The 144,179-nt window shown below is 32.6% G+C and overlaps 3 protein-coding genes and 1 long non-coding RNA gene across 4 annotated transcripts; 2 read left to right on the top strand and 2 right to left on the bottom strand.

Moving 5' to 3' along the window:
* Positions 1 to 29,076: 29,076 nt before the first annotated feature.
* On the bottom strand, positions 29,077 to 138,356 carry LOC115876318 (26S proteasome non-ATPase regulatory subunit 1). Its single transcript, XM_030892053.1, has 11 exons — positions 138,219 to 138,356; positions 137,816 to 137,933; positions 137,455 to 137,624; positions 136,749 to 137,401; positions 135,614 to 135,840; positions 135,273 to 135,525; positions 129,688 to 129,903; positions 116,444 to 116,508; positions 31,573 to 32,080; positions 30,140 to 30,650; positions 29,077 to 29,272 (listed from the first exon to the last, which is right to left on the bottom strand). Exons 1-11 carry the CDS (start codon positions 138,235 to 138,237, stop codon positions 29,196 to 29,198), a joined length of 2,817 nt encoding a protein of 938 aa, XP_030747913.1. The 5' UTR covers positions 138,238 to 138,356; the 3' UTR covers positions 29,077 to 29,195.
* A 42-nt stretch (positions 138,357 to 138,398) lies between these two features.
* On the top strand, positions 138,399 to 140,151 carry LOC115876253 (tRNA (guanine-N(7)-)-methyltransferase non-catalytic subunit wuho). The gene is made up of 2 exons (XM_030891961.1): positions 138,399 to 138,724; positions 138,785 to 140,151. Exons 1-2 carry the CDS (start codon positions 138,596 to 138,598, stop codon positions 139,751 to 139,753), a joined length of 1,098 nt encoding a protein of 365 aa, XP_030747821.1. The 5' UTR covers positions 138,399 to 138,595; the 3' UTR covers positions 139,754 to 140,151.
* Positions 140,152 to 140,219: 68 nt separating this feature from the next.
* LOC115876254 lies at positions 140,220 to 141,265 on the bottom strand. Its single transcript, XR_004049121.1, has 3 exons — positions 141,106 to 141,265; positions 140,728 to 140,806; positions 140,220 to 140,343 (listed from the first exon to the last, which is right to left on the bottom strand). It is a non-coding gene; the product is annotated as an uncharacterized LOC115876254 (long non-coding RNA).
* Positions 141,266 to 141,400: 135 nt separating this feature from the next.
* Positions 141,401 to 143,817, top strand: LOC115876251 (cell division control protein 6 homolog). Its single transcript, XM_030891960.1, is given in 5 exon segments — positions 141,401 to 142,528; positions 142,608 to 142,774; positions 142,831 to 143,171; positions 143,174 to 143,379; positions 143,381 to 143,817. Coding segments are annotated over 5 exon segments (1,683 nt in total). The 5' UTR covers positions 141,401 to 141,886; the 3' UTR covers positions 143,708 to 143,817.
* The last annotated feature ends 362 nt before the right edge of the window (positions 143,818 to 144,179 follow it).

Here is a 144,179-nt window from a genome sequence, read left to right as displayed (position 1 = left end):
GGTGAATATGTCGACACGTTTTTTTGTCCAAAAATATGTCATTTATAGTAACTTTTACCCTCAAAATTTAATCCGAAACGCTAAATGTACTTAGAAGAAAATTATAAAAAATTGAAAATGAATTTTTTGTGGTGGTATTTATTTTAAGAGTCTAGGACGCACGTTTATAAATGCTGTTGTGATCTGGTTATGGCGATCTAGTGAATTTGCGCAGACAGTGCGCTACTTGTTCTACCAGCCACAGGAGTTTCATGAAAAATTTAGAGTGATGAACTTTCGTGTGAAATAGCTAGAGACAAGAAAGCTCACTAGGGTCAAAGAACTATGAAACATAGAATTACAACCGGAGATGACGACGCTTAGAGATGGCCTATATAAGCGACGAGGAAGGCAGTATTTTAAAATGGTATCCAGAACAATTGAGAGATGGTGTGTAGAAATTTCGAGAGGAAACTTCTGAAAACATAAGCAGTGGCCAAGGCGCGAAAGCCAGTTTTGAATTAATTACATGTTAATAAATGGTAATGGCGGAAGAAATAAAACTAAAATCTAAAACGATACATTACGAGTTTTATTAATAGTGTGATGTAAATAACAAGTGTGTGTACTTAAGTGCTTTTACCGTGTGTTCAAATTAAGAACCCACGGAATCTTCAACAATCCATAACGAATATATATATATATCTGAATGATACTTAGCAGACATTCAAATACAGTTGTGGCCAACCAAACAAGTCCAACGTCAATGTCGAAGTCAATGCCAATCGGTGCCAATGACATGGTCAGAGATAACGTCAATGTCACGCTTGCAGTCAGGGTCCTGGTTAAAATAATGCTACACTCCAATCACGGGCCGGTGCCTACCTAAATCACATGCGATGTCAAAAATAGTCCTATCAAGGCCAAAGCCAGTCAAGCCAACCTCCATGCAATGTTAAAGTCAGTCAATGTCTCAGTCAAAGTCAACCTAAGATTTTCAGAGAGGGTGTCATCGTGTTAGCTGTAAACTTGCCGGGATGACAATTATCGAACAAATTAATAACGCACCTATCAATATTATGATTACAACGGTTATAGGAATATTAGAAAATGTGTTATCTTGTTAGGATCGCGTCGAAAATCGCGAATTTAGGCAATGTTTTTTCTGTAAACTTGCCAGGATGACATTTACAGAAGACATAAATAATGCGCCAATCGATATTATGATTACAATGGTTATAGGAATTTTAGAAATGTGTTATCTTTTTAGTATCGCGTTAAAAATCCCGAATTTAGGCAATGTTTTTCTGTAAACTTATTGATGAAATAATTAATGCGCCAATCGATATTGTGAATACCATTATTATAAAAAAAATCAAAATGTGTTATCTTGATAGGATCACGTCGAAAATCCGGAATTGAGGCAATATTTTTCTGTATACTTGCCACGATGACATATTATATAGAAGAGATCATTAATGCACCAATCGATATTATAAATACAATTGTTATAGGAATTTTAGAAAAGGCATCCTCTTGTTAGGATCGCGCCGAAAATTTCGAACTTAGGCAATGTTTTGCGGTAAACATGCCAGGATGACATTTATAGAAAAGATAATTAATGCGCCAATCGATATTATGAATACAGTTTTTATAGGAATTTTAGAAAAAGCATGATCTTGTTAGGATCACACCAAAAATTCCGAATTTAGGCAATGTTTTTCTGTAAACTTGCCACATTGACGTTTATAGAAAAGATAATTAATGCGCCAATCGATATTATGATTACAATTTTTATAGGAATTTTAGAAAAGGCATCCTCTTGTTAGGATCGCGCCGAAAATTTCGAATTTAGGCAATATTTTGCTGTAAACATGCCAGGATGACATTTATAGAAGAGATAATTAATGCGCCAATCGATATTATGAATACAATTTTTATGGGAATTTTAGAACAGGCATCATCTTGTTAGGATCGCGCCGAAATTTCCGAATTTAGGCAATGTTTTTCTGTAAACTTGCCACGGTGACGTTTATAGAAAAGATAATTAATGCGCCAATCGATATTATAATTGCAATGGTTATAGGAATTTTAGAAAAGGCATCCTCTTAGTAGGGTCGCGCCGAAAATTTCGAATTTAGGCAATATTTTGCTGTAAACATGCCAGGATGACATTTATAGAAAAGATAATTAATTAATGCGTCAATCGATATTATAAATACAATAATTTTTACAGGAATTTTAGAAAAAGCATCATCTTGTTAGGATCGCGCCAAAAATTTCGAATTTAGGCAATGTTTTTCAGTAAACTTGCCACATTGACGTTTATAGAAAAGATAATTAATGCGCCAATCGATATTATGATTACAATTTTTATAGGAATTTTAGAAAAGGCATCCTCTTGTTAGGATCGCGCCGAAAATTTCGAATTTAGGCAATATTTTGCTGTAAACATGCCAGGATGACATTTATAGAAGAGATAATTAATGCGCCAATCGATATTATGAATACAATTTTTATGGGAATTTTAGAACAGGCATCATCTTTTTAGGATCGCGCCGAAAATTCCGAATTTAGGCAATGTTTTGCTGTAAACATGCCAGGATGACATTTATAGAAAAGATAATTAATGCGCCAATCGATATTATGAATACAATGGTTATAGGAGTTTTAAAAATATGTTATCTTTTTAGGATCGCGTCAAAAATCCCTAATTTAGGCAATGTTTTTCTATAGACTTGCCAGGATGAATTTTATAGAAGAGATAATTAATGCGCCAATCAATATTATAAATACAGTTGTAATAGGTATTTTAGAAAACGGATCATCTTGTTAGGATCGCGCCGAAAATTCCGAATTTAGGCAATGTTTTGTTGTAAACATGCCAGTATTGCATTTATAGAAAATATTATAATTAATACGCCAATCGATATTATGATTACAATGGTTATAGGAATTTTAAAAATGTTTTAGGATCGCGTCGAAAATCCCGAATTTAGGCAATGTTTCTCTGCAAACTTGCCAGGATGACATATTATATAGAAGAGATAAGACAATCGATATTATAATTACAATGGTTTTAGTAATTTTAGAAAAGTCATATTTTGTTATGACCGCGTTGAAAAACCGAATTTAGGCAATGTTTTACTGTAAACTTGCCCGGATGACACCGAACTTATAGTCACCGCCACGTTTACGTTCGCTACTTTGACTGAGGATTGTACTGTAACTGCGACTTGTTATGCGACAGCGGCGCGACTGTGTCTGCGGCGTGAGCTGCGACAATGACTAGTATGCTGCGTATATGGAAACTGGTTTACCGCGAAACCCATTGGTTTCGGGTGTAGTGTTGTTGCGACTTAGACACATTCGTACTGCTGCGAGTGTGACTGAGACTGAGACTCATACAGCACTTCGACTGCTCATAGAGCAAAGCAGTCGCGGCCGCTGACTATATAATCGTTTTCTCTCGAATTCATCCGAAATCAACCGACAACTACAGACATTTCATTCCTTGCAGTTACAATCTATGATCACAATGAGACGAAGGAGATGTTTGAAAATATATTTTTCTATGATGAGGAGCGACTAGTTGAAGATGTTCTAAGAAAACATGTGGTGGTGTATTATACTGATTTAGTCATGTTTACTAATTTGACCGAAACACTTGGATTTACAATATTAGTTTTTAGTGGTGCTGTTTTTCTCAAAAGTGTTGTTGTAATTTGAAAACCTTGGATTTGTATCAGAATCCTATATTGCTTGTTACATATATTGTTTTCGTTCTCATATTTATATTCTTCTGTCGTTGTCGTTGTCGTATGTGCCATCTCTCGTGAGAAAATTCCTCATGTAAAAATAAGATTTTTTAATTATTTATTAATAACAATTAATAAAATTAATAAATTATATATTTTACCTAATTTATTATTAAATATTAATATTATTCGTTACTATTATGATTAGTCCAACCTACAGCAATTTGATATAAAAAATAATGGTATTTAAAATAATTATTACAAAAAAAACAAGGAGGCCGAAATCGGCAAAATATCAAGAGACAACTTTTAATCGGCATTAAACTGCTTACACTATGTCGCTAACAAGAAAAAAAAGTCAGTGGCGTACATGCTTTTTTAGAAAAATATTCGAGTAGTAGCCCATATGCACGTCCCTGGTGAATATGTCGACACGTTTTTTTGCCCAAAAATATGTCATTTAGAGTAACTTCTACCCTCAAAATTTCATTCCAAACGCTAAATGTACTGAGAAGAAAATTATAAAAAATTGAAAAAGTATTTAGACTTTAACACCCTGTAGATTCGAAACAAAGCAGAATCGGACATATGTTGATATGAAAAATAAATATTATTTTTACGTGAGAAATCTCCTCACGAGAGATGGTACGTGGTTTTTAAAACACCCTGTATATCGGGAATTTATAGTTACTCGTCGAATCTGACTCTATGTTAGTTTAATAATATATTTTTGAACTTTTATGCCTAGGCATTAAAATGACTTTTTTATATTGCCAATCACGTCGCAAAAATTAATACTTTTGTGACATTTGAAAAAAAATATATTTTTTGCTTAAATTTTCAGAACTACTGGATTTTTTCTGGCAGATTAAGACAGTATGATTTTATTTGTACTTTTGCAGGACCCTGTATATATTCTGCTTCGTCTTGCTACAGTGTTTTGTTTTCCGAAATTGCTACGTGTGTTTAATCTACACGGCTCTCCTGTTTAATGGTTGTTCTTTGTATTGCAGTAAAGCTGTTTTCGACAACTCGGCATGTAGTAATATGTTACAATGTTTTCTATAGATATAGGTATGGTTAGCGAAAAAGAACGAGAACAGTTATTTTTACAGCTTTATTTCTCACAACGTTACATTTTAACTTATCTAGAGTATCTTTATAACTATATATTAACAAAGAATCTATAAAGAAATAAATAATACGTCAAAACTATTGCATAATTAAATTTCTTACAATTAAAATGTCTAATATCTATAAATTCATACCGTGAGAGGGGAAACGATATTCTCTCGATGTTTTTCGTAAAAAATTAGACGACGCGTCCCATCAATAAAAATTCGACAAATTTGCAAGTGGTCAATAAAATGAGTGGGCGGAGCGATTTGCGGTGACGTACTCGTCAAGTCGCTGTATAAAATATATTGCTGTTTATTTAAATGTTTTTTGTCCGCATTCCTTTCATAAACACAGATCCAGCAGACGTACTGTATATGCTATATCTGGATTATTTGGAAGTGACTTTAATACTTGAATGACTGAATACAAACCAGAGAATAGCTTATAACTTTATTTGAATCATACAGTATTAGGAGGAATATAACTTACGGCTGATAAATGCATACTGAATATTAATAAGATTTGATTATAACACTCCAGAATCTTAGTTAGAATTCACTCAAAACTTTTGTAGAAATTATAATCTTCATCAAATTATTCTGGTGACTTATCTACCTTCTGCATTTTGATTAGAAGGGTTTTATTTAAACCAATAATATTAATAAATTGTACTGAAGCTGTGGTTGGTTCCTTGTGAAACATCGTTGAAATATTAGTATTTTAATAAAGCACGCTTTTAGATGTTTCAAAAAACTTTTAATAAGAGTAACTTTAACTCTACATATATGTTTCGGCTTGTTAGGCCTTTTTCAAGAGTTTTTTAAGAACTAATCGTCTAACTACACTGTAACTATATATATATTTACTATGGGGGTGGGTTCAGAGAGTTTACAATAGGGGTAATAAACGATTAGTTCTTAAAAAACTCTTGAAAAAGGCCTAACAAGCCGAAACATATATGTAGAGTTAAAGTTACTCTTATTAAAAGTTTTTTGAAACATCTAAAAGCGTGCTTTATTAAAATACTAACAATAATATTAAAATACTCAAATCTAAATCTTACCTTTCCTTTTTTTAAATTGAACACTTAGATTGATATTCAGGCAATGTTTTTCTGTAAACTTGCCACATTGACGTTTATAGAAAAGATAATTAATGCGCCAATCGATATTATGATTACAATTTTTATAGGAATTTTAGAAAAGGCATCCTCTTGTTAGGATCGCGCCGAAAATTTCGAATTTAGGCAATATTTTGCTGTAAACATGCCAGGATGACATTTATAGAAAAGATAATGAATGCGCCAATCGATATTATGTATACAGTTTTTATGGGAATTTTAGAACAGGCATCATCTTGTTAGGATCGCGCCGAAAATTCCGAATTTAGGCAATGTTTTTCTGTAAACTTGCCACGTGACCTTTATAGAAAAGATAATTAATGCGCCAATCGATATTATGATTACAATGGTTATAGGAATTTAAGAAAAGGCATCCTCTTGTTAGGATCGCGCCGAAAATTTCGAATTTAGGCAATATTTTGCTGTAAACATGCCAGGATGACATTTATAGAAATGATAATTAATGCGTCAATCGATATTATAAATACAATTGTAATAGGTATTTTAGAAAATGGATCATCTTGTTAGGATCGCGCCGAAAATTCCGAATTTAGGCAATGTTTTTCTGTAAACTTGCCACATTGACGTTTATAGAAAAGATAATTAATGCGCCAATTGATATTACGATTACAATTTTTATAGGAATTTTAGAAAAGGCATCCTCTTGTTAGGATCGCGCCGAAAATTTCGAATTTAGGCAATATTTTGCTGTAAACATGCCAGGATGACATTTATAGAAAAGATAATTAATGCGCCAATCGATATTATAAATACAATAATTTTTATAGGAATTTTAGAAAAAGCATCATCTTGTTAGGATCGCGCCGAAAATTCCGAATTTAGGCAATGTTTTTCTGTAAACTACATCTATTAAATCATATAGCCTTTTAGGAGTATTACTTATATGATAAGGACACTAACTTGAGAAAATTCGTATGTTATCAAGTAAGATTCATTATAGAACTAGAGGAGAAAGGTTATGGTTGAAGGATAAATTTAAAGCGTATGCCCTTTATCAACTCAAATCGATAATAGATAATTAGTTAGTGCTAATTTAGGAACAGAAGAGAATGTATTTAATAGGTCATTTAATTTTAAAAGTAACTTAATGATTTTCAGTACATACATATATTTTATTAAATTTTCTCATCAATATTTAGAAGTCTAAGAATAGACTGTTTGGTTTGTTTTTTTTTTGCTGTAGATTATAAAGTTATTATATCTGTAAAACTTCTATTTTCTTATTTTCCATAGCAGTTGCGCCCTCTAGCGGCCGTTCTACAAACTTGAAAATAATTTCCAGCAATTTCTCATATCTTCTATAGTTATAAATATATTTTCCGTAGGCCTATACTTTCCTACGGCTAATACTTTCCAAGATACAGTCGAGGGCTATTCTTAATAAACATATTCTATAGAGAATACGGAATCATATTTTTCTTTGTTGTTAGATCACTTGTAAATATCTAAAAAAATTTGATACTGTAATATTAAAGTTTAATAATTTAGCTATGCCTATTTTTAATGGAATAGCGCCATTTTTTGTGCGTTCCATTTACCGTTTTGTAACAATTTTGTCGGAAAGGTTTGCTAATGGAATCACATATACCACAAGTGTATTAATATTCATAAATAGCGTGGCGTACAATTTTAACACAGTGGCGGCACTAGTATTATTTAGAAGTTAAATGGGAAATTACCTTCAGTTTAATACACATATTTTTCATTTCCTGCAAGTTAGGTACGTACCATTTTAACAAAAAAAAAAACAATGAGAAATGTTGAATATATTTATCATAACAAATAGATATAAAATTTTGGAGTCAAACCTTTCTTTTATTCATTTTCGACGCTGTCGCTGTTTTAGACAGAGAGACTGTGAATTGGTATGGATATTTTTTTCCTTTTTTCCATCAATTTTTGACCGTATAGCTTCGAGGCGAATCCATAGTAATTCAAATTGGCTGTCGAGCGATACCGACACCAAAAATTGCTTATTTTTCTCCCAAATCTACACTAGGATTAACCAGGCCTTTGTTATTAGTTAGTAGGTCAGATCAAAAATTTTAAACTAATGCAAATTTTAAAACTATTATTACAATTTATCGGGGTTGAAAAAAAACCGACAATGAAATCTGAATGATGTTTTCTGTTAAACAAAATATCTATTTTTCTCTAGCAAAAAATATATTTATTTATAGATATGTCTATTTAGATATCCTTTGATAGAAAATCTTATGAAAAAGGTAATAAATAAAATTCGTTTCTATAAAACTTTATGTAAAAAAAATATTTCTATTTTTATCTTGAAAAAATTAGGCATATGTCTCTATATTTCGAACTTCTTTGATGGAAAATTCTCTAAAAAGTTGTCAAATAGCATTTTCTATGTGTAAATAATCTTGTATCTCGCAATATGCTTTTCTTAGCAAGAATTTCTCAATTAAAAAGGTTAGAAAAATTGACACTTGTGCACGTTTTTCCAATTTGAACACCACCCAAGAGCCTTATCAATTAAAGCAGCCTTTTTGCCTTTGTCCAGAGAAATAATAGGATTTAAACAAAGGAAATAATTATTTTCTTTGGTGAGTTACTTTGTTTTAAAATTCTATAAAAGATTTTCGTTTTTATTCCATTTTACTGTATCATTATTTTTAACTGAATCTTTTCACAGCCCCAGTGATCTGCTAGATAATCTATACTAGCATATAAAATCCTTAAGTGACTGACATACTGATTAATCACGATCCTGCTCAAACCATTCAACGTAAGAAGCTCAATTTTGGCATTACAGGTTGATTCTACGGTGTAGAGGTTCGATAAAAAGGGATTTTTCGAAATTCCAGTTCCCCCAAATATTACAATATTTTTTGTTTAAAAAACGGTCAAGATTTTTGGAAAACAGATTGACTTTAGGGTGTAGAGGTTCGATAAGAAGGGATTTTTCGAAACTCGAATTCTAAGGGGGTGAAACCACCTCTCAAATATAAGAATATTTTTTATTTAAAGCCGGTGAGTTTTTGGAAAAACTCTTAAACACGTATATTTTATTTTCTTGTTTTACATATTTTAAGATATTTTAAAAATTTATACAGGGTGTTTCATAAAATATGACCTTTGTGTAATGACGATTCTGCTTAAACTGCTTGACGTTTAAAGCTGATTTTTGACAAACGGATTGACTGTGGGGCGTAGAGGTTCGATAAGGAAAAGTTTCTCGAATCTCAAATTCCAAGAGGGTGAAAACGCCCCTCAAATATTACAATATTTGTTATTTAAAAAACGGTCAGTCTTTCGGGAAAACCCTTAGACACGCACAATTTATTTTGTTTTTTACATATTTTAAATTTTTTTAAAAAATCATACAGAGTGTTCCAAAAAGTTGGGTAATTATTACCTACCAAATTTGGTCGCGACATCAACCATTTTGGACAACATCAACCATTGACGTTTCTTACGTCAAAGCTAACTGTCACTGCGACACGTGTCGTACACGGTGACCGTAGTCCAATCCTATACCTAATTCATTTATTCAACAATTTTGATTTGTCTCCTACAAATTATATTTCAAAACTAAAATTTTAGGAGGAAAGGCTTTATAGAACAACGGGCCACCCTGTATCGAGGTAGTTTTACCTAAAAATATAAATCTGCATAAACATAAACCCGCATTAGCTTCTATACGGATCGTATAACTATAAAATAAATTTATAACACCGAAGCTTCGTGGAAGCCTTCGTTCGCGTCATAAAAGGCGAAAACCCGCCAAATTATGAGCTGAAAAATAATTAAATATTTAATAAGGAACTTAAATTATATGGTGGAAATGGGCTTTAGTAGCGCGGTTTACTGCTATTTTCATTGTTCTAATTGAATGAAATGGCGAGCAATCTTCCTAGGAATATTTTTTCTTTAAATTTTTAGTTTTATTACAAACAGTTGGTACAATAAGTGGAGTACTAAAATTAAAAATACAATTTCTGGTATAATTATTGGGAAAACTGGATATCGTCCGATTTCCACCAGAATTGGTATACACCCTATTTTGAGGTCATAGATTACGAATCTGAACTTTTTTCTTGGCGGTCTCTTACCGTTTTTCAGAAAAACGGAAAACAATTTCAACATTGAATTTTTCTTTATTTCGGTCCTATAAACAATATATTTCATTATATTTTCATTATATTATAGTTTATCTAAAAGCCACACTTGATTGAGGAGAGAAAAATGTCCAAAATTTTACTGAAAAACACTTTTCTTAACAAAATAACAAAGAAAATTGAGACCAGATCGAAGTTTGACGTTTCATATATCCTTCTTTCTCTGTCCTATGTAATGAGAGAGACAAATATATTCTCGACCTAATCTAGAAATTTGAAAATTGAGAACGTTGCCATATCTTCTATTTTTTCGGGTGATTAGCATTTTAAATAAATTACCTATTATGAGATCTGACAATAGTTAAATATACCTACCTATATCCACAAAGTTACGCGGAAGAGTTTTGATTGCATTGGATTCAACTTCTATGCGGAGGGTGTTAATCTTTTGTTGTTATACCAAAAAAAGATTAACCCCCTCCGCAAAGAAGTTAACGCCAAACCTTCTAAAATATAAAATCATTTTTCTTTAAATGGAACACCCAGTATATTATTTTTTCCATAAATTTAAACACAAAAAATGTCCATTTTTTAACTCTCCATCTAATAAAAAAATAATATACGGGGTGTTTCATTAAAGAAAAACAAAGAAAAAATTATTTTATATTAGAAAGTTTGGCGTAGAATTTTTAACACACTATAATATAAAATTACGATATTTATAGCAAAGTAAGTGTAAACAATTTAAAGTAAATACCTAATATACAGGTTGTTAATTTGTTTAATACTCGCGCCAAGAGCTTTATGGTTGAAATATGGCAACCTCGGCCCGCTCATCGATAGCACAGTCGATAGACGACGCGACGGGACGCGTCGGAAAAAAAACCTTTAAGTGCATGCGTTCTCAATAGGCGGTGTTGCCATTCTGTTCCCCTATAAGTAACTGTCCAGTTAACAATCTGTATAGTTTTGAATGCAGGACAGTTCTTATATGGGTAACAATTTTTTAAGGAAGGTTCAAAAAATATATTTTTTTATTTATTTATTAATATCTCTGAAATTTTAGAAATATATTTACCCATATCTTAGGATTATGTGAAGTGATCGGAAAGGAAGTTAAAAATGCGAAAATATACAGTGTGTTCCATTTAAAAAAAAATCATCCAAACAGATGCCCGACGCTCCATTGCCAGACCCTGTATACACTGATTTCTTTTGAACCGATCATATACAAATAAAATATAAACAAACTTTCTGATTATATCTATATACAGTGTAAATCCCGATTTAGCAAATGGCATGGTTCAAAGATAACATATTGATCATATACAAATAAAATATAAACAAACTTTCTGATTATATCTATATACAGTGTAAATCCCGATTTAGCAAATGGCATGGTTCAAAGATAACACCAGTAACAAATGGCTCCCAATTAATAGCACAAACGAAGAAAAAAACAGCAGATAGTTAAAACTATCGTAGGAAATGCGATAAGGGCCGGAACACGTCTAGTTTTGTCTGTTAACTTACCCTTTGGAACAATGAAATGAATAATTTTAACTACCTCAAACATAACCCCAGTTATCTAAGGGTAGCAATATATTATGATAACGCCCGGAGATAATTATTTCAGCTGGATATTAATGGTTGGACCTTAAAATCGTGTTAATTTGAGTTAAAAATATCCTTCAGATAATGTTAAATGTAGTGTGTGTTCAAAAAGGATTGGCCACATGTCAAATATCTTTTATTTTGGGTCTTTTTATATGAAATGGATGTTTTTTTTTATATAAATATCTATCTTTTATAAATACAAGGTGTCCCAGAAATAAGTGCAAGTATTTTAACTGGTATTATAGTTCAACCCCTGAAACACGCCTATGAGGTTTTTTTCACGAAAATTTTTTTTTGAAAATTCGAAATTTTTTGAAAAATTTATTGGAATTTTTTTTTGTTTTTAGTTAAAAAATATAATTTCTTGATAATATGGCAACATAGGTAGTAGATTAAATTTACAAGAAAGAAAATCCAGAAAAGATCCAGTGGTTCTCAAAATTTTAGCAAAAAATCATTTCTTTGGGAAATTTTCAAAGTAAAATAACCCCGTTATTTTGGACTTATTTGAAAAACGATAAAGAGAAAATATGTTTCTTTTATCGAGATCTACCACCCCTTAAAATACTTGCACTTATTTCTGGGACACCCTGTATATCTACGTGCAAAGTAGTTCCTTGAAATAGATCGAAATGTAATCGAAAAGTTGGGAAACTATTAAAGATTATGTTATAATTCTAATTGAATTGTATTATTAATAGTAGACCAAATACCAAGAAAAAGTTACCCATAAATATATCAATTATTATATTTAATAAACTTTTTTTTTTAAAATGCTTTCTATCTGTAGAATAATTAACTAAAAATAAAGAGAATAAGAGAATTCTAGACGTAAAAATACTAAAAACATTCAAGAAAAAACTTTCTACCCTTCCATTACAACCGAGGACACGTAGACTACGTAATATATCACTTTCAGGTTTTTTATTTAATTTGTAGGTGACATTTTAACTCCGACATGCCCTTTTTTCCTTCTCTATGCCTCTATATTTTGCGGTGAACCGTTTTCAATGTTTTCAGACATAAAAAAAGCCCAAATTGAAATCTACCATTAAGGCACCATCAGTAAAGGAAAGTATTACATACTAAAAAATGAAGATTTATACCTTCATTTCTTACTGAATTAATATAAGCTTATATTGTATTGGTTATTATAATCCTATACAGGGTGTCCCAATATTTCGTGGACACTATGTGTTTTTGGAATCAAAATAAATTCATTTGACACAATTTACCTCTACAGGTTGACAATTTGAAAACGAACAGTATTTAATATTGCCTCTACCGATGATAGTGTGAAAATTTGGCGAAACACGTCAATTTACATATCAAGGGGGACAATTTTTGAGGCATTTGTTGTCTTGTTACTTTCAACCCCTTGACGCCCAGGGCACCTACCCCTAAAATTTTAAATAGCAACCCCTATTTCTTTTACCAATTTTGTGTTTCTTATAGAATTCTACATAAACTGCATTATTTTTTTGAGAATTTTATAAGGAACACAAAAATGGTACAAGAAATAGGGGTTGTCATTTAAAATTTTAGGGGTGCCCTGGGGGTCAAAGAGTTGAAAGTAACTCAAAAAAAATTTCATACTATCAGCGGTAGAGGTAATATTAAATACTGTTTGTTTTCAAATTATCACCCTGTATACTAAGGTGCTTCGTTTGTCCGCTAGTAATAAATTCCTGTTAGAAAAACAGTTAGATAAATTGTAAATAAGTTATAAATAGTTCTTTAAGTAGTTTTATCGTTATTGTTTTATTACTTAGTGTAAAATAAACTGTGTTTAAATAAATTAGAATTTTTATACACACGGAACCGACGAAAAACGTAACAATATACTAAATTCAGTAAGAAATAAAATTATTTATGTACCACGGGCAACAAACAAAATCCAACTTTATTTAGATATCGAAGCATGGCAAATTTTTAGTTGTTGTGGTATAGTTGTTATAGTACAGAAGTTTTTAATACTTACAGCTGGCTTTTTCCATAAGTTGTAAAGTTATATAGTGTTAAATAACAAATAATATTTAGCTTCCGCCTTTTGTTTACTGTGTTTTTATAACTCCATAACTCCGAATTGTTTTCCTTGTGCCGAAAACAAAAGGAATTAGTCCGTAGTTATGCGAGAAATTCTCCAAGCAAAATATAATAAACCTTAAACAAGGGAAATGTTTATCAAATCGTTTGTATAAACAATAAACAGCCTGTTATTTTACGTTGCAAAATAGCTTTTATATAAAATTAAATTAAAATACTCATTTAACTATACAGGGATGAGTCTTAAATAAGTGCAAATATTTTCAGCGTTGGTAGATCTGGATAAAAGAAACATATAATTTTTCTTTATCGTAAAACAAAAAATTCTTTTTTACAGAGTATGTGGCCGAAATGCGGACCACCCCGTATACTTACTACCTACGGGAATAAAGCCATAAACATTATCAATCTTTCTTTACGCATACAAGCTTTCCATCTGGCCGGAAAGGATAGAGATAGAGGTAAAAAATGCCCCGGTCTTGTCCACCATTAATAACCATCGAGTTTAGAAAGGACCGAGGCCCATGTGTCCGTCCGTCCGCTGAAATGGACAGGGAATGATAATAAATCGAGCCAGCCTCTGAATTAGTTCTGTGGTATTTCGGAGTTACCGCTCTGTTATAGAGCATATACAAGCCAAGTTCGGATATAGACCTTTTTTTCTGTGTACTGATTTTTATAGGGTCTTTCTTTTGAATGTTCTAGACCGCAGGATTGGGGTTAATAAATCGTTTAAGCTGTATCGGTGTATTTGCATCACATTGTATAATTTCTAGTTAGTACACAGAAAAACGCTGTATAACCAGGATAACAAGCAGGCTTTAGAAGCGGCTTCAGCACGATTGATCACATACAGACACTAAGAGAAACAGCCGAACAAAAGAATACAAATTTCCACTAGCCATAGACTTTAAATACTTTGATAAGGCTTTCGACTAATCCTAAAAAAATTATAGAGGCCCTAGCGAAACAAGGTATTGAGCTCTCATCAATATATAAAAAGAAGCCAAAGATAGAGTAGTGATATATAAAATAACCCCAGAGTTTCCAACTAGCAAAGGAGTACCACAGGGAGACGCGATATCCCCAAAGCTGTTTATAGCAACATTAGAAGAAATCTTCCGTCAACTGGACTAGACAAACAAAGTATTAAAAATAAATGGAGAATATCCAAACAATCTAAGATTCTCTGATGATATAGTCCTAATTGCCAATAGCCATGAAGAACTGCAAGGACAAATTAACGAACATTAAATACAGCTGGCAATAAAGTGGATCTCAAAATAAACTTCCAAAAACTAAAGCAATGTACAGGGTGAGTCAACGATAGAGTAAAGTCCGTCTTATCTCATTTGTTTCAAGGTTTTCAAAAAAATGTTTAATACAAAAGTTATAGGGATGGTTAAGATACACATTTTAAAATTATTATAGAGTATACAAGGTTCTTCAAAAAAGTGTGGCGGCTATAACATTTGTTTTTTTAAATGCAACATCCTATTTTTTATTTTATTTTTAGATTCTGCGTAAAATTCCATAACTCTTTTTATATATAATGTTATATACCTAAAATTAATAGTTTTTGTAATACTTTAATTTATTTAAACAAATGATAAATTGCAGTGTGGTAAAAAATTGTCAGTGGTGCCATTGTTTTTGAAGTTGGAGTACCAAAATTTGGTAGAAGAGTTTTATAGAGATGAAAAAAAAGATACATGTAAAGATATTTTAGTTAAATGATACAGGGTGTTCAAAATATATTTATGAATTTCAACTACTTAAAATTAAAAAATCTCAAACTTTTTAAATGGGACACTTTATATATTATCATTTTTTCTGATGGATTTTACAAAACTCTTCAACTTTTATTAAGTATGTCATATACCTATTTTTAATAGTTTGCGATTTATTCCAATTTTTTCTATTTTTACCCATATTTTTAATACCCTATAAAATCACAGTTGTCATGACAAAACAAAACTGTTTATTACTTATCTTTAACAAGTAGCTTAATTAATTACAATTGCTGGTATTACTTAAAATCAATTAACTTTACTCAAATAAACTAAATCGCAGTAGTGAATTTCTTGGTGTATTTCTATATTATGAAAGATGACACTTGGGATTTTTCGTCGGGGCGAATAGCCACAGATTAGGGTAATACTAAATTATCTAATTGCTGAAGACTACTGATATAGGAATTTTCTTCGACATACAGTAAAAATTTTCTCGTAGTAATTCTGGTTCATAATTCATTGGGTAAAGCCAATATTACTACGGCCACGAAACCGTCCCATTACACACTGAAGATGTTTTCTAGATAATATACATCCATCCTTATAGTAGTTAGCAAAGTACTATATAATATATAGTACTAAACCAAAAAATGTGGTTTTCTAAGCTTGTCCGTGTATATCAATCACATTGACTTTTTTGACATTCATTTTCAAGAAAATCTATAACTATTATCTCTACCATTTATACTTATTACATCAAATTAAACTAAAATTCATATTTTGTTCTTAACTTGCTTAACAGACATAAAATTGTAATAATTATTACTTTTTGTCATGGCAACTATGATGTTATAGTGCAATTGTATTAAAAATATGGGTAAAAATAGAAAAAATTGAAATAAATCACAAACTAATAAAAATAGGTATAAGACATTCTTAATAAAAGTTGAAGAGTTTGGTACAATCTATCAGAAAAAATGATAATATATAGGGTGTACCATTTAAAAAATTGAAATTCCTTAATTTTAAATAGTTGAAATTCCTAAATATATTTTGAACACCCTGTAACATCTAACTAAAATATCTTTACATAGGTCTTTTTCTATATCTCTATAAAATTTTTCTACCAAATTTTAGTTGTTCAACTTCAGAATCAATGCCATCATTGACAATTTTTTAACCCTAACATTTGTTTGAACAAAAATTGTTTGAACAAAAAAAAAAATTAAAAAAAAATTTAAAAAAAATATAAAAAAAAATTTTAATTAATTTTAGGTATATAACATTATGTATAAAAAAGTTATGGAATTTTACGCAGAATCTAAAAATAAAATAAAAAATAGGGTGACACAAAAGCCAGTATATGAGACGATTCAGAATGAGAAAAAGGGGAACTATTAACTGATAAAGCCGGTACAAAACACTAGCAACGTAACATAAACTTTCAATTTTAACGAATTTATGACACGAGCTTTAGCCGTGTTCGTACAACGGAAATATGGCCCATATAGGAGAGAGATACGTTTTGGAAACAAGATGGGAACGTTGGAATTCTGAGCACGTCCTAACGAACTGAGTACGATTTTTAGTGAGCCAAAGAAAGGGTAATCTTTCTTCAGACGTGGCCGGCACAGAATAATATAAAATATTAGGTGATTTGTTACAGGTGAAAACTACCCTGGCTTCATTCCGCTAGATATGGAATTGGGCAATTTAGTTCAAAGCCTTTATGAAACGGTCGAATTTCTTTTTTCTTCTCTAATGGATTAGCCCAATAGATCTGTATTTTATCAAAGAAAAAATTCTCTAGGGTGGGTAACCAACAGCTATTAATATAAAGACTTGTTGAAAATACCATATTGTTTTTTTTGTCACCTGAGGGATTTGATTCTGTGGATGACCTCCATTACCTGGGACTTATTTCGTATGATTAACCGAAGTCGCGATAATTAACATCCCCTATCCCATTCAATCTACAAAATTATCTGAGTACATGATATAGATATTAGAATAGACTCAGAGCTATTACTATTACACAAAGGGAACAGTATTTTATCAACAAAGATAATTAGTCCGTGAAAATAGGTTTTTAAATACGAAGACTTAAAAAATCAGGTTTAAAAGATCTAAAAACGATTTGTGAGACTTTTTTTTTATTCACCCCCGAGAAGGAGTAAAATAAATAAATAAAATTATTGTTTCGAACTTTCGGAGAAACGATAAGAACTAGAAAAAAAAAATAGTAGTAGTAAGTTCTGGAGCGTTACATTTGACATAGAAATGATCTCTCTACTTTTTTTGCTTGGATCAAAATTAACCGAGATACGGTGGCTAGAAGCTAGGGGAAGAAATTTAAAAAAAAATTACAAGTTGCTGGAAAATTTAACATTTTTATTCAATTTACATTTAAAAGTCCAAAAATGTTTCAATAAAAGTTGTCCCCTAGCTTCTAGCCACCCTATCTCGGTTAATTTTCATTTGAGCAAAAAAAGTATAGAGATTATGTAAAGTTGAATGCTCTACAACTGTTATTTGTGACTCTTTTTTAGTCCTTGCCATTTCTCCGAAATTTCGAGAAAATAATTTATTTTCGTTTAATTATATTTTTTATTTTATCATTTTTATAAAGAATAGTCTCATTTAGTTGGAAAAACGTTGAAAAAAATATACTGAAATATTTATAGAACGATCATGAATAATTCCTTGCTAACAGAGAATTTCGTTTCACCCCCTTACGGATGACCTGTAACTACAGAACGGAATTGGCGTACCGTAAATCTTAATTTAAAACCAATCTGAATTGAAAAAAACCTTAAATAATTTTAATTCTGAAATAAAAAAGACAGGGAATTTCATCCTTCATTAAACCATTTAATGCCATCGCAAGAATAATATTCCAAGCGCGCCAGCCAGAGAACTGTCAATTTCAATCGCGAATCTCGTTGCCAACATTACGATAAATCCATTTATATTTCGCCGGCAGGTTCAGACGGAAATATCGACTTTGCTTGCTTCCCCCACCCGAAATCCTCCAAAGTGTCTGACGACCAGGCAAAAAATTCACAAATGAAATTTTATTTCCGCGTACGACGACGTACGATCGATGATAGAGCAAAAGAGAGAAAAAAGCTGGAATTCTAAATGGCCGAAAGCGGCATTTTTACGGGCATCTAAATTTTGATGCGCCCGAACTCGATGCAGCGATTTCGGTTTTTATGATGCGATTGACGTGGCTGATGCGACATCAAGTTTGGAAATGTGACGTCGTTTATTTTTGTTGAGTGGATGATAAAAGATGAAGTCTGTTGGGTGTCAGTATTAATAGATTCATTGAAAATTGAAGAAAAAAATTAATGTTCAATAAAAAAATCGGTTTTGGTCTTTTTTTAGACATTTGTACATCTCTCCAAAAAAATCCTATGGCCATTTCGCCACTGTAAGAAAATCTACAAAATAAAATACATACATTACTAACATCTACAGATGCATGAGCAATACATTTATTTTTATTAGATTGTATTAAAAAAGCCTCTTTTATTTTTCTTTTAGAGGCTATCGCTTCTTTCATTATAACTTTTGTATTTCTAAAATCTATTCTGTACCCTGTGAATAGTTTTAGTTTAGTTTCTTCAATTTTGTCATGAAAAAGTAGCGTATCATTAATTTGCTCATTAATTTATGAATAATTAATTGTTGTGCTGGACAGCATTCATTGCGAACTTACCACCAGGTTCAGCATTGGTCTGTTTATACCAAAGATGCCGAAGAATGAGGTTGGAAGAAAACAAAAACAGGCATTACTCCAGTCACAACGTTGAAAGATCCAGCTCCAAAATCCCTATTGGCATTTTTATCCTATAAATGCAAAACCAACAACTGTGGTGAAGCCTGCGGATGGAGAAAAGTAGGATTAAAATGTTCAATGATTTGTGCATACTGCAATGGAAAATCCTGTCACAGCCTCACTGAAGTGTCACTGGACGAATCCGATGAAGAGGGGTTGGACTTGCCTGTAGATATCTCTCTGGCGGCTGAAGATGAAGAGTTGGACGTATTGAGAGACCACCCTGATGAGCCCAGCACAGCAGACACGATCGACTTTGACATCAATGAGCCAGATCCGTCGGGCTTGTGCAGATAAGTTAAAGTTTTTAATTTAGCTAGTGGAGTAGGCCTCCGGGGAGACCACGTTAAAATAAACGCGTCATGTACTTTACCTCTTGGGTGGCGTGGAAACAAGTACGCATTTTCAATAATTAAAATTAATTATTCATAAATTAATGAGCGAATTAATGACACGCCACTGTTTCATGACAAAATTGCAGAAACTAAACTAAAACTAGTTTTAGTGAACCCTAATCGACATTTGATTTCGGAAAATCGACTATACATAAATATATCATATTTTACGCAAAATTGTAAAATTTCCAGGGATTTTGTGCCTAAACGGTTGACTTTAGCGAAAATTTTCATAAAACCTATTTTATAGGAAATTTTATTCTCTTTAATTCTGTTTTCCTCAATAAATTTTCGTATGTTACATTGTTTTCTTATCCTCCTTATTTTTTCCGAAACGCCTCGTATGAATGGAATTGTAAGTTGTATATATTGTGTATTGTTATCATTGTGTGTATTCTGTCTATGATTTGGGGTTTGTATTTCGTTTAATGTTTGGCGACTTTCACAAATCTAAGATTTGTCAGCATCACAAGTCTTGAAACTATTATAAATTTGAAACTATCTTTATAAAAATATTAATACTTTCAGAAAAAAAAAATCTTACAGAGTAAAAATATAAAAAACATTTTTTTTAAATTAAAGTTAAAATATTACAATATGGTCTTTTGTTAAAAAATATTTTCAACAAAAAGTTAAAAACCATCGATCGACAGATTCATAAAGCTCTGCAAATTTAATTGACCGAGCTTTTCGACCGAATAATAACCCAATAAAACAACTGTATAGTTTTTACAATGAGCCCGATGGCCACAATGTAACGGTTCACGGGAAACTTTGAATATTTAATTCCCCCGAGGGCTGGGGTCACGCGATTTGTCCCCACGCCACATTCCCAAACATACCACCCAACCCTGCAGTTTTGCAGCCGGAGGTATTCGAGCTATGCAATTTTGTGACGAATTTTTTTCGGAATTTTTTTGCAACAGTAAAATACTTCCTGGTATTTTGTTATCCGAATATATTCCAATAATCTAAATTAATCACATTTAGTTTGTTTTTAGATTTTTTTTAGTTTTTTTTTAAATTTATTAATCAAAATAAAATTAAAATTAAAAGAAAATTATAATAAATCGAAAATATATTAAGATTTTAACACCCTGTAGCTACGAAACGAAGCAGAATCGGACCTATACTGATATGAAAAATAAATCTTATTTTTACGTGAGGAATCTCTCCACGAGAGACGGCTTTTTGAACCACCCTGTATACATAGAAAATTTGAACCCTACACATACATATTTATTAACACAACCTACACCGTTCTAATTGGCTAATATATTTCCTGCCACCTCTGCTCTACATCCCTTCCTATTTAAAATAATACTTTAATGTGTGATCCTCATTTAAATATTTCCAGCTCCTACAAAAACAAATTAAGCCTTCGCTAGCTCCGTAGGCCTCCGTGCGACACGGAAAGGGTTAAATTAAAACGGATTGCAGACAGGGCGAAGGGCCACAGTAGATTGCTTCGACAGCGTGTCGTCCGGGTAAAAACAGGGATCGAGGTGTGGGGCGGACAGATAGAGAGGAATAAGCTAGGTTTAGACGTCAAAGAGGAGGGACATAAAGCAGGAATGGAGTGAAATAAAAATTAAGTTTATTCGTTTAGTTATCTGGGACGTGCCAGATAAGAAAGTTATGTAGTGAGAGGAGATTGAAGTTCTTTGAGGTGGTTGAAAGTGAGGGATTAGTTTGTTTTATTTTTCTTGGGTGTATTAATTTTTATCATAATTTATTAAGTAATCATATACGTTTTATAAGTATGATATTACCAATTTTTAATAGTTCTTAATATTTTTAATGCACTAATTAGCTCTATAACATAATAAGAAAGAATTTCTTTTGTCAGTAAGGCTTTATATGGTCATCTACTATTAAAAATAGATGTAAATCATCTAGAAAACCTTTTTAAGGATATATAATACCAATTTTCGTGAACCAGAATGCTACAAATAAAAAAAGGTATATTTTACTTCGTGTTGAAGTAAATTTCCAGATTAGTAGCCGTCCACTGGTTAATGTAACACAGCATATTAAATTAATCAGGAAATAAGTCCTACATCTTCTTTTAGATAATATATCTATGCATATTATGGAACTAAATTTCATATAAAAAATAATACAAAAAGTATATCAAGCTAAATTCCATTACGAGAGGAGAATGCATCAAAGGAACTCAGCCAAGCCCATCGTTAATCTTCTAAATGATGCCCTACATATTTTCTTGCTAGGAAGCTCATTTTTAAAACCAACTTACGTTTTATTTTCTGAAGGAACTCGTTCTTTCACTTTTTTAAATAAGTTCCTTATCGCTAACCGGCCAGATGAGTAAACGAATAAAATTAATTTTTATTTCACTCTTCTCCATATTTCGTTTATTTTGTTTTTAATTTTTTGTTTGGTAAACAATATTTTTGTTGGTCATCTTTTTTTAATTATTTTCCTTAATAAATTTTCTTCAGAAATTTTATTATTTTTGGAACTGTATCTATATTTAATTGTATCTAATTTGTGTGAACCTCGCAATTAGTGGTTTCAATTAGCGTAGAAGTTTGTTCAAAATTAGTGGTAGACATTTTCAATTAGTAGAAAAAGTTATCGAACTTTTAACTTTTCCACTAATGATATTTCAAAATTTGCGAGAAATGTCATTTTGGCTTTGATTATCTTCCGTCAAGAGAAATTATGGTTAGACATCAAAAGTTGATTAGGCTTTATCTATGACGCAAGCTGTTGCCAGGATATTCTATTAATTTTAATTATGTTTTTTAGACATTGTGAATGATCGTAAACTAAGAAGTATAAAGTGCAATTGAAACCACTAATTGCGCGTTCTGAATGAAGCTCTAGATTAACTCCTAACGTAAAATATATATTTTTCTCATTTGAGAGTATCATTTTATCTATATTTAGCTCACGAAAATTAAAATAAGATTATAAATTTAAATTATCAAGAAAATGCGTATTTTTCTTGATTAAATTATGAAAAATATACAGCAAATGAATGCAAATCAATCTAATTTCATAACTAATATTCTAAAAGTTTTTGTTGGTAAACTTAATTTCATAAATAAATTAACTTAGCTCGTCCTCAAAGAACTTCTATTTCCTTCAAGTCTTTTAAATAAGTTTTTTCCCTATCGCCTACCTACTTCCCAGATGAGTATACGAATAAAATTACCATTCAGAAGTAACATTCACACAAAAAATGTTTGTTTTTATATGTACAGGGTGGATCAAATTCGACGCTTTTAAATGGAAACACCCTTTTCTATAGGAGATAGACGAAAACTAATATCGGTGTCTGGAGCTCAATTTTTATATCAAAAACATGATGGCGAAAATCGCACATCAATATCTGTTACCGTTTCGAAGTTACGGGGTGTTTTTCAAAAATGTGCTTTTTCAAAAAATCGCTCTAACTTTTTTGCTATGGAAAATTTTGTATTTCTATGAAGACATTTCCAAAGCACCTGTTTACGTAGAATTTAATGGTTTAAGTATAATTTTTTGAAAATTAATAATTTAAGAGTTATCAACAGAAAAATTGATTTTTTATTTGGTACACCCTATATTTTTTTAATTAACTGAAGAGAATTTAAAATTACCTTTCCAAAAATATAGCACACTTGATAATTTGTTATAATCCCCTTCGAAATACAGAATTTTTAAAAGCTCGTCACTTTTAACTAGTAGGCTTTGGACCCCTTATTGATGATATGCCTTTAATGGAACTCGAAAACATATTTTTCCAGCAAGACGACGCACCGCCTCTGAACGCTGAAGTTATCAGCAAATTTTTGCAGCCAATTTCAAGAATAATTGAATAGCTAACCAAGATCCCAGCCGTTGGCCGTCGAAGCCGCCTGACTTAGTGCCCATGGATCTAATTCTATGTATATATTTGCGGAAGAATAAAGGTTCCTTATTCTTCCGTATAATCTAGACAAGAATTAGAAATACTTAGCAATTATGAGATAGTATCTTTCACCCCCACTGAGTTAATGAATACTGCGAGAAATGTTCAAAAACTGCCCCGTCTGTCCATAACAGAAGACGGTTGATATGTTGAACACCTATAGCAAAATCTCATGCCTTGGTTTGCTATTTATTTTTATTGTTATTAGATATAGTTTAAATGTGTTGATGTTGGTTAAATATATTTTAAATTGCTATAAAATTCTGCATCTCTCATAGCAAATATTATTTTTGTTTTAATTGATGCTCACAGCTAAAATTATTTTGCATTACAGCCGGTGCCGTTCAAAGCCCACTTATTCAAAGCCGGCGAATTTTTATATACTCTATATCTCAAAGAGGAATCGAACAAAATATCAAGTGTGTTATATTTTTGGAAAGGAAATTTTAAATTATTTTCAATAAAGTAAAAACATACAGGGTGTTCCATATAAAAAATCAAATTTTCTATTGATAATTCTTGAATTATTAATTTAAAAAAAAATATACGTAAACCATTAAAATCTACGTAAAAAGGTGTTTTGGAAATGTTTTCATAAAAATACAAAATTTTCCATAGCAAAAAAGTAACAGCGAATTGTTAAAAATGTATATTTTTGATAAACACCCCGTAACTCCGAAACGGTAACAGATATCGATATGCGGTTTTTACCATCTTGTTTTTAACAAAAATTAAGCTCCTACAGAAAAAGATGTTTCCATTTAATAGCGTCGAATTTGATCCACCCTGTACTTTCAACTTTTCAATACCATAAGAAAAACAAAAAAAAATTGATTATTTTGAAACACCTTAATATACAATCTTCTATAGTGAATCTGAAAATGTTTGTTTAATAACTAGAATAAGGTCACCGTTCACGTCCTCCTTTATTATCGTCGCTCAAAATATCTCGCCATATTTGCGATATTTACGGCATAATTAAAAGCGAACGGTAGTAATTTAATTTCGCTGCGATTGTCTCCGTTTATTCGATTAACCTGCCATCCAATCACTTCCCCTGAATAAACCTCCCGCTACGCCTCAAGCCCCCTGAAATATTTGTCATTTAATTTTCCGCCGGCTGCTCAAAAGCAGTTTAAACTCTTGCTGTTCGATGGCTGCGAAATACCTCAGCTGGTGTAGCGCGGCACTTTTTATTGCCCGTGTACTGGGGAAAAAGTTAGGGAGGGTAATGGAATTTCAGTTTAAAGATTCAGCAACGTACTTTGAATAGTTATACAGAGTGATCCAAACTGTATTCCGGAAACTTCGGCAGCAGATAAAAATAAGTAAAAAAGTTCGTATAACTGTATGTCCTAAAAGGCTTAGCTTCGGAGATACAGGGTGTAGACGTTTCATTTTTATTTCGATTTTTCCAAATAATTTCTGAACTAATATCGATATTTGGATGAAAATTGGTGTCTGGAAGTTTTTTGACATGAAAATGTTTATTTTGATGTCAATATAACTCCTATTGTGTTTTAACTGATTTTGAGTAATATCTTTTCGTCCGTACCTGTATAAAACTACTGAGTGAAAAAATATACATTACATGAAATGATAAATTTGGAAACTTTTTATTTTTTTTTACGTTAATCATAAATTTTTCTTCGAAAAAATGTCGATAAAACAGTTTCTGTTGAACTTTTGGCACAAAAACATTTCAAATATATGATTTCACTCTAATAACTACAGTACGTCTGTCCGTTCTGTAGCTACGGGGTATCCGTGAGAGGGGAAACGATATTCTCCCGATGTTTTTCGTAAAAAATTAGACGACGCGTCCCATCAATAAAAATTCGACAAATTTGCAAGTAGCCAATAAAATGAGTGGGCGGAGCGATTTGCGGTGACGTACTCGTCAAGTCGACGTATAAAAATATTGCTGTTTATTTAAATGTTTTTTTTTACGTAAAATGCGTCGTAAATGTATATTTTTTTGCTCAGTAGTTTTATACAGGTGCGGACGAAAAGTTATTACTCTTCAAACCAGTTAAAAATATGTAGGTGGCGCCCTCTACAAGTAGGAGTCATATTGGCATCAAAATCAAATTTGTCATGTCAAAAGGCGGCAATACAGAGAAAAATCCTACTTAGAACATACAAATTGTTGTGGCTCTATAATAGCTTTTTGAATTTTTTATATACCTAATCAATATTCATAGAAATAATATAATCAACACATTAAAAAAATACACCAATATAAATAAAACAGCAACCAAGAAAAATATTTAAAAAACATGATTATCCACACAAAATATCGCATGCTGACAACTCTTACGCATAGGAAGTTAATAGCATAGGAATCTTATTAAGTCGGAGTTAGAGAAATGCGACGGTGTGCTATTGCAGCGTTGTCACATTTCTCAGTTACGCCTTTACCTAGCAAGTAAAGTAAAATCACGATCGCAGGCCAATTATTTTTAAAAGACTTTTTTTTCGAAAAGATAACTAGATGAAATCATTAGATATGTTTCTAAGCATCTGAAATGGGATTATAAGGACATCGTTACGCTGTCCATTTTTTTATAACGAGAAAACGTCAGTAATCGTTATAATTCAAAAACTCAACTTTTTAACACATAATATGCGGTAACTCAAGAACTTTAGATATTGTTTTTTTTATTTTCAAGTTCTGATCTTTTACAAGATGTTTAAATGAAGAAAAATATGCTTGTTTTTTTTATTCAATGGAATTTCAGTTGAAAAATGTTAAAATCCATCCATTTATTTTTAGTGCATATCGATTTTCAGCAATCATGTAACTTTTTTATTTATAAAGATTTTCACATACTGTCTGCGAAGAAAATATAGCAGAAATATTAAGAAATTTTCTGAAAAAACTACAATCAATTATTTCTAATGTATTTCGAGATATCGATTTTTGAATTCAGAGTTCTAATAACGCGACCACTGTCGAACACCAACTCAATTCCACTTGTTTTTGCCAAAAGTGCAAGTGTTTCTTAACTTGCACTTAAAAATTTACAAGTTATAGGAAAAATTACGACTCTCGTTAATAAATATAGAGATAAAATATCACGAGACGTAATTAAATCGTGAAGTTTATGAATTATGTATACGTTTCTTATATTTTTCTTCTTCTTCTCTTTTTTTTTTCTTCTCTTTCTTATATTTTACTCTTTCTTTTTTCTTTATATTTTTTTAGTACTTATTGAGTCGACCGTGACGAATATGCTATATCACGTCTCTTAACAATGTATACAGTTTCTCGGTTTATTTCATACGTTTGGCAACGTTTTTACTGTTCTCTCTTTGTTCAGTACATTATAAACGCCATTGTACTCTTCTTACATACGGAAATCTCGACCCAAGACTAACATTTGCCAGCCTTTAGAATATACACCCTGTATACACCAAAATATCGTGTCATACCCTACAACCCCCAATACAAATAGCCGAAAAATGTAACCTGTGACCTACTGACCGACACAACCGAACTTCCGGGTTGAAAAAGAAAGTGGGGGAACGCCGTCTCAAGTAAGACGACGGACGGCTCGGAATTAGGGGAAGCCGGTGCAGAGCGGAACTAGCGGGGTGGATCGAGGTGATTAATCGGTTCTGGAGGCATTTTTTCCACAGGCAATTCCCGGTTTTCTACGGGCTAGTCAAGTCTGCGTCGCCCAAAGAAAGTTTGTGTCGTTTGAAGGCGATTTATCAGTGGAAATTCCGTTCGACGTTCGAGGGAAATGAGACAAAAGAAAAGTTGGCAAATTAGAAGGGAGGGGATATCGTTTTTCGATTTGTACGCGAGAAAAGGGAATTAATGGAAATTTTTATTAATTTGACTGGAGGAGATGAATTTATAGATTTGAGATGGTGGGAACAGATGTGGAAAAATGCATTTATTTACGTCAGTGAGTTAAGAAGCTCTTAACTGAATCATCTAGTTTCAAAAGCGGCCATCTCCTTTACTCACGCATTTTGAGTGAATTAATAGCTTCATAACTTACGCATTTTCATTACCGCACTCCTTGTTTAGATGACTACCAAAGTGAAAAAAATATTTTGTAAAACATTTATTTTGCACTAAATTTGAAAAATATGTGATGGAAAGAAACGGTTTCCATAGTTGTGTACTTTTTTACGGTGCACCATTTTTCATACTTAGGGTATGTATATTCATACTTCTGTTTCGATCTTGCTGGAAGCAATCCAGAAATGGCTCTGAATGCCTCTTCTTCAATGGCAGAGGGAATACTTTCCGAATCGCTCATTTTTTAAACTAGTGACATCAATATTATTTACTGTCATATTGACATTGCCGTGCATGGTGTTATTTGAACAAAGGTATTAAGGTAATTGATTTTTAGGATAGGTATATAGTTAAGTACAATAAATTCATTGTGTGTTTTTATAGTTAGACGTTAAGTTTAACCCCTTTGCTTATTTTTACTTATAAATTTACTATTTTTACAAAAAATAAATTGTGTCCTATAGGGTTGAAATTTTGTTTATAGATAGAGGGTTGAATTCCCTACTGATTGGTACAAAGGACACTTCGATATGTTAGTTCCTTCGTAACTATCGTTTTCTACACGAGTCTAATAAGAATAATTTGGACTAAATTCCAATCTACTTTTATAGATCTATGTAGGTAGTTATTTTTAATGCGAGTTCTATCGAAACAAGACCATATAAAATCTAGTTTCTTTTTTGGCCACGCTAGATGTCGTCTCGTAGAAAAATCTGTTGATTTAATGTTAAAAGAAGCGTGATATTAGATGTCGGTAATAAAACTCAATAAGATATAGAAACGAGGTTTTCTTATTGGTCTCTGTGCCGTCTGAGAGATGAGAAATGCACACTATTCGCCAAGCAGACGTTACTTGCTGCAGAGTTCAATATACCGGGTGTTTTTCAAAAGTGGCTCACCCTTAAAACATTTTATTTTTTCAGTTGTTTTCAGTGACCGAAAACAATTGAATACGCCAATCAATCCTAATTTATGTCATATACGAATATACCAAATCTTATTTTTTATCTGAAAAAATAAAAAAATTATAATTGTGAGCCACTTTTTAGAAACACCCCGTATAGGGTCTTATTCTATTTATAATTTTCATTGAATAAATATACGAGGAGTTTAATAGATACTATTTTTATATTCATGCATTACACACGGAAGCCACCTCATAAAAATTCCTTCTACTGTTTTGTTTGACGTTTCATTGGCACATTCGTTATGATTTGAATTTTTTGGTTTAATGCGTTTTTCATTATTTTATGTTATTTCTTGATTATTTTATAAATTTGTTTTATGCAAAGTATATAAATCTGGTAAGATATTGGGTCGGGACTTAAAGAAGGGCAGAAAAAAAACATGGGAAATAATAAAAACTTTATTTATTTAGTACCTAATTATGGTTAAAATTAAACAACAATATAGTTTATTAATAGCGTTTATTCATTTAAGACATTCACTATAATCAGCACATTACATATTTTTACGATTCTAAGAATTAGATGTGGATTATAAATATATTTTATTAATTATAAAAAAACTTAAACATCATCTTCCAACCATTCGAAGGGTTCTGGAGGTTCAGGCTCCTTCTCATCTTCACCTTTAGGTCCAAAAGCTGAAAAAATACAAAATAAAGTAATAATATATAATACCAATAAATTATTTAATTTTCAAAAAAATATTGTCTAAAAAAATGACAGATTAAATTCAACTATTCCAGAACACTTTAGTTTTTTAAAACTGATACGTCTATTTGTAGACGGTTTTTGAACCGTTGACGTTCTGTTAAAATGACATTATATCAACTTAAACTTCAAAATTAACAATCACGACCTGATAACTGATAACAATTACTTAATAAGGTAAAACCAAAAAGCCCCAAACTTTCTGTATGATTATTTTTAATTTTTACGTATGTTATGTTTATTTATGTTATGTTCTTTAAAATCAAAGAAGCGATTGTCATACATTACTAACATCTACAGATGCATGAACAATACATTTATTTTCATTAGATTGAATTAAAAAAACTCTTTTATTTTTCTTTTAGAGGCTATCGCTTTTTTCATTATAATTTTGGCGTTATTAAAATTTATTGTGTGCCCTGTGTTCCATGAATGCTGACAAATCTTAGATTTGTGAAAATCTCCCTTTCTTAAATAATCTTTATGTTCTTTAATTCGAACATATAAGGGTCTAGATGTTTCACCAATGTAAAATTGATCGCATTAACATGGAATTTTGTATATTACATTTTTTGTTTGTTATTCTGTATTCATTGGTTTAGTGTGTGATAAAATGGATCTAAGTGTATTTTGTGTTTTGAAAGATGTTCGTAATAAATAAACTTGTCAATAATAAACTTATGTACGGTGCTACGGTGTAAATAAATTTAGATTTATAGTCTTTAGAGACAATATAAAGATATGTAATGGTCCCGTCCCCTACATAATTTAAAGCTATGAAAAAATAAAATAATTACCTTGAACAGGTTCTACTAACTCTTCTTCGTCAGGCTTAAGGTTACGGACCATAATAATACCCCCAATCGACACATCCTTCAGTGGAACATACTGGCTATTATCATTGACGGCAATAACTTTCAATTGCTGCCTCAAAATCCTGGCAGGATTCTGCAAGATCTCGAAGTTGGGTTCAGGTTCCTTCTTCTTCTCTTCCTTCTCATCTTTCTTCTCTTTCTTCTCTTCTATGGTGCTAGAAGAGCTGGCAGAAAGTACCTTCTTCTCTTCTGCCTTTTTCTCTTCGGCTTTTTCTGCCGGTTTCTCGGCTGTCTTCTTGTCGTCCTTTTCAACGTCCACGTCCATTTTTTCATCGCGGTGTTTGCGATCGTGGTCGCGCCTTCGCTGTCTCGCTGCGATACTCAGGACAGCTGTCTGGACTTTTTCGCGTTCTTCTCGTTTCTTTTCTTCCATAGGAGCCGGATAGGCATACAGGCTGGGTTTGGCGTTGGATTTCAGCTCCAATTTTGGCATCTGTAACAGAAAACAATAAAATCAGTAAAATAATCTGGAGAGAGAAAGAAAAACACATATTTGATGATATTTTCCAAATAATTCTTGAAGTAAAATTGGTGTCTTCGTATTTTTTGTCATGAGAGACTTGATTTATGTCAATATGACTCCTACTTGTAGGAGGCGCCACCATGTGTTTTAACTGTTTTGAAGAGTAATAACTTTTCGTCCGTACCTGTATAAAACTACTGAGTGAAAAAATATACATTTCCGTAATTTTTTATGTAAAAAATGTCTCCTGGTAAAAATCGCTAAGAGCAACCGTACTCGAGATATTTATAATGGAAATTATTGACAAAAAATTAAAATGTTGAGTAGATAGTTATTTGACTGAAATGATAAATTTGGAAACTTTTTATTTTTTTTTAAATTAATCATAAATTTTTCTTCGAAAAAATGATGATAAAACAATTTCTGTTAAATTTTTGATTTGACACAAAATCATTTCAAATTTATGTGATTTCAGTCTAATAGCTATTTAGTTAACATGTTTAATTATTTATGTCAAATGTCAATGATGACAGGTATTGATAATTTCGATTCCAAATATCTCGAGAACCATTACTCGTAGCGATTTTTACCAAGAGACCTTTTTTACGTAAAATGCGTCATAAATGTATATTTTTTTGCTCAGTAGTTTTATACAGGTACGGAAGAAAAGTTATTACTCTTCAAACCAGTTAAAAAATATGTAGGTGGCGCCCTCTACAGGTAGGAGCCATACTGACATCAAAATCAAATTGGTCATGTCAAAAAACTCCTCGACATCAATTTTCATCCAAATATTGACGTTACTTTAGAAAGTATTTGGCAGAAATAGAAATAAAAATTAAACACACTTTTATCTGCAGGACCACCCTGTATATTATCAATGTTTACTCACCTTTAATTGTGCGTTCAATGCTATCAAAGCCGTCGGCGTGAACGCCAAAGCCAGACAGTGAGCCAAGGGGAACCAGTACCAATACTGCGTAAACACCAAGGTACCAACCACAGCCAACATATTCGTATGTCCAGTCCTGGACTGCAAAGACAAAGTAACATTCCTTCCTCCGGCATCGATAATGCCCTGTGCCAAAATCGCTCCAAACTTTGCCATAACATCCTCGTGCTTATTCGAGATCACCTGAGCGTAAGTCTGTCTAAAGAAACTGACTTTGGGACAAGTCTGCTCGGTTTGCTGGATCAGGATCATGGCAGACGCGATCAGAGCGCCTTGCCTGACGAAGTTGACAGGATCGAACATGACCATTGGTTCCAGCAAGGCTATGGCTTCACGAAGACCTGTTCCTGCGCAGGCTATGCCCAAGGCCATGGCTGCTCCGTAGCGTACGTGGGGGTTGTAGGATTCGGCCAGTAGGGAGACGACGCTGGGGCATTGTTCTGGAGTTCTGAAACAAAAAATGGTCAGTTAATTTGGGGTGTATCTAGGGTGTTTTAATTATAACTGTGAATATATTACGAATTAAAAGTTATGAACTACACTATGCGAAAAACTCCTGGAAACAGGTGAAGGTCGCATTTCGTCGCCCAACTTTTCCAACAAATGCGCCCAAAACGCATTTATTTCCAGTTATCTTGACCTACTTCGGTTTGCCTCGACGTACTTTTTATTCTTAAAAGCGCCTGAAAACAACTCGTGAGGAGGACGTCGAGTTTTTTTTGGCGTTTTTTGTTGCCTCGTTCAATTTTGTTTTGTTTTGAGCTATTTCCGAAACGTAGCGGTATCTGTATCCGAGGCAAAGGATTTTTTTTCATAAATCTCAGTGAAATAAGTAAACCTAGACGTTTCTAAAATAGCTGTTGTTACGATAATATTTCGTTAATTATGTTATGTTTTAATTATGCAATTAAGATATTTGCATTTTTAATTCAATATTTTAGGGCTCTTGTCTCAAATTCAGTTAAGTTGGTTTATGTTGTTTGATGTGAAATTTAAGTTACCTATGCTTTTTTAGGGTTCCGTACCCAAAGGGTAAAAACGGGAACTCTATTACTGACTTCGCTGTCCGTCCGTCCGTCTGTCACAAAGGTCTATCTTATGAACCGTTATAGCTAGACAGTTGAAATTTTTCCAGATAATGTATCTATGTTGCCGCTATAAGAACAAATACTAAAAACAGAATTAAATAAATGTTTATAAATAAAAAAGTACTTTCACTAAACATTATCTTTTAAGTAAGAATTTTACATAGAATCTTTCAAGTCCTCGGTGGCCCTTCGTGCGCGAGTCCGACTGTCACTTGAACAATTTTTTATTTTTGGTATTTTTTTAAAACTGGGGACACTGCTGTAAATTTAAATCACCACATAATGATATTTAAACAGTAGACATTTCTATGATCCAGACAAGAATCCCTTTGGCTATATCCGAAGGTAACGTGTTCTGGAAAGCTCGGGCATAAATAACATCGAGTATCCTGCCTCGAGCGAAGCACCCGAGGTAACGACAACTTCCGATATATTTTTCTCTTGGAGCCGTGCGGTAATCCACAGGATATGATCCTGCGAGGATGATTCGCAACTTAACCGACCATCCATTTATTTTTTCTTCCTTTCAAAAAGATCCTTTTATAACGTGAATGGGTTTAGATTCCCGTCGTAAAATGCTACGTGGCACTTTATTTTCAATATTCTCTTTCAGACTATTGGTCTAAATTAATGTTAAAAATTTACTGTAAAGTCTCATTCAGAACCTCGCAATTGGTGGAGTAAATTAGTGGTTTCAGTTATCGTGGAAGTTTGTTCCCTTAATTTCAACGTAAGCATTCACAACGTTAAAATTAGTGGTAGACATTTTCAGTTAGTAGGAAAAGTTATTAAACTTTTGACTTTTCCATTAGCTATACTTAAAAATTTGCGTAACTATACTTAAAACATTATAGCCTTCATCAACGTTGTGTCATATGAAAAAAATAGTGTCGAATATAATCCAAAAATTTACATATAAAATATTCACGCCACACACATAACGTTTACTGCGTACTCCATAGTCAATGCAGATAATTTTAGTGTTAAGAATAATAATTTTAAAAAATATGTGGTCATCTTTTGATAAGTTTATATAAGTTTATTAATTGCAGTAAACATTATGAGGTGTGAATTATATTGTATAATAATATGTAATTTTTTGGATTATATTCGACACTATTTTTCTCATATGACACAACACTGATAAAGGCTATAGTTAGCCGAAACGTTTTTTTAAACCAAATAAAAATAATGAAAACCCAAATGAAAACTTAAATCAGCATTTTTCCCGAACCTAAAAATCACAAGAAAATCAAAAATTTTAGAATAATTTTACATATAAAATGCCAGCGATCTTCATTTCATAGCCATCGCTGACGCCCTTTTTTAGATAATATTGTATTATTTGTAAATATAATTTTTCGAACATTGATACTTGCAAAATATACCTATAAATTTTGTGAATGCAAATAATAATACATCACTATTAGTAGATATTGAATGTTTTTTGTTAAATTAGATCGATTTTCAAACCCCAAAATTTAAAATATATTTACATTTTACCCATTATCTTATGTACCTATACATTATTTGTACATTGTAAAACATTTGCTGCATTTGTATGGTTCATAGTTTATTTGCCAAAGTATTTATTACTATAAATGTTGTAGTTATTAACTGTATATTATGTATATTTCATGTAAACTATATCATTTTTAAAATACAAACCAAAAATCTGAGGAATAATTATGTTTTCCATGTATTCTACAACATATTTATTAATCCGTTATATCTAACTAGCGTGACGTCATAAATCTCGCCCGTCTATATGGATACAACTGACTAACGCTAGGATATTCTATTAATTTTAAATGTGTTTTTTAAACATTGTGAATGATCTTAAACCAAAAAGTATAAAGTGTAATTGAAACCACTAATTTATTCCACTAACTGTGAGGTTCTGAATAAAGCTTAATACCTTTAATTTTCCTAAAACAGTGTGGATTTCTTTTATTATAACAGAAAAAGTTCCAACCTAAAGCGTATCCCTCGCGAGATATAAAGAAAAAATAAAGACCAATAAAAAGTAATTTCCACGAAACAAGGAAAGTTAACGCGAAAGAAATAAAACAATAAATCACCTCGAAATGAAATATTCTGTGGGATCGTTCGGTACAAGCTCGCGCGTTATTGGCAACAATTAAAAGGAAATCGCGGCGGTTTATACGGTTTTTACGGCGTCATCGTTCTCTCCCCTTCTGTTCTCCGGACGAAGAGGTAAATATAATTGATGTCCTCCAACGTAATTAAACGAAACTACTGGTCGGTTTGTTGATGTTACTGGCCATAACTAGGCCCCGTAAAAACCGCGCGAGTTGTATATCGGACGATCCATTAAAAATATTTATTTTGCCGTTATTTATACGGATGATAAAAACTTTTGTAGCAGGTTTTGATAATAAAGTTAACAACATTGTAATCTTTTGGTAATTTAAATTTGGTAAATTTTTGGTAATTTGGCACAAAAATACTGTGGCACCCGAGAATCTGGCTATTAGTTTTTGGTGGGGGTGGGGGGTTGGAAAGGGGGTATGGTAGGGGGTTAAAAATTTTAAAAAATCGTAACTCCAAAATTACAGTAGCTAGCGAAACGCGGTTTTCAAATTAAGATTAGGAATAATATTTGCAACAAAATTTGTAATAACATCAAAATCAGTGAAAGTCAGTTTTTGAGATAAAAAAAATTGGAAAATGCCTTAACTTTGAAACTAAAAGAACTGCCTACCAACTTATGGATGTATAAGCTGACCAAAGACAACATATAAAAGAAAAACGATTTAAGGACAACTTGAGGCGGTTAACGAAATAACGAAAAATATTCACTTTTACGCTTTTTACGTTTCGATCAGGATCGGTCGTGGCTGAGAATCGCTCCCCAGGGCCGTAATAAGGGCTAGAGGGGGCGATCAATCACTCGCAGTTCCGTCCAGAAGCCCGGACCAATTCCGGGCGTCGCTGCCCTCGGGGAACATTCAGATAGAAATAAGGCTCCGGAAAAAAAAAGCTGACCAATTTTCGACCATTTGTACTGAGCGTATGCGTGCGGAAAGAGCACAATATGTCCCTTTTATTTTATTATCGTCTTTTACCGAATAGATAATATAAAATTTAGTTTTGCTTGCGGTTTATACCGTTTATTCTTTATCTCGGAACTTTTTGCTTTAGTGTACATTTTTTGCAACACTGTGTTACAATTTGGCATAACCCCAACCCATTTTTCTTTATTATAAAGTGTATGCATATTTGATACCCTAGATTATATTACATCTTAATATCTTACTTTGAGTTTGACACCAATTGAGCGTCCGGATTGCATAACGACTTTAGCGCGTGGCCGCGGGCAGCCCAGTAGGCAAACGAGACAGCGACGCGCCGATTTAACAAAATAAATAATTTTAAATCTGCCGTCATTTCGTTAATAATTATCGTAGCGTGTTGATTTTTGCATAGAAACACTCATGAGACTTTAGCGCTTCCGACAAGCCTCAATAACTGGATTATTTTTTATATTTTCCATTTATTTACATTGCCCGAGCATATTATAACTTTGAGATAAAAATCTGTTATAAATTTTAAAACTGACAGATATGAATACTATCATGTAATTAGTTATACATTTAGTTACAACATATTCAAAATTTAGGTCTATCGGTTTATGCCAGCAGTAATAACGAGTATAAATTAAAAAAATGGTCAAAAAAAACAACAAAAAAAAACAAAAAAAAACAACAAAAAAAAATAAAAATAAAAAAAATATAAAGATATAAATAATATAATATGTTTGATATAAAGTACAACGCTCGCCGTTTTTAGCGGACGTTCTGCTTTGGTTTTAGTTTTAGCGCTATTTTTACAGAAAATAAATTCTGAACTTTGATCAAATGACAAGAACATTATCATTGCCGATATCTCCTGGTTATAATGTAGTTCTTTTTTCAAAATATTGTATTGTTTTAGCTTAAAAAAAACTTGAATTATGCGGGTTTTTTTGCGAGAGCTACCGGAGTTGCGTTAATAAAGAGATGGATATGTACGTCGTAAGTAGACCTCGTCCAGATTAGTCTTAGCAGCAAAAAGAAATTACTGAATAAAAGTATTTACTCAAAATCAAAAATAAATAACTCCTACGTCCGTAAGCGTTGTAAAATGCATTCTTTTTTCTAACCGATTTTTTAAAGAAATTTGCATGGGAAAGGTACGAAATACCGGTCGATATTACACCACATTCTAAGGAAACTCACACACTAATATTTCACACTGTCAGAATAAATAAGGCCGCTGTGGTAAATTTACAATAGCAACAATATTTCCTATGGACAGCTACACGAATATGTTCCTCTACATACATATATATTTTTCATTTATGTTGTTCTATTTTATGCAACAAAAAGAAAAATCAGAAAATAAAAAGTTATTTTTCATTTTTCTTGAATCATTCTGTATACAGGGTTGTTCACCACATACGATACGGAGTGTTGTAGCTAAACGATGAGATTTTTACAAATTGTAAGTTTTAGGTTCGATGAAGGACTATTAGAGGTACAATTTAAAAATAATTTTACAAGATACAGAGTGTCCCAAATAAGTAAAAAATATCAAAGTTGTATTTTTCTAAATGGAACACCCTGTATATTATTCCATTTTTAGTTTCTACGATTAAAATAAAGGTAAATTTGATTAAGGTTTATTATACTTAAACCTTACCGTTTTTGAAATATTTTCAATTTTGTGAAATTGCAGTAAAAATTTTAAGGCTTCATTTCTCCAAGGGTATCAAAGTTTTTAATACTAAATATTTACTGAAGTTTACTTACTGATCAGTTATTGTGTTGCAATAATAAAAATAATACTACCTTATACAGAGTGTCTAAAAATTTATTTTAAATAATTATTAGCTTCAAACGGCAATAACTTGTTTAATTTAAATGGAACACCCTGTATATTTTACGAGAATCAGATGCACAATTTAATTGTCTATCAAATTATATTATACCATTTTATCTCTTTAAGTTTCCGTAGAAAATGCATTTTCTTGTAATTTAGAACTTATTTATCAATATACCCATGGACTATTGACATTTTCGATTATTTTTAAAGATGTACCAAATTTTTAAAGAGTACAGATACTGATATTGTCGATATAATTCGTTTATTTCATTAAAAAATAAAAAAACTGTTTAAATATTTGTTAAAGAGGATCAGTTAATATGATTCCAGTATTCAAACAACATTAACTGACTGTTTGCTTTGATTAATAATAATTGCTCCAAATACTAAAAAACTGAATTTTGTATGGGCATTAGACAGTGTGATAAAAAGTAACACCTTAAAAATGATATTTCATTTTTTAATAAATGCTTATTTATAACTACAGAGACTTTAATTTGATAACTTATTATTATATTGATTTCTGACTCAAATCCACATTTATTTATAATAATTTAATAACGAACACAATTAAGTATGTAATTAATTAGTATATGGGCGCAAATAATGGTGTTATATTTAATTAATGGTATACTCTTTTATAAAGATTTAAATAGTTTTCTTTTTGCATACAAATGGGCTAGTAATATTATCGTTTTGCTAAAAACGATAATATTACTAGTCTGTACATTTTGTACATTTGTTGCTTTAAAAACAATCTAAAATGTCAATATTCCATTGATATATTGATAAATGAGGTCTAAATTATAAGAAAATGCATTTTATACGAAAACTTGAAGGGATAGGTAAAAAATGGTATAATACAATTTGATAGACAATTTAATTGTGCATCTGATTCTCCTAAAATATACAGGGCATTCCATTTAAATTAAAGAAGTTATTGCCGTTTAAGCTAATAATTATTTAAAATAAATTTTTAGACACTCTGTATAAGGTAGTATTATTTTTATTATTGCAACACAATAACTGATCAATAAATAAACTTCATTAAATATTTAGTATTAAAAACATTGATACCCTTGGAGAAATGAAGCTTTAAAATTTTACTGCAATTTCACAAAATTGAAAATATTTCAAAAACGGTAAGGTTTAAGTATAATAAACCTTAATCAAATTTACCTTTATTTTAATCGTAGAAACTAAAAATGTAATAATATACAGGGTGTTCCATTTAAAAAAATACAACTTTGATATTTTTTATTTATTTGGGACACCCTGTATCTTGTAAAAATATTTTTAAATTGTAGCTCTAATAGTCCTTCGACGAACCCCAAACTTACAATTTGTAAAAATCTCATCGTTTAGCTACAATACTCCGTGTCGTATGTGGTGAACAACCCTGTATACACACAAACACAAAACATAAAATTACTATTTTCTCTCTACTAAAACTTACTATTTTCTCTCTATAAAGTTATCGTGCGAAGTAATTGACATAAAACGGGACTGTTTCAAATGGATATTGTCATATCCTCTGTGATAAGCAAAGTTGTATAATAAAGTTTGTACCCTTCATAACTCCACAGTTATAAACTTTTGCACATAATGCAAATCAAAGCTTAACTACTTCTCTAAGTGCGTTGGCACTAAATTTCACGTCAGTTGAGTTAAAACTGGAAATCTTGCAATAACGACGTGAAAGAGGGAGAATTAGTTTTAGTAACAGTTCGTAAATAGTTATTTTTTATACAAGACGACGTGTATAAAACAATATTTTTTTTCTATAGCGAGTTACGTTTTAAAAAATATTCAGAAATTATTATTATTATTTAAAGGAATTTATTACGAGTAGAAAAAATATTGTGCTGGGTTGGCGTTGGTTTCTATGTAATTTGACAAATAATTAAAGCTGTCTCTTTAGTTGTCAGTTTTGAGTTGTCAATATTTTTAATTCTCTTTCGTGTCGATTGCTGATTGAATTGAAGCCAGAAATGGCTCAAAACGAAATAAGTAAATTACCAACAGATATTCAGGTTGAAGCGACAAACGCCATATCCAAACTACTTCCATTTGAATCCCGAATAACTTATGAAAATATATATAATAAGTACTATTTTATCTACTATTTTTGATAGATATAAGGCAATTTTAACAGTTGCTATGGAAAAAAATACTGAGAACCATTGGAAAAAACTGTAAGTAACTAATTAAAAAGTAAACTAGTTACACAAACAAGTATTACATAAAATTTATCAAAGTAATTGCGCTTTTGTCTATTAAACCAGCTAAAAACCCTACTAGAAAAACAATTAGAAAAGTGAAAAACTTCAAAAGCGTTTTGTTTTTGAGTTTTTCTACCTTTGAAATGTATCAAACGCACGAAACAACGTCTCGGTCGGTAAATGAAAAGCACAAGCTCGCTCACAAAGAAGAACAAAACCCTGAGAAAAGTAGAGAAATACAACTGCAGTGGAAGCAGCATCCAGCCGCTAGATTGGCTCGTTAGACAAACGTTTTACGACAATTACAAGCAAAAATGAACAGTCTTTTAGCAGGAAAAAGACCTTTATTAAACGATCTCGTGCAGTTAACCTTAAAAAGGCCCATTTCCTACCAAGAACTATTTTTTATTTTTATAAAATGTATATTTAAAATAACAGGTTGAACATTTTTTCACTACTATTATGGCTTTGACAAAAGACAGTATATGAGAATGTTTTACAGAAGTTAGTTCTCCATTTCCGATATTTTCCCCATTTTCTCTATAGAATCAACATTTACCGTTATTCTTAGACTGTTGGAGGATTCCCATTCCAGATTACAGATAGAGTCTTCCAGGTTCTTAAATCGTACTTTAAGTTTGTTTCCACTTGGAAAGCAGAACGGTTCTGGGTCAGTTCGTGGACTGTTCGCTCCTTTTCTAGCTAGAAAAAGAGCTTTTTCTTCGACTGGCACTCAAAGTCGTCATCATCATCATCAACCAGCCACTAAAATCCACTGCTGGACATAGGCCTCCGTCGTTTGCTTCCATAACTCCCTATCTTGAGCTATTTGCATCCAGTTACTGTGGATACGCCTTAAGTCGTCATGCCATCTGGTTGGAGGACAGCCTCTGCTCCTGAATGCAACACGTCTTGGTCTCCATTCTATCATTTTCTTCGTCCATCGGTCATCGTTGTGCCCTGCCCAATTCCATTTCAAAGTAGTTATTTTCTCTATGGCATCCACATCCACGACTTTTATTCTGTCTCCGTACTTCGATATTCGGTACATTGTCTCTCAGAGATAGCCCCAATATTGATCTTTTTTTGCTTGCCCAACGTTGCCCAATTTTTTCGTTGTGGTGAATAACATTTGTATTACAAAACCCTCTGATTTTGATCGAAGACGGATAAGAACAAGGAGATTGGTTTTGGGAAGTTGACGAATTAGCAATCCAACAACTTAATTGGCCGCTAACTGATTACAATAGCGATACAATATTGTAGCAAAGTGCTTTCCGACACGCAAACCCGTTCCACGAGGGTCCGTATCTCCTAAATCCGATTTCCCGACGCAAATTGCCATCGCTTTTTTCCTTTTTCCCGCTTAACTTTAACTCGATCTTCAGTCAAGATACGCGGAAAATGTATTTACCGGCGTAAATCTTTCAGAAAATCGTATATAGGGTGATTGAATCGAAGAGGGACATCAGGAGGATGTCAAACAACACGTAAGCGTGGAATTAACTACTGTATACAAGTATAATCGGTAGGCCTTGGAGTTTATTGTGATGTGATAGTTTAAGAGGTAATACCCTATGATACAATTATTATGATATAAACAATTATATACCCTATGATATAATTTTGGGAGTGGCTTTACACGACAGGATTGGACTAAGCCAGATTTCTGAAATATAATATATATTTCGTCCCCTAGCACTGATATTTGTCGATTTTAAAAAAGCGTTCGATACGGTAGAATTACCGGCCATCCTAACAGCGCTACAAGAATGTAGAATCGACCGTCGATATTGTAACATAATAAAAAACATATATGACAATGCTACAACAACTGTAAATCTACATTCCACAACTAACCAGATAAAAATAAAAAGGGAAGTTAGGCAGGGCGATACCATGTCGCCAAAATTGTTTATTACTGTTCTTGAGCATGCATTCAAAATGCTGGCTTGGCAACAAAAAAGAATAGTTATCGATGGAGAGAGACTCAACCACCTACGCTTTGCGGATGATATCGTTATAGTGTCAGATAGTCTGGGAGAGATCAAAGACATGCTTCAAGAACTTAACGATGCATTACACGAGATTGGACTAACAATAAATTTTGACAAGACTGAGATAATGGCTAATATGGTGCCCAGCGAACACATACAAATTCACAACAACAGAATAGAATTAGTCCACAAATATGTATACTTGGGCCATGAGATCAAAATAAGCAGAGATAACCAAACCTGTGAACTGGCTAGACGAATTACCTTGGGATGGGCGGTTTACGGAAAAATGAGGGACATCTTTAGAGCAAATATCCCAATACACCTGAAAAGAAAGGCATTTGACCAATGTATCCTCCCGGTTTTGACCTATGGCGCAGAAACACTAACTCTAACAAAAGCAACCGCAGACAAATTGAGAGTGACACAGAGGCGGATGGAGAGATCTATAATTGGCCTGACTTTGAGAGATCGAGTAAGAAATGAAGAGATACGCCGACGTACGGGAGTGGATGACATTATCCAGCGAATCGCAAAACAAAAGTGGAGATGGGCTGGACACATTGCTAGAATGGCAGACGGGAGATGGACCAAAAGACTTATAGAGTGGAGACCAAGAGCCGACAAGCGTAGCCAAGGCAGACCTCCCACCCGATGGACCTGAAACGAATAACAACTAACTGGATTGCAACAGCTAAAAACCGCGAGAACTGGAGACGTTTGGAGGAGGCCTATTATATTAACTATGGACGTGAAAGGGGGCTGCGTGATGATGATGATGAATATATATTTCCTTCGGCCAAACACCCGCTTTACCCGACCCCTGGGAGCGACCTGAACAGTACAGCGTAATAGATAAGAGTAAAATATCTTCAAGTCACAAATAAAATTTTAATATGTGTATGAATATTTTAGTAAACACCATTTTGATTTCTTTTATTGTATTTAGTCTGTATTTTTTCACGATTTAGTCCAAAATTTAAAAGTTTTCATAAAAATATCATCATTCATTTGAAGACCGTCTATCACTGATGATATTTTAATGAAACATTTTAAATCTTAAAAAATACATATTGGTATATATTTTTAAGAGGCGTATACATACAGTATATAAATATACAGGGTGTTGCTATTGTGCCACTGTATAGCATGTGAAAAGTTCTACAAGAAACTTCTTGATAACTTTCATAACAGAGATAGGGGGGTGTAGTAGGTATACGAGCAGAGAGTTTAATATTTGACTTTTTCAAAATATATAGATCTCGATAAAAGAAACATATTTTCTCTTTACCATTTTTCAAATAAGTCCAAAATAACCGAATTATTTTACTTTATAAATTTTTAAAAATACGTTCAAAAAAGATTATCAAACCGAATCTTTTAAAAAGTTTCTAATTTCTGATTTACCAAGTTTTTCGCGACAAGACTCCTTTCTCGGCTTTTAATCGGAAATATTCGTGAATGAAAGGCAGCTATTGGGCTGCAAATAAAGCCTTAATTGGCAGCCTGTTCCTTTTTTCCGCTTCGGTAAGTCTTTCGGGCGTTCGATCAAACCGTCAAACGCGCTTGGCAGCGGTATTTCCAAGAAAATCTCGGTTAAAATGTTTAATTTCTACCTTTTTCCCGAAACACCAATACCGGATGGTTTTTTTGTGGCCTTTCAGTCCATATTTGCTCCTTTATTCCAGTAAGTTCAATTAGAAATATTAAAAAATAGTTATTTTTTATACAAGACGATAAAATGATTTTTTTTTTCGACAATTTTATCGTCGTGTATAAAACAATATTTTTTTTCCAAAGCGAGTTACGTTTTAAAAAATATTCAGAAATTATTATTTCAAGGAATTTATTACGAGTAGAAAAAATATTGTGCTGGGTTTGCGTCGGTTTCTATGTAATTTGACAAATAAATAAAGCTGTCGCTTTAGTTGTCAGTTTTGAGTTAATATTTTTAATTCTCTTTCGTGGCGATTGCTGATTGAATTGGAGCCAGAAATGGCTCAAAACGAAATAAGTAAATTACTAACAGATATTCAGGCTGAGGCGACAAACGCCATATCCAAACTACTTCTATTTAAATCCCGAATAACTTATGAAAAGGAATACAGAAATTTTCAAAAATGGAAGCAACTAAAAAACCCCCTTGCGGTTAAAGTACTATTTTATCTGCTATTTTTGATAGATATAAGACAATTTTAACAATTGAAAAAAAATATTTTATCACTTTCTTTTCAGTTTACTTTTTTACCTAAAAAAGCACGCATATAACACGTACTTTTAATCAAAACATAAGACTAAATAATAATCAGAATCGAAAAGAAAACAAATAATCTACGGCGATTGTTCACTTAATAACAATCAATCAACGAAAAATAGACCATTAATTTTTCCCCAATCGTATCCTTCTATCGATTTTAGTAAAACACGTAAACCACATAACAATGACAAAAATAATAATCCACACCGCAGAGTCAACCTGTTGCTCTAGGCTGAAAAGCACAAACAAGACTGTACATTTAGCATACAAAAATGTATTACATTTTTAATAAGACGATGAAATTTTAGGGTTTCCGCTGAAACTCTACTCATACAAGCCAGTAAAATACAAATTTAATGTTGGATAAAGTAAAAGAAATGGAAAAAATACTGTTGGAAATGTAATTTTAACCGTGGAAAACCGCAATGCAATTTTATATTTTCCATTTTCTCTTTCCCATGTTTTTTAAATTTAATTAAGTATTTAATTTGTTATTACTGTGGCTAATTCTAGTTTTTAATTTTAATAATAATTTTATTGATTTCTTTTGTAACATCGTCATAAAAAAAGTTATCAGTTATTACTAACGCTCGTAATTGTAAAAAATAAAATATCTACAGGGTGAGTCCTTAAATAAGTGCATATATTTTTAGGAGTGGTATATTTCGGATCACAGGAACAGGTTTATTTTTTGGCAATTTTTTTTCTTTTTTTTTTCATTTTCAAACCTTTCTACCCCATCTCACTACGTCTTGTATTCCCACCATTGTTGTCTGATATTTGTGTTTCTAATTATGTCTCTTCTAGTCTTCCCCATTGTGGTTCTTCTTTGATTTTGTTTGTTGGAAGCAAGTAACTCTGTTGTGTCCCACTCGATAATACTGATATTCATCGATGTCAGCTTTTCTATAATTGAATAAGAAGGGACTAAGGCTGTCTCCTTGTCTAAGCCTCCTGGTGTTGATATATCTCGTGTTAGATTATTCCCTGCTTTCACTTGAGTTGTATTATCGATATTTAAATTTCTGATGATTTTCACAATATTATCAGGCACTTTTTTCTCTTTCAATATGTTTATAATGTCAGAAAGACGTACTATAAATAAAGTCCCATAAGAGATAGTTCTCCTCATCTCTACACTCCATAGTTCTGGAGATAACTATCGAAAATCCGGCAACATCTGCCCTGTTTTCTCCATCCCGTCGAAGTTCTCTATCACGTTCCGTGTGGAGTGTGCACTGCAGCCGTTCTCTCTGTTTACAATTCCGGAACGGGTCGTTATCGGGAGAACGACACGAGCCATTTGCATTACGTGTATCTAGACGATTTCTTAGGAAACGACAAGAAAATTTGTTTTCCCCCCAGGAGAACGGCGGGAAAACAAGAAAAAGCGAACGAGCTGCTAGGAAATTCGCTACGACATCGACGTATGCATCGAATTTTATTTTTATTACTTCACATCCATGTCCTGATCGTATTAAAGGACTTTTGTGTGTACGTAGAAAAAGGCAGATAGAAGAGCAGCAGCTGCAGCATCAATGTCGAAATCTGTTCCTTCCGGTTAATGTAACGTTAGATGTAATATCACTCCGAGAAGTTTCCTAACAGCATCTAAATTTTTGTTACTACATAAAACTTTCTTTAGTGAAATCGGACATAGCAAAAACTAAAATGGGTACGTTTGAACTGTTAAAACATTTACAGCTGAACCGTTGACATTACAGGAGCCGTTGACGTTTTCTTGTAGACGTATCTGTTTAAAAAAAAAAGTAAAGTGTTCTCGAACAGTTGAATTTAAATATTTTAAATAGTTTTTTTCTTTATTCTTTGTATTTTTTTGTGTCTGACGACGGAAAGAGATAAACTTTCTGAAACGTTAAGCATTTTTTCTTTGTTAGGCAAATTTTTATGTGTGTTTACAAAAAATAACTATTTTATTTTGTAGATTTTTCTTGTAGTGCAGTGGCGAAATACCCATAAAGGATTTTTTTGGAGAGATGAATCCTCCACATAGGTATAGACATTTTTTATATAAAAGATAGACTCACCAATACACTAATTCAATGTGATCTAACATATACAAACAAATACCCCCTTGTAAATTAATGTTACCCAACAAAAAAAAATACCAAGAAATAATTCAAACCAATTCTGTATTATATTACGACTTAAACGTAACATCTTCTCTATCTAATATAAATTCTAGAATTTGAAGATGACACTAAAACATTTTAAACACTTTACCTTAAGATAGTTGTTATAGTATTCGTGATCGATAAACTAAGAAACTCCGAAGTTGTTATTCATTTAGAGCGACGTTTCGTTCCATTTCGACTCGGTATAAATTATTCCTCGGGGCCGTTTTCCGAGTTGACATTTTTAAAACTACCTTTCCCGTCTGTTTTTCTATTTCCCTTTCGTATTTTTCTATGCGATGCTTCTGTTGTCTTTGCCATTTGTTCGATAACTCCTTTTTCGAGGATCTTAATATATTAAGTATACAAACATGACTAAAAGTATATTTGGGTCAGATTTACAGTCTTTCTTTCTACTTTTCTTTGTTTATCCCTTAGCCTGACAAAATTTTTACGCTCTTAAAAATATACTTAGTGACAGAAAAAGAAGCCAATATTCTTGCACGGTTAATTACGATTCATTTTCACACTCAAAATTGTGAAATTCAACTGGCTTAGCCATAAAAATAATCACATTAAAAAGGCAATACCGGATTATAAACATTTTTGAAGTGAAAGTTCTTTACGCGCGCTTGGTTAGGTTGGGTTGTAGATCTGCTGATGATGCTAACATGGTTAGCGAAACGCGCGTCCAGTGTAAAACTAAAAGTGTTTTGGTGTATTGTGGTGATTTAGTGTTTTATTTTGCTGGTAATAATGTTATTTAATAATGAATTTATACCCCACAACCGAAGAATCATACTTCTTCAGTTAATGGTAAACTGCTGATGGACACATTCCATCCAGTTCGAAAGGACCCAGTCCAGGAAAGTTTTCTCGTTATAATTCGGTTTTAATATATTCTTCTGATGATAATAATGTTATTTAATAATGAATTTATACCCCCCAACCGAAGAATCATACTTCTTCAGTTAATGGTAAACTGCTGATGGACACATTCCATCCAGTTCGAAAGGACCCAGTCCAGGAAAGTTTTCTCGTTATAATTCGGTTTTAATATATTCTTTTGATGATAATAATGTTATTTAATAATGAATTTATACCCCCCAACCGAAGAATCATACTTCTTCAGCTAATGGTAAACTGCTGATGGACACATTCCATCCAGTTCGAAAGGACCCAGTCCAGGAAAGTTTTCTCGTTATAATTCGATTTTAATATATTCTTTTGATGATAATAATGTTATTTAATAATGAATTTATACCCCCCAACTCAAGAATCATACTTCTTCAGCTAATGGTAAACTGCTGATGGACACATGCCATCGAGTTCAAAAGGACCCAGTCCTGGAAAGTTTTCTCGTTATAATTCGATTCTAATATATTCTTTTGATGATAATAATGTTATTTAATAATGAATTTATACCCCCCAACTCAAGAATCATACTTCTTCAGCTAATGGTAAACTGCTGATGGACACATGCCATCGAGTTCAAAAGGACCCAGTCCAAGAAAGTTTTCTCGATATAATTCGATTTTAATACATTCTTTTGATGATAATAATGTTATTTGATAATGAATTTATACCCCCCAACTCAAGAATCATACTTCTTCAGCTAATGGTAAATTGCTGATGGACACATTCCATCCAGTTCGAAAGGACCCAGTCCAGGAAAGTTTTCTCGTTATAATTCGGTTTTAATATATTCTTTTGATGATAATAATGTTATTTAATAATGAATTTATACCCCCCAAATCAAGAATCATACTTCATCAGCTAATGGTAAACTGCTGATGGACACATGCCATCGAGTTCAAAACGACCCAGTCCAGGAAAGTTTTCTCGTTATTATTCGATTTTAATATATTCTTTTGATGATAATAATGTTATTTAATAATGAATTTATACCCCCCTACTCAAGAATCATACTTCTTCAGCTAATGGTAAACTGCTGATGGATACATTCCATCCAGTTCGAAAGGACCCAGTCCAGAAAAGTTTTCTTCAGAAGATCAGATAAAAAATAAAAGGAAAAAAATAAAATCCTTTTTTTTAGATTTTATTTTCTGACATAACTAACACCTGGTTAAACAATAAAAACATAAACTTGGCCCAGTTTAAGTGGCCTACAAACTTTTGATTTACGTTAAGTACAAATAAATCAGATTTGTCGGTATAATATCCTCAAATATAAACCCCAGTCTCGTCCACCGGCTATAAACTTTTATTTAAGTACCGAAAATGCTCGCGGTTTGTATAATCACTTTCAGATAGAAGTGTAGCAGTTAGTACGGGAGCCCGAAATGCAATGTTTTTAGTTAATGTCTAATCGTCTAATGTTGTTACTGTCTTGTCCTGTTACGGGTTAAAAGATTCCCAAATCGTATTTTTAATCATATCTCAATTTTTTCAAATGGGACGAGGGTGGCTCATTAGCATATTCGGAAAAAGCATTTTTTACGAATAATTTGATACCACACTTGTATTTCGAGTCAAATTTTCATTATGAACCGCATGTTATAATTTCAAATAAACCATATTCGAAAATATCAAAAGTTGACATATGGCATGTCATTCCATTCAAAGTGTCATTTTCTATCGAATAAAGTAACAAAAGGCTCTCTTACTATTTCAGATATACGTGTAGGTCAGGAAAGCAGTTCAAACTTTCAACCTTTATTTACATTTTTGCGATATGCCCTAACGACTTCCGAATTACTCGCGTGTAAAGCTCTCTATTTATAGACGTGTTATTTGTTTATCTGAAACTAAAAAACGTACGAGAAGAAATAAAGTTTTTAACCTATCCTCGCTGTACCTGTACTGTACTTGCGGTTAAAGTACTATTTTATCTACTATTTTTGATAGATATAAGGCAATTTTAACAGTTGCTATGGAAACAAATATAGTATCATAACCAACATGAGATACAGGCCAGAGACATCGATTTGTGACGTCACCGCACTAGTCGGGCTTTTGTATTGTGCCATATGGCACTGCATATAGTTTTTGCATAAATAATTTTAAAACTTGGAAAAGAAGTTCGTCATAATAATGCTTTTATTTATTCACTATTCCAATAAACAATATGCTTTCCTTCAGAAACTCTCTATTTATTTATCTAGTAATGCTAAAACACTCTATTTAAAGTCGATTAGAGAAAACAGTATAATTCATTGAAAAGCGATGTAAATATTTGTGATCAGGTAAAATTGTGATGTAAGAGGAGGCTTAGCTTCCACGGGCGCGGCAGGTCAGTCAGTTGTTGATAGGCCGGCCGGCTGTGTAGTGTTTTGTCACAGAGCTGACAAATGGAGGTTGCGAGTCTTTTGACTAATATAGTTGCAAGTCGTTTGACTGTAAGCCAACGGGGTCGTTTGACCACGGTAAGAAAACCTCTGTGACGTCCTGCCTTCGAGTTGGTCTTGAGAGTTTGAGGTCTCCATAATGTCTTCTCGATTGACGATGCGGCGTTGGGATGATGAGCCACCCAAATAGCTTATTCGATTGGGATGCGAATCTGTTTAGCGGCAGAATTGCGTCCGGGGGAAGCCCCTATACTATTTCAGGTGACACTAGCTAGTTGTTGAAGATTATTAACCAATAGATCCGAATAATATTTGAATTAGATGGACGATATGGAATGGGATATATTGAATAGAATGTCAGTGATGTCAGTGGCTAGGGGGCGGAGAACCCCCGGGTGAGTCTTACTATTTAACTATCAATTTTATCCAGATCAGTAAATGTTTGTTTTGTTATTTTCATGTACAATGAGAGAGTGCTTGCAAATGACCAACTATAGGGATATTTGAGGTGAATTTGCATTGTGAGACCCGGTTGAGTAAGCCCCAAAAATAACGATTTTACATAATAGTATTTATTGATAGTTTTACCAGATATAAATATGAAAAATATTATACAGAAAGGTATTAAAAAATAACATTTATATTTTAAAAAAAACAACTTTTTATTGCGTTAAAGTAATTGAATAGCATTAAAATTTAGATCTAAAGCACGAATATTAATATGAAATAAACTACAGCATAAGATGAACAGAATAAAATCCAGATAATAAAAAGCATGTCCTAAAATTGCGTTAGCGCGTATTTAGCAGCTAGTAATAATATACCTTGTAATAAAGTTTCCAAATATTAAAAAATTTGAAAACTATACTTTATCGACAAGTTAAGAAAAGGTATTGTATATGATAAGGGCAGAATACATTTTAAAGTTTAATTAGAAATAATTGTAAAAATTTGTCTAACATATTTAAAAAATGTGGATATCAGGTAGAATTAACTATTATCATTAAGTAATTTGTAGTTCGATGTTCAAGTAACCATTTCCATAAATTGTAAATAAAAAGATAAAGATATTTTTTTTATATAAAATATTGAAATAAAGTACAATTCATTTAATTTCTATAAAATATATTGCCATTTCATAATAATAATAATTTTCAATATTCATTTCATCCTGAATTTCCAAATCTTGTTTTCTTTCATCGGGATGTTTTCTCTTTATGGGAACATGCACAGTCATATAAGAGGGTTGATTTGGAAAAATTGTAGGCACAGAATCTTCTGTAGGTTTTGGACGTGACTTAGTTACAGTTAATATTGTTGGGAAAGAGAATGTAGACAGATCCTGAGTACTTATTATAATTGCTGCTACAAGGCACAGGCACAGAACAATGTCGCGGCATTTTTTATTTCACAAAGTAAAAATAAAGAAACGACAACTGTTTTACCTAAAAATACACGTCACTTACGTTGGTTTAACACTATACACTAACAATAACGCTATTAATTATCTTTTTATATAAATTTCCCAACTTTTCCCTAGCCCGAACACACAGCCGGCATCACCGGTGTTACTATAATTTTTACCGAAAGTGTGTTTTTTTTTCGCGGGTACAATGTTATGAATCGGATCTAGATAGTTCACTATTCACTCAAAATTATTTAGTATAATTTTATTAGCATAGAAACGCGTAAAAAACACAGATTTGTTGAGAAACTAATGAAAACAATTGGTTTGTTTACGACTACTAATTCTCGACCACTTCGGTAGAATTGTCAAAGCAGTTAGGCCTTGAATATGACGTTAGCCACGATAGTATTTATTTAACGCTCATGGATTATTCCAACAATATTAAAGCGGCATAAACGTTTTAAACTGCTCTATTCCGGCGTCTAATAATAGAGCACTATCCACCAAACAGCTTCATGAATAAACCCTGGCGTTTACTCAGCGCGCGCTAATAATTTAATCATCCCCTGTTGTTCCAGGATACTTCCCGCTGCCGTCGATTTACTGTTTGGCCTGGATCTGCCTGGACGTGCTGTTCTGCACCGCGTCCATTATGCACCTGTGCACCATCAGCGTGGACAGGTATCTGTCCCTGCGGTACCCCATGAAGTTCGGCAGGAACAAATCCAGGCGGAGGGTCATACTGAAAATAGTTTTCGTCTGGCTGCTGTCCATCGCGATGAGTTTGCCGTTAAGCTTGATGTACTCGAAGGTAAGTGTGTTTATTTAATGTGATGATCGATATCTCCTGTTTTATGCATTCTACCGTGCTGGCAACTCGTACTTTTGGGTCGGTACTTACATGTGTATAAGTAAATCGCATAGGGATATTATTAAGTCGGAGTGAGATAAATGCGACGGTGTACTGTTGCGGCGTTGCCACAAGTAAAGTAAAAGTAAGAATCACGATCGAAAACCGCTTATTTTTAAGAGTTTTTTTCGAAAAAATAACTAGATAAAATCATTAGATATGTTTCTGAGCATCTGAAATGGTATTATAAGGATATCGTTAGAGTATCCATATTTTTATAAGGAGAAAACATCAGTAATCGCGATAATTCAAAAACTCAAGAAATATTAAGAAAGCTTTTGAAAAAACTACAGTCAATTATTTCTAAAGGATTTCGAGATATCGATTTTTGAATTCAGAGTTTTAATAGCGCGACCACTGTCAAACACCATCTCAATTTCACTTATTTTTACCAAAACTGCAAGTGTTTCTAACTTGCACTTAAAAATATCTACATGCAATAGGGAAAATTACAACGACTCGATTTTATTGATTTATATAGTCAATTGCCCTGTATGTGGAAAATTAAAAGTAAAGTTTATTCAAACAGATAAAAAAACTAAAGCTTACGAATTTTATCAAGCTGTTGATACAAATTTTTGTTGATACAAAAGATTTTTAAAGTTTTCAGAAAAATGAAAAATGTTCATACTGGTTCTTTTCTCTTCTTTCTTGTAAATTTAACCTCGAAAAATTTCAAATTTTCTAAGACTCACCCTGTATAATACCTAATTAAAATGCATGCAATTGTTTAAAAGACACTCTGTATAAATAAAGAAAAAAACAGATATTTCGATTCGTTTCCACCGCTTTGAACAATTCCCCTTTTTTTACTTAACAATATTATATTCCTTCTAACCAAGATATAGTATATAAAATTTAATAAAAAAAATATCGTTCAGCGATGATATAAATCAGAAAGAAAGGGCAAACCTCATAAATTACACAAAAAAAGAGAATCCCTAGGTTAGCAAAAATGATACTACAAAACGCGAAAGTCAATCTGAACTTTATTGGAAACTCATTCTGGCAGATTAGAGGAAATCCTAGCAACATCTGCCAAGAATGGAGACCAAAGAAAAACGAAGAGCTTGGCGTTGCCCTTGAATTTTTCTTGCGTTTTATTTTGCTTTCCCCACTAAATTTATGTCTAAACAGCTGCTAGTATTAAAATAAAGTATAAAAAGTTAGGCAAAAAAATAGCAATCGACACGAAAGAAAATTAAAAAATATTGACTCAAAACTGACAACTAAAAAGACAGCTTTATTTATTTGTCAATTTACATAGAAACCAATGCCAACCCAGCACAATATTTTTTCTACTCGCAATAAATTCCTTGAAATAATGATTTCTGAATATTTTTTAAAACGTAACTCGCTATAGAAAAAAATATTGTTTTATACACGACGATAAAATTGCATTATCGTCTTGTATAAAAAATAACTATTTTTAATGTTATACAAAGATTATTTAGTAAATTGATACTAGAGATTGTCTTTGTAAATTGTGAATTTTACTCGACCGAAAATTAATCTTGTTGGGTCTGACTCTGATCCGTTTAACATTCATTAAAGCGATGCGTCCAAACACCCTTTCAGCCATTTTCTTTTTTGATTTATGCCGGGATTAGTGTCAAAAACGATTGAAAGAACCGTATGTTGAAGCCTTTTGAGGTTGAAATGAAATATATCTTGTTCATTTTTTTTCTTAAATCATTTGATTTGGGAAAATACAAATATATTTTATTTTGAAAATATGAATTGCTTATTAATATATGTCCAGGACGTCAAAATTAGTGGTAGACATTTTCAATTAGTAGAAAAAGTTATCAAACTTTTAACTTTTCCACTAATTTACTTAAAAATCTGCGAGAAATGTCATTTTGGCATTTGATTATCTTCCGTCAAGAGAAATTGTGGTTAGAAAATCAAAATTTGATTGTTTTATAAGCTAAATATTAGGCTTTCTCTATGGATCCAACTGACTAACTCAAGCTGTTGCCAGGATATTCTATTAATTTTAATTGTGTTTTTTTGAACACTGTAAATGATCGTAAACTAAAAAGTATAAAGTGTTATTGAAACCATTAATTTATTCCATTAATTGCGAGGTTCTGAATAAAGCTCACGAATTGTGTGAAAAATTTCGATAAAAATTTATCATAACTTTAAAAGTTATGATACGCAATTCTTAATATAAATTTTAAAATATAATTTTATTGTAGGTCCTAGAGGAAAAACTTGATAAGCGCCAATTTCTTAATTTTAAGACTTCACAATATTATAACTGGTCTCTACAAAATTTTATAAATTTTGTAGGACAATAAGTTGTTAAATTCTGATATATGACTAGTAAAAATCTAGAATACACGGAAAGAACCTGATAACCACCAGCCGTCCAGTGCTCTCCGTTAAAATTAGGAAAATGACATTACTTTATGACACAATAAATAAAAATAAATCATTACAAAAGATATTTTAACGTTTTTTTTTTCTTTTGTTTAAACATCAATTTATAATAATTACTGTCAAGAAAAGGCAATATTTTCATACATTCAAACGTTCTAAATTTGATTTTCTCCCAAACGGTTGAGTTTATTCATTTATATCTGCCTAAAATATCATTTTTCTTTCCCCATTTCACGTATTAATATCCCCCAGATTATAAATCCACGAATGGGGGATATTCGGGCAACTTCTCAGCGATTCCATTCAATAGCCCGACTGCTTAGAAAGTCCAAAAACCTTTTAATACACTTTTCCGAGCTAACGTTACATTCTAAACGCCTCTAAATCCTTCTATACAGGTTTAATACATATTCAAAGGTCTGTTGATCTCAAATGTATATGTAAATAATTTAGGGTTATTTCAAAATCCATTTAAATAACACATTTTTGATATTCTAAAGAAATTTAGTATATAATAAAATACGATTGTTAATGATAATAAGTAATTAAAATGTATAAATTATAATATTCGTATGTTAACACTATTAATTTATTTATTGTGTTTTTTCTAGGATCAAGGATCGCTGATAATCGAAGGCACCTGTCAAATTCCTGATCCCCTGTACAAGCTCATCGGATCAATTATATGCTTCTACATCCCCTTGTTGGTGATGTTAGTCACTTACGCCCTGACAGTGCGCTTATTGGCCAATCAGAAACAGAATTTGGGAACGCCTAATTGGTCTAGTAATTGGATGGGCCCTGCATCCACCCCATTGGGTAAGTACACAGTTAGCACCAAAGTTACCCCTTTAGAGTCACGTATACAGGGTTGCTCACCACATACGACACGGAGTATTGTAGCTAAATGATTAAATTTTTACAAATTTTAAGTTTTGGGTTCGTTCAAGGGCTATTAGAGCTACAATTTAAAAATAATTTTTCAAGATATAGTGTCCCAAATAAGTAAAAAATATTATAGTTGTATTTTTTTAAATGGATTGAAATAAAGGTAAATTTGATTAAGGTTTATCAATTTTATGAAATTGCAGTAAAAATTTTCAGGCATCATTTCTCCAAGGGCATCAAAAATTTTTATACTAAATATTTACTGAAGATCATTTATTTATCAGATATTGTGTTGCAATAATAAAAATTATACTACCTTATACAGAGTGTCCAAAAATTTATATTAAATAATTCCTAGCTATAAACGGCAATAACTCGTTTAAAATTAAATGGAACACCCTGTATATTTTACAAAAATGCACAATTTAATTGTCTATCAAATTTTATTATACCATTCTTTTACCTATCTCTTCAAATTTTTGTTGAAAATTTTGTTGAAAATTGTGCTATACCTATAAAATATACCTAAGTATATTAATAAATAAGCTAATTATAAGTACCTATATACTGTCAGATATTTTAAAATAAAAAAAAACACTCAACGAAATATTTTCAATACTCACCAACGTAGGTACTTTAGCAAAAAATGACAATGCCTTACCTGAAATATAAAGAAAAACAAAATTAATTTTTTATATAGACAGAAATTTCAAAACTCGATAAAGTTGTGCCGGCAGCCTGTTTGGCAAATATTTTCGTAAAATAAGTAACAAATTGAAACCTATCGATCAAAATTTTGTTTGTTGTTTTTTATTTAATACCTACACACTAAAAATAGATTCTATCAAGAAACCAAGAACGCTCATACTTTACTATTTTTACTTTTTTTTATTATTTTACTTTAATATTTTTAGAATATTTCTTATTTTTAATTTCGTAATTTAATAATTATAAAGAAAAAGTCTAGATTCTAAAAAGGGTAGTTTTCTTTATTTAACAACAGTAAAATATCTTTTAATATATGATTAATATATAAATAATATACGACATCATATATAATATTTGTATATGATATCATATATTATATGATGTCGTATATAATTTATATGACATCGTTATATAATATATGATACTGCATTTTGTAGTTACCATGCATTTTATAGAAGGTAAAGATAATTGTACCTTTTCTGGGGGTACTTGTTTATTGATAAAAAATTTGTTACATATTTAATATAAATATATTATCTCAAAAAAAAGGTGAACTTTCCAACCTGCTTTCGAAATGGCAGCAACGAGTTTTATTAGTAGAACAAACACAGAACAAATATCGCGTATAGTTTTTCAACTACAGCAAAGGCCTTGTTGGTTTATTTTTCAAATACCTTCGTTAGTCGTGAAAATCACCTTTTTTACAGCAATGCCATGTGTGTTTACGAAAAAAAGCTAATTGGAAAAATATGGCTGAAAAAAAATGCGTATTTACAGTTCTACGGTTCGTTAGTACTTCTTTGATAAGATTTTATATAATTACAAGTCAATACATGACGATTTCATGTTTGTTTGCATAGTAGCTCTGCAATATTATACTGTATGTCGCATCACCAATCTAAAAGCCGCCATTGGTTGAAGTGTTTCTGAACTGAGACGGTTTTACAGAGGTTAATTCTCCATCTCCAATAAGAGTCGTACCAAAGTTTATGGCACACTCAGTGATAAGGTGTTCTGGTGTTTCCCCATTTTCCTCACAGAATCTGCATTCGCCGTTGTTTCTTAGCCTCAATTTACTGAGGTGTTCACTGAGGAGACAGTGTCCTGTCAAAAAACCCCGTGACAATCCGAAGATTGTTCTTACTTAAATGAAGCAAAATCTTTAATTTTTCTCGGTCTAAGTCCTGAGAAATTTCTTGGAGTGTCTTAGACCGTTGCAGGATTCTAGATTACCGATGGAGTCTTCCAGGTTCTGGAGTTCCACTTTAAGTTGGTTTCCACTCGGAAAGCAGAACGGTTTCTTTTCTAGTTACAGTTAAGGCCCTCTATTATTAGCTACTAAAAATAAGTTAAAAGTTGCGTTTCGATGGACATCAAACCGTCGAAAAACATAATTCTATTATAAAACCAGTCCTTTAAGCTTAAGCTCTTTGCTAGCTCACACAGGAGCTCGATTAAAACAATTACAAGTCGATGTGGTGGATGGCACATCGCGCAGAGTTACCCTTGCGACGAGCATAACAAGTTTTTAATGAGATCAGAGGAACCATTAAAGTTTGGAGCGGGGCGCATCTCGCAGCGCACAACAAAAACGTGTCGCTGAAAAATTAGACAACGTTGCACAATATTCTCTTCGGCGGCAGCATATCGTTATGCCTCGCGTTATTACGAAGTTAAGTGGAAACTGCTAGATAGTTATCCGCGATGATTTCCTTCCTGTATGCCAGAAGAGAAAGGGCTTTTCAAACTGTCTGTGAAGTAAATTTATTTTTTTTTCCATAGCAACTGTTAAAATTGCCTTATATCTATCAAAAATAGTAGATAAAATAGTACTTTAACCACCAGGGTAGATTAAATGATACTTTAACAGCGAGGATAGGTTGCGAAATTTACATATTTCGTTTTGAGCCATTTCTGGCTCCAATTCAATCAGCAATCGACACGAAAGAGAATTAAAAAATATTGACTCAAAACTGACAACTAAAGAGACAGCTTTATTTATTTGTCAAATTACCTAGAAACCAACGCCAACCCAGTACAATATTTTTTCTACTCGTAATAAATTCCTTTAAATAATAATTCCTGAATATTTTTTAAAACGTAACTCGCTATGGAAAAAGAATATTGTTTTATACACGACGATAAAATTGCATTATGGTCTCCCGAAATTAAGACGATAAAATACCATTTTATCGTCTTGTATAAAAAATAACTATGTCAATGAACCACAGGAATTATAAGGATGTCAATAACCTCGAGCAATTATTGGTCCCACGAGATTTTTTTTCATTTGCATCTCATTATTAACATGTAATTTAACTTTCAAAAACATTATTTGACCTAGAACGAAGATGTACATGGAGGAGACTCCTAAAAGCCACCTCAAAATCCGGAAAGCTCTCCACCATGTCCACTCCACAACACGGTCACTCGGCCGGATCGACGGATACAGAACTGACAACGCTGGACACTCACGAGCTGTGGATTCAGGAATCGGAACCGACTCCGTGCACCATGTCAGCTCTGGGGCAGTTCGGAGCGGAGATGCTGAAGCTGTCCAGAGGGCTTCAGGAAGCGGCTGCAGCTGCTGTGGCTGGGAACATGGAGAATATGGATTTGGACACGAGGTTGTCGCCAGCAAAAACTTACACCAAGTCTGGGTAAGCAATTGTTACTTTTATTGTATCAAGCTTTATTTAGAACTTATTAAAGCTTTATTTAGAACCTATTAAGCTTTATTTAGAGCCTCGAAATTAATGAAATAATTAGTGGTTATGCTTGAAAATAGTAATGCAAATACGAATATAAATTATTCTTTTCATCTCATACATATCTAACTCGATCAAATAATAACAGTTAATATTATCGTTTGAACGTAGGTGTGAAAACATAAATAAAACCACCATGTGGTGCAGAAATATTTATATACTTAGATTACGAGATTATTTTTTAATTTTCTATGGATTACTCTCGGATAATAATGTAATATTATTCTAGATATAGGTCTGTAAAAATTGGATATATATACATCAATTTTGTATGACACAGGATAAAGATAAATGTGCTTATTACACGCTATGCCTTGTCATACAGTGTGCATCAGAAAAATAGAATAATTTCGATATATGAGGGATTCAGAAGTGAACTGGATCAAGTCTTAGAAGATAATTATGGAGAAAATGAGAGTTAAAGTTTTTTAATGTTACTTAATTAAAATAAAACAAGCTGGAGAAGAAAACTTGACACAATGCGCTATTATTATATTTTAAATTGTATAATTGCAAACTAAAGTAACTCAAAATACAACGGTTAAAAGGGTTTAAAATTTTTTCAGGCTAATGAAATGGACTCTTAAGGATGATAATGATACTTTAACTGAAGTGTCATGTTGGTTAGGTAATGTTTTGAATGAATAAAGAGCTATTTCCAAAACCGTGAGCACGTTATAGGTCGATATAAATATTTTATATTTTTATTTAGTATTTCTGCAGATTTTGCAGCAATATAATATTAATTTGACACTGCCGTAAATCGTCAACGTGTTGCAGCGATAAAACAGCCCACGCCATTTTTCCAATCCGCACGTTCGAAACGAGATCTGATACGTCGGTGGCGGTTGCAGTTTCGGCATCGGTTTGCGCCCCGTCATCAGTCATTGTTAATGGCTTTGCGAATTACGAATCCATTAGCGGCCTATTGGCTCCAATTTGATATAGAATAAATATGTCAGCAGCGGCCGACCGAGGCCAGGTTTGGGCCTACGGCATCGACGAATATTTAATTAAACGATTGGAATGTATAGGGTGGCTCAATCTGGTATATATTATATCATCGTCATCATCAACCAGCCACAAAAGTCCACTGCCGGACGTAGGCCTTCCTCGTTTGCTTCCATAGCTCACTATCTTCAGCTATTTGCACCCAATTACCGTGGATACGCCTCTGCTCCTGAGTCCATCATGTCTTGGTTATTTTTTGTTACTCTTTAACGCAAAAACAATAATATAGCTTATACATGAGAATAACATATGAGCTCTAATTTATAAAGATATTATAAGAGAATAAAAAGATAAATACCAGGAGAGCAATAAAATATCACGCGGTTTCCAGGAAAACGGTTTTCAGAGGACACGACAAAGTTTCCAGAAGGTCACCCGTCCATCCAGTCGCATCGTTTCGCGTCCCTTAACTTTGGTGATATAATATTTTGATGATGTGTGAGTTTCGGCGTAGCTGGGCCGTTGCCCTTTGTAGATAAATCCAGAAGTAAATATCTATAAAACTCGTCTGGAGTATTTGCCCATAAATATTTTTTCTCATTTTTTATTTTTTTTTTCGAGATAAAGTCATCTTTTATTTTTTCTTCGTACACGTCTAAATAGGAATTTCTACTTCGTTTGAGGATCGCGTAAATATATAGGCTTAGAAGAAAAAAATGAGAGGCCGCGTTTTCAAGTACGTTAAGAAAAAAAGCTGTCGAGATTTAAGAATTCTTTTTTATTTTAAAGCGATATGGAAGAGAAGGAAACAAAAAGGCATATGAGTTTATAGAAAAAATGAGGAAAGAAAAAATTGGATTGCCTTTACAAGAGATTATATTTTGAGAAAAATGCATTCTTCATAAACAAAATTGGCTTGTTCTAAAATGGCTAATCCCGTTTATACTTTTTTAAATTTCCATACCGTTTTAGAGACAATTATAAAAAACATGAAAATGTTGAATATTTTCCTAAAAATCAAAACGCATTTTTCAAAATCAAAACGTTTTCCTAAAAATCAATTACCTTAATACCTTTGTTCAAATAACACCATGCATGGCAATGTCAATATGACAGTAAATAATATTGATGTCACTAGTTTAAAAAATGAGCGATTCGGAAAGTAATTCCCTCTGACATTGAAGAAGAGGCATTCAGAGCCATTTCTGGATTGCTTCCAGCAAGATCGAAACAGAAGTATGAGAAGAGTTAAGAAGCTCTGAACTCACTCAAAATGCGTGAGTTAAAAGCTTCTTAACTCACTGACGTATATAGATAAAGTTATATTTATATTTTCAGTAATTATGCAACATTTCGAATTTTTTTTATTGTAGTATTGTAATAGTATATTAAACAACGAGTTTCGAAAACGGCGTTTTGCACACGAGTTCGACAGTTTGTTGTCAGTTCGACACAAGTCGAACGAGCGTACAAAAAAGTTTTCGAACGAGTTTTTTACGCTATTTTTTCTACGACTACAAATTAGCAGCAGACTGACTCAGTTTTTGCCAGTTTTGTAGAATAATTTGCGATGTAATGATGACACTTTTCTGAAGTCTGAGTTGCGTTTGGCGTTTCAGCTAAATATTGGAGGTTAAAAATGTTAAAATTGACACATGTTGTGTGCACTAAGAGTAAGCGTGCGCAAAGATTGCACACTACAAAATTTGAGCACGGTGTGTGAAAAACGTCACTTTCAGATTGACTTTAGCGTGCGTTTTTTAACGGTTTACATAGCAGTCGTAGAAAAATATTTTTGGTATGAGATGTAGCTAGCAACGCTTATGCGTCCCATATTTCGTTATTTTCCGTTAAGATTAATAGTAACTCACGATGTAAATGATGTACCGTCATAGTTTTCGGGTGCGCTAACCGTTTTCTTCCTACGTGCGACCTGTCAAATGCAGTTTTCCCTTTTTGCCAGGAAATGAAAATTAATGGAATTATCCCTTTTCCGGCATCCGCAGATTGCTACCTACGCATATTAATAATTTAATAAAAAATTATCAGTTGTGTATCAGAGCTCGTTGTGTTATGAATAAATCAATTTTTTTATTATATTTCCTTCTAACATCCTTCAAAAAAAAACAATCACAGGTTTTTCCAAAAATTGCCTCTAATTTACAAATTGTCCACATATTCATTTTATTGCAATTTAGAGCCCCGACGAGATAGCAAGTTAACTGAGGTATAAATGCCGTCATAAAGTGGCCTGAAATGTAATCCAAAAAAAGCGCGCAATTCTCTGTGTTTAAAACCGCTGCTGACTGGTTACTTTATTTTTCACTTCATTTCTGTCATCAAAGTCGTTTTTTTGCTGCCTCTCTGGCTTTTACATAATCCCCGGTTTTTAGCTCTCTTTTTTTCAATTAACTTGCCTAATTAAAAGTTGTCGACGGAATGTTAAAATAATACGGTTTTGGTGTATTAGAATATACCTTTTAATAATTTTTCTGATTTTAATAATAATTGTAAGGAGATTTTTCAGAGTTTTAATTTTTTTCCATAGCAACTGTTAAAATTGCCTTAAATCTATCAAAAATAGTAGATAAAATAGTACTTTAACCAAGCAAGGGTAGATTAAATGATACTTTAACAGCGAGGATATGTTAAAAACTTTATTTCTTCTCGCACGTTTTTTAATTGCTTCCATTTTTGAAAATTTTTGTATTCCTTTTCATAAGTTATTCGAGATTTAAATGGAAGTAGTTAGGATATGGTGTTTGTCGCCTCAGCCTGAATATCTGTTGGTAATTTACTTATTTCGTTTTGAGCCATTTCTGGTTCCAATTCAATCAGCAATCGACACGACAGAAAATTAAAAAATATTGACTCAAAACTGACAACTAAAGAGACAGCTTTATTTATTTGTCAAATTACATAGAAACCAACGCCAAACCAGCACAATATTTTTTCTACTCGTAATAAATTCCTTGAAATAATAATTTCTGAATATTTTTTAAAACGTAACTCGCTATGGAAAAAATAATTAAGTACCATTTTATCGTCATGTATAAAAATAACTATTAAAATTTCAAAACACTTTTAAAATTTAAAAAAATTCAGTAATATTAACATTACTATTTTTTACTGCCATTTTACATTGAATTTCTTGCCGATACATCAACAGTATTGTTCTAAAATCGGATTTTGGAAAAATATGAGCCCCAAAAAGAGTCTTTTAAGCTCTCCTACTTAAACAACAGTTTAAAAAAACGTTTTATTCTTTTTTCCAAGGGGATCTGGAAATATTTCGGACGTGAACAATCCGCTTCGGATTAAAAAAGTTTTATTGGACAGAGCTTATTCTTTTACTCTTTTCTGTTTTGTTCCGCCCGTTGTTTTATTCGTTTCAGGCTTTTTTTGTGTGCCACAATCACGAACTTTTTTGAAAGAACCGTAGAAGTAGTTTATAATCGCTTATTCAAACAAGATCAAATTAATTTTAATACTATGGAGAGATCTATAGAAGTTATTTTTTTTCCTGAAATACATCCTAGTATACACTTACTGTAGATTTAACTACTTTTTTACTTATTTTTTAAATCACTTTTGGATAAAGACCGCGTATTAATATTTTACGATGCCCTTTGCCTTCAGGACCGTATTATTTATATCCGGTTCGGCCGCCGGAACCGATGACGTCAGCGTTACCCTTTTTAATGGACCCGATGGGATATTAATAGCGGCCATTCTGCATATATTCCCGGAGGGATCTAATTAAAATATCTATAAAAAAGGGTGAGTTTTGATCGGGGTTTATTTATAGCGGCCATTCGGTTTTTATTAATAATATAAAAAATATGGGCATCAGTTGAACAAGTCATCACACTTTTAACCACCCTGTAACTTATATATCGTTAACTTAAGCGTGATTTTCCATCATCCGTTTTCTGACGATACGATGATACAATATTAATTTTATTGGTTGAATTTGAAGACTTGGATTGGTTAGAAAATTACGCAGTTTTTAAATTTATTGCATTTTCATACCTCCATTTATCGGATATACGATTTGCTTGTGATCGGTGTCATTTTATATTATAATTTCCATAACGATTTCGCTGTTTTATTTATAGTCTATAGCTGGTTCTTTAATATATCTTTTGCTATGCTCTCCTGAACAGAGTGCGGACCGTATGGTTGCCGGTAGACGTTGCGTTCACTACTGCGCATCATATCTGTATTCAACATCTGTTCACGACTGCGCATCACAAATTCGCCCTGTATTTCAGGAACTAAGGAGGCTAGGACAAACATATGTGTAGCATATTCAGTTTCATAAACAAGCAGCGAAGTAATGTAAAAATTGCATCATTGTATCTCAACTCATAAACGAGAAATCGCATAAATCACACGAAAATGGGATACCCTGTACAGATATAATGCGCAGTAGTAAACATCAGTAGTCTACCGGCACACAGTAGAACGATCGTATGTTTGATGCTGGACATAACACTTAAAATCGTATTTAAACTTTTAATTCAAATTTCTTCAAATACATATTTAGAAGACCATAATTTAATCAACTAAAATCAAATTTTATTGAAAAATTCACCTAAAGCTATATATTATGGTATACAATATATGCGTTTCTTGTTAAAGATATTTAATATGTAGGAAGTTTATAGAGCAAATTATGGATTAAATAAATGACTTAATTCATGTGCCCCATACAGAAGTTTTAGCCCATATTTTAACGAATAATTTAAAAGAAATTTTGAAACACTTGAGTGTTTATTTAACTCTATTCTCCGTGAAAATATACATTTTTCAGCGAAATTTATTATAGTTTGCATCTTTCTTTCGTAATTATCAAAAAGTCCCACCGAGTCCCGATTATTTGTTGGTGGGTATGACTCCTCTATTTTTTTTAGTTTTATTGCAGCCGCTTGCAGCAAAGATGGCTATGGAAAATTTTGTTTAAAATTTAAATTTTTGTGATACACTATACAATAATTAAGGAATTATTGTTATTGAATACATGTTGGTATTAAAGAACTGGACAAATCGCAAGGTCATAATTCATATAGAATAAAAATATGATAAAAAGTTCATTCAGTTTTGGAATAAGTATGAAATTATGCAGTTTAATTTGTAATAGTCAATTTAATACGGAAATTCAAATAAAATATATATTCTGGAAAAACACCCCTGCACTATTCAGTATCAACGGATGACGGACGCATGAAAATCAAGCTTTAGAAGTTTATAGAAAACCTCTCAATTAATATAATAGTTCATTCACTATCTCATAATTTCTTCTAAAAATGACATTATTAAAGTCGTTATCAACTATTTTACGGCCATCCCAACTCTAAAAACGCTACTTTCAGCACGTGAAATGAACTGACTGCATGTACTAACTATTAAATTTTATTATTAGACGCCTGGGAAAGGTTATCGCATGCCCTAAACCTTCGCCAGAAAACCAATAGCACATTAAACCGATCGAAATTCGGTTTAATGTCAAGTTGCAGTACTACAATTCCCGAAACGGCCCCTTCCTTAATGCTTAATCAATATAAACTATCAAGATTATAAATAAATAAACGTTCTATTGATACTCCTGGCATTGTCTATTGTTATACAGGTCTAAAAATAAAGTTGTTTTTCAATAGAAGACGATAACTTTATCTATCCTCGATCGATATATAAAGCTAGAGATTCTCTTTCAGAATTTAACAGGACCATAGTAATTGAGTTGAGCTTTCAATGAGGCGGAAGGGAAAACTTTCTCATTATTCTCAACCTCCTATTATACGAATTCAAAGCAAAATTGTCTCGTTGTTTTAGGAGAATTTTTTTTTCTTCAAAAACTACTCCTCAAAAGGTACACAATCCGCCTAACACGCAAGGTCGACAAAGTATGCCGAGACTCATAATATTTGTGACTATGATACACCATTTCTAAAAAAATTTCATTCGCATAGGGATTTCAATATATTTTTTCTTAAATCCAAGCAAGTGACTATTCTAATGAAAAAAACGCATTAAAATGAGCGTCTTTAGCATACAATTGTTATGCTTGTCACAATTCTAAGGTATAGCCTCTTGGAATCGTTCCTATTTTAGCCAGGACGTGATTTTAATAACAAACCATCTGAAATTCTCTTTGATTTCCTTTTCATCGAATAAACTTATTAAGGAGGCGCGTATACTGGAATTACCAAGCAAATTTAGATGCTATCGTAAAAAAGGTTTCGTTATTTAATTAACAATATTATTTATAATTCTGATACAAGATTATTTAATTTAAATAATGTTGTCTTTAATTTCAATTAGATAAGGAAGACTTTTAAATATTTCGTATAAAAATCGACTATTTTTTTTTTACTTTATACTCTGAAAAAAGGTTGATAAACACCTCAAAAAAAATCTCTCCAAGTATGAGCTCTTAATTTTAATGGGAAAGTACTCAGCCATTCGGTTTTCTATTTTTTTTCTTTATTATTTGAAAAAAAAATCATATTTCGGTATCTACTATATGGAAAAAATATCTCGCACAGTTAACAATTAAAGTAACAGGAGTTTTATAACCAAAATTATATTGGGAATGTTATTGATCGTCGTTTCCAAACCAAGAGGACGCCGTTTTTTTTTCGATCATACGGTATATATGTAGTTTTTTCTGTAACACTGCATCACATATATATAAATAACGCGATATAATAGACTTTGTCGCTAATTAATCGAATTTAAAATATTCCTACATTATAATGGCGTTCAGTCCTGCAGGATAATAAATAAATGTAGTTATAAACCAAAAAGGGCTGATAAATGGGCGGATGAGGCTAATACAAGCTCGAGCCCTACGTTGATACGGCTTGTTTCCGTTTGTCAGGTGATATTAGGGCTAGGTGAGGTAGAGAGATACAAGGGAGGGTGGTTTGCTAGGATTCGGGGTAGTTTTATTGACTTAACCCGTATCACTCAGAACGAATGGTGCGTGTCCTGGCCCACGTCGAGGTAAAATGCTTTATCTCTGACGTTTTATCTGATTTTTTGAGGGGTTTCCTGGTATTCTGATCCCCTGTTAATTAACAAAGGTGGTATCACAAAATTATTCGGAGGTTCCCGCATAACCCGTTTATCAATAGTTTATTTTAAGATAAGTAACATTTAATCAGGACGTTAAAAAAATTGTATGTGCACTATGTACGCATATTTGAATTAAAACTTCTTACTAACGGTTATTAAATTGAACGATTTGAATGACATGTTTGAAAAAGTGTAGTTTGACATGTTGAAAAAGAAATAAATTGAAAATTAATAAATAATTTGATACATTTTTACAAAATTTGTATAAAAATGTCCGTCTGTCCGTCTGTATTGTATAGTAATTACGTATAGTCTATAGTATCTAATTAAGAAAAATAATTTGATTCGCTTTTACAAAACTTCTACTAAAATATCAATATTTTTTATAAACACGTGGACTGCTCGCAAATTCACGTCTCGTCACTGCATATTTTTAAGCCGTGCGGGCTGTCCTTACCACTTTTCGTCTCGCGCTGGCTTGTGTGTCACGGCCTTGAATTTTTACTCACAGCGCGCATAAAAAAGTTTCATTTCAATTAAAGGTGTTTCATATATAATATACTACAATACACATACGAGTGGCGAATTGCACGACCAAATTTTATGATTATGACGACGTATATTCTGTCTCACGTTCAGCTTTTTAATATTCAGTTTCATTTTCGATCATTCTAAACATTTCCTTCGAATATCTCTGCGGTTTTCGAACCTCCACACACGTATCTATAAAAGATAGATAAGAATCCGCATACACAGAACGGATAACTGCATGGAAATTCGGGGCACTCCCGAACAGATATTAAAATGTAATCGAAAACTGAACAAACTGTAATATCTGCAGCGAGGATATTCTTCCTTCCTTCTCTCTTGTAAATTGATTCTACTTAAAGGCATCCTTTTTATTTTACTTTATTTTTTCGCCGAAGCTACTACGCTTTCTTGCTACCGCTCGTTCTATTTACTTTGCTCTGTACTTCCGGCAATTCTACATTAATGCTTTTCGTATTTTACAAAGGGCCGTGATATAACCTAATCTCCTTTAGCGTTTTGTTCGGGGAATATCGGTTCAAAATAACCAAATTGCTGCTTACTGCCGCTGCTGTATTCTTATTCTTTAGGTTTGTTTCTTTTCAGCATAATTTTGAAGTAATGTTTTTGTAAGATTTTCAACTACGGGATGTATTTAAATGAGAAACGTTTTAAGTGTGGTAAAAATAAAGTGTAGTTTATTATATAATTGTACCCCTATCTTGAGTTATATAGTTAAGAAAGGGGGACACAATAGATCTATAAGGGTGAGGTGATAATATCCCCCCCCCCCCATGAGATCTGACCAAACTTTTTGTAGTGAAAGACTTATTGCGAGACTTATTTATTAGTTCAAAATAAAATAGTATCAATCTTTGAAACAGAAATATAAAAATATTTAAAAAAAATATTTTTTACTGAAATCCGCTAAATTAAACACTCGAAATTCAATTATATTACAGACAACCTTATTTTGTTCAGCTTTTTATCGTAACTAAACGCCTTAATATAATTATAGGGTCATTTTTTATTAGATTTTGCAGATAGACGAAAGGTAGGAATCTTAGAATCGCAAAAAATGTTCTTTTATGTCGAGACGAGGATAATTCAATCTTCTTAATGGGCAGCTTAAGAAATGCCATTAATTAAAGCACAAGATAAAATCTTTTTCAAAAATTTCCCAGCCATTCCAACACTTAAAAAGATTATTCTGTAAGTAACTCCGTGCTAATATTTTTCCTAACTTAATTATGATGAACTAGGCATTCTAAAATTTCACTCTGTGGATTTTTGAACCTGTGGCTTTTGATTATAGTTTTAGCATTTTATAAATACAAAATTATTAAGGCGATATTATTATATAACTTGGTAATATTTGAGGGGTAGTTTCATCTCGTTGGAATTTGACTTTCGAAAAATCTGTTTGCCAAAAATAAGCTTTTTACGTCAAGCAGTTTAAGCAGGATCGTGTTGATTAATCACGATCCTGACCAGATTTTTCGAAACACCCAGTATATATTTTTAAAACATCTTAAAATATGTAAAAAACAAAATAAAATATACATGTTTAAGCGTTTTTTCGGAAACTTGACCGTTTTTTAAATAAAAAATATTGTAATATTAGGGGTGGTTTCACCCCCTTGGAACTGGAATTTCGAAAAATCCCTTCTTATCGAACCTCTACACTCTAAAATCAACCTGTATGCCAAAATTGAGCTTCTTACGTTGAGTGGTTTGAGCAAGATCGTGATTAATCAATGACCAGATTTTTCGAAACACCCTGTATACATTTTTAAAAAATCTTAAAATATGTAAAAAACAAAATAAAATATACGTGTTTAAGCGTTTTTTCGGAAACTTGACCGTTTTTTAAATAAAAAATATTGTAATATTTGAGGGGTGGTTTCACCCCCTTGGAACTGAAATTTCGAAAAATCCCTTCTTATCGAATCTCTACACCCTAAAATCACCCTGTATGCCAAAATTGAGCTTCTTACGTTGAGTGGTTTGAGCAGGATCGTGATTAATCAGTGAGTCACTTAAGGATTTTATTTATATATTAGTATAGATATAGATGTGACAATGATGTAAATAAATTTTTATTTATCTTATTTCCGATTCATCTTCTATTCTTTCTATTTCTTTTATCTTCATCTTATTTTTATTTACACCCTTATTTTTTTTCTGCTGGTATAATTTAACGTAGCGACCAAACGCCAAGATTTTCGAAGTGACTTAATTTCAACGTTAACAACTTAAAGTTACGACTATATTTAATGTAACCAAAATGATATTAATTCAGTAACAAATTAATAAGAACAGTTTTCAATCACATTGGTATTTTTCAGGTCTGGTGAAAGTCTGACATGTTCCCACTCATCCCTACTGACAACCTCCGAACTGTCACCCTGGCAATCGAAACGTCGACGCGCCTCCACCTTCCACGAAGGGGATACGCGCGACGAGACACCTTCACCGCGTTGGCGCAGGCGCAGAGGCTCCAGCTTCCACGAGACCCGATCGCAAGCCTTCGACAACCATCGAGGCTCTTCGGGTGAAGGTTCCTCCTTCCCGCTACCTCCACCCTGCACCTGTCCGTACTTTGGGGAGAAGCAAGGTGATAAATCACCGCTTCCTGCAACCGCGGAGGTGAAGATCGTGCCTAGTGAGAAGATAGGGAATAGTTTTGGACTGTCGGCCGAGAAGAGTGTGTCTCCTGGGCTGTCACCTGTCAAGAGGAAGGCTTCGAACAGTCGGAGTAGGGGAAGTAGTGGTGATTCGTCGCCTAGTAACGTGGTGGTGACTTGGGAGTCGCGAAGGAGTCACAGAAGAGGTAAAATATTTATTCGTATTATAATTACCGTCAAAGAATCAGCAGCGAAAAGAGTAAATAATTTCCAAAAAAATTGTGTATGTATTTTTTTCTGCGCAATTTTTTTAGAATTTAGAATGAGTGGGAGGCCCCCCTTTCTTGAGTTATACAGGGTGTCCCAGAAATAAGTGCAGATATTTTAACTGGTAGTATAGTTCAACCCCAGAAACACGCCTATGAGGTTTTTTTTGCAAAAAAAAAATGTTAAAAATTTAAAATTTTTCTTGACATTTTCCGGGAAATTTGAAAAAACTTTTTAGTGCCACTTGTTTATTCACCTGAGATTTCTCTACGGTGTATCTAAACCATGCAGTGTTGTAACCTCCTATGTTATCCACATTCTACATAGTTCTACATTTATAAATTCATAGAAAAATTTCTACTCAAAAATTAAGAATGTTAAATTTTCATCAGTGCTCATTATTAATAATTATTATAGAAAAAAAAACACATTAATTATTTTTAGTACTTACCCTTTCAATGAAAACTTAACAAAAACCACCGAAAATTAACTAAAACATTACGTTTATGACGTTTACGAAAATGATTCATCATATTGTTCACAACCAGGTCACAAAAAAGAAATTCCTAAAATGTTTATCGTAATTTAGAATTCAATATTTGTTTTCTTTCATGTTTCTCTGTTTTATTTGAACCACTGATTTACAAAACACCTTGAAAAGCGCACATTACTTTGAATACCGTCTCTTATCGCCACTTTACGAACTACTTTCAATTTAAGACATGTTTCACTCAACAATTTTAAATACGTATTTTGTTTTTTCGCTATTTTTTCGATGTATTTTGACAGCCCGACCGTCGCGCGTTGGCCAAGAGTGCCACGTGTGAACTGGTCCTTTGAGCCGCGCCGTCGTGGCAGGCTTGCGTCAGACGACGATGTTAAGCAACGTTGCCGTAGTTACAACAATTTCAAATTCAAGAGATTCGAAGCAATCAAATTTGTATTAAATTTTAAAAATAAAACAGAGAAACATGAAAGGAGACAAACAAAACGAAAATGAATTGATTATTCGTCGGGCTGTTTTCGATATATTGAATTCTGAATTACGATAAACAATTTAGAAATTTCTTTTTTGTGACCTTATCAATAATCAATTCATTGTGTTTTGTTTGTTTCCTTTCATGTTTTTCTGTTTTATTTTTAAAATTTAATAAGAATTTGATTGCTTCGAGTGTCTTGAATTTGAAATTGTTGAAACTACGGCAACCTCGCATGACGCAAGCTCGACACGCCGGCGCGACAAAGAAGCAGTGAGCAGTTACCAACCAGTGATGCGTGGCTGTCTTGGCCGACGGATGGTTGAGCTGTTGACGGAATTGTCGAAATACATCGAAAAAATAGCGAAAAAGCAAAATACGTATTTAAAATTGTTGAGTGAAACATGTATTTTCTTAGATTGAAAGTAGTTCGTAAAGTGGCGGTAAAAGACAATAATTCTCAACATTTATTCATTCAGAAAGATATTCAAAGTAATGTGTAATGTGTGCTTTTCAAGGTGTTTTGTAAATCAGTGGTTCAAATTGTGATGAAGCCTATACGAAAATAATGTGTTAAGTTAAAAATGGGGACTGTTATTTTAGCAGTTTTTATAATAGCACGTACAAGTAAAGCAGCACAATGAAGTGTATTTAGTTAAGTGTGTATCGAAAAAGAGAACTGTCGCAGTTACATCGATCTGTCATATCTTTTTTAATGTTGGGTAAGTTTTTTTAATTTAACTTTTAAACATTTAACTTTTAATTTATTTTATGTAATAATATCACAATCTTAAAAATGTAATGCATCTCTGCAAACTCCTCAGGTGTTGTGATTTTATGACTTACTTGTAAACATAGACTTTCTTGTCCATATGGCAACACAGTGCGTCGAATTAACTGAAATCCGGGCTTGATCCGGGTAATTGGATGTAGTTGGCAATATCTGCCGGCGGTTCTCAAAATGTTGCGATTATTTTTTTAAATTTTCAAAGTTAAATAACTCAGTTATTTTCAATTTATTTTAAAAATGGCAGAGAGAAAATATGTTTATTTTGACCAGATCTACCACCTCTTAAAATATCTGCACTCATTTCTGGGACACCCTGTATATAACTCATCATACAGTCCCAGTCATTTTGCGCGACATTATTTACGTTACTAACTTTTGTCTCTTTCTAGGCTCAAGTTTCGGCAACACCAAAAGCTTCCTCCTAACCTCATCACCGGCCAGCTCACAGAAAACGCCCCTCCTCAAACGCTCAGCGACCCTACGTCACAACGGCCAGTCCACGACCCTAACCGAGCGAAACAAGAACCCGTCTTCCCCCTGCCTGCTCCAGAGATACACCCAGTACAACTCCAACGCATCCTCCAACATCACCCGCAGCGTGAGATCACATCATTCCAGAAACTCCAGCGTCATCTCCAGGAACTCGTCGAGGCACGGCAGAATCATCAGATTGGAGCAGAAAGCCACCAAAGTGCTCGGTGTAGTGTTTTTCACGTTCGTCATCCTGTGGGCGCCGTTTTTTATCCTGAATTTACTACCAACCTTCTGTTCGGAGTGCGACAAAAATTTGGGGGCTTGGGTCATGCACTTGGTTACGTGGCTGGGTTACGCTAGTTCAATGGTGAATCCGATTTTCTATACGATATTTAACAAAGTGTTTAGACAGGCTTTCAAAAAAGTGCTGACGTGCCGGTATAGACAGACGACTTGGAGACCTCACAGGTGACAAGTGAAGATCTCCAAAGAGAAAAGGACGAATCTTTAAGTGACTGTGAGTGTTTGTAGTTACTATTTTCGAAGAATTTGAGAGTTTTAGTGATGGATTTTGTAAAAAGGTTCGGTTATGTCAGGATTACAGTGTTTAAACAGATGTTTTGAATAGAAATAAAGCCAATCTAGTGTTATAATTAAAATTTTCTAAGATAAAAAGCTTTAAAACTATTCAGTGTACACAAAAACTGTTTTATACTAGATTCTAAACCATAGTGATCAAGATTGATAATATTAATACCTGTATACAATAAAATAAATAATAAAAATAAGTGTTTAGTGGTAATAAAAATAAATATAGTGTACTAAAAATCATCACATCTAGTGATTAGGTAAAAATATCGTGTTAGAGTACTAGAATCAATCATGTAGTGTGATATAAAAAATAGTGAAAGTGAATTAAAAGAAAAAGTTCCAGAAAGGATTTATTTAGAGGATATTAAGTGTCTTTCAAACTATAGGTAATATAAAGTATAAATTTATTTAGAGTAAATTTCATATCATGGTGTTAGAAAACTGCTAATTTTATCCTTGTGACTTTTTAATGGTCTCATTTCTATTGCGAGTAGATGAAAATATATCTCATTGTAATTAATGTGATAAATTCTAAAAGAGCTAGATATAATTAATATTTTTTTTTAAAAAATTTTATAAACGGACATATCCGAAATGCTATATTGGAAATCAATTATTTTTTTGATAAGTGTTTTCTAAAAAAATTTAAACATAAACACTATTTTTCAAGTCCTGTTCAAATAAGAATATCTCATCAACAATATCATTCGCCAATTTTACAAAGACAATTATTTTTTAAGAAAGAAAACAAGAAAAAACAATTAGCTATTATATCGCCAGTCTTTTATATCTTGCACTAACTTTGTGATACTATGTAATATAAGTTATATCGACCGCTAGAAAATAATATAACGGTCGCCAAAAAAATGGGGAAAAAGATGCTTCTTAAATGTAATATATATATTGACATTTATATGTTATACATACAGAAATGTAATTTAAGAGAAATACAAGAAATACTGAGTGGTGTTGAATTCATTGAAACCTTATCCCCTAAATTTAAAAAAAAATATGGTAATTCTAGAAGGTAATTCTATCTATAAAATGTCATCTCAGAACTAAAAAAAGTTGTGAGCTCTCTAAGAGAGACTCCGCATAGAGATGGTTAGATAAAAGGTATTTAAAAGAGTTGGGTCCAGAGTTACTCCAAGCTTCATGGGACTACATCCAGAACCTACTTCTATATCTATATCTATCAGTACTGGTATCGGAAGAGGTCCATGGATTCCTATCTATCCGGACCTTTTGATCCTATCTATCTGGACCGTCTTGGGTCGAGATTTCCGTATGTAAGAAGAGTACAATGCCTTTATAATGTACTGAACAAAGAGAGGACAGTAAACACGTTGCCAAACGTATGAAATAAACCGAGAAACTGTGCACATCGCTAAGAGACGTGGAAGGGGATAAGCAGATTTATCGCAGTTGACCGGTCGACCCAATCAATACCTCTGTCAGTACTTAAAATTCTAGGGAAAGGTGTACGTCATGCGTTCAGCTTCACGATTTAATTACGTCTCGTGATACTTAATTCGTTTATTTATTAACGAATCGTTGTAATTTTCCCTATAGCTTGAATTTTTTTAAGTGCAAGCTAGAAACACTTGCATTTTTGATAAAAATAAGTGGAATTGAGTGGGTGTTCGATAGTGGTCGCGCTATTAGAACTCTGAATTCAAAAATCGATATCTCGAAATCTATTAGAAATAATAGATTGTAGTTTTTTCAAGAACTTTGTTAATATTTCTGCTGTATTTTCTTTGTAGGCAGTATGTGAAAATCCTTATCAATAAAAAAATTACACGATTGCTGAAAATTGCTATGCTCTAAAAGTAAATGGATGGATTGTTTACAATTTTTGAATGGAAAAATCAACCTTATCGAATTTTTCTTATGTAAACATATTGTAAAATATCCGATCTTGAAAATAAAAAAAAGTTTCAATATCTAAAGTGGTTCTTGAGTTATGGCCTGTTATGTGTTAAAAAGTTGAGTCTTTAAATTATCGCGATTACTGACGTTTTCTCGTTATAAAAAAAATGACACCTTAAAGATATCCTTATAATTCCATTTCAGATGCTCAGAAACATGTCTAATGATTTTATCTAGGTATCTCTTGAAAAAAAAGTATTTTAAAAATAAGCGGTTTGCGATCGTGATTTTACTTTACTTGATAGGGAAAAGCGTATCGGCAACGCCGCAGCAGCATACCGTCGCGCGTCGCGTCTGTCGGTCGCATTTCTCTCACTCCGACTTAATAAGATCCCTATGCGATTTACTTCCACACATGAAAATGCCGACCCAAAGGTAACAGTTGCCAGCACGGTATAAATCCACATTGACAAGACCCAGTAAACTAGCTCTATTTTTTCACACATTTTTTTTTATGTTACAGCAATATATCTTAATATTTTAATAACGGTATTCTAAACCTTTATTTTTTTGGTATATAATTCTATATAATTAAATCCATTAATGACCTAGCAAAATTTACCGAAAACAAAAAGCATGGCGCAAAATTTCCATATTTTTTCCACAATCATTTTTCATAAATATTTAAAATCCATTATTTTCTTTACCCTGACGAATACTTAAAGAATCGAATAAATTTTAATATGCGGTGTAAAGAAAACAAGGCTTGAAAAAAAAACTGGAAAATTTTTCGGTAAGACGTCAGAATGGGGAGAAGAAATGAATTTAAAAAAAAAATAATCGACTGTCAAATTGGAGTCTCTCAATTTTCTTATACACACACCGGAAAAATCGAGGGATATCATTTTATTAAAGTTAAAAATAAATGTTTTGAATAAACAACCACATATTTGTAGGCCGATTCTTTCTACTTCGATTGAAACGAAGTAGTCACACTAGTTATTTCTCAATTTGGGATATTTGTAGAAGTGTTTGTGCATTTTTTGTCAAATGTATAAAAGCACCTAGCATCAATTGTTCGAATTTAACCTGTACTGGCTATGTTTTTATGATAACTGGCCAGAATTCATTCAAGTAACTTTGTTTAGTATTAAACAACATTATGGAGCGTAGATACCTTAACACAGACGAAATGCTAAGGGCCATGGGTATGCTCGAAGCTGGAATGTGCCAAATCGACGTAGCTAGAGCATTAAATACAACGCAAAGTGTAATATCGCGATTAAGTGCACGCTACCGTGAAAGTGGTGATGTTGCTGAAAGGCACACAGGGCGACATCGCATTACTACCCCTCAGCAAGATCATTTTTTACAATTAAATGCTCGACGCCAACCGACTCTTACAGCACCAGAGCTTAGTTTAATTCTCCAGGAAACACATAATGTAATCGTTAGTCCTGACACTGTTCGCAATAGATTAAGAGAGGTCAACTTAAGAAGCAGACGCCCCTGGAGAGCTCAACCCTTAACGAGAAGAAATCGAGAGGTACGATATTTGTGGGCTCAAGATCATGTTCAGTGGTCGAATGAACAATGGGCCAATGTACTCTTCACGGATGAGTCACGCTTTGGAATTCATCCGGATTCGAGAAGGCTGAGGGTATGGAGAGAACCAGGAAATCTTATTCGGTTGGATCATGTTCAGGAAGTGCACCCTTATGAAGGTGGAACAGTTATGGTCTGGGGAGGAGTCCAGCTAGGCCGAAAACCCGATCTCGTTTTTCTTGAAAGGTTTCTAACAGGAATCACATATCGTGATTTAATTCTTGAGCCTGTCGTGTTACCATATGCCAATGATTTTGGGAGAAACTTCATTCTCATGCATGACAATGCACATCCTCATACAGCCAGAGTGGTAAGTGAGTTTATCAATGCTCATAAATTAAACATCTTACCCTGGCCGTCACAATCTCCTGACCTCAACCCCATCGAGCACGTATGGGACGCGGTCCAAAAGAAGAATTTTGAGAATGGGTATGCCTCGTGAAACTCGTAGGGATCTGGTTCGGGCCGTGAATGCAGCGTGGCAGGCTGTACCTCAAGAAGAGATCGACAACCTGATCAGGAGCGTGGAGAGACGATGTAGGGCTGTAATGAACAGTAGAGGATGCCATACCCTTTATTAAGTAAAAATTGTTTCATCTTTTTTTTTTAATTCACAGTTTAGAATAAAAAAAATGTGTGTATTTTTTTGAGTTCAATAAAAATCAAGGCAAATTTAAAAAATTCGGTAAATTTCGCATTTTTATTTCCAATACGTCCTGTAAACTATTTGTTTATTTTAATTTTATTATATCAGAAATGCAAAAAATAAAATTACTGACGATGGCTGGATGAAATTGTAATATCCCTAGACTTTTCCGGTGTGTGTATATTAAAAGAATTGGCTTTGGAAGATTGTGATTCATATCGAAACCACTTAAAAATGAGCGAAGACAAATTTCAAGAGATTATGCAAAATTATGCAAAACTTGTAAGTAAACTGAACAAATCACGAAAATGTAGTTCTCACGCTTCAGTTTCTATTCATTATTCGATAATGATCAGTCAAAAATGAAAAAAAGTAGAACTGATTTTCACTTTGAAAGTACGAATGTACTGATCATTGAACATGAAAATGTGTTCTGACGTTCATTATTTGTTCAGTATCACTGAATCAGTTGGACTGCATCAGCGAAACTGACAAGTGAGAACCCGCCTTAAGAAACAACGGCGAAAGCAGATTCTGTGGGGAAAATGGGAAAACACTAGAGACCTCAACACTGAGTGCGCCGAGACGACAACCATTCGTACCATAAACTTTGGTACGACTGATATCGGAGATAGAAAACTAACCTCTGTAAAACCATCTCAGATACTGGCTTTTTTTCAAAGCCCTGAGGCTGTATGATGAGTTATAACTAAAAAAAACATACAATGGGGATACAATAGATTTGTAATGTCGCGTCGCGGTGATTAACTCCACATGACTTCCTGACCTTTATAGTTTCGTACAATAAGAGATACCTTCCCCCATTTTATACCCTTCTTTATCGGGGACGCAAAATAAAATATTCCTCTGCTGTGTAGAGATAAAACACAAACAGACGACCTAACTGAGCATACGTAGCTAGGCGATATCACCATCAGCGGAAGTTTTATCTATCCCTCATGCCGGTGGCACACCGCTCGACGACGCAGAGAGAAGCACTTTAAACTTTTCGAGGGTCCGAAAAATAAAAGTTTCGAGGACATTTTTGTTCTCTGGGCGCGCGAATTACCGACGCCCTCGGCTACGTTCGCCAAGGTAAAACGGAAGAGGGCGCTCTTGACATTTCTCTCAAGATAAACCCTCTTTTTATACTTCCAGATCGTAGATGAGTGTATTATAACGAAATAAACTATGCCTTAAAAATCAGACCATATTACATTAATTTTAATGGCTCTAGACTATAGATGGAATTGCCAACCATCCTGTACTCCAGAGAACAGTCTTATTTTTCTTCTTGCGAATTATCTTTTCTGGATTTTCTTTCTTGTAAATTTAATCTAATACCTATGGTGCCATATTATCAAGAAATTATGTTTTTTAACTAAAAACTAAAAAAAAATTCTTCGAAAAATTTCGAATTTTCAATTTTTTTGCGAAAAAAACCTTATAGGCGTGTTTCTGGGGTTGAACTATACTACCAGTTCAAATATTTGCACTTATTTCAGGGACACCCTGTATATTAAATAAAAGTTACCATACGAAAAATCCTGAACTTTAAATTTAACAATTTTTAGAGAGAAGAGCGATAGTAAAATACTTTAGTAGTTAGTTTACTCCAATAAGAAATAAGGTATATTACTGAAAATATTCAGTAAATTTAATTATATCGTGCAGTCCTTATGCGCTAAGCATCGTAAAAAAAGATAAAAAATTATGGGTATATTTTTCAGTAACGTGCACAAATGCAATTCCCATGTTCCCGCCAGTTTTACGGCCGCAAGCGTGGTCAAAGTTATAAAACGACCAGCCAATGACCACGGCGATGGATACAATGTATACGGTAGCGAGACACGTAAAACAAAACTAAATAAAAATTAATCGCCATGCTCTTCAAATCTATAGTTTGTTCAACGAAACAAAATACAGGGTGTCCAAGAAATGAATGCAAGTAGTTGAAGGGGTGGTAGATCTGGCCCTTTGAATAAAAAGATTAAGGAAAGAGCTTAATTTCGTTCTTAAAACGTTCTAATTTTGTTCAAAACGTGTAAAAATATCATGTAGGGTAGACTCAGTAATCTGTTGTGTAAAGTAACTGACATACTGATTATTCACGATCCTGCTCAAACCACGCAACGTACGAAGCTCAATTTATATCAATATACGAAGCTCAAATATTACAATATTTTTTATTTAAAAACCGGTGAGTTTTTCGGAAAAACTCTTAAACATGTATATTTTACAGGGTGTTTCATAAAATATGACCATTGAGTAATCACGATTCTGCTTAAACTGCTTGACGTTTAAAGCTGATTTTTGGCAAACGGATTGACTGTGGGGTGTAGAAGTTCGATAAGGGGGGGTTTCTCGAATCTCAAATTCCAAGAGGGTGAAAACGCCCTTCAAATATTACAATATATTTTTTTTGACATTTGAAAAAAATAGCATGTTCTATTCGAAGTAAAAATGACTTTTTTTGCCTTGACTGTATGTCGAACGTACAGCCTCACCATAAAAAGTGTAACTTTTAAAGCCTTACCTTATATTTGCCTTTTTTTTTAGTTTTAGCAGAGGTTTACTGTTTTGAGTAAAATCGATACTACAAAAAATATTTAAATTATCATAATTAAACTGTAACAAAATTATTTATCGATAAATTTTTGAAGTCGATGGCATGTGTCCATCAGGAGCTTACCAATAGCTGAAGAAGTGTGATACTGGGATTGAGTGCATACATTTCTTATGGAATATGGTTAATCATACTTAAAAATATTTAAATTATCCAAATCAAACTGTAACAAAATCATTCATCTATTAATTTTCGAAGTCGAGGGCATGTGTCCATCAGGAGCTTACTAATAGCTGAAGAAGTGTGATACTGAGGTGGTGAGGATAATTTTCTTATGAAATACAATAATTTGTACTAAAAACTATTTAAATTATCCAAGTCAAACTGTAACAAAATCAGTTATCGATAAATTTTCGAAGTCGATGACATGTGTCCATCAGGAGTTTACCAATAGCGGAAGAAGTGTGACACTGAGGTGGTGAGGATAATTTTCTTATGAAATACAATTATTTATACTTAAAAATATTTAAATTATTCAAGTCAAATTGTAACAAAAACATTTATCGATAAATTTTCTAAGTCGATGGCATGTGTCCATCAGGAGTTTACCAATAGCTGAAGAAGTGTGATACTGAGGTGGTGAGGATAATTTTCTTATGAAATACAATAATTTGTACTAAAAACTATTTAAATTATCCAAGTCAAAGTGTAACAAAATCAGTTATCGATAAATTTTCGAAGTCGATGGAATGTGTCCATCAGGAGTTTACCAATAGCTGAAGAAGTGTGATACTGAGGTAGTGAGAGGATAAGTTTCTTATGAAATACAATAATTTGTACTAAAAACTATTTAAATTATCATAATTAAACTGTAACAAAATTATTTATCGATAAATTTTCGAAGTCGATGGCATGTGTCCATCAGGAGCTTACCAATAGCTGAAGAAGTGTGATACTGAGGTGGTGAGGATAATTTTCTTATGAAATACAATAATTTGTACTAAAAACTATTTAAATTATCCAAGTCAAAGTGTAACAAAATCAGTTATCGATAAATTTTCGAAGTCGATGGCATGTGTCCATCAGGAGTTTACCAATAGCTGAAGAAGTGTGATACTGAGATAGTGAGGATAATTTTCTTATGAAATACAATAATTTGTACTAAAAACTATTTAAATTATCCAAGTCAAACTGTAACAAAATCAGTTATCGATAAATTTTCGAAGTCGATGGCATGTGTCCATCAGGAGTTTACCAATAGCTGAAGAAGTGTGATACTGAGGTGGTGAGGATAATTTTCTTATGAAATACAATAATATGTACTAAAAACTATTTAAATTATCCAAGTCAAACTGTAACAAAATCATTTATCGATAAATTTTCGAAGTCGATGGTATGTGTCCATCAGGAGCTTACCAATAGCTGAAGAAGTGTGATACTGAGGTGGTGAGGATAATTTTCTTATGAAATACAATAATTTGTACTAAAAACTATTTAAATTATCCAAGTCAAACTGTAACAAAATCAGTTATCGATAAATTTTCGAAGTCGATGGCATGTGTCCATCAGGAGCTTACCAATAGCTGAAGAAGTGTGATACTGAGGTGGTGAGGATAATTTTCTTATGAAATACAATAATTTGTACTAAAAACTATTTAAATTATCCAAGTCAAAGTGTAACAAAATCAGTTATCGATAAATTTTCGAAGTCGATGGCATGTGTCCATCAGGAGTTTACCAATAGCTGAAGAAGTGTGATACTGAGATAGTGAGGATAATTTTCTTATGAAATACAATAATTTGTACTAAAAACTATTTAAATTATCCAAGTCAAACTGTAACAAAATCAGTTATCGATAAATTTTCGAAGTCGATGGCATGTGTCCATCAGGAGTTTACCAATAGCTGAAGAAGTGTGATACTGAGGTGGTGAGGATAATTTTCTTATGAAATACAATAATATGTACTAAAAACTATTTAAATTATCCAAGTCAAACTGTAACAAAATCATTTATCGATAAATTTTCGAAGTCGATGGTATGTGTCCATCAGGAGCTTACCAATAGCTGAAGAAGTGTGATACTGAGGTGGTGAGGATAATTTTCTTATGAAATACAATAATTTGTACTAAAAACTATTTAAATTATCCAAGTCAAACTGTAACAAAATCAGTTATCGATAAATTTTCGAAGTCGATGGCATGTGTCCATCAGGAGTTTACCAATAGCTGAAGAAGTGTGATACTGAGGTGGTGAGGATAATTTTCTTATGAAATACAACAATATGTACTAAAAACTATTTAAATTATCCAAGTCAAACTGTAACAAAATCAGTTATCGATAAATTTTCGAAGTCGATGGCATGTGTCCATCAGGAGTTTACCAATAGCTGAAGAAGTGTGATACTGAGGTGGTGAGGATAATTTTCTTATGAAATACAATAATATGTACTAAAAACTATTTAAATTATCCAAGTCAAACTGTAACAAAATCAGTTATCGATAAATTTTCGAAGTCGATGGCATGTGTCCATCAGGAGTTTACCAATAGCTGAAGAAGTGTGATACTGAGGTGGTGAGGATAATTTTCTTATGAAATGCAATTATTTATACTAAAAACTATTTAAATTATCATAATTGAACTGTAACAAAATTATTTATCGATAAAGTGACTTTAATAACCTAAAATTCATCAGCTAAACAGATTATTTTCTCTAATATATACGAAATACCTTGTGGTAATAATTGATAACAGTAAAAATAGAAACTTTCTTAATAACCACCACCTCACCATCCGGTATATAAAATTTTAAACATTAAAACATTTTTAATCCTATATTTTTCAGCAGAGAAACGGGAGAACGCTTGAACTTTAAACTTAAAACTTTCGCCCCTTTTTTAGGATATATTTTAAGACTAGTGGTTTAAGTTTCTCCTCGGAAAAACTAGAATTATCGTCACGAAACTTTTTAATCTGGACTAGTTAGAATTATGCTAATGTCTTATAAAAGACTATTACTTAACTTATACTTTCATTAGGGATCACGCTTTGTTTCCTGTTAGTGCCAAAAAAAGAATTGTTAAAGGGTAGTTTTTTAGTTTTTAGATCTAATTTGTATATAACTTTTCCGCAAGGTATTTTTTTTTGTAATAGAGAAAACATCTTGTCTTGACGTTGTGTCTGTAGGCTTAATATACTCGTACCTATCTTGGTTTTTTTGAGAAACTGAAGCTCTTGTATTGTTGTATTATAACAAATACTGCACATTTTTTTGAATTTAGCTTTGAGTTATATGTTATAAATGGTGCCTAATACAACCAAATCTCTTTTATTTATTTAGTTTATTAAATAAATTTAAAAAACAATCCTGCGAAAATGTCAATACAAAAATAAATCATATCCACCTGATATTATTTATATAATAAGTTCCTTCGTCGATCTCACAACTTCCGGAAGTCTTAAACCAAACCAACTCTACGTTATTTCGGAAATAAATAAAACAATTTGCCCTGGAAAGAGAAGCAATTCGAAAACAATGGACGTTTCATCTCCGACGCCCTAAAACAACCAGAGATTCTCCAGATCGGCTTTCCAGCAGAAATAAACGCTCCCCGCGCCAACTAATGAAATTTCTCCATCGAAATAATGGCGGTCCTTAGATTGCACACTAAAACTTGGCCGGAACTCGAGAAGAAACTTGTGGAATGCCACGTCAAAAATATCAGAGAGATCGTCAGATTTATCCAGGAAGAAAGTTAGAAGTATTTTCTTACTCAAAGAGATTTGTTTTAAATTGTTATTTATATACAGAGTGAATCTTAAATAAGTGCAAATATTTTTAAGGGTATATTTCGATCCCAGAAACACGTCTATGAGTTTTATTTCGGATTTTTTTATTTTTTTTTAATTAAAAACATATCTTGTTAATATCCCAATATGGTTATTAGATTAAATTTACAAGCTAGAAAATCCCGAAAAGATCTAGTGGTTCTCAAAATTTAAGTAGGTAAAAAATATTTTTTTTAAATTTTCGAATTTTTTTAAAATAACTCAGATATTTTGGACTTATGTTTTGAAAAACGGTAAAGAGAAAATATGTTTCTTTTATCGAGATCTAATACCCCTAAAAAATGTATATGTCTCTTAAGCCCCGTCCATATACCGGGTATTTTTCAAAAGTGGCTGAAAAAATAGTTATTTTTTATACAAGATGACAAAATGATATTTTATTTCAAGGAATTTATTACGGGTAGAAAAAATATTGTGCTGGCTTGGCGTTGGTTTCTATGTAATTTGACAAATAAATAAAGCTGTCTCTTTAGTTGTCAGTTTTGAGTCAATATTTTTTAATTCTCTTTCGGGTCGATTGCTGATTGAATTAGAGCCAGAAATGGCTCAAAACGAAATAAGTAAATTACGAACAGATATTCAGGCTGAGGCGACAAACGCCATATCCAAACTACTTCCATTTAAACCCCGAATAACTTATGAAAAGGAATACAAAAATTTTCAAAAATGGAAGCAATTAAAAAACGTGCGAGAAGAAATAAAGTTTTTAACCTATCCTCGCTGTTAAAGTATCATTTAATCTACCCGTGCGGTTAAAGTACTATTTTATCTACTATTTTTGATAGATATAAGGCAATTTTAACGGTTGCTATGGAAAAAAACATTTTTTTTAAGTGAGAATAACAAAAGTTAACATATGATATGTTATTAGATTCCAAATTTCATTTTCTATCAAATAAATTAAAAAAATACCGAGGGTACCATTTAACTATCAAAAATTGTAATCATTTCCGGTGAAATAGCAAGTTACATAAAATCCTATTTTATGTTATATATTAACATACCAAATCATTTTTTATCTGAAAAATTAAAAAAATTATAGGGGTGTGTCACTTTTGAAAAAAAAGCTATACCAAACGAAAGAATATCTGTACTTACCCTCTAAACGCTGTACTTAAACCAAGCAAAACCCAATTAAATGGCTAACGTAGAGTCGACTCACCTGAAAAGATAAATCATGGATAAAGTTAATTAAAAGGTAAGCCCATAAATGCAATGACATTTACATTCCGCTTATTGCCAAGGGATGAGATAGGTACGCTTGAGAGGGGACAGAACAAGTGACCAGCGTACACGACCGGACAAGGAAACTGGATATGGGAGGGGATTGTAACAAATTGAAACATCAAGAGGGTAAACTGAATTTGGATAAACGTAACATGAGTCAATTGGATTCATAATCAATATAAGTTTACAGTAAAGTTTAATCAATATTCAGTAGGTAATACTACCTACAATACAATAAAAAACGGCGCTATATAGACGGCTGGGAAATGACAAGGATTGATAATTTTTGCGTGGTCAAGCCCTAGATGACATTTAGTTAGCCTGTATTTTTCTTTATTTTTAATGGCGCTGATTACTGCCAGCTGGCATTAAGTACTTGGAATTTCATTTTTATATTGAGTAAAAATGATTATTAATGGTGTGGTTTAAAATTCTCTAAAATCTTTCGCTAATTAGTGTTAATTTTTACAAGTTTTATGTCAATTTTTAGTAAATGGCGTCTATAGGCACTATGGCGAACTTGCCTTTTCAATCGCCTCCCCGCCCACGGGCTGATCAGAGGTACACCAAGTTTGTTTATATTTAAAAATAGAGTCACTGAATATTTGCGTGGCTAAAGAATCTCTATTATTTTACTTATGTTACTAGTTGCTTCTCTACATCATTTGTTGGGATGAAATGTTTAAAAATTTAATTTATAGTAATACTAGCGTGTACCCGCGACTTCGTTCGCGTCGAATTAATCATTTGTAATGGTGATAATAAAGCAAAGCAAGAATTTCCATTAACATACAAAGTGGATAAAATTTTCTCACATTTATGTCAGCATGAGAAAAAACAATATGGCGATATTATTATATAACTTGGTAATATTTGAGAGGTAGTTTCATCTCGTTGGAATTTGACTTTCGAAAAATTCGTTTGCCAAAAATAAGCTTTTTACGTCAAGCAGTTTAAGCAGAATCGTGGTTAATCAATTAACCAACTTTTTGGAACACCCTGTATGATTTTAAAAAAAAATCAAAATATGTAAAAAAACGAAATAAATTATGCGCTTCCAAGCGTTTTCCCGAAAGACTAACGATTTTTTAAATAACAAATATTGTAATATTTGAGCATTTGAAAAAATATTGCCATTCCCTATTATTCCCTTATCGAAAACCAACTTTTCACCGATTCAACAGCGCGGGAAAAAACGTCAATTTCAATAAACGATTCTCCAGAACGACCTCTCCCTAATTGCTCCTATAGAAAAGTAATCGGGAGCAAAGGGCGCGTTAGGAAAAAATTCAATTTATGCCTCTGACTCGTCGGCGAACCTTTCCACACTTTTATTACCATCTGGCCTCGAAGGGATTTTAACTTGGACCACGCGCCAAATAAAATTTTACGCTTCCAACAATATGGTTAGTCTGTAAGTGAATTAAAAAAATTGGTGCCGGGAGGCACGTATTGCCGCCCATAACGGTGCATAACCATGGTACAAAGAATACAAGGTATGATATTGCGCAGGTTGGCTGCTGCGTCACAGGTGATAACAGGCGCTATTGGTCAGCACGCCTCGCGCGCCAGTTCAAATCGTCAAGATATTGTTATAAACCTGTTTTTTTGTTTATATACCGTCATTGAATTGTCGCTAAGCAAGTTACTGTGGAGCAGTGCATAAGGAGTCGGGCTAGGAAGCGAGAGACCGGAGTTCGAATCTCGGCCGGGACCATAACTTTTTATTTATTTTTTTAAATACTGTTGTATTCTATAGTTTATTTTTGTAGTATAAAAAAAAGAACTATTTATTCTGTGATTTTTTAATCTCCGGTATTAATATAAATTGATTGTTGGTACAATACCTCATTTAATATAAAATGATATTCTACTTTTTGAAATGTATCGGGCCCTAATTGTACCTAAAAGTAAAATATATTTTTAGTGATATACCATATTGTAAACTATTTAATATTTCAGTCACTTAAAAAGTTAATTTGCATTGAATAATTGCCTACTATTAAAGGAAATTTGAGCTATATAATCCTTGATGGGCATCTTCCTCTAAATTTTGGGTTTTGTTCAACCGATTTATTCTCAAAACCTGAAACATCTACATATAAAAAGAAGCACAGGTCACTAATTATAATAAACTTCACCCTTGGAATTACTTCTATCCCAATTACAATACATTCATCTGCATTGGCATTTTCTACTGTTCGATGGGAAACAATAAACTTTCCAACATTTTTTAAATGATGTAACAATTCCTCTTGTGGTTACTTTGCTATAGATATCCTCATCTCTGTCCTCACGTGAATTCAGAGGCAATGAACATGAAAATTATTTACCATAAACATCGCAAACTAAAAACCTAATAAACAATTTTATACCGAATATAGAAATAAATTTAGTATTCTTACCTATTATCGTCCAAATCCATGTTAATAGATAATTATTATTTTTAAATATATTTTGAACTGCTGGTTTTAGTAATTATTAAATTAAACGAACTAAAAGTCTTAAAAATAAACAATTCTTAACCATAACCCCAAAAATACAGATCTCCTGTCAACTTTCTTTATTTTTTAATTGTTCATTGTTTTCCTAGTGACGTCACAGGTGGTATGCGCGAACTGAACGAAATTGGAGCCGCTATCGATCATACCTTGTATTCTTTGTACCATGGTGCATAACGGTCAGTGAACCTCTGACCGAAACGTTGTGTACGCATAATAAATAAAGCCAATGGAAGTCCGAAATCCTTTTTTAGTTGCAAATTTAATCATCTTTCAAAACGTCAAATGAAATTTGAAAAATCTCACTTTAAATGTCAAAATTATAAAAAAAACATCTGATTTAATTTAAAACCCATTTCCAAACAATAAATCATAAGTGATTTTCGAGCAGCGCACTTCTAGATAGCGACAGCGACACAATAAATCGTACAACTGAAAGCGAATCAGCTGTTGTCTCTCCCATGCTTTATTTAGAAACAAAATTCCAGGATTTAAGTGGAATTATTCCGGTGCCAGAGTATTTTTCCGGTGTTTTTCCACATTTCTTCCCGCTTTTCCAGTTTATGAAGACCGAATTGTGTCGTTCTGTCGTCTGTTTATTTTTTCTGTCTCCCTAGTCTTTCTGCGTGGCGGACTCCTTTTCTGCCAAGCAAAGGGATTTAGTAAGTAAACATGTTTATTTTTATATGTGCACTGTTGTTGGGTTTATTTCTGATACAGAGTGACAGAAATCCTGATATAATAGAGATTAAAAATAAAATAATAGTATTAGTGTTATTATAATCACTGCGACCCTACAGATCTATTGTGTGTTCCCCTTTCTTGAGTTATAACGAGTTATAACTCATCATACATCCTCAGGGCTTTTACAAAAGCCAGTATCTGAGACGGCTCCACAGAAGCCAGCTCTCCATCCTCTACATCAGCCGTACCAAAGTTCATGGCACGAATGGTCGTCGTCTCGGCGCACTCAGTGAAAAGGTGTTCTGGTGTTTCCCCATTTTCCCCACAGAATCTGCATTCGCCGTTGTTTCTCAGCTTCAGCTTACTGAGGTGTTCGTTGAGGAGACAGTGTCCAAACCCCGTGACAATCCGAAGATTGTTTTTACTTAAATCAAGGAAAACCTTTGATCTTTCTCGGTCGTAAGTTCTGAGAAATTTCTTAGAGTATCTTAGGCCGTTAGAGGAACTCCATTCCAGGTTACTGATGAAGTCTTCCAAGTTCTTGAGTTCTGCTTTAAATTGGTTTTCTCTTAGAATCTTTACAAAATTTAATTTAAATTGCGAGAAATAAATTTAAATTGCCTAAATCTAAAGCTCCGTTAAGTCTTCGCACTTTCCAATTAAATTACATCATACGAACAAAAAAAAGAGAGAACTTTCCAGCAAAACACTACTCAGCAAACAAGATAAACCGCGTAGGAGCCAAACACAAAGCCGAAACCTCGGCGAACCGCGACCAGGATTTTCACTCTGCGCTTGTACCAAACTTATATATATCCAAATGAAACGCATAATTGAACCGCCCGGGGTCTCTCGCGTCGCCTCTATTTACCAACAATCCAATAAAAACATTAACAGTTGCTTCGGCTTTTAACCCAGTGAGCCGGATTTGAGGAGGGCAATACCTCCTCAAATAATAAAACCACACACTTGTAAAGTAGAGTAAAGATTTCAGTTAACGTCTCCTTTTTGCTGCCAGGGCTAATCTGGACGGGACCTCTAGCTAGAAAAGGAGCGAACACTCTACTAAGTGGACTAAGAGACTTGGACATTTTTTTTCAATTATTCTTCATCATTTTTCAGGACTTACGACCGAGAAAAATCAAAGATTTTCCTTGATTTAAATAAGAATAGTCTTCGGTAAAAAAACTAAATTTATGGCTGTTGAAATGAAACAACATTCCGAACACCAGAATTTACTTAAATGGAGAGGTCATCAAGCAGATCACACAATTTAAATATTTGGGATGCATAGTTAACCAAACGTGGGAACCAGATCAGGAGATCAAATGCAGGATCGAACAAGCAAGATCAACTTTTCTGAAACTTCAAAGGTTTATTCTCACAGATAGGAACTTGTACTTCGGCCTTAGATACAGAATGGCGAAGTGCTATGTCTGGTCCGTTTTGTTATATGGTGTGGAAACATGCACACTGAAGGTAACAACAAAAAACCGAATTGAAGTCTTCAAAATGTGGATCCTACGACGAATGCTAAAGGGGCGTCCAGACCAGATGAGCGAGCAGTAACGAGCGCGAGCAAACATTTATTCAAATTCGCTCGTGATTTTTGCTGCTCTCGAGCACATGATCAGTTTTCGTCCAGACCTAGCGATTATTTATATGTTCGGCGTTGATCGGTGTGTGGCACTTTATGTTCATAATGTCGGAAAAAATTATTGCTTGTGCGTCTTTCATTGTATTTTATAAATTGTTGGAACGTCAAAAGAGAAAACGACTGCAGAGGAGATGGTGGAACATAACTCCTTTTAAAAATCGAGTTTCTCATGGTAGTAACAATTTACTAAATGATGTTGAAACAGAAGATTCTGGAAAATTTAAAAACTTTTGTCGGATGTCACTTACAGATTTTAATACCTTAATTGACATAAAAATAATAAAAAGTGATACCAATTACCGAAAATCTACTGCATAATCGAAAAAAAAACGGCGTCCAGTTTGCTTGGAAATGACGATCGATAAAGTTACCCATATAATTTTACATATAAAATGACAGCGGTCTTCATTTCATAGCCATCGTTGACGCCGTTTTTATTGGATCATACGGTATTTCACCTAGAGAAAGGCTAACTATAACCTTACGGGTCTTGGCGATTTTTGTACTCCTCTATTAGTTCTAAAACAACTTCATTCGACCATTCCATTTTTGATATTCGATCGCAAACGTGGTAAACAAAATCCCGTCCAAACCGAACGTGCAATAGCTCGAATTTTCTTTGATGTTCCGACACGGCGTGGAACAGCGTCGAGCGCGAGCAAGCAATCATTCGCTCGCTCGCAGAGCCGTCCACACCAGTTAAGCGTTCCCATAGAACATACCCGAATTCTTGCTCGCTCCTGCTCGCTCATCCGGTCTGGACGCCTCTTAAGAGTGCCCTGGGTCGACCGTGTGAGGATGAAGACATTCTCAGAAGAGATAGTCTAGAAGAACGTGAACTCGTCGAAAACACCAAGAAGAGGAAAATAGCCTATTTGGGACACATACTATGTGGAGAACGCTATCACTTCCAGCGTCTGATTCTCCAGGGTAAAATCGAGGAGGGCAAAAGGGGAACAGGCCGAAGGAAGCTATCCTGGCTGAGAAATATTCGTCATTGGAGAGGCATACAGGACTTCCAAGCACTCCAAATCGCTGCAGTTAATAGAACCGACTGATGAGGAAGAAAAAGATGAATACCTACATAGGAATCTGCACGGCACCTTAAGAAGAAGAGTCTTCGGATTATTACAGGATAACAAGGCAGTGTCTCCTCAATGAACACCTTAGCAAATTGAAGCTAAGAAAAAACGGCCAATTCAGATTCCGTGCGGAAAATGGGGAAACACCAGAACACCTCATTACTGAGTTTGCCGAGACGACAACCATTCGTACCATAAACTTTGGTACGAGTGATGTCGGAGAAGAACTAATTCATATATTTTTTTTTCTTGAAATAGACACTTAGACACTAGTAGATGGCGTCATGCAAAAAGCGTAAGCCGTAGAATTTGAGTAGATATTGTGTTGAGAGATGAAATGAGATGAAATAGGGAGCCCAGTGCAACAGAGAGGGAATTAGAGACGAAATTTCTAATTTCTGGTACGCAAATGTTGTTATTTTCCATAGCCAGTCCGTATTTCAGTAGTTTTGTTGTTGTTTGCTCAGAAAATGCAATTTTATGTTTTGGACCGCAATTTAAATTGTTTTAATGAAATTTATGCCCAACTTTCGACGAAAAAATCAATCCGCCGGCCTGGGTAAGCGCATATAAAGTGAAATGAATACGGTAGTAGGTTAAATTAACGAAATTTGTATAATAAAAAACGTAAACAACTGTAAAATGAAGGATTTCGAAAAAAATCATATTATAATATATAATGAAAAAAAGCAGTTTAAGTGTTTATTTAGTGATTTTTGTCACTTTTCAAAGCTTTCAAGTATACGAATTATCGAATTGAAAAAAATTACTTTCAGATATTCTTCAATTATTGGGAAGAGACTATAACTTAAAAATAAGCTAAAAATCCTGCCTTCCGGGAATATTTTTTTCTCGGTTATTAGGTTGATTCACACTCTACTGTACATCTATAGCCCGAGTATATTTATAAAAAAAAATACTCTTTAAAATGTGCAGCACACAAACGAAGTGTTTTAATCGAATCATTTCAAAGCCTAATTGAAACATAATCGGGTGAAACTGGTCCTTTGGCCCGCACTTAAGGTGGCGAGACGACTCCGCGAGCTACCGGCAACGTTACAATGTAAATGCTTGGGTAAATTTTACGGCCGCTGAACATATTACTTAGCGCAGTAATCCATCGCAGCCAGTCGAAATCGATCGGGGTTTAATGGCCGTTTTGCAGCCCCAGCGTTTATTATAATTGATACTGAACCCCCTTCTCTGTAGAATGATGTTTATACTAGACACTAGATATATACCTAACAGTACAGTGAGAATTAGAACTAAATAAATACAGTGTACAGCATGTCCCATTTTAGTTGAAATCATACGGTATCTCAGTTATTAGTAAAGATAAAAGGATGCGGTTTGCACAAATCTATGCCACTTTTTTGTCAAACGAAAGATGATGTAAACAAAATTTTCATAGCGCTCTTTGTATCTGAGCTACAGGGTTTTTTTCAAAAATTTTGTAATTTGGGACAGCCCCCCTATCTCCGTTATTGTGGATGATATCGAGAAGGTGAAAACGTAGTATACAGTGGCAAAAAAATTGCCACTTTTTTTGGCTTTTTTTATTTTTTTTTCAAAATATGAACTAAAGTTTATATCGACCCTCTCGATATGTCGAACACCTGTAGCAAAATCTGATGTCTTGGTTTGCTATTTATTTTTATTGTTATTAGATATAGTTTAAATGTGCTGATGTTGGTTAAATATATTTTAAATTGTTATAAAATTCTGCATCTCTCATAGCAAATATTATTTTCGTTTTAATTGATGCTCACAGCTAGAATTGTTTTGCATTATAGCCGGTGCCGTTCAAAGCCTACTTATTTACAGCGGGCGAATTTTTGTATACTCTATACCTCGAAGAGGAATCGAGCAAAATATCAAGTGTGTTATATTTTTGGAAAGGTAATTTTAAATTATTTTCAATAAATTAAAAATATACAGGGTGTCCCATATAGAAAATCAAATTTTCTGTTGATAATTCTTAAATTATTAATTTTAAAAAAAATATACTTAAACCATTAAATTCTACGTAAAAAGGTGCTTTGGAAATGTTTACATATAAATACAAAATTTTCCATAGCAAAAAAGTTACAGTGATTTGTTAAAAATGCATATTTTTGAAAAACACCCCGTAACTCCGAAACGGTAACAGATAATCGATATGTGGTTTTCACCATCATGTTTTTGACAAAAATTGAGCTCCAGACACCGATATTAGTTTTTGTCTATCTCCTATAGAAAAGGATGTTTCCATTTAAAAGCCTCTAATAATCTTTAGTTTTCATTTAATAAATAATGAAATTTGGGGATGATTTTTCAATTCTGTTTTAAAATACCAGCAATTACTATATACAGAAGTAAAGAAATTAAAAAAAGAAAATCGAACAAGAGTACTTTGCACGATTTCTTTCTAATAAAAAAGGAGTTTCATTGAACAAAGCGATAATAATTACAGCGAAAGCTTCTGTAAAACAATCGACCGATAAATTTCAATTAAGAAAACTGGAAAAAGTAGAAAATCCAACAACAATGAACGGAACAAACGGGCATTTTCATTGTAAAGAGCGAATTTCGCACTGGTCGTGAGTTATTAATAACCCAGCTACCTGATGGGTGGGAAAAACCATAATTTTCCCCATTTATCATGTTCCCTTCTGTGGAAATTTGACATGCTAAAATATCAGACCTCGAGAAATTATCCAGATGCATTTCTAAAGTTGCCCGAAAGTTATATATGGATAGATATTATACGTTGGGGCATTTTGCTCGGAGGTTTTGAGGTTAGAAAAGATAGATTTTCGAGTTACTAAATTAAAATCTTCTTTAAAATCACAGAAGCGATTGCCATAGATTACTAAGATCTACAGATTCATAAGCAATACATTTATTTTTATTAGATTGCATTAAAAAAGCTTCTTTTATTTTTCTTTTAGATATTTTTCTATCGCTTCTTTCATTATAATTTTTGCGTCATTAAAATCTACTCTGTGACCTGTGTCCTTTCTTAAATAATCTTTCTGTTCTTTATTCGAACATTTAAAAAATAAATACGGGCCACGTAAATGACGCCTAGGGCTTGACCTCGCAAAAATTATCGTCAATTTTCATTCCTCAGCCGTCTTTGACGCAGTTTTTTTTCCCGATCATATACGGTACCCTACTTTTTCAAACTCCATCCAAATATTTGACGAAGAATTAGTCATTTTCCGAGAACAAAACAACGAAATTTAATACAAACAATCCTACACCGGTTTTAACTGCTGGATTTCCTGGAAATATCCCAACGCAAATAACTTTCGTACGGCATTTTCGGAAAGCTAGTAACTTTTCCACGAACATTTAGACCAAATAGGACAATACAGTTGGTAGAATTGTATTGTATGTATGTTATACGACGAAACGGGAGTTAATTTTATCCAAATACCCGGAAGAAGAATCCTCTAATTTTATTAGAACGGAATGCGAACAAGCCGACCGCCATCGGGATATTGTCGGTTAATTTTGACGAGAGCTTTTCAGATTATTCGCAAAACGTAATTCTGTGGAATGCAACAATGACGGCGTTTTACCGTGTACACCCGCTTTTAACCCTAGATCATGTATAGCTTGTAGATACATTTATAACATACCAACTCTGATGTCGACATAATATATGGGTTGTTATTTTCGGAAGTGATATAAGTTCAATATTTAAAAAAATGAGTTAATAGTAATTTCAGTAAGATAGAGACACATTTTTATAAGGGTCATCAAATTCAGAATTTTGGGGAGGGGAGGCGAGGCGAGGCGAGGGGAAAGGGGAAAGGGGAAGAGGAAGAGGAAGAGGAAGAGGAAGAGGAAGAGGAAGAGGAAGAGGAAGAGGAAGAGGAAGAGGAAGAGGAAGAGGAAGAGGAAGAGGAAGAGGAAGAGGAAGAGGAAGAGGAAGAGGAAGAGGAAGAGGAAGAGGAAGAGGCAAGAGGAAGAGGAAGAGGAAGAGGAAGAGGAAGAGGAAGAGGAAGAGGAAGAGGAAGAGGAAGAGGAAGAGGAAGAGGAAGAGGAAGAGGAAGAGGAAGAGGAAGAGGAAGAGGAAGAGGAAGAGGAAAAAAGAAAAAGAAAAAAAAGTGAAAGAAAAAGAAAAAGAAAGAGAGAAAAAAAAGAAAAGAAAAAAAAGGACAAATAAAGAAAAAGATAAACAGAAAAACAGTCCACTTATTTTTCTTTTTTTTTAATTTAAAGGCAGAAACCCTTAAAGCTTGCCCGTGTCTACGACGTGTGTATGATCTAAGTGCTTTACGCGTTCGGATTTGCGAAATGCCGCGTCTGGAAAACGGTATAAATGGCGCACTAACGTTTTATAAATAAACCGCAACCACACCGGAACATAAGCGAAAATGGGGGGTATGTATTGCAGCGACGCTGGCGAATTTCGAGCTAATATTTTAGTGTGTCTAGTAGACCGGCACGCCGCGACGTGATAAATTATTCGAACTACAAGGGTTGACTTTTATTAATATTATGTAGACAGCAAATAATATTTAAACATTTTCAAGACGAAAATTTAGAGTACTTTGATATTCTACGATTAGAATAACTCAAACTCAAGTAAAATTGTTTTAAAAAATCAAAACCAACAAACAATAAAATTTGGTATATATGTTACAGTAAAAGTTGGAAATCAGTGATTGTTAGCAATTACTAGTGAAAGCTCACATTCACTGATTTGCTAAGACTACGTCAGTAAGAGTTCAACTGCTATTTTTGAAACCAACTTTACCTAGTGAATGTTAGCATTCTCTGGACAATAGCAGTGAGTTTGAAGGATTCAGTTAGCGCGGTTGCCACATGTAAAATATAAGGATAAATAAGGACATGTTAAATAATAAGTATAATCGGATAACATTAAAGTTCTGAGAATTAAATAGGATATCGAAAAACCCAGGCTGCTTGTTTAAAAAGACTTCCAAAAGTCACAAAAGCTATTCTGCCTTTCTATTACTATCTATCGCGGTGCTGTACGAAATCTCTGATCTTTACCGACGTACCATTGACGTATTTCCGACGTATCCGATCCCGAAAAGCCGAAATTTATATCCTCGGCAAAAAGCTAATGGCGGAAAACGTGAAATAACTTTGCAGAGAAGGGCTATAGATAAGATGGAAGAGAGCTGGAAGGCAATCGGTTTTTGTTTAGCCGCAAAAATACGTTATGCGTGAAAAGTATATATTTTAGGACCGGGTTTTGGAGATTTTCCATTTTTGGGGGTAACGATAAGTTTTGCATCATGGAGCTCAAGGTATATAAAAAAATAATGTATATTTGAAGACTTTTTAGTCTAGTTTTTTATAATTTTTCATTTTTATATTAATATGTCATAGCATCATACAAAGTGAATCTTGAATAAGTGCAAATATCTTCAGGAGTAATATATTTAGACCCCAGAAACACGATTTTAAGTTTTTTCTCGAAAAAAGTTTGCAATTTTTTTAGTTAAAAAACATAATTTGTTGATAATATGGCAACATCAGTAGAAATTAAATTTACAAGAAAAAATCCAGTGGTTTTCAAAATTTTAGCAAAAAATCATTTTTTTGGAAATTTTCAAAGTAAATTAACTCGGTTATTTTGGATTTATTTGAAAAAACGGTAAAGAGAAAATATGTTTCTTTTATAGAGATCTACCAGCCTTGAAAATATTTGCACTTATTAAATCAGACTCACCCTGTATGGAATCTCTTGTCTTGATCATTGATGTCAAGAAATAGTCATCTTATCCAATAGTCAAGCAGCATTAAAAGCGATCAACTCAGTAACCATCAATTCGAAGTTGGTCAAAGCAACCTAGAGAAGCTGACCATATTAGACAAAATCCTCCTACTCTGAGTGCCAGCCCATCAAGTGATAGAAGACAATGAAAAGCAAACGATCTAGCTAGAAAAGGAGCGAAGACTCCATTAACTGGACCAGAATGGTTCTGCTTCCCAAGTGGAAGCCAACTTAAAGCGGTACTCGGGAACCTGGAAGACTCCATCTGTAACCTGGATGGGAATCCCCCCTCTAACTGTCTAAGACTTCCTTCATTTGAGTAAGAACTTGAAGTAACTGTCTCCTCAACAAACACCTCTGCAGATAGAAGCTAGGAAACAATGGTGAACGCAGATTCAGTGGGGAAAATGGGGAAACACCAGAACACATCATCACTTTTTATTATTAATTCGAACTTCGCATTTTCTTAAAGAAATCGATTCTTAGAAAATAAACTTTTATTAAAGAACGAAGCATATCCATTATTAATACAAAACTCCTTGAAAATTCCTGCGGCAGAAGTTAAATATAGCAGGCGAACTCTCGCCAATTAAGCTAAAAGTATTTCTTGGCTCTGAAGAGGGGAAATATCTAGAAAAATAGGGCATTTTTGCAAGTTATTTCAGAATGCATGATGTAAGAGCCTTCTCGCTTCTCTTAAAAATATAAGTTCGTATTTTCAGCAAAAATTTTAATAGAAGAAGTTTTATTAAATTATTTCGTGTTTCATTTTGCTAATCCTTATTACTTCTTTGAAAGTATTTTGAAATACACACAAATATTTTCGCAATTTAAGGCATTTTGCTACAAAAGTATGTGTATATTCTTTAAAAAAATGTTATGTGGATTCTAAAGAGGTAAAACCAAAAATATGAAGATAAAGTACTTCATTTATGTAAAAAAGCACAGTTCAGAATCCATAGAGACCATTTTTTCCTATACCTCACGTTTCCTTTGAGGTTCACATATTGGAGGTTAATAAAAAAAGGACCCTCGGTGATAATTACTTTCTGTTTTTTTTTCGAAACTTTATGAAGGAAAAGAGCTTGGAGCGTTCGCTGCATGCTAAAAGACTGAACAATCGGACATTTTTGTTAGTTTTATTTCCCTGAAAAAAGCCCGAAAAAAACTCTGTCGGCAGGCAGCGAAAAGGGCTTCGGGGAGCTGTTTAATATGGAAATTGTGGCTTTATGGGAGTAAAAATTTAAAAGCCTTTTAAATGTCCGTTATAATTGAAGTTGGCGTTTAATCTTTTCCTCTTTTTTCTTTCGTTGCTTTCATTTTCTTTTTTCGTTTGTTTTTTGTTGTGTTGTATACGTACGAAAATATAATTTAATTTCACCGGGATATTATAGTTGGAACGGGATTCTAACAGGCCGTCTGCATTTTAAAAACCTGCTAAAAATAGTTACGAGTTGTTGAAAAGAACAAGAACGAGTGCATTTGAAAATAAACTTGATGTTAAAGAAATTCTACTGCTTTTCATCTGATATTTTTTCTTTTTTAGCATACTGTTATAGTATTCTCAAGCTTTTATAAAGGTTCATTCTCACTATACCTTCCGTTTCCATTCCATATCCGTTCCGTATTTCTTATTGTATTAACGCTATACGTAAGCTTCCATTTCGTATCAGTTCCATACTGTTTCTTGTACACGAAAGTTTTATTTTAAAAATTTGTATCTTTTAAAACAGGTAATAGATTTAATTAACAGGCGAAAGAACAAACAAATATCAACAAAATGTTAACACAGTTGGTACAAATGTAAGCACTTGACAGCGCAGTTTCCGATACGCTTCAGTCCGTCCGACAAAAAAATGTATGTTTAGGTTAGGTTGTAGCAATGCATACAATAAATCTATACAATCTACCATCTCCAAAGGTACAGTAACGATTTAAATTAACATTTTTTTTTTAAATTGTAAATAGATTTAACACTATTTCAATTGGAACGTGTTATCTGTTAACTGTCGGATTTTTTAACAAACTCGGTTGGTTAGAAGACAAACACACAGCGAATTAATTAAATGATTATTTACATTGGGATCTTTGTCCGTAACAAGTGGCTCTGTTTGATCTGCGATCCAAAACATATGTATTACACGCGCTGCCCGCGGCGCATCCAAATATTGATAGATTCGTTAAGCTCGATCCAGTAATTCGATTTTGAATCACAATACTGTTTCTATATAATAACATTATCTAGACTCTATATACAGGGTCGTTTCAAAAAACATGTGCCATCTATCGTGGGGAGATTCCTCACATAAAAATAAGATTTATTTTACAGGGTTTTAAAGTATAAAAATATTTTTTTGGATTTATTATAATTTTCTTTCAAGTACTTTTAGCGTTTCGAATGAAATTTTGATGATAAAAGTAATTGTAAATGCGACATATTTGAAAGCTAAAAAAGTGTTGACATATTCGCCAGGGACGTGCATATGGGTTATCACTGGAATATTTTTCTAAAAAAAGCATGTACGCCACTGACTTTTTTTTCTCTTGTTAGCAAAACAGTGTAAACAATTTAATGCCGATTAAAAGTTGTCTCTTGATATTTTGTCGATTTCGGCCTCCTTGATGAGATAAACGCAATTTTATTAATTTGCCTTGATCCAAGTCAATGGCAACCTTTAAAAATGTTTATTTCAATTTCAATTTCAAAAGTACTTTATTGTTTAAAAAATATACAAATTTTTGTTAACAAAGCATAAATATTCCTAAATCTAAACCTAAAATAAAAAAAATTGTGTAAATATAAGATAGAAATACATCCATTAAAACAACAAACAGTATTCAGAAAAATAGGTGTAAACAATTAAGTAAAATATACAGAATAAAGAGAAAATTAACAATAACGCTAAAAAGAATAAGTCAGACTAACAAGCAATTCTAGACTCTAAACACTAATATCAAGGGAGCCCCGGTAGAATTCGTCAACGCTGTAAAATGCCCTATTTATAAGTTCCCTTTTCAGTAGTCTCCGGAAGGTTTTTATGGAATTAACCAATCTTAAAGCAACCGGCAGATGATTAAAGATCTTTCGGCCCTCATATATTATAGATCTTTTGACCAATGTGCTATCTGGAAGTGGTAAGGGCAGATTCAGGGTTTGGCGGGTAACAATATTGGGTATAGGACCCTGTAGTCTGATACGATTTTTAAAAATAAGGGATGATATTTCCAGAATAAAAAGACATGGTAGTGTAAGAATTTGTTGAGCTTTGAAGTGTTGTCTACAGGATTCGTTAAGTGGTACATTTACAATAAATCGTACGGCCTTTTTTTGTAAAATAAAAAGAATGTTTAGTAGACCCTGATTAGCTACACCCCAGAATGGTATTCCATACCGTAGATGAGACTCAAACAAACTAAAATAGACCGTCCTTGCCACTTGTGAACCCAGTTCTTCCCTAATTGCCCTAACAGCAAAGCATCCAGAAGACAACTTGCCACTTAAGGCCAGAATATCGTCTTCAAATCGCAGATTTCTATCAATAATAATTCCTAGGATCTAGTCGCAGGAATTCCTGCAAGCAAACCCCCCTCGAAATGTAGATTTGCGATGTCACACCTAAGCCCAACAACATGCGTCTTGGATAAATTTAAACAAAGGTGATTTGAGTTAAACCACTCTTTAATGAAGGATAAGTCCTTGCTTATGATTCCCTTAAGATGCTCAATGTCCTTGGCCTGCCATAGTATTGAAGTGTCATCTGCAAAGAGTGTGAAATGTCCAGAGATGTGCAGTTCTGTCAAATCGTTAATATACAATAAGAATAAATAGGCCCCAAAACAGAGCCCTGTGGTACACCGCAACAGACACTTAACGGCGAGGATTTTTTTCCCGAGCACATGACACACTGATATCTACCCTCAAGATATGATCTAAACCAGGCAAGAGCACGTCCACGGAAACCATACTTCTCGAGCTTCAGTAAGAGAATTTCGTGATCCACGCAATCAAAAGCCTTGCATAGATCACAGATTATCCTTTTAACTTACGAAACTTCATAAAATAAACATCTCACTCATACTGTAAAAGTTGATTTATACCGTAAATAATATTGCGAGAGATTTCAGTTAAATTGAGTTAAAAAAAAGACTTTCCAAAGTTATTTTCTTTAAAGTTAGACAGAAAAAAAGTTACAATTTGAAGAAAAATTAAATGAATCGGAACTACTAAACTATTTTAGAGATTTAGCATTCATCTTTTCCAAAATTCAGTTATAAAAAGTCTCTTCTAAAGCCATTTTCGTCAAAGTTAGACAGAAAAAAGTTACAATTTGTAGAAAAATTAAATAAATCGGATCTACTAAACTATTTTAGAGATTTAGCATTCATCTTTTTCAAAATTCAGTTACAAAAAGCCTTTTCTAAAGCTATTTTCGTCAAAGTTAGACAAAAAAAGTTACAATTTGTGGAAAAATAGACGAAATCGCAGCTATTAAAGTTTCGAAACTCGAACGAGAAAAGACAAGAATGGGGTAATCGAGCTGAATGGTTAGCACAGAACGCAGTTATGGCCGTCCATTTGGTAATAATTGGCTTCCGCATCCGTCCGTATTAACATACCTCAATGGACTTGACGATCCGCGTTAACAGCTTCATAATTTATACGATTATCCAATGGATTTATCCAACTATACAGAGAATGTCCAAAGTTTAAAAACATTTTTGTAAAGGTTTAAAAAATTTGAATAAACTGGGCGGAGTCTACTTAAAATAAAAATGTTATCAATCACAATTGTTTATCTCCATCATTTACCGGATTATTAATACAGAAATTACAGTTCAATTACAAACAATTCATTATTTATAGTGATTTACAGTAATTTTATTAAATTATATGAATATTGTCGTTGATTATTGGTTTAAAATAAATATGACACTGTCCTCCAATGAAAATGCGAGTTACTAACTCTAATTCTGAACTGACAAATGAGCTAGATCCTTTACCTAGACCGCTATTCAGAAGCTACAAACCTATCGATAAAAATATGCATGAAATCAAGGTTAATACAGTATCAAATTTATTATAATGATTTTTTAGCTGCGTATGACACAGATCGTTATCCAGTGTTGCCACAAGCTTATTTTTCATCGGTGTTTAAGATAAATAACACCAAAAACATCGTAAATCAATGAATCTATCCACTATAAAATTACTTATTTACTGTCAATAGACGAATTGAAATTTGAACTACAACTCATACCTAAAAAGACACAATCACCAAACACAATATTCGATAAATTTTCAATTTTAAAATTAAAAATTGCAAAAATATTTATTCGCTACAAAACTGTAACTAAATAAAAGGAATAAAAGAGAATAATATTCGATTAAAATTTCATAATTAAATAAACCGTGACCTTTCTAGTTATACAAATAAACGACAAATAAATGTCAGAGTATTGTTTGATATTTTTTTACTATTATCAGCTTCAAATATTTAATACCCATTTATTGACAGAAGAAAAAACAAACAATTTTACTCCCCACAAAACTCAATCATAAAAAAACGTTTTTTTGTAATATTTTTATACATTTTTTATTTGTATTCTGCAAGACATTGACAACCAATTCTTAGTATATACGATTATTTTTAAGTACAAATACGATTATAGTGATTTTCTCAAAATATGGAACTAATTTTAGAAGCAATTTTCTGTATTAGGAAACACAGTATCGATATAAAAGTAATAATTTATACCGATTTCAAAATTTTAATACAGAAAATCATCGGGAAAATTCAAATAAGGAGAATGCTGAGAATTTACATATTTACAATCAATTTTGGACTGTTTGCTTACACCAAGACCTAAGCTAGTGTCAATATTTGCCAGAACGGCGAAGAATGGATTGCAATGGTAAGTAACCGTTGCCTCTAAGCTGTCAAATAGACTGAATCGATTAGGACTGATGTTACATTAAGTTCGTTGTACATTACTTTAATTTTTGCTAAGTTCATTTTGAGACCTTATATACCACCCCTAAAATCTTTACGTTTATTTAAGACTTACCCTGTATAATTTAAGATTAACTTCATCCGTAAATAGACTTGCATAGACACAAAAAATTATTTTATTTATAAAACAAATTAAAAAAGGTTTTATTTTATTAAAAATAACCTTATTATAATTTATATGGTAATTGTTTTGTTGAATAATTAAAAAACGCTGTCATAAACAAAAAAAGAAAATATGGTAACCTGGAAAAATCACAAAAAAAATACCTGGATCGATCAGTCCAATTAAAAACCATAACGAATTTGTCACTGGAACATAATTAAAATTATCCAGACGTCTTTCACAAGGAAAACAAATTCAGGAAAACCGATTCGTCATAATAAACAGGGAAAAATATTTGCCTAATTGAATCATGTCTGGTCCAGAATATTGCGGAGACAGCTCCAGACTTTTTCTCCATTGCCCTCCCCCCTTTTTTTCATTTAATTTTCACTTTGAACGATACTTTCTTTCATAAAAAACAGCCGTCAAAAATTTTTATTTTTTTTTTTGCACCTATTATTTCAACAATATCACGTAAATTGTAACTTCATTTCTCACTTGCTCATGATATTTCGTTCACATACAATGTGATAAAATGATGTTCTAAAGGAACACGCCATTAGAACCCTGTTATCAATTAAAAACGAAAAAAAAACGAAACGAAACTTGCAGTGTACCGAGCAATAATAATCCCCATCATGTTATATTATGGAAGTGAAACCAAAAAAACTAATTTGAAATTGAAAAAGCTAACTGCGAGAGCGTTGAGATCATGATTACAACATGATTACAGGGCTAATGTAACGCTAATGGCAGTATGTATGTATGTATGTATGGTATCAATTAACTGATAAAAGTACAATTTCCATAATTTTTTTTTCACGCGACTACTATTATTCCTATCCAAATAGAGTGAAACAATAATTTAAAAAAATGAACAGCCCCATAATGCACCTAGAAAAAAATTATATTCCATTGAAACATTATTTTTGTTTTACAATGAGCAAAAATGACAGCTTGTTTTTTACGCTCTCCTTAGAGATTCTCCGCTGTGAATTAATTTGTTCTTCAAAGAAGTTTTATGCTAAAACTCGACTAAGCAGATGCGACAGATGACGCGACCGAATTTGCTACTTTGAAAAATATGGAAGAAAAAAGAAAATGAGCTTTTCAATTTTCATTTCGGAAAAGCTGCCTTGAAAGGAACAACCCCGAAAGTATTTAAAATTTAATAATTTTAATTAATAAATTAACTGATCGTAATTAAAAAGGCCTGTGATTAAAATGTTTGCATTTTTTTTTTATTCTGGAAATGAAGTAGATATAAATGATATACACTCAGTCCTATTACGCTTTAGTCAATAAAACTTTGAACTATGGCAACACCTATTTGGGGCAAGTTTATGATAGGCACCCTTATAACATCATGTACAGAATAAAAATATCTTTAATTTGACATATAAATGATTAAAAAAATTATGAGCGTAATGTCGTCTCCAAAATCAGTTATTATTATTATTAATTAAACATGGTTGTGTGTGTGTGGCAAGTTTTTGATAGTCCCCTGTGAAAAGTGCATTCTCCTATTCACAGGTATACGTAAAAATAAGGTTTTGTAATAATCATACGGCCGGATCTTAGACTATTAGTAATATTGTTTGACATAACAGAAATATCAAAAAAGTTTGAGAAAATTAAAATACACTTTCTATTTTAAGGCACAAGAATAAGATGCAAATTCATAAACATCAAACAATATTAATTCGCCAAAAACTTTTGTAATAAATATGAAAATTAACTTTCAAAGTTTCGGAAACTCTCTTTAAAAAATATTTTATATAAAGAAGTTTGTTGGAAATTTTTTTGAGCATATAAAAAAGAAGCATTTTATATATCTTTCTTTTGAATATCGTAGCTTTAAAATCATAAAAAAATATAAATTAAAATCGTGCAGATGTAGATCAACCATATACATTTATGTCCCCCTTTCTTGAGCTATAACTCATCATACAGTCTCTTGACAGGGCTCTGATAAAAGCCAGTATCTGAGACGGTTTTACAGAGGTTAGTTCTCCATCTCCAATATCAGTCGTACCAAAGTTTGTGGCAAGAATGATTGTCGTCTTGGCGCACTCAGTGATGAGATGTTCTCGTGTTTCCCCATTTTCTCCACAGAATCTTAGCTTCAATCAATTAAGGCTTCATTGAGGAGATAGTGATAAAAACCCCGTGACAAACGTAGATTGTTCTTACTTCAATCAAGGTTACTTCAATCGAGTGTCTCAAACCGTTGGAGGAGTTCCATTCCAGGTTACTGATGGTGTCTTCCATGTTCTTGAGTTCTGCTTTATGTTGGTTTCCATTTGGGAAGCAGAACGGTTCTGGTTCAATTAGTGGAGTGTTCCTTTTCTAGCTAGATCATTTGCTTTTTCATTGCCTTCTATCCCTTGGTGAGCTGGCATCCAGAGTAGGAGGACTTTAATTTCTTTGCCTATTTTGTTCAGCTTCTCTAGGTATTCTTTGACCAACTTATGTTGACCAACGAATACGAATGGAATAGTTTGGAGTTGTTTGGCCCACTAAAACTAATCTAATCTACTCTAGTTCCTCATTAAACTAAAAACAATCGTAAGTGAAGAAACTACGTTAGGTAAACCTTTATCTTTACTGTCAATTAAAACTCGTAGCCGTTAAAGAGCTTTGTGTGGTGCCGGGACGTAACTAAATTGCTATCGGAAGCGACAATTCTCCGACGTATTTACTTGAATTATGCTGCCCGGGCTGCTGACGTTCCGTTTCCTCGCCGGGAAATGGATGAAATGTCACAAAGTTCGGAAATAATGACAGTTAATTGTCATCGGGCGTGGAGGCTTATAGTGTTTATGGATCGATTAATTATGGGTTTTGATTTATGTCCTTTTAGGAATGTAGGTTTCGATTAATTTTGGCTGGTTCGTGTTTAATTATTATTTGATATTGTTAAAACTCTCTATTTTCAATACGCTCTGAGCGATTAATGCTGGGTGATTAATGCGTATGATTGCTTTGAATATTCTGATTTTAAAATACGTCGTATGCAATAATCTATAATCACTACAGAAAAAGTATCAGAAGAACACTCCACACTAAAACAACATTAAGCAGTTATTCAAAAAAGTGTGAAGGGGTAATTAAAAAAAAACAACGTCGTTACTGACAAAGACAAAACGCACCTCGCAGACCCTAACCTTACTTTGTATGCCGGCTCGGGCACTGGACGTGTCTCAATTACACCGTCCATTGTCTTTAGCTCTTCGCTCTCTCGTCGACTCTTTTTATGTTAAAATATGCGCTCGGAGGTAAATTGAGTTTGTGAGGAGGAAGGCTTAGGTCTGGCGCACGGCTATTACTCCACTCTGCTGCATTCTGATTTAGGCCAATTAAAGGGGTATTATAAACAGGGAGTGAGTTGTTTGCTCTTCTAAGAAATGACCCCAATAAATCATCCATTAGAATTTGTATAAAATTATCTTCAGACAAAAATTATAAATAGGATAACCTTAAATGGATACAGGGTGTCTCAATTAGCGATGGGAACTATCGAATGAATTAGACTATCGAATGTTTAATGAATGAATGATTTCAACTATCGAATGGTTTTATTCGAATAAAATCATTCATTCATTTGTATACTAAAGCATATGTGACAACCTCGCCGTGCGACTAAATGGTTATCGTTGAGCCACGACTATCGAATGCTTTTGATAAATGAAATTTAGTATTCGTTTGATTTTTGTATGCGTCAGTGCATTATTAGTTCTTCCAAATTTTTATAACTTCGCCGTTTAAATACTGTGCTATTTTTGCGTTTATTAAAATAGTTAAAATACTATAATAGTAGTTATTTTTTAATTTTATTTATTGACGATTGTGTGCATGTGCAGGTGGTCAAAATTTTTCCGAAAATTTGTGTGGTTTTCCGAAGTCCGATCTTTCAATTATTTAATTTTATATGATATATGGTCTATTTTTTAATGGGAAATTTTGAGAAGTAACATTTTTTAAGAGAGATGAGATGAACTTACAATTAATTTTAAAAATACATATATGTATTTTAGATGTTTTAATATGAATTAGTTGAACTTAATAATCATATTTAAGTAATGTGGTTAAGTAAATGGAGTTATCGAACTCAAACTATGGTGTGAGAAAATTAAAATGAAAGTTTTACACGTGCCAATTTAAAAAAAAAGTTAACGATGTTTGTATTTTGTTTATGCTAATTCTCTTACATGTAGTTTTTTGCGAAGAAATATTTCATTTATTTTTTAAAGTAAATGCCAGTAAAAGTAAATATAATTTTTAAATAGTAATATAAAGCACCTAATATAAATAATTTTGATTTCTAATTTTTTATTTATATTTTTCTTCCATTACACTGTATGCTTAGAAAATTAATAAATGTTTATATTTCATGATTTTAAAATTTGTTGTTAATATAACAAATTAGTTCTGTAATTATTATTATTATTTAATAAACCAACGTTGCCCCCAAAAATTTAGAGACTATATTATTTTATAGGATCTAATATAAATAATTTTGACATCTAATTTGTTGTTTATATTTTGCTACTACTTAAAAAAAATATTTATATTAAATGATTTTAAATTTTGTTGTTAATAGGTATCACAAATTATTACTGTTATTATTATTTATTAAACCAGTCTTTGCTTAAAAACATTAAAAATCATTTTCCTACATCCAAAATAACAAGTATTATTGCAGTGTAACAACAGAATATTAATAAAATGCAGAATATATAGACATACTATCCCTAACTAACTAAAGTCAAACAATAATATTCTTTGCTCATCAACTAATACCAAAATATGGCAACAGCGCCCTTCATAATGTATTTTCTGTATAAATACTAGCACCTCAATAAAAAAAATAATGTGTCCTTATCTATATCTGAGTCCGCAAAAAATCAAAGATGCCGGCTTCTTTCATAGCATTGCCACCGACCTCTGTCGGGTTTCTCGGAAAGAAACCTACGCGACAACTAAAATTCAGTTAATATTTTATTATAATCGATCCTGACGAATAAATGAATTTCATAAATGAATGAATTTTATAAATGAATGGTTTTTGCTGCCGAATTACTAGAATACAATATTTCAAGGCAGATGACGGATCTATTCGATAATTTTTATTCGAATAGTTTTCAACGAATGTTTTCTTACTATCGAATTATTCGAATGAATTGCAACTATCGAATGTTTCGATAGTATTCATTCGATACTTCCCACTACTAGTCTCAATATTCCGTGGACATAGAACTACTACGTATTTTTGCAATCAAAATCCCATCAAAAACATAGAATATAAAAAATGCAACAAGTCTAGCAACACAATTCCTCCGCTATAAAAAGTTGTGTTAAAGTCAGTTTATTTTACTTAGTCTCTCTTTAAGCACCTATTCAACAATTTTGTTATAAATTGTTAGTATCAATATTAGTCATCTTTATTTTTATAATAATTATAATGACTTGGCAATATTTTAAAATTCAATATAGAGTGCCATGGCTATGTTAAAAACACTAATTCTTAATCAAGGAGCCCAAGGAAAAATAGATTTGATCGTCTAATGTTTTTAGTGTCTTGTCCTAGCCAATTAGAAAATGCTCAAATCGTATTTTTAATTATATCTCAATTTTATCAAATGGAACGAGGGTGGCTCGTTAGCATATTTAGAAAAAGCATTTTTTTACGAATAATATGATACCACACACTTGGCATTTCGAGTCAAATTTTCGTTACGAACCGCAAGTTATAATTTCAAATAAACCATATGCGAAAATGTCAAAAGTTGACGTATGATAATATGTCATTCCATTCAGAGTGTTATTTTCTTTCAAATAAAGTAAAAAAATACCGAAGGTGTCATTTAAAAATCAAAAGTTGTAGTCATTTCCGGTGAAACAGGAAGTGACCGAAAACAAATGAATTCGTCAATCAATCCTAATTTATGTTATATTCTAACATACCAAATTTCGTTTTTTTAACTGAAAAAATAAAAAAGTTATAGGGGTGAGCCACTTTTGAGAGGCACCCTGTATTTTTTAGAAAAGTCGAATTATTTCTGATTTTTTATTTAATTTTTAAAAACTTCATTCATCATGAATCTATTAAAAACTTGGTCTCTTTAAAAATACTATTTATTTAAAAAATTTCTATGTAGAAAATGCATCTATTAGAAATACATTAAGAAAATGCAAAACTTGCAAGAGTCTTGCAGCAAGACCAAGACTACTTATTGACTTCCAAGACCAAGACCAAGTCTAGTTAAATTTTACTCTAAAACTTTTAAAACAGATTTCTTTTTTTCCGATGACTTCTAATAATTTCAAAGACATCAATTTTTATTTTAACTTCAAATTAGATGAAAAATTGAGAAAATTAAAGGAAAAAGACTTTTCCTAGCTATATAATCGATTCTGTTTCATAATTACGTTCAATTCCATCTTCACACCTAACAAATCCCTGAAAGTTTGCGTCGTAAAACCAATAAATGAGCGAAAGTTCAGAAAGAAATGAAAAGAAGAAAGTAGGTAAAATCCCTGGAGATTGGTGCGACGGTATTTCAGAAAGACTAGGCGGCGCGGCGTTTTGAACTTAAAAACTGATCGAACAGGTTATTTAATCATTAGTTTTTTGATCTAACGAAGGTTAATTATCAATGCAAATTTTTTCATCTTCACAAGTTCACGAATTCACACTTGAAAAAAAAACGTTGTGTAAGCAAAAAAAAATAAAGCGAATGGAAGTCCGAAATTCATTTTGTTTCATCTCTACGTTATTTCGATATACGTAGGGGAAAATATATTATACCCGTCTCGCCGCGCCGCCATATCTAATTTATATTCAAAACATTTCATAAAATAGTGAATAAAAAGGCGTAGGAATGGATCTCCTTTCATCAAAAATGTATGGAGCGGCGCGTCGGACCAGCCGACGGTCGAAAAACCATTAAATTTTTATTATATCTAGCTCTAGAATAAATAGGAAGCTTTTTAAGGGGTTGGTATTGTTTAGGGGTGGATAATAAACCTCTCGGGTACAGTTTTGAGTGTATTTTATAGAATAGTTTCGATTTTGAATGCTTAAAATAGTGAAATACCATACGACCGAAAAAAAACGGCGTCAAAGACGGCTGGGGAACAACAGTCGATGATAATTTTGGCGGGGTCAAGCCTTAGCCGTCATTTATATGACCCGGAAATAGATTTGTGTATCTGCAAACGTTCTATCTTTTTTAATCTTTCTAAAGGGTTGTTCACCGCACATACGACACAGAGTATTGTAGCTAAACGATTAGATTTTTACAAATTGTAAGTTTTGGGTTCGTTGAAGAACTATTAGAGCTACAATTTAAAAATATTTTTACAAGATACCGAGTGTCCCAAATAAATAAAAAATATCAAAGTTGTATTTTTTTTAATGGAACACCCTGTATATTATTATATTTTTAGTTTCTGCGATTAAAATAAAGGTAAATTTGATTAATGTTTATCACACTTAAACCTTACCGTTTTTGAAATATTTTCAATTTTGTGAAATTGCAGTAAAAATTGTAAGGCTTCATTTCTCGCAGGGTATCAAAGTTTTTAATACTAAATATTTACCGAAGTTTATTTATTGATCAGTTATTCTGTTGCAATAATAAAAATAATACTACCTCATACAGAGTGCCTAAAAATTTATTTTAAATAATTTCTAGCTTTAAACGGCAATAACTTGTTTAATTTAAATAGTATACCCTGTATATTTTAGGAGAATCAGATGCACAATTTAATTGTCTATCAAATTGTATTATACGATTTTTTACCTATCCCTTCAAGTTTTCGTAGAAAATGCATTTTTAAAAATAATCTAAATCGTCAATATTCCATGGGTGATAAATGATTTCCAAATTATAACAAAATACTTTTTCTACGAAGACTTGAAGAGATAAATAAAAATGGTATAATACAAAGTTATTGCCGTTTAAATCTAGTAATTATTTAAAATAAATTTATAGACACTCGGTATAAGATAGTATAATTTTTATTATTGCTAAACAAAATTTAGCAAATAGAAAATCCACAGTACAATTTTTGGTTTAAAAAACTTAAATACGCCTAGAAAAATGAAGCATTAAAATTATTACTGTACTTTGACAAAAACCTAAATATTTCAAAAACGGTTAGGTTAGTTATATATTAAAAAATAAGAAACGTAGATAATCGTAGAAACTAAAAGCGTGTTCCGTTCAAAAAAATACAACTTTGATATTTTTATTTATTTGGGACATCCTGTATCTTAATTAAATATTTTTAAATTGGCTCTAATAGTTCCTCAACGAACCCATAACTTACAGTTTGCAAAAATTTAATCGTGATAATTCCTGCCAGCCTAGCGTTATTCAAACACTAAAATATTCCTAGAAGAGGAAATCTCAAAGAGAAATGGTAAACAGTTACTGCCGAACGTTGTGGCCCCCGTACTCCAACTTACGTAAACTCTAAGGAATAAATTAGTCAAAAGTTTGGGGGCGCGAAGGTCAACCGGAGGCAGCGTAGTGGCGTTTCCCTGATGCGGGAAGAAGTCTAAACGACGAAAACGTCAACTATCTGGCAATTTGTCAACATCAGCCTGTGCAGCTTCCAAAACTATATTAAAATCTGACTTCTCTGTTGTAGTTGTGTCTCAGTCGTGGCCAAATGTAAATGCAGCAACGTTTGTGTTGGTACACTTGACGCGAAATAATGGTTGCGAAAAATAACCAGATGGCGTCAGGGTTGCCAACCCAAAAAAACATATAAAAATAAACGAGAAAATAAAACGAATAAAGAAGAAAACGTTCGAACAATGTGTACCAGTGACGACCTATGCATGCGAAACCTGACCAATTTTTTAATTTTCAAAATAAAATAACTCGATTATTTTGGACTTATTTGAAAGAATTCGATGCTACAAAAATCGATTTTAGCCCTTATCCCCCCCTAAACCTGCTACCAGACTTATTTGTTTTATTTATTCTAGTTTGGAGTGTGTTTAGACAGTGGAGATTGGAGAGAATTGCTGCACGAAACCAAATAAAGGCGAATTTCGATGGGGGGGAAATGTCGAATGCCGCTAAAAAAGCCAGTCACTCGTGAAGCAAGAGAGGTTCTGCGTTGGAGAGGCCAACAGAGGAGAGGAGAGGGGGGGGGAGAGACTTAATAAAAGCGAAAGACACATAGGAAAGGGAGATTGAAAAATTGAGTAGCTCCATTTTGTTCTAATATTGCTCCTCTCTTGGTTGACGATGATTTCGGATAACAGTTAAAAAAAGAGCCTAATAAAGTTAGCTTATAACCCTATTGCACATTATAGTAGTATACCGAGTGTTGTATAGAATGTTCAGCCATCTTTCAACGCTTAGATCTTGTAAACTTCGTGGATAAGTTAATTCGCTTCATTTTTGTTGACAGAGCACACATCAGCGAAGAGAAGACCTAACCTAACCTAACCTAACCAATCGTCTATCTTTCTTTTGTGCATATGTTAAAATAATATTGTTATTCGGATATTAAGTATATATTGGATAATATTTATATTTTTTTTTAATGTTTAAAGTGATTAAGTTAACTAATAAAAATATATATTTCGCTGAATAAAAGTTGGTTTAAAAAACAATTTCAAATAACATATATCTTGTTAAAATATGGAACATACATCAGAGGTTTTCATACTTTTACTACTAAGTAAAAGTTACCACTAAATAAATAAAGCTGTCTCTTTAGTTGTCAGTTTTGAGTCAATATTTTTCAATTCTCTTTGGAGACAGAAATGGCTCAAAACGAAATAAGTAAATTACCAACAGATATTCAGGCTGTGGCGACAAAAGCCATATCCAAACCACTTCTATTTAAATCCCGAATAACTTATGAAAAGGAATACAAAAATTTTCAAAAATGGAAGCAATTAAAAAACGTGCGAGAAGAAATAAAGTTTTTAACCTATCCTCGCTGTTAAAAGTATCATTTAATCTACCCTGGCGGTTAAAGTACTATTTTTGATAGATATAAGGCAATTTTAACAGTTGCTGTGAAAAAAAAAATTAATGGTCTATATTTTTGATAATTGTTGTCAACGCAGCGAAAAAACGCTCCAAGTTAGCATTCATGTCTAATCACAGTCAACATATTTTAACGACGATGTTTAACGACGACGTAATTAGTTAAATTTTAACGAGGATCTTAATAAAATTAATAAATATGCTCTGGATCATAATTTGAAATTAAATGCCGGTAAAGCTTGTGTTATAGTATTTGGTAGTGATATAAACAAAATTACAAATACGGCTGGTAACATGAATATCCATATAGATAATGTTGCGATACCCATTGTTACAGAGACTAAAAATCTTGGAGTCTATTTTGATGCGAAGCTTTCTTTTCAGGCACATATAACTACTAAATTAAAGGCTGCTTATATACGGTTGAAGAATTTTTCGTCTCTTAAGAAATATATACCATCAAAGACTAAGTATCAATTATGTGACACACTTATTTTATCTTTATTTGATTATGGCGATGTTGTTTATGGTACATCCATAAACGCTAGATTCTCTAGAAAAATCCAAATACTTCAAAACTCGTGTCTACGGTTTTCTTTTAACGTTCCTTTTAGAGATCATATTGGGAAATGCTGTCAACACGAACAGCAGAGGCTCAGATGGGCACCAAAACTGTAGCTGTTAAAACAACGCAAGGAACTCTACAAGATGGAGTAACCTCCCCTTTGCTGTGGAGCTTGGTGGTGGATGAACTACTAGATGAATTAACTCAAGCGGGAATACACTGCATTGGGTATGCAGATGACATAGTCATGATCGCTCGGGGGAAACATGAAGGCACCTTGTGTGATATTATCCAAAGAGGACTCCGTATCACTGAGAGATGGTGTAGGACTGTCGGACTGAGTATCAACTCAGACAAAACCGCGATAGTGCCATTCACCAGAAGGCGAAGTCTGAAAAACTTGAAAAGAATCCAACTAGATGGAAAGGAAATACTGCCAACACAGGAAGTTAAATACCTGGGAATAACCCTGGACAGTAAACTCCTGTGGAACAGGCATATTAAGAACACTACCAGCAAAGCCATAAAGGCTCTCATGATATGCAGAAGACTGGCCGGAAATAGATGGGGCTGCTCACCTAACATTTTGCGCTGGATGTATACCATGATAGTAAGACCCATGATTACTTATGGAGCAGTTGCCTGGTACACAAAACTAGAGCAACGGACGGCAAGGCTAAACCTATGCAAAGTCCAGAGACTAGCATGTGTTTGCATCACAGGAGCCATGAGAACCTGTCCAACAGCAGCAATGGAGGTCATTCTAGATCTAACACCACTGCACATTGTCATTGGTAGATATGCCAATGCGACAATGATTAGAATGGTCACTAACGGAATTAGTACTGGGAGAATTGTCAGATCAGGGCTTGGAACACCCTCAAAAGGAAATACCACTTCTGCAACTCCCAGTGGACGTATGCCAAGAACGTACAACTTTGACAAACATGTCAATGTAGTATTGAGCAATAAGAAGGATTGGAAGAGCGAAACGCTTGCCCAGCAGTTAAAAGACCATACCATAACTTGGTATTCTGATGCTTCCAAAACCAATACGGGAACAGGGATCGGAGTGTTTGGGCCGAGAGCTAATTACTCCGAACCAATGGGCACTTACCCTAGTATCCAACAGGCAGAAATCTACGCTATCGAGAGATGCGTACAACTTATCTTAGATAGGAACTATCGGAAACAAGAAATAGCCATCTTGTCTGATAGTCAAGCAGCGTTAAAGGCGATCAACTCAGTATAAATCAATTCGAAATTGGTCAAAGAATGCATAGAGAAGCTGAATAAATTAGGCAAAGAAAACAAAGTCCTCCTACACTGGGTGCCTGCTCACCAAGGGATAGTAGGCAATGAAAAAGCAAATAATCTAGCTAGGAAAGGAGCGAACACTCCACTAACTGGACCAGAACCGTTCTGCTTTCCAAGTGGTAACCAACTCAAGGCGGAACTCAAGAACTTGGAAGATTCCATCCGCAACCTGGAATGGAAATCTTGCAATGGTCTAGGACACTCGAAGAAGTTTCTGAGGGCTTATGATCAAGAAAAATCACAGATCTTCCTGGGTCTGAGTAAGAACAATCTTCGGATTGTCACGGGGTTTTTAACAGGACACTGTCTCCTCAATGAACACCTCAGTAGATTGAAACTAAGAAGAAACGGCGAATGCAAATTCTGTGGGGAAGATGGGGAAACACCAGTACCTCATCACTGAGTGCGCCGAGACGACAACCATTCGTGCCATGAATTTTGGTACGACTGATATTGGAGATGGAGAACTACCCTCTATAAAACCGTCCCAGATACTGGCTTTTGTCAAAGCCCTGGGACTGTATGATGAGTTATGATTCAAGAAAGGGGGACACAATGGATCTGGAAGGTCGAAGTGATTAAACCCCCTCCCACTCATTCTAAATTCTAAAATTCTAAATTCTAGAGATCATATAACGCCACATCTTAAAAATTTATCTATTTTATCCATGACTAACAGACGACAATTTCATTTAATGTCATTCATTTATCGAATTTTAACTACGGAGCAGCCTCCCTATTTGTTCTCATTGTTTCACTACGTTGACCATGATCATTCGACTAGACAAGTGCATTATTTTAAAATTCCTCAACACCGAACAGCGAACTTCCAAAAATCTTTCAGTTTCATAGCGCCACATTTGTGGAATAATATTTCTAATAACTTTAAATTTCAATCCTTTACAGATTATAAAAAAACAAATTAAAAATCATTTACTAAATTCGTAAATATTATAATTTCTTCGACTGATTTGTGAGATCTTGTTTTTCTGATATGCCTGTCATTGGTTGCTCTTCCGGTTTTTTACACTGTTTCATTATGCCTCTCTGCTTATCTCCGCTCATCCCTGATAAAATTATATTTTCACTTTTTTTATATAATTTTAATTTTGTTTATTTCTATAATTTAATTTATTTCTATTTTGTATTTGGGGTCGCACCACTCTGGCACTTTGTGCCATTGTATCGGTGCGATCCCTTTAGACACATATTTATTAATACTAATATTATTCTGTAAAACTTAATGGGGTCTAATAAAGAAATTTGAATTTGAATTTGAATTTGAACATATAAATCTGTATCATTAACGAATTATGGAGCTGTTGCTCCTTAATTCGTTAATTTTTTGAAACTAAAAAATTCATTAATAATTTTCAGGAACTTAACAAGAAATTATGAATTTAATAGAGATGTAATTATTGGCGTAACTATATAAACTGGATTTATGCGACGTGTGTAATAATAAATTCCAATGTGTAAAATTTTCCGCATAGTTTGTAATCGTTTCGTTTTGTCAAATGCAACTGTTTTCGAGTAAAACAACCGGTGAGTGTATTTGTATATTTATGTGAGTATGCGTCCAGTTAATTTTATGCGTGTCCCTAATTTGACATTCCCAAACGCGATTATATTAAATTAAATTGGATATATATGAACAAAAAGTTGATCTACAATCATATTACGCCGGAGAATTATTGTATTAAAATGAAATAATTCGTTTTGATTGCGAGAGATAAACCTCAATAATATTTAATATATTAATAATGTAATATAATATGTTAATAATATATATAATTATAATTATATTAATTTTAACCGTGTTTACAATAACAAAATGCTTTAAATAAATAACTATAGCACCAGCTCATTTTTTCAGGTAAAAAAAATATCCTCGTCGAGAGAATTCATTTTGCAAAACCATTTTACATTAAATTTTGATTAAAAACTTGGCAAAAAGTTTCTTGTGCGTGCATTTTTATTAACAAGCGAATTATTACACTGAAATTTCATCTTCCAGCTTCAAAGAAAATGCGAGAATAAAATAAAAACGTAACGATCTAGCTCATTCCGAGGCAATAACCGGGTACAATGGAGGGGAAATGAAAGAAAAACTCACCTGAATAGAAGAAAACCTAGGGCGGTTACGGCGGCCCTCCTGACGTCATCGTTCACATCTGAAACCTGCAAAAAAATGAGAAAAAATTATATAAAACATGTTAAATAAGCACATACGGAGTGATCAACAATCATTGATATGTATTTAGTTCTAAAGACCTAACAGTATCCATAACGATATACTAATGGCTGGCAAAGGCTAGTCTTGGGTCGAGATTTCAGAAGAGTCAGAGAAGAAGAGTACAATGCGTTTATAATGTACTGAACAAAGAGTGGACAGTAAACACGTTGCCAAACGTATGAAATAAACCGATTTTTGGTAAAAATAAGTGGAATTGAGTGGGTGTTCGATAGTGGTCGCGCTATTAGAACTCTGAATTCAAAAATCGATATCTCGAAATCTATTAGAAATAATACATTGTAGTTTTTCAAGAACTTGTTGATATTTCTGCTATATTTTCTTTGTAGACAGTATGTGAAAATCTTTATCAATAAAAAAATTACACGATTGCTGAAAATTGCTATGCTCTAAAAGTAAATGGATGGATTGTTTACAATTTTTGAATGGAAAAAACAACCTTATCGAATTTTTCTTATGTAAACATATTGTAAAATATCCGATCTTGAAAATAAAAAAAGGTTTCAATATCTAAGCGGTTCTTGAGTTATGCCCTGTTATGTGTTAAAAAATTGAGTGTTTACTGACGTTTTCTCGTTATAAAAAAAATGACACCCTAACGATATCCTTCTAATTCCATTTCAGATGCTCAGAAACATGTCTAATGATTTTATCTAGTTATCTCTTGAAAAAAAAGGCTTTTAAAAATAACCGGTTTGTGATCGTGATTTTATTTTACTTGATAGGGAAAGGCGTACCTGCAACGCCGCAACAGCACACCGTCGCATTTCTCTCACTCCGACTTAATAAGATCCCTATGCGATTTACTTCCACACATGTAAATGCCGACCCAAAAGTAACAGTTGCCAGCACGGTACAACAAATTTAAACATTTAAGAAGATTTTACAACGTTTATAGGCTTTGGTGTCTGTGTCGATATGATTGATGATGTGCATCGGAAAATGTTTGGCGATTACAATATACTTTATACATCAGTTGTTATCAATCTGTGGTAGGTAGATACGATAATGCTGCATGGTAAATTATAATTATCGATCGCGCGATAGGGTTGATAGGGCGTTAGTAACTAATTGTGTTGTATCCCTTTGATGTTCGGGTCTTAATATTTAAACCTTTAATGAATAGATTAATAGCTAGTGTCTATGGATGCTGTCGCGGAAAGGTAATAACATTGACGTTCGGTAAGCCTTGAGAAATGAATAGTTTCAACCTGGGAAGGTCTACGGTAGATGCAATTAACTGTATATACCAAAATTGACATTAAGAAATAATTAAAAGAATTATACATTAATAATTATTTTTCATTATAATTTTCTATCTAAATTAAAAAAAAGTCCGATGCTATAATATCTAATTTGTTAGATACTCCAAATAGCAATTAAAATACCAGAAAAATTCAAAAAAAAATCATGAAATCTAGCGTTGGGTTAAGTGGTTAATACTTCACCCATTTTTCTCTGTTCGACATACTTGATCGCTATAACGATTCACTCCTAGACATACAGATTGTTAACTGGACGGTTACTTATTGGGGGACAGAATGGCAACACTGCCTACATTCCAAATAAGTACTAAGCTAAGCTGCCGTCCAGTCGCGTCGTCTCTCGACGAGCGGGCCGAGGTTGCCATATTGTGAGACAGGAAATTGTAGAGAGAAACAGGCCCTATAACATAGGATAAAACATTTTAATGAACAGTGCTTTCCATAAAATTAAAAATATACGAAATAATATACATGTACTGATTTCTTTCGAAAATCGACAACTATGAAACTATGAACCCTTCCCGGACACAAAAGGTACATTGTGAGACAGGATATTGTAGAGAGAAACAAGCCCTATAATATAGGATACAACATTTTAATGAACAGGGCTTTCCATAAAATCAGTAAAATGAAAAATATACGAAATAATGTACATGTACTGATTTCTTTCGAAAATCGACAACTCTATGAAACTATGATCCCTTCCCGGACACAAACGGTACATTGTGAGACAGGATATTTTAGAGAAAAACAAGCCCTATAACATAGGATACAACATTTTAATGAACAGTGCTTTCCATAAAATCAATAAAATGAAAAATATACGAAATCCCATGGTAGCAGCACCGGCAATCATACTACAAAAACTATTGTTATAATATGGCATTTACAATATTGGAATATTATTTTTATTTTAATTAAAGAATAAGTTATAATGCTAGAAGTAATAACACAGTTAATTGCCGCCGAAGATTAATTTTCCAAATCGACCCTGATGTGACTTCAGATGTGCCTAAAATGTCTTCGCCGTGTAACAGCGACGTTCAGAATTCCAACTAGAACCGCCTTTGAAATTAGCATTTAATCCGACTGCGAAGCCGCTTCGAACAGACGCCACATGACAATTCTATGTGACGCGTGTGAAGGGAGATATACAGGGTGAGCCCTCTTCTTATCTCGACGTCCAAACATCCACACATTTAACGAGATATGTATATACTCTACTTTATTACCAATCCAACCACAATACCTTGATCGGAGATTTTTTGCACATCGTAGTTTCACAACGAGATCTATCGATTAAAAATATTTTCAATATGGCGGCACTTCCGGAAATACCGGAAGTTGACAACAACTTTCTTATTTTAAATGGGTACCCCAATTTTTTATTGCATACTTAAATTCTCTGTAAAATTTTATGAATTTTGATATCGAACATATTTTTAATCGATAGATCTCGTTGTAAAACTACGATGTGCAAAAAATCTTCGAGCTAGATGTTGTAGTTTTCAAGAAACTTCTAATGCACGCTCAGCCTGGGACACCCTGTATATTTTGCACCCCCAAAGACTCACTGCTTTATTTTTGATAGTTATTAAAAATTAGTTCTGAATGAGCTTTGAAGATAAAAACAACAGATTTTTAGTCTTTTGAATAATTGTAATTTCAATTTATTTTACATTCACCACAGGCAAAAGTTAATTATGCAGTGCGTACGACGTATGAAATTAGTACAACTTGATTTTCTCGCTTGTTCTTGTGTGTGTGCGCCGCTATTGTCGTCAGTCTAATTGCCAAAATGCTGATTGTACATGCTCCAGCATCTGCTGGCTTTAATTAGATATGCTAACACACCCGGGCTGGTTGCCTTAACGCGATCTTCGAAATTATTTTGTTGTCGTAACAAGCCTAAAAACAATTCAATTTGCCGCGGTATAATTTTTGACCTCCGCATTTGGAGCGGTTTTATTCTAAACGTGTCATTTTTCATGGCATGTACCGGGTGGCCAGCTAAGAATGAACGCCGCCTATATCTCAGAAACTACACTAAACTATATTATCGTTTTTAGCAAAACAATAATATTACTAGCCCATTTGTATGCAAAAAGAAAACTATTTAAATCTTTATAAAAGAGTATACCATTAATTAAATATAACACCATTATTTCCGCCCATATACTAATTAATTACATACTTAATTGTGTTCGTTAATAAATTATTATAAATAAATGTGGATTTTTGAGTCAGAAATCAATGTAATAATAAGTTATCAAATTAAAGTCTTTGTTGTTATAAATAAGCATTTATTAAGAAATGAAATATCATTTTTAAGATGTTACTTTTTATCACACTGTCTAATGCCCATACAAAATTCAGTTTTTTAGTATTTGGAGCAATTATTATTAATCAACGCAAACAGTCAGTTAATGTAGTTTGAATACTGGAATCATATTAATTGGTCCTCTTTAACAAACATTTAAACAGTTTTTTTTTATTTTTTAATGAAATAAACGAATTATATCGACAATATTAGTATCTGTACTCTTTAAAAATTTGGTACATCTTTAAAAATAATCTAAAATGTCAATAGTCCATGGGTATATTAATAAATAAGTTCTAAATTACAAGAAAATGCATTTTCTACGGAAACTTAAAGAGATAGGTAAAAAATGGTATAATATAATTTGATAGACAATTAAATTGTGCATCTGATTCTCGTAAAATATACAGGGTGTTCCATTTAAATTAAACAAGTTATTGCCGTTTGAAGCCAATAATTATTTAAAATAAATTTTTAGACACTCTGTATAAGGTAGTATTATTTTTATTATTGCAACACAATAACTGATCAGTAAATAAACTTCAGTAAATATTTAGTATTAAAAACTTTGATACCCTTGGAGAAATGAAGCCTTAAAATTTTTACTGCAATTTCACAAAATTGAAAATATTTCAAAAACGGTAATGTTTAAGTATAATAAACCTTAATCAAATTTACCTTTATTTTAATCGTAGAAACTAAAAATGTAATAATATACAGGGTGTTCCATTTAAAAAAATACAACTTTGATATTTTTTACTTATTTGGGACACCCTGTATCTTGTAAAATTATTTTTAAATTGTACCTCTGATAGTTCTTCATCGAACCCCAAACTTACAATTTGTAAAAATCTCATCGTTTAGCTACAATACTCCGTGTCGTATGTGGTGAACAACCCTGTATACAAACAAAACAAAATCAATGTATATGGTTAGTCGAATCTCAGTATATTGCTTTCGAACAAAAACACAAGGAATTTTTCAGACGATCGCCCATCCAAAAACTCTCCTCGTCTATCGTCGCTTTACTTCGACGATCGCTTCAAAAACCGATATCGCTAGACCGTTACCAACTTTTAATCAAAAAATGACTTTACGTACCTCTCTAACACCTTTTTTCCCGTCCAATAAATAATTTATTGACACATTATATTGGGTTATTATTTTATTTATCGTGATGTATTGACATTATAACATAATTAATGTTCGTTTGTATAATTATTTCCTGGAATTTTTTTGAACGCTATTTTATTAATTTTGTATGGGATAAATTCTAATATATTATGCATGTACGTTTTGTGACGTGTCATCTATAAATTTCTTCGTTATCAGATAATAACGTATTGACAGAACGTAAGAATAAAAATAATTATATTGCAAGCGATGGTTCTGGGTAGATTAAAAATAATTTATGGTGTAAATAAGTTTCTTTTAGTCATTTTACCAATGTTTACACATTTGTAATATAGATCCAGACACAATAAATAGGCAGACAGCAAAATGAAATAATGCATTCTTTACGTTGTTTATGAAAATAAGTATAGAGCCACATTTTAGAGGAAAATAACCAAATATAGAATAATATCCCTAATATGGAATACCGCCATTTCTCGGAAATTCTGATTTTTGATCTCTTTCCATCATTATACTCACGTGCAGGTTTTGCCTTCGTTCAAACGGGCTTTGTGGCTACGGTAAGAGCATTTTCTTCCAGCGTTATGCCAAAAGTTTTTAATGTAGGTACTCACAAAAAAATAAACCGTTGAAAACCAGAGTGGTCCAAGTCAATTTCTTTGGAATTTCTAATTTCAATATATTACGATTCCTGATGTAGTTTTCTATCTACTCACGAAGTTTTAAAAATGTTAGTCTATAAAAACTATCATAGATAGAGTTTTTAAGAACCTAAAGGCGTAGAAGCAATAAATATATATTTTCTCTTACGAAACCAGGACACATATGACATAAAACTTTTAGTAACCTGCCATATGAAGAGATTAACTAGGGTGTTTTTCATAATTCTGATACTATCAGATATATTTCTATAAATTGTTAAACCCCCCCCGTTAAATTATCTTATTAATATTTTTAAGACATAGATAAAAAAAATTTAAATATATTTTTTATTTAGATGAAAAAAAACGTATTTTAGATTATGCACTAACAGTATCAATCAATTGAAAGCCACAATTGTCCAAGTCAGAAAATTAACCGAGTGATAGAATTATCGTTTTTTAATAAAAATTTAAAAAAGAACAGTATAAAATTATAAAGCTAGAATAATAGTATACGGTTTTTTATTAACTCTAATTTTTTAGAAGTTTAAAAAAACAATCGCAAATCGCAAAATAATATAAATATATAAATATATATAAAAATAAAATTAAAATGCAAACAATTATGATAACTGGAGATTGTGTTTTCTAAGAGGGCTGGCTTTATATTTACAGAAACTACATACTAAGGGCTGGCAAAGGTTAGTCTTGGGTCGAGATTTCCGTATGTAAGAAGAGTATAATGCGTTTATAATGTACTGAACAAAGAGAGGACAGTAAACACGTTGCCAAACGTATGAAATAAACCGAGAAACTGTGCACATCGCTAAGAGACGTGGAAGGGGATATAGCAGATCTGTCGCAGTTGACCGGTCGACCCAATCAATACCTCTGTCAGTACTTAAAGTTCTAGGGAAAGGTGTACGTCATGCGTTCAGCTTCACGATTTAATTACGTCCCGTGATACTTAATTTGTTTAATTATTAACGAGTCGTTGTAATTTTCCCTATAGCTTGAATTTTTTTAAGTGCAAGCTAGAAACACTTGCATTTTTGGTAAAAATAAGTGGAATTGAGTGGGTGTTTGATAGTGGTCGCGCTATTAGAAATTCAAACATCGATATCTCGAAATCCATTAGAAATAATAGATTGTAGTTTTTTCAAGAACTTTGTTAATATTTCTGCTGTATTTTCTTTCTAGACAGTATGTGAAAATCTTTATCAATAAAAAAATTACACGATTGCTGAAAATTGCTATGCTCTAAAAGTAAATGGATAGATTGTTTACAATTTTTGAATGGAAAAAACAACCTTATCGAATCTTTCTTGTTTCACTTCAAATATGCGCACATTGTTCAGGTAATAAAGAAATATTTTACTCCCCTTTTTTATACACTAAACTATTTAAGAACGAAACAAGCTTCCAGCTCTACAAGCGGCTAATTCGATTCGGCGAGCGATTTCTGCGAATTACAGCTGTTTAAATCCCGAAAAGAGCGGTTTTTCATTTAATTATGCAGTCAAAAACGAATATCAGATTAACTCGGCGTTTGTCGGCCGTTTTATGCCTCGCCATCCCCTCCCTTACCCCCGTCCCTGCGCCGCTGGCCCGGGTTTATTTAATAAATTTTCCCCCGCAATAATCTCTCAATCAATCTTTGTTTAATTAAAATTTACCAGCGCAAGACGGCCCGAAGAAGAAGGAGAGGACGGTGATAGTGTGGGCGTTAGAGAGAAAATTAAAAAAAAGGCTGTTGGAAATATTGAAAATAACACCCATTGTTGGGCAATGGAGTGGTTGTTTTTTATTTTTTCGTCGATTGTACGACGATTAGAATATTTTAAGTGTTTTATTTGTTTAAAAAAAAAGAAGTCACCGAAAATATGGAATACCATTTAGTTTTTGTTTTATCTATTCTAATTTGTTATAGGGCAACGGTCCAGTTACGTCGAAACACCGGTTCCCATTAGAACACCGAAGTTAAGCGACGTAAGGCGATACTAGTGGATGCACGGGTGACCGGTTCGAAACTCTGTGTCGTACTGTTGTCCAAAAAGGCAAAAGTGTAAAATCTATTGACCCACACTGCTCATTCACGCCGGTTCGAGGCCGGATGAGATCGGATATCTCGTAAGAGTCGATTTAGACGCCAATCGGTAGGCCATTGGCCATGATATGGCCGAGGACCGCGGTTCGGATTCCGCGTAAACAAAGTAGGCCCCGTCCGGATTAGCCCTGGCAGCAGAAAGGAGACGTTAACTTCAAATCTTTACTTTAATTTACTTTAATTTATTATATTAGCATACCAAATGCTGTTCAACCGACTCCCATTTTATCCTCCGATTGGGATTAACCACACCTATTGAACGGTCCCGGCACATAATAATCTATTTTGCAACGATTTCAGCCTCATTTTTGCCGATTACATCCAATCCATTAGACCTCTCGTAAATGGTAACAATGCATTTTCAACTTTTTTACGGACCAGGCTCTTTCACTTCGACACGTGTTGAGAGCTTTTACGGGTTTCTTTCTCTTTCCCATCGCACGAGTTTCGAGCGTTTTTTAAGCATCTTCCTCGCTCTATATGTACGTCCGAGTCGTTGAAACAACACCACCTAGAATTCTAAAGCCACAGGGCTTAAGATTTACACCCATAAACGTGAACGACTTTTCCGTTTTTGAAGTGTAACGCGCAAAATTCATGACCATGACATACGAGGTAGCGTCACAAAAAGGTGATCGAAATTCGAAAAAGCAAATGTGTTTAAACACACAGGGAATTTTTAAAAAACATATGTTTCACTGACGAATGCACGTTTACCTTAAATAATGAACCCAATGTTCAAAATTATCGATATTGGAACAAAGAAAACCAACACAGGTTTGTCGAAACAAGGACGCAATATCCACAGAGAGTAAATGTTTGGGCAGGGATATTCGGACACAATATTACCGGGCCATTATTTCTTACGCGAAATTTAAATGCAGAATATTATTTGGAACTACTCGAAAATCATATTTTACCTGCTTTACATGATGCCGCTAGGGAAGGTTGGTACCAAATGGATGGCTGCCCGGCACATAATACCCTGGCTGTTGGCCTAAATCATACAGTAAATTGGCCAGCAAGGTCTCCTGATATTTCGCCAAATGATTTCTTTGTCTGGGGCCTTTTAAAAAACAGGATATACAAGGATAAAAAATACCCAAATCTAGACGAGTTAAAAAATGCTAATTCTGCCGAATGCAATAGAATTTCAGTTTACCAACTAGCAAATGTAAAAAGAGAATTTTATGATCGCCTGGGTTATTGTCTAGCAGTCGATGGAGGAATATTTGAACATCTTAAATCCTAAAGTTCTAACAATTTAATAGTACATAAATTAATAAGTTATTGAATATTGTAATAATACTATAATTAACCTTGCAATTGACATCTTTAAGATTTCCGATGTAGTTTTCATTTATTACATACATATTATTATTTTCAATAATAATAAAGCACCAAATAGGTAAATTTCTGAAATAACAACTTCATTTGACAGTTATCTATTACCTTGATTGGTGTTCATAAGTAAATACAGGGCCATAAGAAAGGACAAATATTTAAAAAGAAATCGGCGATAACTCGTAAACGAGCTAATCAAAAATATCTAAAGTTATTCTTTTCAATGTGGGTTTTAGTGCTCTTCAATAAACCTAAATAGAATTATTCTCTAAAATAATTAGGGAAACCAATAATTAACCCCATTAAAATTTACGTGGGATTTCCTATGTCCCGTCCGACCATGCAACACCCGGTATAATAAACGCGTGTTCAAATATTAATTTTGTGGAATATATATCAATATAACATAAAACAAAATGTAATTAACGAAATATCATCGTAACAACAGCTATTTTAGAAACGTCTACGTTTATTTATTTCACTGAAATTTAAGAAAAAAACGCTTTGCCTCGGTTACAGATACCGCCACGTTTTGGAAATAGCTCAAAACAAAACAAAATTGAACGATGCAACAAAAAACGCCAAAAAATCCCCACACGAGTAATTTTCAGGCGTTTTTAAGAATCGAAAGTAGGTCGAGACAAACCGAAGTTGAAAATCACAGCCTTAGTACTTCAGGAGGTATTGGTCGAAATCTTTGCCGAAGCCGTACCATACTCATCGCTATATATTTCTATTAGGGCTTATCGACGCATTCGGAACACAGAAAATGGTCTCTTTTCTAGTCTGGTTCCTTCGAGTGAGAAAGTGTAAAAAACGCTGTCTAGAATGCATCGAGACGAATAAGGGATGATAAAGGTAGAATTACATTTCCTACTTGGATGGCTTGAAAATCTAATACAATACGTTTCTGAAATCTAATAAAAAGCCCTTGACTATTTCCTTTACGTATCACGGAGCAAAATACAGTGATTTAATTTAAGTAACTAGTTTTTAGTAGAGATCAATTAATACAAAATTACTTCAATAAGCTGTAAACGTGCGTGAGGTGAGCTGTCAATTGCGAAAGATGGCGGATGAGTTTCAAGCCTACTTTATTTAAAAATTAATTTTCTATTTATTTTTTTCTTGTAAATTTCTTCTTGAGTTATAAATAGTTTTATTTATTTATGTGTTTTTTTTTGTTATTTGTGTCATCACTCGTTTTTTTTTTCATTTTATTCAATTAGCGCTTTAAGATTCGGCCCAACTACACAAAGGGTTCTTTGAATTTGTCTGTATATTTCTCTTTTTTGGTGAAAAAAAAAGGATTTAAAAGGATAAAAGAAGTAAGCACTCTCTGTGCCGAACGGACGGTGTGCTTGAAATGATTATTAAGGGCGCATTTCATTTTCTCAAGAATAAATTAGAATCTCGGCCATTATTTCTGTAAATTCGTACTTAAAAAGGCTTTAGAATGTTCTACAAAGATATTTGAACCAAACCATTACTGAAAAATGATTATGAGATAATTTTTCTTATTACATTGTTATTAGAAATAAAAAAAAACAAGTAGGAGTCATATTGACATCGAAATCAAATTTTTCATTTCAAAAAATAAACAGACACTAATTTTTAATCAAATATCGACTATACTTTAGAAATTATTTGAAAAAAAAACAAATTTCTACACCTTGTATATCTGAGACACAGCATTTTTGCATTTTCCAAAAAACAATTCGGATTCCACCCTGTATATCACATAAATACAGGATGAGTGTTAAATAAGTGCAAATATTTTCAGGAGTAGTATATTTATACCCCGGGAACACGTCGAGTTTTTTTTCCAAAAAAAGATGTTGAAAATCATCCATTTTCTTTTAAATTTTCTTGTATATTATAGAAAACTTTTTAAAACTGCCTGTTCACCGCAAATCTTCCCACGGTATAATTTGTTAATCCGTAACCACCGTAATAACAAGGCCGGAAAGCTTATTCGTGACGTCATCAACTGGAGGCCTAAACTTTGATTGCATTTGATACACTTTATACGTATACAGGGTGTTTCAAAACAAATGCGAAAAACTTCAGGGGGTGATTCTTTGTTCAAAATAAAGGGTAGTTTGCTTCATAAACGTTGGGTCAAAAGTCAACCATTAGGGAGATATCGCGGTACAAAGATGGCGGAAAAATAATGTTCTTATTTTTTATCTTGAAAACGAAAAGAGATAGACTAATGAAATTTTATGGAAGCATTACTGTTATAAAAACACACTTTCTGGTAATTTTTTCACTTTTTTAAAATGAGTGGAAGGGGTTGAAATAAACTACCCCTATCATTCTTGTTAACTAAATTTAAAGAAACATCTTATCAAACACATGCAAATGCTTTAATTTGGATAGTTTAGTTTGTTTAGAAACTTTTTTACCTCTTGTGTTTTTTTGATAAAACTCACCGATTGGAAATTAAAAAATAAAATGTAAAGGTGTAAAATATTACATGTCAGGACAAAAAACATTTTTAGATAAAGAATCTAGTGATAATAACGATAATAATAATCATCTAGATATTAACGTATTGCAGTAGAGCAATGTCAAATAAAATAATATTAGGAACATCCTAAAAAGTAACAGCGGCCGACTAGATTTTTTCCTAAAAAAATTACAGCAGCCCACTAGATTCTTTATCAGAAAATGTTTTTTATCCTGACATGTAATGCTTTACATTTTATTTTTTAATTTCAAATCGGTGAGTTTTATCAAAAAAATACAAGAGATAAAAAAGTTTCTAAACAAACTAAACTATCCAAATTAATTTTTTTGCATGTATTTGATAATATTTTTCTTTAAATTTCGTTAACAAGAATGATAGGGGTAGTTTATTTCAACCCTTTCCACTCATTTTAAAAAGTGAAAATTTACCAGAAAGTGTGTTTTCATAACAGTAATGCTTCCATAAAATTTTATTAGTCTATCTATTTTCGTTTTCAAGATAAAAAATAAAAAACATTATTTTTCCGCCATCTTTGTACCGCAATATCTCCCCTAATGGTTGACTTTGACCCAACGTTATAAATAATAATTAAACATAAAATTTAAAATACATTAGATTGATATCCCATCTCACATTATCCATCGTCATTGTATTTATTTATGCTGTAACTGTGTTTAAGTTTCTTTTATTTCCTTTTCCAAGTCTATCATTTTTTTTAGAACAGTAGTTTTTCAGACGTGTATTTCTAATAGAATTTATGACATTTTTTACGATAACTTAGCATTATAAATAGTACATTGCGGAAACTTTAATAATGGTGTTATTATTTTTAATGTAATACAAAGATATTTTTGATAAAAATATTTTTTTATTGTGAATTTTGAGAAACTCCTCATGGCTTTGCAAAACTTTGTTAAAAATTATATATTCAAATAAAACTATATCATTTGGAAACCCAAGACTGCCTTTAGTAAGGTTTTTAATAAGTGTATTTTGTTCAATATCAGTGTTGTCTGAAAATGTTAAATTATTCTTACATGTATCGCATTTAATTTCCTTTAAGACAATATAACAGCAATATCCTCCTAAATAAGCAATAACAGGCCTTTCTTCTTTCACACTTTCGATGTCTTGTTCAGAAATAGTCATGTCGATGTTGAACCAATCTGATTCGATGGTACTTGTATCGCTTGGTATTTCTTTAGACAAGGTATTGTCATCATAAAATCATAAAAAGTATCGATTTTTATAGAACCAAAACAATCCTAAGTTTCTTTTCGCCTTCATATAAATGTCGAACACAAATATTATAATGGCTCCCAGCTAAGTTAATAACTTTAATATTGAACACAGATAAAATTGATAAATTTATTATTTTCATCGCATTTTAAAACTTCGAAATATATCTACTGTGTGAAAAAAAATCCACAATTTGAACTTTTATCGGGTAATTATCAACGCTGCTAAATAGAGTTACGCCTCCAGTTGGTGACGTCACGAGATTTTTACGTCACAGCTGTGCGGCCTTGTTATTACGGTGTTTACGGTTAATCTCTGATATTACCATGGTTACAGCACTAAAACGAATACAAATACAGTGGCTCTCAAAATGTTTTAAAAATATTTTTTGTTTAATTTCAAACTTGAACAACTCGGTTATTTTGACCTTGAATATCTTGAACTTTGGAATGAAAAACGGTAAAGAGAAAATATGTTTCTTTTGTCGAAATCTACCGAAAATATTTAAACTTATTAACGTAAAGTTAATAAAAATATAATACCTCTGTATCATACAAATATTAAAAAAATGGTGTATACTTACCGCAACGTGAAGCAGCTTCCTGATGGCCTGGTTGTGCCCGGTACCGCAGTAGGCCATGGCGATGGTGTACATGCCAGACCTACGTAAAATGGGATCTTTGTCTGTGGTCAGTTGCTGAATGAGTGGCTCGGCCTCTTCCAGACGCCCGTACATGTTAAATGAAATGCCCACAGCCAATCCACGGAGGATTTTTTCGTGCTGGCTTTCTTGGGCATACTGAAAAAAAAATCAAGGTAAATTAAATGCATTTAGGGCAAGATCCCAGAGCCGCCAGACCTTACTTGTTTTCTCACAAATAAAATCTATTGTAATCGCAAAACATTTTCCGAAGCACGTCATCAATCATATCGACATTGACATTAAAGTCTATAAACCTGACTAAATGAAATTTTGGCAAAAATGTTTAAATTTGTTGTATAATTTAAGATACCGACAAGCTCTTCATTTCACTTTATAGAGCAAATGATTATAACAGATATTTTATTTAGATTAAAGCTGCAAAAATTAGTTTAAACCGAATTTTATTATCGCTATTTTGGTCACATTGCTCCGTTTTCAGCAAGGTTGTCGTTTATTATTTGACAATTATTCTAATGTCGTGTTGTTGTTGAATCTTTGTGAGTAATTATCGTTTTATGTCTATTTTCGTAGTTTTTTTTTAAATTGCACTTTTAAGCACAAACAGTTCTTTTAAGAACTAAATTTTCGAGTTTTTGTACGGCATTTCTTGAAATTGTGTGTTGAAAATATGCCGAAGTGTTTAAACAGTCGAAGCAAAGAGCTTGTAGATTCCATAATTAACAATTTGAACGAGAACGTGACAATAAAGGTCCCAATTATTACCCTTGACTGCAGTCAGAGAAGTAAGTTTCATTGATAAGCACATTATACCACTGTCAAAGTTATTTTTTATTAAATTCTGTGATTATTAGTTTGTGCATTAATAGCACCCTCTTAAGCTTGATTTTCATGCATCCGTTGTCCGACGATACGATGATACGATATTAATTTTATTGGTTGAATTTAAAGATTTCGATTGGTTAACCGTTTCTTGCCAATCGAAGTCTTTAAATTCAACCAATAAAATTAATTACTAAAATATTAGTTATTAAATTAAAAATTAAACGTAAAACTCTTTAAAAAAAATGATATAATAAATATATTGTTTGTCAATTTTAAATTAAGATTCATCTCATAAATCCATCACAATCTGGCAGCGCTGTCGCCATCGCTTGTCGCTCAAATGACTACCATATGGGATAATGTAATAATAGTACGGTTTGGCGGCCCTTGGATCTTGGACCACATGGCCATAAATAAATCCACCAAAAAAAGATTTTAAAAAAAACGTTCTAAACTTTCCAAACTTTGCGAGGACACATGTACAGCTTGAAAACTTTCGAAACCGTCAAAGAAATTAGTTTTCTTTTTCAGCACAGGTTCGTCCTTTGACACGACACAAATCCCGCAGATTTTATTTTTGCGAATTTTCCTCCAAATCGCATATGGGGACGATTTTCAACGATTTTCCACGGGCCTCCAGTCCAAGGGGAGAAGAAAAGTTTCGAGATGTAGAAGCGTGAAAAGAAAAACCTGATAGGGATTTTCAAATTCGAAAATATCGATAAAAAAGCAATTTTGAGGGGGATTCGAGTTTTAAACTTTTTTTTCTTGTACACTTAAAATTCTATAAATAAGTTATGGCCCTTATCTGGATGGAATATCATTAAAAATAACGATATACAATATCCTAATGTTCCAAAGTAATATCACCTACTCAAATACTCTAAAGCAGTTCTACTATGTACAGAAGAGTGTAAAGACAATCCGGGAACACGCTATATAAACGCAAAAATACAACAAAAATAATATTCTTTTATCGGTAAAACGATGTCCAATCATTCAACAACACTGTCAAATAGAAACCTCCAAAACAAACCGATTCCAGTTAATTTTATTTATCGGTTAGTTTTTCGCGCGATTGTTCTAAGCCCTTCGATCGAAAACCGCCCTTTTTCTAATCCCGCCGAAACAATGCGAAAAGTACAACGAACGTCTGGCCCTTTTTTTAAAGGGGGGATTACCGAAAACGGATAAAGCCCTAGCTTCGGCAGCTCTATACAGCTATTACAGCTTTTATATGGAGTCGAAACAGTGTGGCGCTAAAAATAGTGCAGACAGGGTGACTTTACGGCTCTGGGTGGCTCTATATCGCGCCAATTCCTGTCGAATATATCGCTTTTCGCGATTAAATTTCCAAAAGCCGATTTATTTCCACAGGGTCTCTTAAATTCAACGGTGACCAGTGGAACTTTTGAAGTCATAAGAGATACGGAGAAGGAGAAATTACGGCAAAGTCGAGTAATTTTATGACCAATAAAAAGCCGTTTTGAAAATTAAAATATTCCGAATACTTCCGAAGATATTTGAAGATTTATAATTTAGCGCCCAACGTGGGGCATGTATTTTTTAAGAGGACATTTTTTTCTCCTAAAGTGGCTAAATTTCTCCAGTTTTTTTATTGTCTTACTATAAACTCAGATTGCAACAAAAACAGACCGTCTGGTCACTTCAAGTGAAATGAACTCTACACTATGTCCCCGAATTGTCTTTACAGGAGGAAAAAACTTTTTTATTATTAATTTTTTAAGAAAAATGCATTCTTTATAATAGTTTTTGCAGGTTCTAAAATGGTTAATCCCGTATACACTTTTCCAAATTTCCATACCATTTTAGAGAAAAATAAAAAATATATGAAAACATAGTTGAATTTTTTCCTTTTTATTTTCATTCCCTGATAGATGCGTATTTTAATTTTTATTAACGTCATATTTTTTGCTGCTTCTTTTTTGTGTTTCATTAATATTTTAAAACAGCAAAAACTAGGACCTTAATTAAAATTCTATAAATACCACATAGATAAAAGAAACAAGTTTCATTTTCTTTTAAGTTTATTTTCTTTTAATTTTTTTAATTAAATACAGTATGTTGCATATAAGAAACTTTATTTTATCAAAGGTCATGTACGAAATGCCTATGAAACATTGGAAACCGAAGTTATGCCACGATCCACGATGGCTTTTGCAGTTCACAGTTACGAGTTACGTTTCGCCAATTCGAGTTATGTCCAAGCCAATGTTCTAATAGATGATATACACCTATGGAGAGAGTACAAAAATATAAATATCTAGGCAGTTGGTTGACCGAAAACTTGGATCAATCAACAGAAATAAAAGCTCGAATAGAAATAGCCAGAGCAGCCTTTGTAAAACTCAAAAAATGTCTCTGCAGTGGAGACATCAACTTAAAGCTTAGATTAAGAATGCTAAAGGGTTACATATTTGCAACTCTACTCTATGGTTCAGAGGCTTGGACACTTAAAAAGGCCGAAATGGAGAAGCTTGAGGCATTCGTTTTATCACACTGTCTAATGCCCATACAAAATTCAGTTTTTTAGTATTTGGAGCAATTATTATTAATCAACGCAAACAGTCAGTTAATGTAGTTTGAATACTGGAATCATATTAATTGATCCTCTTTAACAAATATTTAAACAGTTTTTTTTTATTTTTTAATGAAATCAACGAATTATATCGACAATATTAGTATCTGTACTCTTTAAAAATTTGGTACATCTTTAAAAATAATCTAAAATGTCAATAGTCCATGGGTATATTGATAAATAAGTTCTAAATTACAAGAAAATGCAATTTCTACGGAAACTTAAAGAGATAGGTAAAAAATGGTATAATATAATTTGATTAGTCAATTAAATTGTGCATCTGATTCTCGTAAAATATACAGGGTGTTCCATTTAAATTAAACAAGTTATTGTCGTTTGAAGCTAATAATTATTTAAAATAAATTTTTAGACACTCTGTATAAGGTAGTATTATTTTTATTATTGCAACACAATAACTGATCAGTAAATAAACTTCAGTAAATATTTAGTATTAAAAACTTTGATACCCTTGGAGAAATGAAGCTTTAAAAATTTTACTGCAATTTCACAAAATTGAAAATATTTCAAAAACGGTAAGGTTTAAGTATAATAAACCTTAATCAAATTTACCTTTATTTTAATCGTAGAAACTAAAAATGTAATAATATACAGGGTGTTCCATTTAAAAAAATGCAACATTGATATTTTTTATTTATTTGGGACTGTACTCTGTATCTTGTAAAAATATTTTTAAATTGTAGCTCTAATAGTCCTTCAACGAACCCAAAACTTACAATTTGTAAAAATCTAATCATTTAGCTACAATACTCCGTGTCGTATGTGGTGACCAACCCTGTAGATGTATAAAATAAGATTATATCAAGTCTGGAAATTACAAAATTTTCGTTTAATATTGCAATTCCTCAATTTATATACAGTGTGTATTACGATTATTGCTTAAAATTGAAGGAAGAATTGAAATATGCAATAATATACAGGGGATTTCATTAAAAAAAAATAAAGTTTGATGTGCCACAACTTTATGACCGGTCCTGTATAATTAAATTTAGCTAATAAGCATTTAAAACCCCATTAGAACAGTATCAAAGTTTCGGCAGAATGGCATCATTAAATGAAACTGAACATATCGATATTTTCAACAGTCGAGGTACATTGTGTTTTTCAGGTACAATGTACAGGGTGTCTATTTAAAAAAATGAAATTTTGATGTACAAGACTTTATGAGCGACCCTGTATACAGAAATTTATTACTCGCCCAATAGACATTTAAAAAACCTATAATTTTTGTATTTAACTTTTTGCGGTACCTTGTATACTTTACCTAATAATCGGCCGTTTCCATACGTAACAGCGACCCTGTATGCAATATACCGTATGATCGAAAAAAAACGGCGTCCAGTTGGCTTGGAAATGACAATCTATGACATTTCCCATACAATTTTACATATAAAATGACAGCGATCTTCATTTCATAGCCATCGCTGACGCCGTTTTTCTTCGATCATACGGTACAATATTGTATGTATACAATATAATATTGTAAAGTCCTAGTACCGTATGATCGAGAAAAAACGGCGTCAACGATGGCTATGAAATGAAGATCGCTGTCATTTTATATGTAAATTTATATGGGAAATGTCATCGATCGTCATTTCCCAGCCAACTGGACGCCGTTTTTTTTCGATCATACGGTATTTATTACCTAAATAATCCAAATATTGAAAAACTACTTCCATCTAAATTTAAAATTAGTTTGTTCGAAAAATCCTAGAAATCCTTATACCGTACGATCGAAAAAAAAAACGGCGTCATAGAAAATTTGAGGCAAAGTATTTTTTTCTCAATCTTTAGACTAACCCTTATAAAAATCATTTTTACTCAATATAGAAATAAATTACAACCTCATTAAGACAGTAAACGCCATTAAAAAAAGAAGAGTCGGGTCAAGTAAATGACGTCCAGGGCTTGACCTCGCCAAAATTACTATCGGTCGTCACTCCCAGCCGTCTTTGACGCCGTTTTTTTTCGTACGATATTTTAAAAATACAAGAAAAATCTTATTAAAGTTTTCCTCTCAAATCAGTACATACTTCCAAAAGAACTACTCCAAATCAAAACTTACCTCATTTTGAGCATCCTTCAGCTGTCCCAGCAAGTAATCTATGATATTCGCCCCATGATTAGCATGAATCAGTCCCAAAGCATACAATCCACCCCCTTCAGAGTAACCCGAACTGGGACCCACTTCCTTAGGCAGGTAACTCTGCATAAGAATCAGGGCTTCGTTTTCATGACCCCTGTGTATGACACCCAACGAAGCCGTAGCAGTCAATTTAGCCCAATTTGTTGCCCTGGCCAACCATTCTAAATTATCCCTGTTTTATGAAAATAGAAAAAAAATACTTAGACTTCGCACGAAAAAAAAACGGCGTCGCCGTAACCTTTGACGCCGTTTTTTCATACCTTAAAAATTGATCGCTGGTCGTTCCGCTGTGCATAAAAGCGTTGGCTATGACGGTAGCTGTGTGACATATGCTCACCCTTACAGTTTCTTTAGTTTGTTTCAAAATTAGAAGATCGGCATGGTTGGATCTGATCAAAAATTGAAGGTGCAATTCTATGGAAACTTCTCCTGATAGGATTGTGTGTAGTTTTTCTATCCTTTGTTGGTGTTCTTTATCACTGTCGCTCTAAAATAATCAATAATTAATAATTCAATAAAAAATAACCTAATTTATTATTAAATTTAATAAAAAAAATGTAACACTGATATTCAGTTCTACCTACAACAAAGTGAAAAAAATAATGGTATTTAAGATAATTACAAAAAAAAAGATTTTTTATTCTGCACTGTAAAAAATGCATGGAAAATTAATGTAAAAATAAATTGATTTGTCATGAAATATTACATAAATATTTATTTTTCAATAAAAAAGTAAAAACACCTTGACTAATGAAGTAAAATTACTAGAATTTATAAAATATAACCAATAAATTATTAAAATTACACAATTATATGGAATATTTGCGAGTAATTTGTAATTTTACACAAAGATATGAATTTTTACACAACAAAAAGTAATATAATTATAAAAATTTATAAAATATTACAAGTAATTTATCAAAATTATATAATAATATGTAATAGTCAAAAATAATATGTGATTTTACACACAATTCTGAGATTTTACATAATCATATTATGTAATGGTATTGCCAATAAATATATATAATAATAATAAATTATTACCAATTAATATGCAATTTATTTCATAATTTTATGTAACATATTCCACATTTTTAATTAATACTTGATACAGAAGTTTGTGAAAATTTAAACAGAAAATTGAAGCTATGTAAAATTACCATGATAATCCTGGGTCACAAATGGACCCAGGATTATAATAGTCGTAATTTTATATTTTCTTTTTTATAGTGTAGGGAACAAAGCAGAATATACAAATGTTGAGATAAAAAATAAATCTTATATTTAAGAGATGGCACCTTTTTTTAAACACCCTATATATCACAGTAATTTCTGACAATTTCCAAGATTTTAAAAGAGAAATAATTACAGTAACAGATCAGAAAAACTTACCAAACTGTCCAACGTTTTTTCCACCACCTCCGGTTTGACTTCGGCTGGCTTGACTTCACTTTCACTCGGTGCATTCTCTGTAGCGGGTTCTTCTGTACTAGTCTTTGGTGGTTTGGGTTCAAGTAAACTCGGAATAGGCGCCGTTAACCTTAGAGCTCCAATCGCCAGTTCCAAAAACTGTTGAGTCGCCGACTCGTACAAGTCAAACGCTATTTGGTAGGCCATTAATTGACTTTCTTCCTCACCCTTAACCAGTTTCTCCAAGATGTGAGCCACTGACAAGGGATCTTCCAGGAAAATCAAGCACTGGCACATATTAACGTAGTCTGGTGTGGGTAATCCCCTGTATAAACCGACCAAAGACTGTAGAACCAAGTTTCTAAAGCCTCTGTTTTGAATCAAACTCATCGCAACCTGAAAAGCATAACTGAGCATACTGATATTGTCATCGGACTGAGTAATTGAGGCTTCAAATATATCCATTCTGCGGGTTTCCAAAGCCAGACCCATGGCTTGTCTGTACTGGCCATCGTCTAAACACCTCTGAAACATTTTGTTGACAATGGCTTCGAGTCTGGGATCAATTGGTTTAGCCCCTGCTGTTCCATCAGCCAGAGCAATTCTTTGTTGTGTGTAATGATCAATGCATTTAGCTAGAACAGTATATTAAAGGCTACTGGGATAGAACTAAAATTATCAGACTTACAAATTGTGGTTTCGACATATTCATTTCTTGCATTAACATCAAACAAATCACCAGCTCCAAGAGCATAAGTTAAAGAATCCTCAAAAGCACCTAAATGATAATAAACTTTACTGGCTACAAGAGCAGCCAGTTGATGTTGCTGGAAAACCTTATCTTCATGTAATATTTCTCTAGAAAAAACAGAATTTTCTAGAATTATAACACAATGTGAGCGAAAAGACGCGCTTTGTAATCAAGTTTGAACTTGTTTCATTTATCTATGCTTTCAATAAAAAAAACCAGAAAAACAAAGAAAAACAATACTGTCAAAGCCAAAGCCTACCTGATCAAAAAAATTTTAAACCAAAAAAACATGACTTACATTTTTTCAATAGCTTCAGAAATTTCTGGCCAAAACTCGTCAACGATAGTATCTAATTTTCTCAGTGCGAAAACCTTTAATTCAGGCCTGGGCTCCTCCAGAAGGGATATAATACCCGCTAGAACAACAAAAAAATCATATTCATTTTGTTTTTTAAGGTTATGTCTTTCAACTAAAATACAATACAATACGTCCTATAAATACAATTAAAAACTTGAATTTGGTTGAACAAAAGGGAAAAAAGAAAAGTGCTTAGTATTTCTAACAATATATACAAGGAAAACTAATTAATATAACTCAAAAATAGGTGACTGAAGAAGACTTTCAAACAAATACACAAAGAAAATACAAACGTAGGGGTATAAAAAAGATTTCTCAAATTAATCCACTTAAAGAGACTTACCTGCAGATGTGATATTCATTGTTTCAGATGACTTTTTCAATAATAACTATTTTTAAAACTGTATTAAACAATTTTTTAAACACTACCAGAGAAAACTTCAAATTTTTGAAGAATCATCACAGAGTTTGACAGGCGACAGAGTCAATTTGACATTTGACACCGAGGTAATGACATATTGCGTTAGGCAACCAAAGATACACTACCAAGTATTTTATTTGTAGAATTTTGAATTTTCCATACTTTATTTATTATTTTATTGCTTATTGTACTTTAAAATCCCAAAAAGCAGAACAAGAATATTTTAGAACCAGACTTAAGATATTTCGTTACCACCTTGTGTTTAAGTTTTCTCCATGCCTTCAACGAAATCATAAACAATGGTAATTTTATATGAAAATAACTTGTTGTGGTGTGCCTTTTCTAGGAAATTACTTGTATTCCATTCTTCAAATGAACATGAAGAATTAGAAATACCTGAACCAGAGTTACCGAAGGAAAGTGTAAAGGTACAACTAATTTTACTTGAAAAGATTACTATATTTAATTAATAACCTACATTATTTCAGGAGAATAATGGCAAAAATATTACTTGTATTACTTCTTCCAAAGACAGTGAATATACAGCAATTACAACACAAAACAAACAACTTATTGTATACAATAAAGTTTTTAAACCTATAAGAAACATAAAATTACCAAAAGTTGCAAATAAAATCTGCTTTGCTCCGAATAATGAACTTCTAGTTGCTGACAAAAATGGAGATGTATGGGCTTATAACGTAAACATTGACAATGAAAAACCTGTTTTATTACTAGGACACTTAAGCATAATAATAGATATGATAATATCTCCCTGTGGAAAGTACATTATTACATGTGATAGAGATGAAAAAATACGTGTTTCACACTATCCAAATTCTTACAATATTGCAATGTTTTGTTTAGGGCATAAGGAGTTTGTAACTCAGCTTCATCTATTAAAAAATAATGTATTGCTGTCCGCATCAGGAGATGGAACTGTTCGAATGTGGAATTACTTAGAAGGGAAGCAGTTAAATATGTTAGATTGCAATGATCGTGTAGAAGAATCCATTTTGAAGAAAATTGTAAATGAATTACATAAAGAAGAAGAAATTGATATTTCAAGATTGCCAGTATGTAACATGCAAGTTCAGGAAAACGATAATAATGTTATACTAGCCATATCATTATATAAAATTCCAAAAATATATTTATACAAGTTAAATTCAGAAAATTTGAAATGCAGTTACGTCAATCATATAGAAGTGGAAAAAGAAAATTTCAGCTTTTTCTTGAGCAGCCGATTATATATCATAACAGATAAAGTTACAGGATATAACTTTAACAATAATGATGTTGATTTGGTGGCATGTAAATTATTAGATGAAACTATATCAAGGTATAAAGATTTACTGAATCATAGCACGAATTGTAGTACTTTATTTTACAAAAAGAAGCACAATAATATTGAAGACTATTTGTTTAGGAAAAAGCAGAGGTTGGAGTCGAAATAATGTAAATATACATTGATTTTACAAACTATAACTGTATTTTCTTTGTTTATCATGGTTCCTAGCAAGGGTAAGTATTGTTAAATATATTTTTAAGTGAATAAAAACACTGTAGAATCCTTATAAAATTGTGACATTTTTTGAAACATTAGTGAAACTTTTGAACACACTTAAGGGAATAATGAATAATATAAAGGATCCAAGAGAAAAACTTGATAAGCGCCAATTTCTTAAGTTGTTAAATCCTGATATGTCTAGTAAAACTAGAATATATGGAAAGAACCTGATAACCACCAGCCGTCCAGTACTCATGTAAAATGGCGCTTGTTTTTCGCCTGGACTATGCTAAACAGAAAGCCTGTTCTGTGATACAGTAAAAACATAATATAACTACTAAAAATCAAATTTAAATAGTATTTGGGTCTTAGTATATATTCTGAGGAAAGGTACACAGTAAATAAAACAACAATTCAAATTTTATCCATTTTTTTTGACCATCTAAATATTCACAAGACACTTAAATGGGTTTTTCAGTTTTTCTTAAATGAAAATTACACCGTCCAATGTATATAAAATCAGCTGATGTAGATTCCCTAGAACAAAACAAAAATAATTAGTATCTTTGAAGGAATACTTACAAAAATCTTATTTTAATGATAAAAACTTGTTTTGTAGTCTTAGACCATCTAAGTTATTGAAAAGAACTTGACGGGTGGAGCTACAGCTTAATTTTCCCTGTGCTTCGATACTTTGCAACAGTAGTTTTGTGAAAAGTTAATGAAAGAAGCTCAGGGTGAACCAATTATAAAAATATGTTACAATATAAACTACAGATACAATTCCAACATTAATAATGTTGTGATTACGTGCAGAGATAGTTATTATTATAGTGGGTATGTTATATTTTGTGGCAGAGGATTGGAACAATGCTACTGACTATAAATGTATAAAATATAATAAAAATTTAGTTTACTCACCAGTAAATGCAGTTTACTTGGATCTCGCACGCATCTTCCTGCGCTTACGCTTTAGCCTTCGCATACGCTTCTTACGCCACTAAAAAGTAATAAAAAATAAGTAATATATTCAATAAAATATCGAAATTTAACATACCAAAATAGCATGGAAATTGTGAGGTTATAATAAAATATTTAGTATAAAACATTGAATAAAAGCTTTGGAACTATCATTTGAGCTTAATTTAACTATTCTCTATGTATATCATGCTATTTTAGTACACTAGACATGAAAATGGCAGTGAAAAGAAAGGTTTTAGGAACACAAATATTTTGATGAAAAAATCTAGATATTTCGAAAAAATTACGCTTTCCTTTAAAAATATTAAAAACACTTACCTTTGCTCTCATATTTGAATTATTTTAAGCTCCCAAAAATGGGAAAACTTTGAGGATTTCTGTTATAAAAACTGAATTCGATGCGTCTTTCTCAATGGATCATTCTGAAAGAACAAAAAATGGAGAAATTTTGACAATATCTGGCATCTGTCAAAAGTCAAAATGACACTTGTTCGAGAAGTGTTTTACGAAATTCCGCAAGAGGGCGCTTTAAGAAATATTTTTTAATTTTAATTTAATTATATTGATAATTTTGGGTTTTTGGACTTAAAATTTATTTTATCTTGTATAGGACTAAAGATTTATACCACTTATACTTCTCTAGTTTTATTGAGAATTAAATAAATATTGTATTTCTTGCATGAAAAAAGAGCGCGAATTTTGACACCTGTAGCTGCCACATCAGATCTTATGTTGCCAGATAGTCCCAAAATTCATTAGACATATATACCTTTTATTTTAATTTTATGGTCTTTTATTTACCGGATTGGAATAATACTACTTTAAACTTGGAGAGTAAATTATGAGTACGAGTATGCACTTAAATTTACTTAAAATAATGTTTAAAATGCGATAAAAATGATATTCTTATTTTTAATACCCCTAAAGTTTTTAAGAAACATGACAACTCAGCTTATGAGTGGGGGTTTGTTTTTAATTTTGAACTGAGGTTATTTTACTTTTTGTCTATTTTATTAATTGATTTTATATTAGTATTATAACTAATTAAATAGCTTTTTAACCGTCCACAAACTAATTCTATTACGCTACTTTATAAAATATGGTAAGAGTTACAAGATCCTCAAGGAAAATTTCAGAAAATAAGGAAGATGAAAACTCACACGTATTGATGAGTTCAGACAGTGAAAATGACGATGAAAATGTATCAGAGAAATCGAGTAAGTCTCGTAGTACTACCAGAAACCAAAAGACAAAAGCCAGAAACACGGAACTTCATCTTCTAAGCCCTGTAACTCCACCAAAACAGAAAAAAGGTAGTGCCATAGACGGAACAGTTACCCCCAGTAGTTTACTAAGGAAGCTCTCGTTAATAAGCCCTAAGAAGTCTACGAGAGCAAAAGTAAGGGCTTCTTTATTCAAGAATAGTGTTCAAGACACTGTTGATGCAAAGACAACAAAGAAACCCCAAAGAACTAACGTTTCAGAAGATATTAAAGATGGTAGCAGCTCAGATTCATCCGAGGCTGAGAATTGCAAGAAATTAAATCATTACCAGAGTGCTAGAAAGGCACTTAACAGTAATTTCCCAACGGATTTGCCAGGACGTGAAAATGAAATACAGAAACTGACTGATTTCATTTTCGATCATTTAAATAATGGCACTTCAGGGTCTGTGTATATTAGTGGGCCCCCTGGTACTGGAAAGACTGCATCTTTAAATCTGATATTGCAACAAACTGAGGTAAAATAAGTGTAGTTTTTTTAAATACTAGTTTTTGCCTGCAACGTTGTCCACATCTAAACAAAGTTATTATTTTTAGATTGCTTTAAAAGTTCAGAAGATTTATATTAATTGTACTGCCATTAAATCAGCCACAGCTGTTTATTCAAGACTAGCCAAAGAATTAAATTTGAAATCAGTAGGAAAATCAGAAAAAGAAAATTTGTGTGCTGTCGAAAAATATTTGCAGAAGAAACATAAGACAGTGTAAAGTTTCTAAAATATTTGTAAACAATACTTATTATAAAATATTTTAATTTTAGGCTACTAGTTCTTGATGAAATTGATCAACTCGAAACAAAGAATCACTCAATTCTATACACTATCTTTGAGTGGCCTTCCAAACCCAATTCGAAGCTTATTCTTATCGGTATTGCCAATGCTTTAGATCTAACAGATCGTACTTTACCAAGACTTCAAGCACGCTGTGAATTGAAACCAGAATTGTTACATTTTGCACCATATACCAAAGAGCAGATAATCAAAATATTTACTTCCAGACTCGAAGCAGCTGGTGTCTTGAGTGTCTTTACTCCAATTGCTCTTCAGATGCTTGCAGCTAAGGTTGCTTCAGTTTCTGGAGATGTTAGAAGAGCTCTGGATATAGAAGAAGGGTTGTTGAATTGTTAGATCAAAAAGAAAGTGGAGATGTGTTGAAGTCTGTTGAGAATTTTACTGATAATTTGGTGAAGGAAGATAAAAAAATTATGGAAGAGACTAAAACAAAATCTGTGAACTTAAAGGAGGTTGTTAGTGTTTTGAATAATGTTTATGGTACAACACAGAATCTTAATGATGACAGTGAAGAAACATTTCCCTTTACAACAAAAAATAGTGATCTGTTCTTTGCTTTTAATGCTGAAAAAAGCAAAAAACAAAGACATAACTGTGGGTAAATTACACGAAGTGTACTCGAGAGTTTGTTCAAAGCAGAATTTGATGGCTGTCGATCAAGCTGAGTTTTTTAGTCTATGTTCTCTAATCGAAACCAAAGGTATTATAAAAGTTAGCGGTAGAAAAGAACCGAGAATGCATAAAGTGAATTTGGAATGGAACGAGACTGAAGTAGCGGAAGCACTGAAAGATAAACAGCTGATGTCTGTTATATTACAAGATGAAAGTTGTCTAGGGAAAAGGTAGTATTTTTATGAATTTTAATTTAATTTTTTTAATGTACTGACGATAGTATATATGTTATACATTTTATTTGATGTAATTTATTTTATTTTAAATATAATGACAGAAAATTTTCAATTTGTTTTCTTTCTAAAGCTCTGGTCTACACGTAAAGTTTAGCCTGTCAGTCTTATCTGTTCAGTCAAAACGTTCTAGTAAAAAAAATTTTGTGTGTAGACGAAAAACGTTGTAATATATTACAGCATTTTATTTAATGGGATACTTTTAATAACATATAATATAACAATACTATTTGTTAACTCTAAAAATAGCTAATTACTCAAAACCATTATTATATTTTATGGATCGAAAAAAAAACGGCGTCCAGTTGATTTGGAAATGAATATTTTCCTCATATAATTTTTACATATAAAATGACAGAGATCTTCATTTCATAGCCATCGCTAACGCCGTTTTTTTTCCAAAATATTGTATT

This window comes from Sitophilus oryzae, unplaced genomic scaffold (assembly GCF_002938485.1).
Source record: "Sitophilus oryzae breed Bouriz unplaced genomic scaffold, Soryzae_2.0 scaffold_1430_pilon_pilon, whole genome shotgun sequence".
Taxonomy (NCBI): Eukaryota; Metazoa; Arthropoda; class Insecta; order Coleoptera; family Curculionidae; genus Sitophilus; species Sitophilus oryzae.
Note: the sequence above shows the minus strand (reverse complement) of the source record. Positions and strands in the feature narration are given on the sequence as shown.

Excerpts from the sequence above, each read along its gene's own strand:
- LOC115876318 (XM_030892053.1), bottom strand. Across the intron at positions 137,625-137,815 it reads TCTGAAGCTATTGAAAAAAT|AGAAATATTACATGAAGATA; the intron begins GTAAGTCATGTT and ends TGTTTTTTCTAG. Across the intron at positions 32,081-116,443 it reads CTAGGTTTTCTTCTATTCAG|AACTCCAGAACAATGCCCCA; the intron begins GTGAGTTTTTCT and ends TTTTTGTTTCAG.
- LOC115876253 (XM_030891961.1), top strand. The coding sequence starts at position 138,596 with ATGGTAATTTTATATGAAAATAACTTGTTGTGGTGTGCCTTTTCTAGG. Across the intron at positions 138,725-138,784 it reads TACCGAAGGAAAGTGTAAAG|GAGAATAATGGCAAAAATAT; the intron begins GTACAACTAATT and ends ACATTATTTCAG.